This window comes from Ovis aries, chromosome 7, assembly GCF_016772045.2.
Source record: "Ovis aries strain OAR_USU_Benz2616 breed Rambouillet chromosome 7, ARS-UI_Ramb_v3.0, whole genome shotgun sequence".
Classification (NCBI taxonomy): Eukaryota; Metazoa; Chordata; class Mammalia; order Artiodactyla; family Bovidae; genus Ovis; species Ovis aries.
Window position 1 is genome coordinate 16,349,413 of NC_056060.1, and position 144,179 is coordinate 16,493,591.

General features: G+C 46.7%; 2 long non-coding RNA genes across 2 annotated transcripts; both read left to right on the top strand.

Moving 5' to 3' along the window:
- The first annotated feature begins 15,381 nt into the window (after positions 1 to 15,381).
- Positions 15,382 to 86,008, top strand: LOC132660118 (uncharacterized). Its single transcript, XR_009601339.1, has 3 exons — positions 15,382 to 15,544; positions 46,011 to 46,125; positions 84,099 to 86,008. It is a non-coding gene; the product is annotated as an uncharacterized LOC132660118 (long non-coding RNA).
- LOC114115565 (uncharacterized) lies at positions 16,168 to 19,696 on the top strand. The gene is made up of 2 exons (XR_003589854.2): positions 16,168 to 16,240; positions 19,451 to 19,696. It is a non-coding gene; the product is annotated as an uncharacterized LOC114115565 (long non-coding RNA).
- Positions 86,009 to 144,179: the final 58,171 nt, after the last annotated feature.

Below are 144,179 nucleotides of genomic sequence, written 5' to 3' on the forward strand. Positions count from 1 at the left end.
GTTCTTTTACCAGATCTGGTGTCCCTTCCACACATGTGCTTTTGTAAGGTACAGCAATCAACTTGATTTTTTTCTCTGTCACTTTACAAGCCACTTCTCTCTCATTTCCTTATCTTTGCAATCAAGCCTGGACACATAAGCTTGAGCTGGGAGCTGTTTTTAAGAGAAGATTGATGTTTTTATTTCTGAAATAACCAGAAGATGCCCCCCAAAGTCAGAACACAGACACCACAAAGAATGCTTCATGGAACTTGGGCTGTTACCAGATTCAACAATCTTCTGGAATATTAATGTGTTCCAGTAGTCATGTATGGATGTGAAAATTGGACCATAAAGAAAGCTGGGGACTGAAGAATTGATGCTTTTGAACTGTGGTGTTGGAGAAGACTCTTGAGAGTCCCTTGGACTGCAAGGAGATCCAACCAGTCCATCCTAAAGGAGCTCAGTCCTGAATATTCATTAGAAATTATGTGGAAGCTGAAACTTCAATACTTTGGCCACCTGATGTGAAGAACTGACTCATTGGAAGAGACCCTGATGCCGGGAATGATTGAAGGCAGGAGGAGAAGGGGATGACAGACGATGAGATGGTTGGATGGCATCACCGACTCAATGGACATGAGTTTGAGTAAACTCTGGGAGTTGGTGATGGACAGGGAGGCCTGGCGTGCTGCAGTCCGTGGGGTCGCAAAGAGCTGGACACGACTAAGTGAACTGAACTGAAGCTTCCTTCTGGACATATTGACCTGTCACATGTCCACAGGCTCAGGGGCGTCTCATGGTTGTACAGGATTGCTCAAATAGTTATGGGCTTCCAAAAAATCAAATTCTACTCAGTTTAGCTCACTGAAACTTCTACTCCGTTTACTTGTATACTTTGAGGGTTATTATGATGTCCAATTAAGGTAAAAAATATGTTTTTCACCTTCCAGATCTTTGTATTTGCTGTGTCCCCCATCTCCCTGGGCCACCCACTGCCTACCCCAGTTAATTCTACTCCTTCCAGACTCAGGAAGCCCACCCTAGGCTGTATTAAATCCCTCCTCTAAGTTCCCTGTATACCAGTTCTTAAAAGTAAATGTGTAATTGGGCATTTATGACTTCAATATCTTACCTCCACATAGTGAGTTCCAGGATCAGGCTGTCTGTGTTGCTCACCTGCACCCCCACTTATCACACCGCCTGGCTCATTGTTGGCATTTACTATTCATCAGCCCAGCTCTCTCCTTTCACACGGAAGGTAATCAGGGCCCAGGCAGGAGGACCTTGCTCAGCAGCAGTGACTGGAGCTGGAACCCGTCTCTGGGTCCGTGAATGCCCTTTCCACTGCAGCAGGCCTGCTCCCCACCACCAACCTCTTCAGTCAATTCTCACTTAGTGCTCACCTGCCAGGTTGCCACGTACAGGTGTGGATGTTCACGCCCTGAGGTGGGAACCCAGGGACCCAGATGATGCTCACACCAGGTCTGGCTTTATACATTCCTTACCTGCAGGACCCGGTTTCTCCGACTCAAGCGGGAGCATCTCGTCATTCCCCCACGTGATGCCCGAGCAGCCCATATTGACGAACGTGGAATTTTCAGTAGGTAGGACAGCGGAAGCAAGGCGTGGCGCCGGGCAGCCTTCAAACTTCCTTCTGAATACGGTGACCTGTCACCTCCCCCGTCGCGTTCACATCGCCTAGGATGAAGGAGAATATGCAGGAAAGCTTGCGGACTGAGACCAGGTGGCCGGGTGAAGTGTTCTCAGCCTACTTCAGCCTTTTATTCCGTAGAAACCCGTCTCCCTCAACTGGCACTGAGGCTGCGCCTGGAACACCCGCGCTCAAGGTCTTGGAGTTCGCCTCTTGCCAATCAACCTCGGCGCTGGGAGAAAGGGGCGGGACGCGAGGCGGGGATAGAAGCCGCGGGTGGCCCAGGCTAGCCGAACTCCTCAATTGCACTGGGACCTATTGACCGCTAGGGGCGCGCATGCCTCCTCTGGGCTTTTCTGATCTGTCTGAAGGTCGCTCAGTTGTGTCCGACTCTGCGACCTCATGGACTATACAGTTCGTGGAATTCTCCAGGCCAGAATACTGGAGTGGATAGCCTTTCCCCTCTTCAGGGGATCTTCCCAATCCAGGGATCGAACCCAGGTCTTCCGCATCGCAGGTGGATTCTTAACCAGCTGAGCCACAAGGGACCCATGCCCATTAGCATCAATTCCACGAACAATTTTTAAAGTCTGGATTGAGAGCAGTATCGCTGTAGCGAGCGCTGGTTACTGGATCGAGGCAAGTAATCTGTTGTGAAACAAGAGATTCCTACATTTTCATCAACCAACAGGAATGGGATGGGGCATATTTGTAAACTGGGAATAATGAGCCTGTTCCTGCCACAGGCTGTATTTTTGAGGGATTGGGCGCAATAATAGATATTGACGTTTGGGTATTTCTAGTTAATATAACGGTGTCAGTTCCCTATTCTGTTATTTTGGGGGAAGTGGATCCTGGCTGTTCCCAGCACCTTGGTTTCCAGAGGAACAGAAACCAAGGAAAACCAAGGAAAATGGTTTCCATTTTTTGCCCAGAGAAAGAAGCGAGATTTGCTCCACTTTTGGCTGCTTGTCATTCGCTGAGTCATCTGGGAAGCAGTTAAAACGACACAAAACAAAAAACCTGAATGAAACAAACAACTAAACAGCTTCCTGAGTAGGGCTGGGAATTCCTGGATTAGGGCAAAGCCAGCTTCTACACAGTGCCTGCCGTGAAAACAGTTGGTAATGAGCCGTGTTTAAAGGAATGACTGTACACCTGAAACTAACACATTGTAAGTCAATATAAAGCAAAAATTAAATAAAAAGAATGACAATAACTATCTTCAGACACTGAAGGAAGATTTCACAGAATATAAACCATGTTGTCAGCACTTGGAAAACGGACTGTTGCTGTAAGTGAAAATGACTACAACTTTTAAGGAGTGTAATTGGCTTCTCTCTCACAGAGTTACTAAGTGTCCTTACCTTCCACTCAGGAATTTCACTTACAGGAATCCATCCAAAAACATATGTACAGTCTCACTGGAGCATTATTTGCAAGAGGAGGCTTTTTTTAAGGGCATGAGAGGAGGCTCATTAACAGGAGAGCTGCTATTGAAAGATATCTATGATACCTGAAGTGAAAAAAGGCAAGTTGCAGAGTCTTATACATAATATGACTCTAAAATTTCATATGCATATGTTTATGTGTATAAAGAAAATTTCTGGAAAGATTCAAAAGTAACTGGAGTGATTACCTGTGAGAGGATAGATCGGATGGGGCAGGAGAGAGATTTTTTTCCATTTCAATGTATCCTTTTCCATATTGCTTGCATTTTAAAAAACCATGAGCATTTTTAAATGCCTTTTAAAAAAGAGCTTTACTTTTAATAGCTCTTACTTGCTTTTACTTTTAATGGCTCTTTTCACTTTCATGCACTGGAGAAGGAAATGGCAACCCGCTTCAGTGTTCTTGCCTGGAGAATCCCAGTGACAGCGGAGCCTGGTGGGCTGCCGTCTATGGGGTCGCACAGAGTCGGACACGACTGAGGTGACTTAGCAGCAGCGGCAGCAGCAAGTCTGGTTTAGTAATGGTAATGTGGTCAATGATGCTAGTGAGTGGCTTAAGGCAACTAATCTGTTGTGAAACCTCTATGTCAGGATCGTCCAGCACTTTTCATTAGCCAGCAGGTTAGGATGTAAATGGGAAATAATGACCCTGTTCTTGCTGTAGGGCTGGTTGAGGGCTAGGGAGCAACAGTGAATGTTATTATTAATTCTTCAAAAATTAAAGGGGCATTAGTATGGAAGACTTCCCTGGTGGCTCAGACAGTTTAGCGTCTGTCTACAATGTGGGAGACCTAGGTTCGATCCTTGGGTCGGGAAGAGCCCCTGGAGAAGGAAATGGCAATCCACTCCAGTACTATTGCCTGGAAAATCCCATGGACAGAGGAGCCTGGTAGGCTACAGTCCATGGGGTTGCAAAGAGTCAGACACGACTGAGCGACTTCACTTTCACTTTTAGTATGGAAGAGAAACTCACGTTATTCCAAAGAGCTCTGGAGGGAAGAACTGTGACCACTTTTGAGAGAGTTTTAGATCAAAATGAAAAACTTTGCTGGACATTTAGTCTGAGGCTGATATAAAGAAGACACCCTCTGTTTAGGGAATGAGTGTGGATTGATACCTCTTCCAGCCATGAGATCCCATTGGTCTTTTAGGATACAAGCTTAAGGGCTCTGATGTCAGACTACCTGTGTTAACTCAAATCCCACTCTGCCTCTCAACAGCGCTGTGTGACCTTAGGTGAGTTGTCTAACCTATCCGTGCCTCCGTTTCTTCCTATGCTTGATGGGGTTAACGGTGATACCAACCTCACAGAGTTCTTGAGGGATTCAATGAGATGGCGCATGAACAACACTCAGCACAGTTCCTGTTTTAAAAATATTAGCATTTCTTTGCTATCTCATATGATGGGCTGACACTTAAAAAATTAAAAAGCGCATCTGAGAAATAATTCCTACTATTGGAGCGGCTGTTTTAGTTTTACACCCTTCCAATGTTTATGGAAATAGTCATATATTGGATTATCAGGATTAATGGAATTAGAAGATTGGTAGAATTGCATTCATGCTGGATGGCTTTGCTTACAAAGGCAATTTTGGAAGTTTTTTCTTCCGGATGCTTGCTCATTGCTGCGACCATGTGGTCAATCATAGGAATCACTACATGGATAAGTTTGCCTCTTTGATAGGAGAGCTTGGGTGGGCTGGGGAGTGTGAGGCAGGCAGGTAGGGGTGCGGGCTGTAGGCCCAGGGGGAGTGAGTCAGTCCACACAGCTGAAAGGAAAGGCATCTTTGTGACCCAGGTAAGAGGGAACCATGCACATTTTCATATGGGTTGCCCCCTGCGTAATTGCCTTAGCACATTTCACTTTTCCTCTTACTATGCTTAAGTTCATTTCTTGTCTAAAAACAAGGAAGAACGTTACTGAGCTGCTGTGCAAGCTGGTGTGGGCTTGGCTTGCCTCCAAGGTTCTTGGAAGAAACAGCCTCATGCAAACAGCTTCTGCTTTTGCCATAAAACTTATGGAGGCTGTTGTGCTGTTACTGTCTCCCAAATAGGGTCTTGTGAGAAGAATTCTTTTAAATTTAGGGCCAGGAGGAAGTTTGTATCCTCCAGGGAAATGGTAGCCATGCCTCCTTTATAAAAAAAGAGCCCTGTGACTTATCACGCTCACTTCTGTGCCTGAGAAACAACAGTAGGCTTGATGCCCAACCATGGCAATTAAGTTGACCTAAATGGATAATGGACTTGCTTCCTCATTCTCTTCTTGGTATTGATTAAAAAAATTTTTTTCGTGTGTGTGTGGCTCTTGTAATGACTTCACAGCATACTTTGATCTCTGTTCTCATACCCTTTCAAGAACAAGGAAAGGAGACCAAAAATTAAACAAAAAGTGGAATGATTCAAGTTGGTTGAGGTTTGTGTATGTGTGTGTGTGAAAAGTTATTTGAGATGATTTTAAGTCAGTGGTTGCACTTAGGTTTTGGAGGCTAACAAGTTTATGGGTCAAAGATTTCATACCCCAATTTCTTTTTTTTTCCACTTGGGAAAATGAAAAGCTCATGTAAACAAGGCTGTCAAGGAAGTTACGAGGTATGGGCAAAGGACCAGGAGCTATTAAGGTTTGTTTCCTTAGCCACTACCATTAAGGATAATATTGAATCAGTGTTAATATTTGGAGACAGAAAGTTGGTCACCTATTTGGACCAAAAATATTTTCTCACTTCTGTCTTCATTAAGGCTTCACTTCCTTGAAGTTGTCTCTAAGTATAAAAATTGTCCTGGGAAGGTTCAGACATCAGCTGTTTGACACATCAGAGCAAATGAGGTGGACTTCCAGATTCTCCTTTCTAAGGGTCTTTTCAGAGTCTGGGTTTTTGCCTCCTCACCAAGAGAACCGGCTCCTTGGGGGAGCAGAGGCTGTTGGGTAAGAGTGGTCTATTTCTGCTCCAGCTGACTGTGTGATAATCAGTAAGTCCCATGACCTCTCTGATCCTCCCACCCCATGCCCCTCCGGCATGAACAGCTTGCATGAACTGCTTGCAAAGATGCTTCTGCCTCACACGTGGCCAATCCCAGCTCCTTCCCAGGGCCCCACAAAGCAGCCTATGCCAGCAGAGTTGCCTTCCAGCCCTCGGGCACACCTCAGCTCCTGGCTCTGTTTACTCTCAAGTAAAGCCTTCCTTTTGTTTACTCAGCAAAGATTCTTTTAAGACAGGCTAAGCACACGGTTTACTCTGCTAACAAGCCTTGCCATTTACTGTGAGGACCTGTGTTGACTTATTCTTGAGTCTCCGTTGACATTCACTGGGAAACGTTAATGCAAACACAGGAGACATCTTGGGAGCTCCGGGCCTGACAGAGTGCTCTGGAAAAGGCCATCCTTTCTGTTTTGGTTAGAACCACCTCGAGAGTTAAAAACAACAATCATGTACTGCACCACGACATTCTAATGATCTCCCTTTAAAAAAAATTATTTTTTTTTAAATTAGGTTGCCTCAGGTCTTCGTCGAGGCATGTGGGATCTTAGCCGAGGCATATGGTGCACGGGCTCAGTATTTGCAGCACGTGGGCTTAGTTCTGAGGCGTGTGGAATCTTAGTTCCCTGATCAGGGTTTGAACCTGCATCCCTGTCTTGGAAGGCAAGTTCTTTACCACTGGACCACCAGGGAAGAACCCTGCCCCTTTTCATTATTAGATTCAGTATCTGGACACTTCCTAAAGGAAATCAATCCTGAATATTCATTGGAAAGACTAATGCTAAAGCTGAAGCTCCAATACTTTGGCCACCTGAAGCGAAGAGCCGGCTCATTGGAAAAGACCCTGATGATGGGAAAGATTGAAGGCAAAAGAAAAAGGGGGCTACAGAAGATGAGATGGTTGGATGGCATCACCAACTCAATGGACATGAGTTTGAGCAAACTCTGGGAGACAATGAAGGACATGGAAGCTGTCCATGGGATCTCAAAGAGTCAGACCTGACTTAATGACTGAATTCAGGCTAAGGGGCTCTAGGAAGTGAACACGGCTCTGTACCATGTCTGTACCAGCCTCCTTCTGGGCACAGCTGCAAAGAACCTGAGCTGGGGGTTCAAGTACAGCTTGGTGTCTACGTGGCCCTGTGAATCTGAGACAGTTGCTTTTTTCTGGCTCTTGGTTTTCCCATCCATCGTTGAGGGGAAGTGGTTTCCTCTCTCATCTCCCCAGCTAGACTGGGCCCTGGGCCCAAGCACAGGTCCTCAGAGCGCTCAACAATGTTTGTTGAATAAACGAATGAATAAGACATGCCACCTGATCCCTCTTGCCTTGCTCTAGTGCCTGAATCCTCCCTGAAGCCTGGGTTGGCCTTGAGTCATCGTCTGACAACGGGGTCATTGCAGACAGCCACAAACCCCCAACGTCTGAGCAGCTTGGGGCTGCTGCCAAGGGGTTTTGCCTGCCTCCACCTCCCGCCTTCTCCGGCTCCCCATCCAAGCTGATGCTTGTAAAGGAAACATCTTTTCAGGTGAGGGGACTGTGTATTTGGTTTGTCTTTGTTGCCTGGAAACTGTTGACATCCCGAGACATTCTGTTGCCTGCACTGGCTCATGAAAAATTGATGACTTTTTTTCTCTGTCAACAAACTCGCAGCCTGTTCACCTTGACTGGGAAGGGGTGGGAAGCTTGCTCCTCGCTCTGCAGCTGTTTGCTTTCTTTCTAGCTGTTGAGTTTACTTTCCTTAGAGGCGGGGGTGGGGCCAGAGACAGTGGGGCCAGCTGCGTGTGGCCGTGGGTAGGCGGCTGCTGCTAAGGTGGAGAGGGCTGGCCTTGCTTCCCTCGAGGTGCTCCTTCAGTTCCACCAAGTACCTTCCCAAGCTGATCCGAAGCACCTTTCCCTTCTGAGGCATCCCCTGGGCGCACCCTGCCCAGAGGCCTTCCCTGGCCTCTCCAGCCCTGGATCCTCCTTGCCCTCTGGGGTCAGCCTACCAGGCACGACTACTGTCCATGTTCATTCCTCTTGATCTGGTTTCTCCCATTGGCAGTGGAATAGCCTTGCTGCCCATCTCCCCAGACCAGTGCACGCTAGGTTTAGGAGGGATCTCAGAGAGCATTTGTGGAAGAGGAAGCTCAGAGTGGCAGGGTGATGTGACCATCTAGTTGGTTTTTGGCCTCGTGTACAGCATTCACTGGTGGTCTCCCCCACCAGTGAACAAACTTGTGCCCCCTGCACGGCACGGGAGTGTTTTTCTTGTGCATACGTGTTCAGCCATGTCTGACTCTGGACCATCATGGAAGTCCCAAAGAGTAAGGCCATTTTTTTTTTTTTTTTTGGTTGTGCTGTGTGGCATAGACCATATAATTTTGGACTCAAACTCCCCTTTGCCCTACATCAGATTAAGACCCCCACCCCATGCCTCCCAGCTTGCCAGAGGAAGGATCTGTGTCCCCACTGGCCTCCTTGGCTTCGACAGCCTCAGCTTTCTTGCAGATGGAGAGATCTGCTTTCTAAGCACTGTCTTTGGGGTCTGCCCCAGGGATCCCTAAGGCCTCAGCTATCCCTTTGCTCCAGCTGCCCATCAAAGGATGCACCGTGAGTCAGCATCAGGACCCAAGTCGCAGCATGGCAGAGTCCTTGCCTCTGCTGAGTCAGTGCCCCAGGGAATGGACTCCTTTATACCTGGCCATAGGACCTCAAGCAGACCTTTTTGCCCCGTGGCCATTTGGACGAGTGCCACTCAAAGTGTGGTCCCTGAACTCTGCTGGCTCACAGACTTGTTACTTGAAGACAGGAACAGAGGTACTCAGTGAGAACTTGAGGGGAAGCATTTAGAAACTTTTATAGCAATTTGACATTGCCTCATCATTCAAGTAGCATTTTATTTTTAAAAAGTAATTTGTTTTTATTGAATTTTAATAAGAAGTACTGATGCATGACAGATTTAAAGTGGAAAGAAAATGACAGTTTGGTCCTTCTTCATGGATGTCTTAGGAAGCCCTGTAGCTGACCCCTTTTCCCCCCTGCCCTGGGGTGTTCCCCAAGGGCTGTGGTCTGGTGAAGTTCTCCTTTAGGGCAGGAGGGGGCGACAGAGATATAGATAATCCATCTTTCCCCAAGCAAGGCCGATTCATTCCCCAAGTAACCTCCATTTGACCACTTCTGGATGCTGGGACATGGGGAGAAAGGAAATCTTTCTTCTTTCTTTTTGCCCCAGCTGAGAGAAGAGTTACCAGAAAGAACATCCAGTAGGGCTGGCCAAAGGGAAATGGCAGGAAAGTATAGATCCAGGCCGGGAACTTTCTTCCTGGGAAAGATAGATGCAAACCACTGGAGTCTTCCCTTTGTGGCTTTATTTTTCTAAGTACCATTTTTTTCCTAACTTTTTCCTGCTTCACATCTCTGCAGCTTTGCACAGACTCTGCACATTTTGTAGTATATAAGGCATCGCACTACTGGAAGGCCCTGAGACATGGTGGTTATGAACCTTGAACCTGGAGCCAGGCTGTTTGAGTTGGGATGCTGGCTTCACGTCTTGCCAGATGTTGACTTTGGACAACTTGCTTGACTCCTCTGAGCTCTCTTTATTCTGCCTTATGTATTGCTGTGATAATCGAGTGAGGCATTGTGGGTGAAGGCCAGGTGGCCAGTAAACATCAGCAGATGAGGAAATCGAGGCTTAGAAAGGAGATGCCCTGCCATGTATTAGACTCTAGACATCCCCCAGCAGAGAGGTGGGCACTTTTGTCCCCGGCTGGCAGATCTGGGTACTGACATGCAGTTTATGCACATCTATAGGACTATGGAGAGTTGGGTTGCTGACCTCCAGGGTCTCACACAAAGTCCAGAGTTCTCTGCCTACTATGTAACAGGAAGATAGGACTGTGTGGGGTTTTTTGGACCTCTTAGGTACAGACCTAAAAGCCCAGAAATAACATCAGACTTTTCTCTCTGATTTGCCCCAAAGCTAAAGAACTTTCAAGAAGACAGTTCATGAGAGACTGGGGTTCCTCTTTGGGGGAATCCCCAGCCTTCCTTGGTGGCTCAGATGGTAAAGAATCTGCCTGCAATGCAGGGGAACTGGGTTTGATCCCTGGGTCAGGAAGATCCCCTGGAGGAGGGAATCGCTACCCACTCCAGTATTCTTGCCCGGAAAATTCCATGGACAGAGGAGCCCGGCAGGCTACAGTCTATGGGGTCGCAAAGAGTTGGACACGAACTACTGAACACACGCGAATACACCAGAGTCTATTAACGGGCAGCCCCTTGGCATTAAATGGTCTTCAGAACAGAGTGGGAGTGAGCAGCAGGGGGCGCTGTGACACAGAAAGAGAGCTGCAGCTGCCCCGGGAACAGACCCAGGGCAAAGCTCAGCGGCAGTAGTCTCCGGGAGGACGCGCGCCTGCAGGCTCCCGGGGGATCTTCCACCTGAGAACTGAGAACGCGAGGGGTCCCCAGAAATCAGTCAGAACGGGCATTGAAAGCAGTCACTCTGATGCTGGCAGTACTCTTGCCTGGAAAATCCCATGGATGGACGAGCCTGGTAGGCTGCAGTCCATGGGGTAGCTAAGAGTCGGACACGACTGAGCGACTTCACTTTCACTTTCCACGTTCATGCATTGGAGAAGAAAATGGCAACCCACTCGAGTGTTCTTGCCTGGAGAATCCCAGGGACGGGGGAGCCTGGTGGGCTGCCATCTATGGGGTCGCACAGAGTCAGACACGACTGAAGCGACTTAGCAGCAGCAGCAGCAGCCTTGGATTTGAAAGTCTGCCCAGCTCTTTCTAGTTATGTGATCCTGGGCAAGTCTCTTCACCTCTTTGGAGCCTCAGTGGCCTCATCAAAAACAAAAAACCCATTTCATGGGGCTGTCAGTGTAATGAGGTGGGTACATTTCTTAGCATGGCGCCTGGTACCTCATGAGCATCCAAGGCTTGGCAGCTATTACTAAGAGATACACAGTTGGTGGGGTAGTCCCAAAGAGGTGAGACCCCTGGCCCCCAAGGTCCTCTGCTGCTCTGGATCCCTACTGTGGCCCTTCATGGGCTCACACCCCTGGGACGCTGACCTATCTGGGCCTCCTCCTGCCCAAGTAAACTGCCTGTGCCCCAAGGATACTGCTTGTGTCTGGGAACTGCTTTTTCCCAGAGGCTTGTGAATCTCATTTGGGCCAACATGCTAGCCGGAGGGCAGTTGGGAGTTTGAGGGGCTATGGGTCCCTGCCCTGCCCTGGAGTTGCTGCAAGCCTCTTGCCCTCTCTGGGCCTCCATTTCTCCATGCACAGTTGAAGGGGCTGCAGGAGATAAGCATGGAGGATCCTTGCAGTCTAGCACCAGCCATCTAGGACTGCGTCCCCATCCTGCGAACATTTATGTTGGAGCAGGGTCCTTTGCTGCAAAACCCAAAGTATGGGCCCAGTTTAGGGAATGGGGAGGCTCCTAGCTGATGCTTATGGAGGAGACGGTGGGTGGTGAATTCCCTCACCCAAGAGGCGACCTTGGTTTCATGTCCAGCTTGCCTCTCCTGTGTTTCTCTACCCACGTGGTGGAGTTCAAGATCTCCATACTCTCTCTCCACCACTAGCCTGGTCTGCTCTTAGAAAAGCATCTGATAGACTCTAGGACTCATATCTCTAGGATATGGATAACTAGGAGGTCTGGTGCTACCCATTTGGAGGGCGCTGAACTTGGCAGGGATAGAGTTTTTAATCTAGAGAAATTGTTTATGGAATCCCATCAGGAGCATTTGAAGCTGGAAGGATGTTGCCTCCGCTCAGTCACAGCAGTCTCCGTTTCCTGGGCTTGGCCTTGAGTCGGGGCTAAGACAACAGGTTCAAAGCATACAGCAATCAAAGGAAAATAGATGAACTGCATTTTATCACAATTAAAACATTTTGTGTTTCAAAACACATCATCAAGAAAGTGGAAAGGCATTCCACACAGTGGGAGAGAATTTTGTAAATTATGTGTCTGATAAAGGACTTGTATCCAGAATATATAAAGAACTTTTACAACTCAACAACAAAAAGTCAAATGACCCAATTTAATATGAGCAAAAATGAGCAAAAGACTTGAATAGACATTTCTCCAAAGAAGATGTGTAAATTACCGGTAAGCACATGAAAAGATGCTCCACGTTGTTGGTCATTCAGTCAGTTCAGTTCAGTCACTCAGTCGTGTCCGACTCTTTGCGACCCCATGAATCGCAGCACGCCAGGCCTCCCTGTCCATCACCAACTCCCTGAGTTCACTCAAACTCACGTCCATTGAGTCAGTGATGCCATCCAGCCATCTCATCCTCTGTCATCCCCTTCTCCTCCTGCCCCCAATCCCTCCCAGCATCAGGGTCTTTTCCAATGAGTCAACTCTTCGCATGAGGTGGCCAAAGTACTGGAGTTTCAGCTTTAGCATCATTCCTTCCAAAGAAATCCCAGGGCTGATCTCCTTCAGAATGGACTGGTTGGACCTCCTTGCAGTCCAAGGGACTCTCAAGAGTCTTCTCCAACACCACAGTTTAAAATAGGAAAATGCAAATCAAAACCTTAGGAGATACCTCCTTACACCTACTAGGACAGCTATTACCAAGAAGGCAGACAATAACAAGTGCTGGTGAGGATGTGGAGAAATTGGTGGAATTATTGGTGGAATCTTAAAATAGTATAATCACTATTTGGAAAAAGTGTGGCAGTTCCTCAAAAAGTTAGGCATAGAGTTACCATATGACCCAGAAACTTCTAAGTATACACCCAAGAGAATTGAAAGCACATATCCTACCATAAGACCGAGCAATTTCTAGGTATACACCCAAAAGAATTGAATACACACATCTACTCAGAAACTTACATGATGAGGAGTGGGAGCAGATGGATGGATAAAGGCAGTCAAAAATACAAAATTCCAGTTAATACTAGGGATGTAATGTACAACAGGATAAATATAATTAATACTGCTTTATGTTACTCATGAAAGTTGTTAAGAGAGTAAATCCTAAGAGTTCTCATCACAAGGAAAAATATTGTTTTCTCTTTCTTTAGTTTGGTGTCTCTATGAGATGATGGATGTTCACTAAACTTATTGTGGTAATCGCTTGAAGTACGTAAGTCAAACCATTATGCTGTATACTTTAAACCTAGACAGTGGTGTGTATCATTTATGTCTCAGTAAAAATAGAGGGAAAAACACATACAGTTAAACATCCATAAGAGCCCCAAAGAGGAAACCACTCAACTGATGAACCAATAAACTGTGGTCTATCCATACCATGGGATATTATTCCACCCCTGAAAGGAATGGTGTACTGATACACGCCATGACATACATGGACGTGAAACATTCAGTGAGACAGCCAACCACAAAAAGCCACGTATTATGTGACTCCATTTGTACGGCATGTCCAGACTAGGCATGTGCAGAGATGGAAAGTGGACTGGTTGTTGCTAGGACTTGGGAGAGGAGAGGATGAAGAGCGACAGCTAATGGGTGCAGGGTTTCCTTTTTGGGGTGATGAATATGCTCTGGAATTAGGTAGTGGTGATAGCTGCACAACTTTGTGAATATACTAAAATTACCATTTATCCTTTTTTTGAAGGTTAATTTCTCCCTGCAAGCAGGAATGCCCAGGGGAGCGCTGAAAACAATGGGAGTATGCGCTGCTGGGTAGGGGAGGGGCTATGAGGAGCCAGGGGTGCTAGACACTTTGCAATGCCTGGGCCAGCTCAGGGTGAAGAATTGCTTTCCCCTCCATAAGACTTTTTTTTAAAAAAATCTGTATTTATTTTTATTTATTTGGCTGCACTGGGTCTTACTTATGGCGTGTGGCATGATCTAGTTCTCCCTGGGATCGAACTTAGGCCCCCTGCATTGGGACTGTGCAGTCTTAGCCACTGGACCACCAGGGAGGTCGCCTTTTTTTTTTTTTTTTTAATATACCCTCTATAAGGCTTCTGAGTATCTCTCAGGACATTGATGTAGGTGATTATCTGAGCTCAAAACTAAACTCTGCTTTACATAATAAACACCAAGCATATTTTCAAGATTTTAATATCCCCTGAATTTCCCAGGAATACAACTACTGTGTGAACTGGGAAGATGGTATGCCATCTCCTGCTTAATGTCAGTCATCTAGTCCTGAAAATGAGAGCCTCTGTGCGAAAGGCTTCTGGGAACATCTTTCCTTTCATTTTCTTTCCTTTCTCTTTTAAAGGGGAAGATTATATTGTTATCTGTCAACCCCAATCCCTTAACTGATTTCCTGGGCCTAACTATAATACTGCACAATGCTTATATATGTAACAAAGGATTGGGTTAGGTTGTTAGATGCTTAAAGCTCTGCTTTCCGGTCACCTATAATTAATAGGGACACTAACGAGCAGTTATTCTGTAAAATAGATAGACGACAAGGATATACTGTATAGCACAGGGAACTAAATTCAATATCTTGTAATCTGTAATGGAAAATAGTCTGAAAAAGAACATATATAAGCATAATATATATTATATATATAAATAATTGAACTACTTGCTGGACATCTGAAACTAACACATTGTAAATCAACTATACTTCAACAACAAAAAAAAAGAATGTGCCCCCTACAAGCTTTGTCAGATAAATCCAATCTTCATTCAACCAGACCACATGGCTTGATATGCTGATATTTGTGTTTATGTATTTTCTTTCCGACAGGACTATAAAATCCTCTTTAAAAATAAAAACAAACAACAACAAGAAGAGCTAAGCAGTTGCTCTGTACATAGGAATCTGGCCTCAGTGCCAGTGCCAGCCAGGGGACACATCCCCTTCATCACTTCCCTGTTTTTCAAAACACAACTTGATTCGAGTCTTCTACTAACTGTACTTGGAATGTACCTTGATTCTTCTCCTGAACCCTATTTCATTTAAAAAAAAATGTGTTAGGGCGTTCCCTGGCGGTCTAGGGGTTAGACTTGACACTTTTACTGGCATGGCCTGGGTTCAATCCCTAGTTAGGGAACTGAGATCCTGCAAGCCATGTGACATGGCCAAAAAAAAAAAAAGTTATATTAAATTTTGGCGCTGTACAGTAGTTTTTCTTCCTCCCATGCAAAGTTTTCAGCCAGAAAGGGTCGTATTGAAGACACATATGTTCTATAAAGGAATGATCTACAGGGAGGATGGTAGCCAGGGGCGCGGTGTGTAGGGCAGGCCTGAACTTGGTCTTCTCTGGGCACTGGGGGGAGCATGATTCTCTGGTTGGAGCTCTAAGGACCATGGGGAAAGTCTCTCCTTCAGTTCACAAGGAAGAGACAAAGGAACCCAGGGCTTGTCTAAGATCACAGAGAGCCTGTGGCAGAATCCGGCTGGCAGCCCAGGCTGCTGGCATCCAAGCAGAGACTTGGGGCTCTACTGCAAGACTTCAGGCTGGCTTTGGAGCAGCCTGTGGAAACACAGGCCACCAGATAAGTTTGGGGAGTTGGTCACTGTGCCTTTGAGCAAGCAACCTTCAGACAGCAAGTAAGTAATCTACCACGTTATCCCTGCCATTGGAAAGTAAGTGTCAAAGTATTCTTGGTAAACATGCTGCCTGGCTATTTAGAGAAATCAGTACGGGGATGAGACTGGGCATTTGAACAAGGTCAAGTCAGGGATGTGGCAGTTGAGCAGAGAGGCTTGGGGCTTGGGACCCAGGGCTGAAAAGCCCACTGAAGCACATGTTGCTGGAAATGGGGACAGTCATGCTCCCACTCCACTTTAGAGATGCAGGTTCATCCTGATGGGGAGGGGTCTAAGCTTGGGCACCCTAAAGTAGAGCCCAAGTTAGAGGTTTGTATCAGAGGAGTTTTTTTTTTAGGAATGTGATGTCCAGGAAGCAGAGTGCAGGGTGGGAGAGTGGAGGAGGGCAGGGGTAACCAGTGCTGGATGCAGGTCGGCGTTGCCTCTGCCCTGTATCACAGAACCGTCTGCAAAATCCACAGAACAAGTCTCAGAACATCCTGTGGGGGAAGGAGGGATGCCATCTATTCATCCCCCTTTGATCCAGGGTTACCATGGCGTGTTCATAACACTCGGCTCCCCAGGCATCCTGGGAAGGGCTGGGGCAGGATGAATGAGGAGGGAGCGTGAGGGGGACCCAAGCCAGACTCAGGCTGGTAGCACCTTCACAGAATGGAGCAAATCTTGTGGGGAGCTGGTGACCTTGGGGCCAGAGGGGTAAGAAATGAAGTCAAGGGGATGGGAAGCTGGTGTCAGGTGGCAACCAGTACAGGTGGCTGGAAGGGATAAACTTGGGGAGGGTTGGGATGGGGTGGGGGATGGGTTGTGTGAATTCCAGAACATTCTTTGTGTGCCTAGGGGGAGGTAGGAGGAGAAAACTCCTTTGGAGTCTCCGGACAGCAGATGAGGGATAGGGCATTCTCCCACCTGCCTGCCTCAAGGTCTTTGAATGGGCTGTTCCCTTGGCCTGGAGTGTTCTTCCCCACCCGCCTCCTCACCCCCTTAACTCTCTGCTCATCCATCAGCTTTGAACACAGACATCAGGGCCTGGATAAATCAGCACTCTCTGTTAATAGCTCTGAAATGCCTCCTTAGACTCTGTCTTTGTAATACTACCATTGTTTATAACCTTGTATTTATTTGTGGGATTATTTGATATGTGTTGACTTCCCTAGACTGCAAGCCTCAAGCAAGCTCCTGGCATGACCAGCAAGGACACGTGGTCCCCGGCTGTGCTGCCATGGCTTCGGCTGTTCTGCGCTCTGGAAACGCCCAGCCTTCGCCCCTCTGGGCCTTTGCTTAGGCAGTGCTCTTTGCAGGGAGTGCCCCCGCCACATATCCCCGAGGCCATATCCTAGGCTTTCAACAGTTTGGCCTAAATGTGATGTCCTCCAGAAGGCTTCCTTATGTTACCCTCTCTAGGCCAGGAAAGCGTCCGTCTGTCTCCCCCCATCGTTCTCTGCTCGCTGTGTGTGCCCTCTTCTACTCCCATACCCTGGCTGTGTGCTTTGTCTTATCTGCTGAATTCCGCTGGGCCTCTTGAGGGCAGGAGGCAAGCCACGTCCATTTTCCTGTCTCCTCCCGCCCCGACCCCCCTGTGTGGCTGGCAGGAGCGCGTGTAACTCAGATGGCACCCAGAGTCCCCAGCTCCTGGAAATCTGAATGAGACAGCCTGAAACCTCATTCCACCCCCTGGGGAACCCAAAGCCCTCTAAGATGCAAATGCCTACAAATTGTCACCACCCACTCTGCCTCCAGCACCTGCCTCCACGGGATCTAATTTTCCTGCAGCTGTCCCCTCTCTCTGTCCCCTGGAGTTACCCCAAACATAGAGCCTGGGTCATTCTCCTATACCTTTCACTCCAAAGTCACTCAAGCAGTAGAAACCTTACTGAAGGCTCTTGGGTCACCAGGAAGTGTCTCATTGTGCCCTATATGATGGTAGCCTCAGTAATATTTCATATTACACATTTCAGTTTTTAAAAAGTTCTGCCAGCTTCCAAGCTAATTGTCTATTCTTCCCCCTCTCTCTCTTGGGACCAGCTCTTCCCCACCCTCTGGGTCTTGACCCTCCTACTCTGGAGGAAACAAGCTAGGTTCCTCCTGGTTGAAGCTAGCTCTGCAGGGTGAAGGCCATCTGTGTTCTCAGCAAACCCAGGGGTCTGCTGTGATGGAGCCCTTCCTCCGCAGGAAATGCCGGAGCGAGGCTTACAGGGGACCCCAGAGCCCCCTTCATGGACCTCTCGAGATTCCGGAAGGCCCTGGCCCATTGTGCTTGGCCTCCTTGCCTAAGGGGCCTTCTCGTCCCTTATGTCAGCTCCAGTGGGGCCTGGCACAGTTTCATCTGTGACTTGGAGTCGGTTCCCAAACGAACTGCCTTTCTTGGAGACACAGACACCCCGGAACCCACTAATCTCTTTCTTCAGAGCATCGTGTTGCTCTCTGCGATCAAAATCTCTCCTGGCAGACCATGCTGGAAAAAGTATCCAGGGGAAACTGGATTTTTCTGAGCACAGCCAGGGCTGTCTCCCCACCTTCTCCATGGCCCCACTAGGTGTGCCCCACTGGGAACAGAAGTGTCTCCTGTTGCCCAGCCCGCGGCCTCACCACGGAAAGCTCATAAGTGCTCCATGCTCTCTTTTCCCTCTTCTGCCAGCCCCCGGGAGTGAAGGGTCTCCAGCTCATGCCCCCAGTGCGAGCAGGCGGATGTGTGGGGAAGAGGGGAGATCTGCGCTGAGGACCTGAGTTTGCACTGGCAGCTGCCCTGATAATCTAGGTCATGGTAAAGCTGGCTGTGTGACGTCAGGCGAGTCTTCCAACCCTTCTGGGCCTCAGTGTGCTCCTCTGTGACCTGGGCATAATGGCGCAGCTGCTGCCCCACAAAGCTGTAGTGAGCGCTAAGTCGGAGGCGGCTGAGAAAGCACCCTGCGAGCTTCAGTTACCCATCCCCTTGTGCGCTGCCAATAGTCCTGACTCACAATGTGACACTTAGAGGGTGACTTAGAAAAGCCACCCTCCTCTTCGGGCCTCTGTTTCCTGACGTGCAAAATGAAGGGAGTGGATGGTTGACCTCAAGGAAGGTTTTTCCAGTGGACAATGTGTAGAAATGTGGTGTTTTTTTTTTAAGTCACTCAGTTGTGTCCAACTCTTTGCAACCCCATTGACTATACAGTCCATGGAATTCTCCAGGCCAGAATACTGGAGTGGGTAGCCTTTCCATTCTCCAGGAGAACTTCCCAACCCAGGGATCAAACCCAGGTTTCCCATATTGCAGGTGGATTCTTTACCAGCCTGGGATATGATTTTTTTTTAAAAATCAGTTTAACAAAGGTCTGTTTAGTCAAGACTATGGTTTTTCCAGTGGTCATGTATGGATGTGAGAGTTGGACTGTGAAGAAAGCTGAGCACTGAAGACTTGATGCTTTTGAACTGTGGTGTTGGAGAAGACTCTTGAGAGTCCCTTGGACTGCAAGGAGATCCAACCAGTCCATTCTGAAGATCAGCCCTGGGATTTCTTTGGAAGGAATGATGCTAAAGCTGAAACTCCAGTACTTTGGCCACCTCATGCGAAGAGCTGACTCATTGGAAAAGACTCTGATGCTGGGAGGGATTGGGGGCAGGAGGAGAAGGGGATGACAGAGGATGAGATGGCTGGATGGCATCACTGACTCAATGGACGTGAGTCTGAGTGAACTCCGGGAGTTGGTGATGGACAGGGAGGCCTGGCGTGCTGCGGTTCATGGGGTCACAAAGAGTTGGACACGACTCAGCAACTGAACTGAACTGAACTAAGCTATATTTGAGTTATGCTGTAACTTATGTATGATAAAATGTGCCCATTCTAAGCACACAATTCAGTGACTTTTGACAAATGCATATATCACAAGATTCGTTTTAATCTCCCCTGCTCTATGTTCCTGTGTCTAGAATGGCATATAATGGAGCCCTACAGACGCCTTCACGTCTAGCTTCTTCCAGAAGTCAGCACGCCTGTTAGGTTCATGCGCGTCGCTGGATGCGCCAGTGGCCTGTGCCTTCGTGATGCTGAGGACTATTCCATCGCATGAATTCACTACAACTGGCACATCCCTTCACCTGTCCGACATTTGGGCTGTTTTGGGCTTTTTTTGACTTTTGGGCTATTCTGAATAAAGCTCCTATGACGTCAGTGTACAGGTTTTTGTGTGAGCTGAAGTTTTCATTTCTTTAGGGTGTATGCCAAGGAGGGTATTGCTGAGTCATTATGTTAAGTATACAGTTGACTCTTGAATGATGTTGAGGTTGGGGCGCCAACACCTCAAGTTTCCTCTGCGTTTAGAGATTCAACAAACAGTAGATCATGAATCGTGTAGTACTTATTATTTACTATTGAAAAATCCACATATAAGTGGACCCCTGCACGTAGTTTAAACCCGAGTTGTTCAGAGGTCAACTGTAGGTGTTTAACTCTGTAAGAAACTGCTGCACTGCTTTCCGAAGTAGCTGGACCACTCTTCATTCCCACCAGGAACGTCCGAGGGTTCAGTTGCTCCATAGTTTTATCAGCACTTGATATTGTCTGCCTGGGTTCCTTTCTCCTCCTACTGGCCTCAATTCCCTGTCATTCCTGGAGACCAAAAGCCTGCCAGTCAATGCCTCCCATTCTCCCAGACTCTCCCACCCACTCTGCCCTGCTTCTCTGGCCTGGTGTAGGCCAGTAGCCTGGGTGGCGTCTGGGGAGACATGGAAACTTTTAGGCTCAACTTGTTTTGGAGACCTGGCCTGAGATGGAATTTCAAATGCAGCCTTTCAACTCAGCGAAGCAGATAAACTAGGGGCCTTTTTAGAATCACTGGCTCCCACAGGGCCAATAATTTTGTTATGCTCATGTTAATGGCAACTTTCAATTTATTGCGGTCTCTCCTCAGATATCACCTCAGAGAGGCCTGTCCTGATCACCAAGTGCAGACCAGACATTGTGGGGCCTGAAGCTTACCTAATTTTTGAGAATGCTCTTTAGAAAAAAGAATCTAGTACTGTGGATACAAAGTTTGGTAGGGAAGTTCTGGAATTGGGAACAAGAGGGGACCTGAGCATACCAAGAGCCTGAAGCTTGAGCTTTACTAGCTTTGAAGTGAATCTATTTCTGCCAGCCCCACTAAATGAAATAGGGTTCCCCCTTCTCTCTCCCCTCATCTCTCTCTAGTCTAGCCCGGTGCCTTGGTTTCTTTTTCTTGATGGGGCAATGCTACCAGTTGTCACCCTCTATTTATTTTCTGTCTTCCCCACTGGAATGCACGCTCTATGAGGGTGAGGAGTGGCTGGTTCACTGTGATATCCCGAGCATCCAGAACAGTACCTCGTACATGACTGGCCCTCAACAAATATTGGCTAAACAAAGGAAGACATGCTTTCCAAGTGCTGCTGGTTTTCTGTTTGCAGAAGTGAGACTGAGTTTTAAAAGTGAATCAATGCATTGGACTTCCCTGGTGGTCCAGTGGCTGAGACTCTGCGCTTCCAATGCTGGGGACCCAGGTTAGATCCCTGGTCGGGGAACTAGATCCCATATGCTGCAACTGAGTTTGTGTGCACCAGCTTATATCCTGCATGTTGCAACAGAGACCAAAGATCTTACATGCTGCTACTAAGACCCAGGGCGGCCAAATAAATAAATAAATATTTAAAAAGTGAATCGATACAGAAAAACGTGAGACTCATATTGGTGTTGCACAGAAATGGCAAAGGCCACCATGATGAAAGCGTGGGATATTCCAGGATGATAAACCAGGAAATGGTTGTTTATCGAGTCCCTACTATGCACCAGGCATGTTCTACACATTGTCATCTTAAAGACTGACAGCAACCTGTGAGGCAGGCAACATTGTACCCCTTTTGCAGGTAACTGAGGCACAGTGGGGTGAAGTCACTCAACCAGGTGTCACAACGCCAGGGAGTAGAGGACCAGATGTCCACCCAGGTTTGTCCTATCCCCTGACTCAAGGTGTGTCTGCAAGGCCCCTGTCTGTCGTCGGAGCCCCTGGAAGCTCTATACTCCATGTTTCAAGGGGTAAGAGGTTTCCCAGGGTCAAGTACTCAGAGCTGAACCCAGGGTGAGCAGGGTTCCAAAGATGGGAGAAGACAGCAGGTCATGTCCTCTGACTGGGCACTGGGCTGTTGCCTGGGAGGCTCTGCCTACCTCTCAGGCAAAGCCCCGCCCAGGTCAACTTAAACTAGGCCAGCCTGGAATGAATCCGTGTTTGTTGTTAAACAAAGGTACAGGGACTGGGCCCCAAAAGGGGTGAACCTTGAGCTGCTTCCAGGACTTGATTTGATTTAAAAAGAATAGGAAGAGTACCAGGAGCCCAGAAACACTTCCTGCTCCAAATGCCAGGAATTCCAGCCTTGCCTGCCCTGGGAGGCTTCACCTGCCTATGTTCATGCTTCCTCTTCGCCTCCCATGGACTTGGGCACAAACCACACACAGGTTGATATGAGGATTAGCCAAAGTCATGGCATATAAAACAATAAATACCTGCGAACTCTCTCTCTCCTCCCTGACTTTTATTCAAAGATCTTGAGTTTTTGGCTAACTACAGCCTGGTAACTCTTCAGCAGGGCTTCCCAGGTAGCTCAGTGGGTAAAGAATCTGGCTGCAGTGCAAGAGACACAGGAGACAAGGGTTCAATCCCTGGGTCGGGAAGATCCCCTGGAGAAGGGCATGGCACCCTACTCTAGTATTCTTGCCTGGAGAATCCCATGGACAGAGGAGTCTGGCGGGCCACAGTCCATGGGGTTGTAAAGAATCAGACGTGACTGAAGGGACTGAGCATGCACATAACCCTTCATTGCCTGTGCTTAAAACACTCCACTGTCCCAAGCTCTGCATCAGATGGTACAGCAGCCTTTTCTGTAGCACCTACTGTGGGTCAGGTACCGCATAGCCATCATCTTTCTTCCTCACCACGACTCTGCAAAGTAAAGATCATTTTTTTTTCCCCATTTTGCTGATGGAGAGACTGAGGCCCAACAGACAAATCAGGCGAGATGAGGAGCCCTGATCTTGCTCCACGTCCCAGGTCACTTCTCTCCTGGTTTCCTCCCAACTCTCTAGTCCAAGGCCAGAACCCTACACAGCTTGACTTGTATATCATCTAACATTTATTTATTGAGTCCCCACTCTGTGTGGGGCAGGCTCCCAGCCCAGGAGCCACAGAGGGGCCAGCCTCATCCATGCCTTCATGCAGCTCAGCAGGTAGCTGGGGAGCAGACGAGCGATAAAGAATTCTAAGAGAGTGTGGCAGGTACAGGGCAGCAGGATAGGCGCAGTGCTCTGGGGGTACCTGCTTCTGTTGGGAGACACAGAGCCCAGCAGTGTGAGTGATCGACATGGGCCCCATCCACACACTGCTGATGTTTTAAGTGTGTGTGCCCACAAGTGTGAAATGATTGTGACAGGAGTAATGAGACTTGGTTGCTGCCTCAACTTACGGTATACGTTATACAGTGCCCCAAATTGCCACTTTAAAGGAAACACTTTTAGTTGCACCTTTATTTATTTGGCTGTACTGCATGGTTTGCGGGATCTTAGTTCCCCGACCAGGGATAGAAACTGGACCCTCAGCAGTGAGAGCGCAGAGTCCTAACTGCTGGATTGCCGGGGAATTCCTTTAGTTGTAACTTTAAAATGAGGACTTCGATATAAGCACGGGTTGACAGACTGGAGTTTGTTGATAGCAAATTGGTGTGTGTGTTTTTCAAACCAACATGCAAAATATCTACAATGGAAGTTCTTACTTCTGACATTTAAGAAGCAGATTTCAAAAATATACACGCGCAGTTTTAACTTTTTATTACAAAATTTTGAAAACATGCATAAAAACAAAGAGAATAGTACAATAACCCTCCCTCCAGTGTACCCAGGTCCCAAGAAATTTGCCAAGATAAGTAAATCAGAATTTTGCAAAATATTCAATGTGACTTATTCAATATATATAGTTTTTCTATGATGAAGTAAAAATTAAAAGAATACAGTGTTTGTTGAAGAAGCTACTAAAGACACACCTCTCTGCCTATGGAACTCTAAAGGTGCATGGAGAGAATTCAGATTCTTAGGCCAAAGGGAGCCTGGGCAGGGAGACATCTCGCTAGCCTGTCTCTCACAGACCTGATATCCTGTGGTTCTCTTATCTACAGAGAGAAAAAGCCCATTTATAACTTTTCTCCTCTGGTTTTAAATGTGGTGGCAAAGATTCAGGAATGTGTTTGCTTGGAGCTTGGAGCCCTGGGAAGAATCCCTTAGGAAACAAGGCCTCCTTGTCTCCCCCTCTGACTCTCAGGACACGTTCTAATGAATTGCTCTCAGACCCAAATTGGCTCCATCCTAACTCACAGCAGCTGCAGTCCTCAGGGAGGGGAGTGGGGAGCTCAAACCTGGGGGCAGAAAAAATTAAGCCCTAGCTCTCCCCCATTAGCTGTGTGGTCTTGAGAAAGTTGCTCTTTCTCTCTGGGTCTCCACTGCCCAGTCTTTAAACAGGCTTTCACCGGGCTTCTCTCTCCTGCCTCCACAACTCTGAATGACTGTGATCTGTGGCTAAGTGCAAGGAAGGGGGGTTAAACACCATGCGTGGTAGATGTGCACACATCCATTTATTCTTTTATTTTTCAAAAAATATATATATTTGTTTATGGCCGCACTGGGCTTTGGTGGCTGCACTGGGCTTTGTCTGGTTGTGGCAGGAGGGCCTGTTCTTTGTTGTGGGGTGTGGCCTTCTTGTTTTGGTGGCTTCTCTTGTGGGAGAGCACAGGCTCTAGGCACATGGCCTCAGCTGCTCCACAGCATGTGGAAGCTTCCTAGACCAGGGGTTGATCCTGTGTCCCCCACACTGGCAGGTGGATTCTTATCCACTGTACCATCAAGGAAGTCTTTCTTCTTTATATCCATTTGTTCTTGAGGAAATGATGGGTTAGAGGGCTCTGATGGACTTGGGAAAGGTGAATAGTGTTTTCTGAATTTATTAGATGCTGTGCAATTAATGAGTGATCCAGATGTCAGCTGAAGGCACTTAGAATTGAGATGAGACTGTCTTGAAATCCGATTCTGAAGCCCCTCCCACCTCTCTGAAGAATTCTATAGATCCCCAACGGACCCCAGGCTCTCAAAGTACAGATCCAAGACCCCTCTCTTTCACCCGACATGATCCATCACTCCGTCCCCACACCAAGACCTTTGAATGTGACACCTCCAGGTCTCTCCCACCTCCGGAGAGGGGTCCACAGCAGGGAGTCTAGAATCTTTTCACCCTGATCTTTCTTATTTTAAAACGCTGATTCACCTTCTCACCGCAACTGCCCAATCTCCCCCACTCACTGTTTTCTTCCTCTGCTTTTCTGACACTCCTCCCCTCCATTCCCTGTTGCTGCTGCTGCTGCTAAGTCGCTTCAGTTATGACCGACTCTATGTGACCCCATAGATGGCAGCCCACCAGGCTCCCCCGTCCCTGGGATTCTCCAGGCAAGAACACTGGAGTGGGTTGCCATTTCCTTCTCCAATGCATGAAAGTGAAAAGTGAAAGTGAAGACGCTCGGTCGTGTCTGACTCTTCGCGACCCCATGGACTGCAGCCCACCAGGCTCCCCTGTCCACGGGATTTTCCAGGCAAGAGTACTGGAGTGGGGTGCCATTGCCTTCTCCCCTCCATTCCCTAGATGTCCAAATTCATTTCTATTTTGCAGAGCAGTTCTAGCACTTAGCTGCTCCGCCCTATGAGTGTATGCATCAAACCTGTCAGGGTACTTGCCAGGCAAAAAGACTTCGACTTAATAGGACCAACTTTCTATAGACAGAAGCTGTCATCAACAGGATTTAAAAAAAGGCTTTTACTGTACTTCCCTGGTGGTCCAGTGGTTAAAAATCTGCCCACCAATGGAGGGGACACAGGTTTGATCCCTGGTCCATGAAGATTCCACCTGGTGCCAGGCAACTGAGCCCCATGCACCACAACTACTGAGCTCGTGCTCTAGAGCCTATGCTCGGCAGCAGGAGAAGCCCTGCACCACCATGAGAAGTAGCCGCCCGCTTGCTCACTAACTAGAAAAAGCCCGTGCACAGCAACGAAGACCCAGCACAACCAAAAATAAGCAAATAAAAATTTAAAGGCCTCACTGTACAAGGCTACTGTCTAATACCACTTGGGCAGGATTGGGGTGACAGTGTTACATACTTCTGATTCGTTGTCCATCAGCTGAACCCTGTGCTTTCAGGCAGATGTCTAGGAGAACATGCGCTAGGATGGGACATTGTTCCTTCCAGCTTGGCTGTGTCCAGCTTTACTCTGCTGGCTGTCCTCCTTTCTTATGAGCCAGGCTCCTTCTCCGCCTCCTCCTCAGCTGATTCTCTGGGCCATGTTTGTGGGAAATGGAGGAGGACATGGAGTTTAGCTTTGAGCATCTGCTCACAGGGATCCTCCTGGGGTGGGGCTCAGGGGCTCGCCCCTACTGAAGCTCTCCTGTGATGAGCACCTGGATCTTTGGGCCCAGCTGTTGGGTCTTCAGGGAACTTGATGCAGGGATGAGAAAGAAGGAAACAGGGAAACAGCCAGGGAAAGTGAAAAGTGATGTCGTTTGACAAGACTGGGGAGGAACACCTGCGTCCAGGTGAGAACTGGCCTCTCGCCCTGCTCTCTAGCGGGCACTGGCCTACAGAGAGGCTAGGAGGAGTGATGGATGGCTCAGAGTGGGAAATGACTTGCCTTGGTTCCCACAGTGGAGAGAGTTCAGTTGTATGCCCTCAAGTGTGGCTGGGGGATCACTGGGGAAACAAAAAGTGGAGAGAGGGGTCTGTGGGCATATGTGGACAAATTCTTCACATAGATACTTGAGCTGAGTTTTGAAGATGGACGCTTGCAGGCTGATCCACTTTGCCAAGTGGATCAGTGCAGGTAGGAAGGTGCTGAGTTAAAGGAAAGCTCCCTTCTGGTGGACGGAGCATGTCATGTGATCCAGGCAGGGTGGCCTGTCTGGGGAACTACAAACAGTCCTGTGAGGCTGAATTAGCAGGGCAGATGAGATGGAAGTTGAGGTTTTCGTAAGCTCTGCTAAGGCATCTGCGCTTGTCATCTAGGCCACAGTCATTGGAAGGTTTTAAAGCAGGTAAGTGACAATGTCAGATGGGCACCTAAGAAAGATGCTCTTGGCTGCTGGATGGCTGTCCCGAGCCAGTGGGGAGTGGGGGTCAGTTAGGTGTCTGTTGCATCATCTAAGCAAAAATAGTGGCAGGGGATTGTCAGAGTGGTGGAAGTGAGGAAATAGATTTTACAGACATCAAAGAGGTGGAATCTATAAAGCGAAAGGAGCAAATGTGAGAGGTAATATACATACATGTAGTTTCATTTTAAAGAGCAAAATGAAAGACAACCTATGGACTGGGAGAAATTATTTGCAAACAATGTGATCAACAAGGGCTTAATTTCCACAATATACAAACAGCTTATACAACTTAATAACAAACTACCTAATCAAAAAATGGACAGGAGGCCTAAATAGACATTCCTCAAAGATGACATACAGATGATTAACAGGCACATGAAAAGATGCTCAACATTGCTAATTATTAAAGAAATGCAAATCAAAACTACAATGAAGTACCACTGCACACTGGTCAGAATGGCTATCATCAAAAAGTCTGCAAATAATAAATGTTGGAGAGGGTATGGACAAAAGTGAACCCTTCTACACTGCTGGTGGGAATGTTAATTGATACAGCCACTATGGAGAACAGCATGGAGGTTCCTCAAAAAACTAAAAATAGAGCTACCGTATGATCCAGCAGTCACAGTCCTGGGCATATACCCAGACAAAACTATAATTTGATAAGATATAGGCACCTCTGTGTTCATAGCAGCACTATTCACAATAGCCGAAACATGGAAACAGCCTAAAGAGCCACTGAGAGATGAATGAATGAAGAAGATGTGATCTGCGAACACAATGGAATATTACTCAGCCATAAAAAGAATGAGACAATGCCATCTGCAGCAACATGGATGGACCCAGAGAGTATCATACTAAGCAAAGTCAGGCGGAAAGAGAAAGACAATGCCATATGGTATCACTTATATGTGGAATCTAAGATATGACACAAACTTCTCTATGAAACAGAAACAGACTCATGGACAAAGAACAGGCTTGTGGTTGCTAAGACGGGGGGAGTACGGATAGGGAGTTTTGGATTAGCAGCTGCAAGCTAGTGTATATTGGATGGATAAATAACAATATCCTACTGAGATGGCTGGATGGCATCACCAACTCAATGGACATGGGCTTGGGTGGACTCCAGGAGTTGGTGATGGACAGGGAGGCCTGGCGTGCTGCGGTTCATGAGGTCGCAAAGAGTCGGACACAACTGAGCGACTGAACTGTATATAGCACAAGGAACTATAGTCAATATTCTGTGATAAATCCTAATGGAAAAGAATAAGAAAAAATATACATGTGTATAACTGAGCCCATTTGTTCCACAGTAGAAATGAATACATTATAAATCAACTGTACGTCAATAAAATAAAAAATATCTTTTCTCAATCTGCAACTTCTCTTTCAAATATCGTTTATAAAAGTCTTTGTCAGACAGAAGTTTTAAATTTCAATGTATTTCAACATTACAAAACTTTCCTTTATAGTTGTAGTTAGTATATCTTGATAAAAATTTGGATGGTATAAAATAGTCTTCTATATTTTTCCTTTTTTTCTGAAAATTAAAAAAAGATTTTTTTTTTCACATTTTGATCTTTAATCTCCTTGGAATGTGTGTTCCTGTCACGTGCAGGTGTGTGTGTATACAATGTGAGGAAAAGGCCTAATTTCACTTTTTTCCAAATGGCCAATTTTTCCAGTACCACTAATAGAATAATTCATCTAATCATCTATTATTTATGGAATAATTCATTACTCTGATTTGTAATTCTGTTACATACCAGCTACATTTATAGGTTTATTTCTGGGCTTTATCTTCTATTCCATGGTTTATTTATTTATTCCTGGAGCAATACCACCACTTTAAATTATAATAGCTTTATAATAGTTCCTTATATCTGGCAAGGTAAGTCTCTCAATTTTGTTCTTTCAAAATTTTCTTGGCCCTCTTTCCTTCCATATTAACTTTAAGATAATCTTATCAAGCTCTGTGATAAAGCCCTTTGAGAGTTTAGTGGGAATGGCATTGAATTTATAGATAGAAGTGGGGAAGTGCACTATTTTAAGATGTAGAGTCCTTCCATCCACAGATGTGCTCTATCATTTCTGTTCAGAAGGACATGGCAGCCCACTCCAGTGTTCTTGCCTGGAGAATCCCATGGACAGAGGAGCGTATCTTTTTAACTTCAAAATATTAAAAAAATATATAAACATACAGCTCAATAAATTGTTACAAGGAATGCACCCTTCCAGTGTTGTGCTGGAGCTGATTCACACAGCCTCCTAAGAGCTTTTCTTCTTTTTTTTCATTTAATTTTTATTTGTGTATAGTTGCTTAACAGGTTTGAATTTTATCAAACTTATTTTTCATATAGTTTTTCTTCTCTCTTTCCAGTAATATGGTGAATTATGTTAAACATTTTCCTGAAGTTGAACCTTCCTTGCATTTCTGGGATAAGCGTCACTCAGCCAGGAAAGATAGATGATAGGCATATAAACAGATGGATGGATAGGTTACCGCATTCAACCTGTAGGACTGCCTGGGGCGGGGGCCACGGCGGAAATGGCACTGTTGTAGGAACCTCTTACAGGTACTTTTATGAGGGGTCGGCGCTGTCTAGGCTTGCTGCTGTCTAAAGCAGGTTCTTTATTGCACTGTCTCGGAGCCCCAGCTACTCCATTGGGCCCCCAGGTGCAATGCCCATGGCATGGTGACATCTTGACTCCAGCTGGCTCTCTGGTTTTCTCTGCCAGACCCTATTTGTTTGAGCCTGTCCCCCAGAGGACAGACACCATTCCCTTCATGTCCTCCCCTCTGACCCTTTGCTTCCTTGCCCATTGTTGGCAGAGTGCAGCTCCCCAAGTCAATCCTTGCTCCTCACACTCCCTCTGATGCTAGCTCACCATGGCTGGCTTTAGGATTTTCAGGTACACAGAAGCCTTTATGACTCCTTGTCCTGGGAGCCCCTCAAGCCCTCTGAGTGGTCCTTGTCAAGCTCACTTGGTTTGAGGTTAAGAGAAAGTTCCTACTTGCCCATCACCAAAGACACCCTCCTTTCTTCCAGGCCTTTCCAATTTGTACCCTTTAAGCAGCTCGCATTACTGACTCAATGGACATGAGTTTGAGCAAGCTCCAGGAGATGGTGAATGACAAGGAAGCCTGGCGTGCTACAGTCCCTGGGGTTGCAAAGAAGGGGCCCGACTGAGTAACTGAACAATAACAAACAGCTGTACCTGGTGAAGACCAGCACTGGCAGACCTGGCTTCACAAAACCTTCGCTCACCCTACAGAGGTGAGGTGGTTCGGCATCTCATTTAGAAATGGGAAAGCATTTTGCAGCTGCATCTAGTTCTTGGTCTCAGGACCCTCAGCTGAAGATGAGATGGAGAAAGTCCCATTTTGATATCTTGTTACACACTTTTCTAGAGCATGGCTTATCTAGTCTGTTTTAAAACTTATTGCCCACAGATAAATTGTTGTTTGGTTGCTAAGTTATGCCTGACTCTTTTGTGACCCCATGGACTGTAGCCTGCGAGGCTCCTCTGTCCATGGGATTTCCTGGGCAAGAATGCTGGAGTGGGTTGCCATTTCCTTTTCTGGAATGTCTGCCCTCTTCAGGGATTGAGCCTGCATCTCCTGCATTGGCAGGTGGACTCTTTACCACTGAGCTACCAAGGAAGCCCAGAATTGGTCCTGGTATACTTTAAAGAGTTAAGAAAACACTCTACTCTATCTGGAGTTTTATCCTTTCTTTCATTCTGAGTATCTGTGCCTTCTCTATTTCGTTTTTGATCCATTTTGCTACAGCTTGGATTATTTATTAGTGTTTTCAGAGAGCACTAAAAATTCTCTTGTTTCTTTGCATTCTGTTTAATTAATTGATGCTTCCTTTCTCCTTTTTCACTTTTAAAATTGTGAAATAAATCATACATACAAAAAGTGCAGATAAACTATTATGTATGTTTTAGGAATGATAATAAAAGGAGCAACTGTGTATCCATGACTGAGTTTAAGATATTGAATGCCAGGATCAGGGAAGCCCCAAACGTATCCTCCTCTTCATCCCAGAGCAATCACTATGCTAAATGTTGTATTAAACACCCATTTACTTTTTCCCTCTACAACAAACAGCAAATATTTATTGAGCACCTGTTATATACAGGCACTGTTCTAGAACACCTTCCCCCAAAGTTACCCATTTAATTTTTACAAATGCTTCTCACTTATATATTATTAAGCAATACATGATATGCTCTGATTAGCATTTTTGTTGGAGTATAATTGCTTTACAATGCTGTGTTAGTTTCTGCTGTACAGCAACGTAAATCAGCTCCAAGTATATATATATATATCCCTCGCTCTTGGACCTCCTTCTCACTTCCTCCTTATCCCACCCCAAACTGAGCTCCCTATGCTACAGAGCGGCTTTCCACTAGCTCTCTGTTTCACACATGGAGTGTTCTTGCTTAGAGAATCACACGGAGAGAGGAACCTGGTGGGCTACAGTCCACAGGGTCTCAAAGAGTCAGACACGACTGAAGCAACTTAGCAGGCACACGTACGTGTACATATGCCAATGCTACTGAAAATAGGTGCATCTGTACCATTATATGCATTAATAGACAATGTTTATTTTCCCTCTTCCTGACTTACTTCACTCTGTGTGACAGACTCTAGGTCCATCCATATCCCTGCAAATAAGCCCACTTCTTTCCTCTTTATGGCTGAGTAATACTGTACTGCATATCTGCACCACGTCTTCTTGATGCATTCGTTTGTTGATGGATATTTAGGTTGCTTCCAAGTCCTGACTGTTGTAAATAGTGCTCCAGTGAACATTAGGGTACATGTAACTTTGTGACTTAGGATTTTCTCCGGGTATATGTCCAGTAGTGGGATTACTGGGTCATATGATAGTTCTGTTTTTCATCTAGCTTTTTAAAAGGAATTGGATGAATCAAAATCTTTGCTTAGTGGCATACCCTCACCTCTGGCCCATGTACAACACTTTTCTTTCCTCCTCTCCTCCCTCCCTTCCACCCTCTCTTTCTCTACACCACTTCATTTTCTTTCTTCTAATGTAAAAAGCACCTGTGGCTCCACCACCCAACAAACGTCAGGCTCTTAATAATAACCTGTATCAAGCTACCCTCCCTCATCCAAATAACTATCACCCTGACTTCTATGTTTTTCATTCTTTTATTTTTAATTTTTTAAATTATGAAAGTATGATAACACATTCACAGGAGACTTGAAAACTATAGATCAAAGTTTCATAGTTCCACTATATATTACAATTGTTTTTTAAGTAGATAAAGATTTTTAGTTGGAGTTTCAATGTGAAGCTCTCAAAAATTAACAGAATTAATAGAAAGTAGAAGGGGATAGTAGACCTGAAAAGCACTATGAACCAATTCAACGTAATTAAGATTTACACAATTTTCACACCACAGCAATGTACAAAATTCGATTTAAGTTCCCGTAGACTGTAAACCAGGAGACACTGGAACATATCCAGGGACATAAAATAAGGTGCAAAAATTTCATGGTCTATAGGTATTGAAATCATAGAATCTGTTCTCTTGGCACTGTAAAATTATGTTAGAAATCAATATCAAAAGATTTGAAAACAGCCCACATATTTTCAAGTGCAATGTGTTATTTACCAAGAGGGATATTTGACTCAGCCATTGAAAGCCTCAAGAATGTAAAAAGGCTGAAAAAACACGGAGGGTGATTGCAGAGAAGAAAATATTTAAATAAGAAATTAATATCAAACTGAGAAATTAATATCAAGGATACTTTAAAAACCCCATGGGAATGAAATGCCCACTTTTAAATGTGTTCATCACTCTCTTGCTTTGCTTATTTTGTTGTGCTGTACTTTATCTGCTTTCTCAAAAAGCCCATTTTAAATTTTAGTTGTTTTAATGTTATAACGGACTTCCCTGGTGGCTCAGCTGGTAAAGAATCCGCTGGCAATTCGGGAGACCTGGGTTTGATCTCTGGTTTGGGAAGATCCCCTGGAGGAGGGCGTGGCAACCCACCCCAGTGTTCTTGCCTGGAGAATCCCCATAGACAGAGGAGCCTGGCGGGCTGCAGTCCATGGGGTCGCAAAGAGTCGGACATGACTGACCGACTGAGCACAAAGAGGCCATCATATTGTATGTCATATTTGGCAATTTCAACTTTTTACTTGGTATTATCATGATTAATTATATATGGTAATTTTTTTGTGGTGGGGATTCCTCTGTGGGTCAGTGGTAAAGAATCCGCCTGCAATGTGGGAGATGTGGGTTCGATCCCTGGGTCAGGAAGATCCCCTGGAAGAGGAAATGGCAACCCACTCCAGTATTCTTGCCTGGACAGAGGAGCCTGGTGGGCTATCATGATTAAGTTAGCTATGTATAATAATTTGTTTTCTATTATGGTAATACATATAATGTAAAACTTACTATTTTAACCATTTTAAATGTAAAATTCAGTGGCATTTAAGTATATTCATAGTGCAGTACAACCATCACCACCATCCAAATCTAGAACTTTTTCGTTTTCTCAAACTGAAACACCAGTTAACTTGATTTTACACCACTGCACACTGTGGGAACACACTGCAGATTATTCACTCATGTGTTGATGAACAAGGGTCTTTCCAGGGTTCTGCTACTGTAAATGGTGCTGCTGTGATCACTATTGTAACGTCTACTGACAAACACGCGTTCCCTGTCGAGTGTTAAGTATGCGAGTGTTCAGCTTTAGGAGATAAAAGTCAAGGGTTTTGCAAAGTGGTTGCACCAATTTACACTCCACTGCAATGTGTAAAGGATATCACAGATCCACATCCTCACTAACACTTGGTGTTTCAGCTTGTGATGTTGACAAATGGCGGTATGAAAGCTTTGAAAACCAGTTGTTATGTTACCAGTTGGGGAGCAGGCTTTCCAGTGCCTGCTTGGGGTCTCCTTGAACTCTCAGCTCTCAAGACCCTTTTAAGGACTTCATTTTTGCAGAGATTTTCAAAAGGACATTTACTGCCTTTCTTTCCAAATTATAAAAATCTTACATATATTTTGTAAAAAACTTGAAAAGTACAATAAAAGTCACTTTTGATCTCATAACTGTTTTTAACATTGGTTTGTGTAATATTTCATTTCAATTAATGCACAAATTTGAAATAAGACTATATGTACTGTTTTGTAAGCTTTTCTCCTGTGCTCAACAATATTCAAATTATAATTATCAAGGTTATTAAATATTCTTCTATAAGGTGATTTTTAGTGACTGCATATAGTCCCATCATTTGAAGGCACCATAAATTTTAACCAACTGTTGAATTAAAAAAAATATTTGTACACCATATATCAAAAGATAGCCTTGTTCATAAATCATTGCATGTATTCGTAGTTATTTCTTAGTAGAAATACCTGAAAGTGGAATTGCTGGGGATTGTAAATTTTTTGAAAAAAGGTCTTCCTACCAAACAAACCCCGTGTATCATATAACAGTTAGTTAACGTGCACATTTACATTAATCAGAAACATCTGTATTACCAAGCTGAGCTTCTGGCTAACATGAGATAATGATGTTATTACTACACTCTGAAAGAACATTCTAAGGGTGAAGTGAAGTCGCTCAGTTGTGTCCGATTCTTTGCGACCCCACGGACTGTAGCCTACCAGGCTCTTCCATCCACGGAATTTTCCAGGCAAGAGTACTGGAGAGGGTTGCCTGTTTCTTTCTCCAGAGGATCTTCCCGACCCAGGGATCAAACCCAGGTCTCCTGCATTGTAGACAGACGCTTTACCATCTGAGCCACCAGGGAAGTCTAGCTCAAAGCAAAGTAAATTGCCCTTGAGTTTACCTAGGGAAGTATCTTCTGTAAGACTTTGAAAACTTGATAATAGGCTGGAGGTACCAGGGCCATGTTTTGTGGGTCCCTGGCAGCATGGGATCCCATATTTAGAAGCCTCAGCTAAGATGGTTCCTGGTTCCCATATCCCATAAGAACAAGATAGGGGTGTTTTGAATATTGATGTAAAGGGCCCATGCCAGGCACTGCTGGAAGGCATTTGCTTTAGGTGAATTCTGTAAGAGATGGGTATGGTACCAGGAATGCCTCATCAGGCAGGTGAGCTGTGGGCTCTGCTGGGGGAGAGAGAGTAACCACCCATCCTTGACACTGGTGTGGCTGGCCTGGTCCCAGACTCCATCCTACTTAATCCTCATGGCCTGAGAAGCCAGCGGAACAGACAACCCACTGTACAAACAAGGTGACTGGAAACCAGAGGTTACGTGATGCCTTTGGGGTTACACAGAAGAGTCACGTAAGAGACAGTTTGGGACACCAATCCTAGCGTTCCTCCTACTGTCCCTCCTACTGTCCCATGATGTCCTGTAGAGACAGACCGGCTGCCAAAGCCTGGACCAGGCTCTGGCCTCACATCACAGATTCCCAAAGCTAGAGGGGAGGGGGCTGACAGCGCTCGTCAACCCTTTGTGTTTTTTTTTTTTTTTAAATTCAATTTAATTTTAATTGGAGGATAATTACAATCTTGTGATGGCTTCTACCGTACATCAACATGAATCAGCCATAGGTATAAATATGTCCCCTCCATCTTAAACCTCCCTGCCACCTCCATCCACATCTCACCAGCAACTCTTTGGAAGAAGGAAATTGAGTCTTTGGACACTTGGCTCAGTGACCTAGAGAAAGACCCAGCTGGCTCTTTAGGAGACAAGTATCCCGAGGGAGGGGCAGGTGACAAGTTACTCACTGTGTGGTCTTAGGCAAGTACTTCCCTCCATGGGCCTCCGACCTCTAGTCCTATGAGACAGGCGCTGGTTTAGCAGGTCTTTGAAAGTTCCTCCTCAACAGAAGCCCCGAGACTCTGCCCTGTCCACAGTGTCCGTGGGGCACCCAGCATAGATCTCCACAGCAGGGCTCTCCTCTGTGAGGAGCGTTTGTTCTGGGTTGCTCTCTGAGTCTGAGGCTGATAATGTGGTTCTGCTGCTCCTGGGGGTCCCACTTGTGAAGGATCCCAGCAGCCTCCTCTGCCTGTGGGCAAGGGCCTAGCAGGGCCACCTTCCGCAGAGACGTGGCACTGACATCATCACTGGCCATGCATGACGTGGCTGCTGCTGCTGCTGCTAAGTCACTTCAGTCGTGTCCGACTCTGTGCGACCCCATAGACGGCAGTCCACGAGGCTCCTCTGTCCTTGGGATTCTCCAGGCAAGAACACTGGAGTTGGTTGCCATTTCCTTCTCCAATGCATGAAAGTGAAAAGTGAAAGTGAAGTCGCTCAGTTGTGTCTGACTCTTCACGATCCCATGGACTGCAGCCTACCAGGCTCCTCCATCCATGGGATTTCCAGGCAAGAGTACTGGAGTGGGGTGCCTTCTCCGATGACGTGGTTACCCTCCTTCAAACCTCAGCTCAAGCCTTTCCCTGACCGATCAGCTTAAAACATAGGCAGCTGGAGGTTCCCTCTGCTTAAGTATAATGAGTGGGAGAGGACATGGAACAGCTAGAAACCATCCAGACTTCCTGCCAGTGTCTTGACAGTGTTTTGAAGCCCCGTGGGTTTTAAAAGAAGTCCAGCCATGGGAACTTGTATTCAAACGAAACTTTAGCTGATAGAATGAGTGGGTCCCTGGGGTTGTCTCCAGAACCCCGACCACTCCAAGGAGCTCAGTTGCACAGCCCAGGGGCCTCCACCTGTTCTCCTAACTTCTCCTGGCCCTAGGAGAGCCACTGAGCCCTCTTATCCACCCCTCTGCAGCTGGTGAGCGGAGGAATGGGCCTTGGCTGAGGCACCTTTGTTTGCAAGTCACAGGATTCTACTAAACTGGCTTAAGCAAGGAGGGTCGCAACACAGGGCAGGACAGCTTCACAAAAGCCTGAAGCCGAAAGGGACCCGGGCTCCCTCCCTATCTCCCTCCTTCCCTCCGTCTCCCTCTGATCTTCCTTCGCTCACTTTTTGATCAGTTGATTCCACCAGCAGCTGGCCCCAGGTCCTTACTTAAAACTGATTGCTGATGGGCCTGTTCTCCTCTCTCAGATGTGTTTTCAACTCTGCCTGCCTCCTGGGGTCCACATTCTGGACTAGAGACTATACATCTTTTGCCCGCTACAAACCCATGGCTGAGACCATCAAGGAGGACTGCTCACCCCTGTCAGTAAATCCCATTCTTGGCATCCTAACTGTCGACTCCACCCCTGCCTGTCCTGTGAGAAAGCAGAGGGGAGTATGTGCGATTAAGAAACAGACTTGCAGATATAGAAAACAAAGTTATGGTTACCAAAGGGGGAAGGCGTGGGGGAGGGATAAACTAAGAGTATGGAGTTAACAGATATAAACTACTATACATAAATAGCAACAGGATTTACTGTGTAACACAGGGAACTATATCCAATATCGCGTAATAACCTATGGTGGAAAAATAATCTGAAAAAATTATATGCGACTGATTCACTTTGCTATATACCTGAAACCGACACAATGTTGTAAATCAACTAAAATTTTAAAAAGTGATGTTGCTATAGTTTTAACTCCGAATCTTCTCCAATTTATACAATTAAATAAGTCATTCCTGAACTTTGACATCTAATTGTCAGTAACATCATTTGTGCTATACCTCACAGCCCATAACTGCCTGTCAGAGGGTCCTCATACCTCAACCTGTAAATTCTCCTTCCAGGTGATTGAAGGGTTAGTAAAAAATAAAGGATGGGAGGATGGGTCCTAGTGTTGGCCTCTAAGTACTGAAGCTTAGTGCATTTTTCAAAAATTTTTTAATTAAAAAGTTTCGGTGTTTTGGTCGTGCTGGGTCTTTGTTGCTAGTCACCAGCTTTCTCTGCTTTTGGCCAGTGGGAGCGACTCTTTGTGGCAGCGCCCGGGCTTCTCACCGTGGTGGCTTCTCTTGCTGTGGAGCCAGGCTCTAGAGCACGTGGCTTCAGGAGTCGGGGCACAGGGACTAGCAGTTGAGGCACACGGGGCTTGGTTGCTCCATAGTATGTGGAATCTTCCCAGACCAGAGACTGATCCCGTGGCCCCCAGCATTGGCAGGTGGACTCTCTGCCACAGGACCACCAGGGAAGTCCAGCTCTGTGCACTTTAAATTATACGTGGACAGCATGTGTGTGTGTTTGCATTTTGAGACTGCCTGAAAGAGTTTTGGCAGATCTAACCCCTGACCTCTGGCCACTTCTCCTCTGGGCGCAGATGGAGGGCAGGTGCTGTGACTTCGGAACAGAGGGAACCAATTATAGTTTTTTTTTTTTTCCCCTCCTCCTCCTCCTCCTTCAAGGAGACTCGCTTTTAATTTCCTATGTGATTATCCTGCTTATTGCTAAACATAAGCTGATGGCTGGTTCCTCTTTGATTTTTCCTTTCAACAAGTCTCCTTTCCCACCTCTTTTCATTTCCATTGTTTTGTATTTAGCCCCAGATGGTTGAGAAAATAAGCAATGCGTGCAGCCACGCAAGCCTCACCACTTTTTTGGGTTGACGTCAGGCGTTGGAGCAGCAACTTTTCAGCCCCTTGGGAGATGAGAGAGAGAGGTTGGCACATTAACGGGCTCAATACTAATCTCCAACTTTGGGGGGGACAGCAGACCCTGTGTTTAACAGTTTGAGTTGAAGGGTCCTAGGAAGGCCTCTGCTCCTCCCCATACCAGTTTGGCATATTCTGTTTCAGTGACTGAGATTCCCCTTCGTTTATTCAACAAATATTTATTGAACATCTGCAGCTTGTCATTTCTGTGGTCGGCGCTGGGGATTCAGTGGTGAATACAAGCAGCCATGGCCCCTGATCTCAAGCAGCCTGACTTCTTTTTTTTTTTTTTTTTTGGCATGCTATTCAGCATGCAGTATCATAGTTTCTGGAACAGGGATCGAACCCGTGCCCCGCACTGGGAGCATGGAGTCTTAACCACTGGACCACCATGAAAGTTCCCCAGTCTGCCTCCTTTTTAATTGCAAAACCTTATCGAGAGGTTGCCTGTACCCCACTTTCATGACTTGATTGGTTTAAGGGCTTGTGAGCTGTTGCAGAATTTCTGCCACAGAGCAGAACCTGGGCTGGGATGGGGCCTGGCAGGTTGTAATGATGCGCTTAAGGACATGAAACCTGCAACACATGGCCGAAGGCTGGGACGCTAGGAGGGAGCATGAAATTGCAAGGCCCCTGGCAGGGCGTGGTGTACCATAGGTGAGAAAACTGGAGCAGAAAGGACCTTTGAGATAATTAAATTGATCTCTTTCATTTTCATCTTGAGGACAACTGGGCTGAGGGCAGGTCCCACTGGTCATGAGTGTGACCCCCTTCTCTACCCTGAACACTCTGGTATCACACATTAAAGTCCCTTTCCAGCTCATGTAGCTGGCATCTTGCTTTGTTCACAGACCTCAATTATGTACAGTGGGGCTGCTGGGAGAGCTGTGAGCAGAAAGGTCGGCCATGTGGTGCCCCCGGTTAGTTCTGACTCAATGGCCCAGCCGCTCCACCCACTGGTCCCCTGACTGTGGGCCCTGAATGAGCAGCATGCGGATTTCCCCCTGGGCTCCAGCTGCCTGGGTTGCTGTGCTTCCTGGCACTTAGTGACATGTGTGTGCATGCTCAGTCATGTCTGACTCTTTGCGACCCCATGAACTGTAGCCCATGAGGCTCCCCTGTCCATGGAATTCTCCAGGCAAGAATACTTGAGTGGGTTGCCATTTCCCTTCTCCAGGGTATCTTCCAAACCTGGGGATTGAACCTGGGTCTCTTGTATCTCCTGCAGTGGCAGATGGGTTCTTTACCACTGTGCCACCTAGGAAGCAGAGATCACTCAAACCTTGGGTACAAAGGTGGCTCCAGCTGCCAATGGGAGCAACTTGACCTTGGACTTGGCCCAGCACCCCTTGGAGCCTGGTCCGGAGGAAGGACTGGGTGCTTCCTACAGCACAGTAGGCCATTTTCAGGGTTCACTCTCCTGTTGCAGCCAAACCCTTCTGCTGATTCTTCCCACACAGTGCTCTGAGCTGAGGGCCTAAAGGGCTTGTCCAGCCCCTTGCTACTTCCTCAAACCCACTGCCCTAGTTCTGTCTGTCATCTGTGCTGGTAATAGTTGGAGAGAGAAGTTCTCTGAATATCACCTAGGAAGGGGCTTCCTGTTGGAGCGTATTGGCTTTCTAGGGCTGCTGTAACAAAGCGTCACAAACAAGAGGGCTTACAACAACAAACGGATTCTCTCATGGTCAACGTGTTGGCAGGACCCCACTTCTTTGAAGACCTAGGCAGAATCTGTCCCAGATTCTGTCCCTAATCTGTTTTAGGGTCTGGCAATGCAGGCGATCCTTGACCTGCAGCTACAACCCTTCAACTTCTGCCTCCCTCGTCGCTTGGCTATCTTTCCCTCTTGGGCCTGTGTTTCCCTTCCTCTTCTTATAAGGACACCAATCGTATTGGATTATGGAATAGGGTCACCCGACTCCAGCATGACTTCATCTCTACCAGCGGCCCGTGTAACAACCCTTTTTCCAAATAAGGTCCCATTCTGAGGTGTGAAAGTGTTACTCACTCAGTCGTGTCCGACTCTTTGTGATCCCATGGACTATAGCCCGTCAGGCTCCTCTGTCCATGAGATTCTCCAGGCAGGAACACTGGAGTGGTAGCCATTCCCTTCTCCAGGGAATTTTCCTGACCCAGGGATTGAACCCAGGTCTCCTGTGTTGCAGACAGATTATTTACCCTCTGAGTCACCAGGGAAGCCCATTCTGAGGTATAGGGGATTATAGCTTCAACATATCTTTTGGGGGGACATAGATTAATCTATGACCCATAACAGGTGGAGCTCACGAAACGGATGGAGGGGATGTGGGAGGATGTTTTGCCCCTAGGTGTGTGTATCTCTCCATTATCTACACCCTGCGGCCAATGATGACCAAGGTGTGGGCGGGTAGCCAGGATTCTGTAGGGACTGAGGCCCATGCTGCTTGAGGGCTGTCTTTTTTTTCTCAAAGTTTTATTGTCGTCCATTGGTTTATAATGTGTTAATTCCCACTGCACAGCAAAGTGACTCAGTTCTGCACATACACTCTTGCATATTCCTTTCCATTGTGGTTTATCACAGGACATTGAATATAGTTCACTGTGCTGTACAGCAGCTCCTTGTTGTTTATCCATCCAATATATAATAGTTTGCATCTGCTAATCCCACACTCCGGATCCTCCTCTCCCCATAGGGGCTCTCTCTAAGAAAAAGAGTACACAGTTACGAATACAAAAACAGGCATAAAGTTCTACCTATACCTATATCCATCCATAGTTTATTTATTATATTTTATGATGCTTTGACATCTTCCGAAACCTTTCTGGCTGAGGGCAGACTGCCATTCCTGGGGGCTCGCCAATTCTTAGAGAGCAGGCCTTTAATATGTGAGCTCACCGGTGCAGGGCCAGACCTTCTCTGCCTGGCCCTTGTATCCCAGAAGCGATATTTCTCTGCCTTAATCATTCAGGTAGGTAGGGACAGACCTATGGCCCAAACCTGCTAGAATTACTTAAACTTGCCAATCCTGAGCCGTTCACCCTTCCCTGCCTCGCCTTTCCCATGGAAACCTCAATAAAGTCCGTGGTGTGATTACTTCCTCATTCCTGTCTTCTGACCCTGGTGCTTCCCCATGTGGCCCTGCATGGTGAACCCTGCCTCCTATCCCTAGGACACGGGAGAACAATAAACTGTTTTCCTGAGCCTCTTCTCTGTCTCATCTTGCGGCCACACCTGGCTGACCATTTCATAAAAAGAATACAAGAGTGAATATTTATTTAGAATAAGAGAATAAATTATAATAAAACAAAAAACTAAAAAAGTTGACAAATACCACAAGCATCAGAAAATCCAGAACAATAGTATGGACAGTGTTGTTGCCCTGTGCTGATGTCCTTTACCAGATAAGGATGGGCGATGGTGGGGTGGCTAGCCTAGCGGTATTCAGAGCAGGCCTGCTGTTGTTCAGTTGCTCAGCCATGTCCAACTCTTTGTGACCCCATGGACTGCAGCATGCTACCAGGCTTCCCTGTCCTCCACCATGTCCTGGGGCTTGCTCAAACTCCTGCGCATTGAGTTGGTGATGCCTTGGACTCATTGCGGCCTGGGGGCAGTGGTTACTCATGGAAAGTGAAAGTGTTAGTCATTCAGCTGTGTCTGACTCTTTGCAACCCCATGGACTACAGCCCACCAGGCTCCTCTGTCCATGGGATTTCCCAGGCAAGGATACTGGAGTGGGTTGCCATTTCCTTCTCCAAGGGATCTTCCTGACCCAGGGATTGAACTTGAGTTTCCTGCATTGCTGGCAAATTCTTTACAGGGCAGCCCAAAAGCTATGGCAAACCTAGCATGTGTGCTAAGTCACTTTAGTTGTGTCTGGCTCTTTGTGACTCTATGGACGGTAGCCCACCAGGCTCCTCTGTCCATGGAATTTTCCAGGCAAGGATACTGGAGTGGGTTGCCGTGCCCTCCTCCAAGGGATCTTCCTGACCCGGGGATCGAACCTGTATCTCTTACGTCTCCTGCATTGCAGGTGGGTTCTTCACCACTAGCACCATCTGGGAAGCATCTCAATATTTTAACTGGTATGGCTGCATTGCTATATATGGGCCGCATCTTCATGCTGGACATAAGAATAGCTCCTCCTTGTTCCCACAGTGGCCTCCCCTTAGCCCAAAGGTAGGTCAGTGGGGCTTGGTGGTACTGGCCATGGCTACAGGTGATGGAGAAGGAGCTCACCTGGGATGGCTTTCTGGGGTTTTCTATTCTAGGGAGAGGCGGTCTGCAGCAGACTATATGAGAAAACTACATTTATCCGGGAAATCAAAAGAACTGAACTATAATTCAGACATTATGAGGGGAGGCATGCAGGTCTTTAAAAGTCAGAGAGAGTTGGGACTTGATGATTTAGAAGGGAATGCAGGGACAGCTGTTTCCCAAACACGATATTAGCCCACCTGCCTGGCAGCGAGTAGGGGCAGTTGAAAAGGGGAAAGGTGAGGAGGGAACTTACAGATTCAGTTTAGACTCATCCAGTGTGAGGGCTGGAAGGGAGTCTGACGGAGAAACAGAGGCCCAGAGAGGCAAAGTGACTTGCTGAATGTCATATGACTTCCTACTTTGACTCAGGCTTTTAATAGGAATTCTCACTATGATAGCTTTGGGCAATCCTTAAGGCAGGCTGCGAGAGCACTAGGCTCCAAGAGCTTTTTCTCATGTTCCATTGTCAAGAACTTGGACACATAGTCACACCTAAGTGTAGAGGAGCCTGGGAAATGTGGTCAAAACCAGGTCATGATATGCTGGGCTATACTGCTAATACTCTGGAGGAGGGCAAAGGGATTTTGACTGACAGCTGGCATTCTCTGTCATGAGCTAGAAGAAGGTATGTGCAAAAAAAAAAAATCTGCAAGGTTGTGATTGCTGTTAAGCTCTTCTAGGTTTGATTTGATTCAGTATCAACTCAATGGTGACACACTTCAGAAAACTCAAAAAAACACAATAGGGGCAAGAAAGGGGAAGAGTGAACCATGTGTTTATTAAGCACCTACTATGTGCCACCCAGCCCTGTGCTATCAGTTGAGGGGATATCTAAGGAAAAGATGTTATCCCCATCCTCATGGGCCCTTACTGTGTATAGTTTCCAAAACACACTTGAAAATAAAGGACATCCAAACCATTTGCTGCAGACCAGGAATGCAACAGAAATCCTGGGCCAGACCTTGTTTCGGCCCATCCAGGAATCTGAGCACATACCAGGCTGGCTCTGTGCTGAGCTCTGGGGCTAAGAGAAGTCATGAGTCCTGCCTTCTGGGGACACATAGTCTCATAGGGGAGGGTCACCCAGGAGTGTGACAAGCTATAAAACACAGTGGAGAGACTTTGGTGTCACCAGAGAGACCCAGATGGCATCACAGCTGGATTGGGGATGGTGGAGGCATTCAGGGAAGGCTTCCTAGAGGAGGTGATGTTTGATCATGTCATTGGGAGAATGATCCAACTGGTTGTGAGGAGGTGATGCTGAGGCATCCCATGGCGAGAGAAGACAAGAGCAGAGTTGGGATGATGGGAGAGCACTAACAGGATGGGGCGTAGGAAGGAAATGTTGGTTTAGCTGTGGGACAGGCAGTATGTCTGGAAAGTGAGGGCTTTGCCTCTCTCTGTGGGAGCAAAGAGGACCAGCTCCCTTCTCCCTGGATGGTGGTGGTGAGGCTGCAGAAAGAGACCAGGCTCTGTTGGTTGGACACTCCCACCTAGGACTGGGAGTGTGAAGGTTGACATGAGGAGATGGAGATGCTGAGGGGTGGTTTATGGGGGCTGCAGGGATGTTGGATGACGGCAGCAGGGGTGGTGTCGGGGTGGTTTCAGCAGTGGCATCCTGGTTGGACCACCCCCTGGTCCAGGTGAGTTTATTTCTGCCCTTTACTGGCTGACCTCCCAGTTTCCCATTGATTCTATGAGTGCCCCAGTGTCCTCAGAACAAGTTCTTTCTGCCTTAAATCAGACACAGTCCTTTCTGCTGTTGGTAACCCAGAACCCTGATGCAGAATGGTCAGCTGGAGCCATGGTCAGACATGGGGCGAGGAGGAGTATGGACAATGGGGAGCCATGGGAGGCGCTGGAGTGAAGTAGCGCCTTGATGGACATCCAGGAAGAGTCAGCAGTAGATTGGAACAGGGAGGAACAAGACTTCAAGGGCAAAGAGGAGACACTGTTAGAAAGTCTCAGTGGAGTAGGATTAGTCAGATTGACAGGTTTTTGCAACTGGCTGGATATGGCAGGACAGTGGGGAGAACTTTCCATAGAGACTCCACATCTATTTCCTCTCGATGGTCTTCTCAATAACCATGTCATCTGTTTCAATTTATGGTTGTGGAGGGAACGTTGTAGATGGAGGGGGACCAGCCTCGCTCTCCAGCCTCATCTGGGAGGTGGCCCCCGCTTGGAGCTGTTCTCTGCATGTAAGCAGACAGGAGGCTTAGGAAAGATTAGCTTTTAAGGGGAGGGGAAGAAAGTGACCCTTAATTCCTCTTTAATAACATATGTCAGTAGGTAACATTTTCAACATGTCGCTGTGTCTGTAGCTCCGGTCAGCGGGTCACTATCATTTCTGAGCAATAAACAAAAGACTGCTTTTAATTACTTCTGTGGAATTGCCTGACCCATGCATGATTAAATATTCATTATGTAGAAAGAGGCATTTTCTTTGTGTATAGATCTATATTAAATTTAGCTGGCAACCCGCTGACAGAATGGTACTAATAAATTTCTTGTAACAGGTCGCAGCTTGTCCTGGTTTCCCCAGCTCTTCTCTCTCCATCCCTGTCTCCAGATCCCTGCTTCTGTCTTAGCCCAGCTATCTCTACATCACTTAGAAAAACTGTGGTGAAATTCATACAACTTACATTTAAACGTTTTAACGTGTGCAATTTAGTGGCATTTATTGCCTTCCCGCCTTCACAATGCTGTGTAACCCCAGCTCTCTCTAGTTTCAAAAATTTTCACGCCCCTCCCCCCCGCCTCAGTAGAGCACCCCAGGCCCATTAAGTAATCACGCGCTGCGCCTTCCTTGTCCTGTCTCCTGTTTCTCACTAACCCACTTTCTGTCTCTACGGATTTGCCTACTCTGGATATTTTCTATAAAAGGAATCACATAGCTTGTGAACTTTTGTGTCTGGCTTCTTTCACTCATGTTTTTGAGGTTCATCCAAATTTTAGCATGTGTCAGTTACTGTATTCCTCTTTATAGCTGAATAATATTCCACTGTATGGATGTACCACAATTTGAATTCATCTATTGATGCATACTCTGGTCATTTCCACTTTTCTGTTATTATGAATAATGCTGCTGTGAACATTCAGGTACAAGTTATATGTGGACATATGTTTTCATTTTTCTTGGGTACACAAGAGTGGGATTGCTAGGCCACATATTAATTCTATGTTTAACTTTATAAGGAAATACCATTCTGTTTTCCACAGTAGCTGGACCAGTCTGTAACCCTAGCCCCCTGTGTAAGCAATGTTGTGAGGGTTTCTATTTCTCCACATCCTAACTAAAAAATACTCATTTAAAAACGTTCTAGTAGTGGGTTTGACTTGGTATTTCATTGAGGTTTTGATTTGCATTTTCTGAATGACCAATGAATGATGGTAAAAATCTTTTCATGTGCTTGTTGGCCATTTCTGTATCTTTTTTGGAGAAATGCCTATTCCAATATCTTGCCCTTTTATTTTGTAATGGTTTTCACATTTTAAAATTCTTTCTATTTATTTGGCTGTGCCAGGTCTTAGTTGCACACGTGGATCTTAGTTTTGGCCTGTGAATCTAGTTCCCTGAGGAGGGACAGAACCCAGGCCTCCAGAACTGGGAGCATGGAGTCCTGGCCACTGGACTACTGGGTAAGTCCCTTTTGCTCTTTTATTAACTGGGTGGCTTATCTTGCAGTCCTTGTGTCAAAGTGTTCTTTATACGTTCTGGATATTTATCAAGCATATGATTTACAAATACTTTCTCCCATTCTATGGGTTGTCTCTTCACATTTTGATAATGCCTTTATGCACAAAACTTTTAAATTTTGTGAGTCCAATTTACCAATCTTTCACTTTGCTATTCATGCTTTTAGTGTGAAGTCTAAAAATTCGTTGCCAAATCCAGTTCCATAAAGATTTGCCCCTATGTTTTCTTCTAATTGTTTTTTTTATAAAGTTTTGACTCTAGTATTGAAGTTGTCCATGCATTTGAGTTAATCTCTGAATATAGAGTGAGATGGAAAGCCCCTGGTGGTTCAGCAGTAAAGAATCCTCCTGCTGATGCAGGAGATGTGGGTTTGATCCCTGGGTGGGGAAGAACCCGTGGAAAAGGAAATGGTAACCCACTCCAGTATTCTTGCCTGGGAAATCCCAGGGACAGAGGAGCCTGGTGGGCTACATGGGATTGCACAGAGTGTGACACAACTTAGCAACTAAACAACAGCAATAAATATGGTGAAGTAAGGGTCTAACTCCATCCGTTTGCATATGAATATCCAGCTGTCCTGGCACCTTTTGCTGAAGAGACTACTCTTTCCCCCACTGAATGAGCTTGGCACACTTGTCAGACATTCTGTCAATAATAATCTCTTTCTGTTTCTTTGTCTCCCTGACTCTCTCACAGGATCTCCCTGTTTCCACTGTTCTCTTATCTTGTAGACGTATGTCTACTTATCTACATTCCTTGCCTGTTCTCTCCCTACTCTAGCATTATAAGTGGAGGGGAAGTGATGGAATTTGGGTGTGCCCTGGGGAAACTGATCAGCCAAATGAAGACATGCCATGTAAGGAGGGGGCCTGCCATTCCTTACCAGCTGAGTGCTCTGGCACAGAGAGGAGGAGTAGCCTCAGGGCTGGACAGGGAGGGGAGGGGAGGCCTGGTCTTTCCTTTTAAAACTGGATCAGGACTACCATGCATATATGTGTATTATTTCATTACATTCTGAATCTACCTCTTGATTTACCATTTCTTTTAGATGCTATGGAAAATTAACTGTATTAAACCAATAGATGGTTTGAGTTTCTTAATTTTTTCCTTTCCTCCTTCATTTTTTCTAGTTCCCCTTGCCCATAACAACCTATTATTCAGGCATGGCCACACAAACAGAATGAAAACCACAACTACAGAAAACTAATCAAACTGATCACATGGATGATAGCCTTGTCTAACTCAATGAAACTATGAGCCATGCCGTGTAGGGCCACAAAAGACGGGTGGATGACGGATGGATAACGCTGGAGAGTTCCGACAAAACATGGTCCACTGGAGAAGGGGATGGCAAACCACTTCAGTATTCTTGCCTTGAGAACCCCATGAACAGTATGAAAAGGCAGAAAGATATGACACTGAAAGATGAACTCCCCAGGTCGGTAGGTGGCCAATATGCTACTGGAGATCAGTGGAGAAATAGCTCCAGAAAGAATGAAGAGACGGAGCCAAAGCAAAAACAACACCCAGTTGTGAATGTGACTGGTGATGGAAGTAAAGTTCGATGCTATAAAGAACAATACTGCATAGGAACCTGGAATGTTAGGTCCATGAATTAAGGTAAATTGAAAGTGGTCAAACAGGAGATGGAAACAGTGAATATCAGCATTTTAGAAATCAGTGAATGAAAATGGACTGGAATGGGTGAGTTTAACTCAGATGACCGTTTTATCTACTACTGTGGGTAACAATCCCTTAGAAGAAATGGAGTAGCCCTCATAGTCAACCACAGTCCAAAATGCAGTACTTGGTACAATCTCAAAAATGACAGAATGGTCTCTGTGTGTTTCCAAGGCAAGCCACTCAGTATCACAGTAATCCAAGTCAATGCCCCAACCAGTAATGCCAAAGGGGCTGAAGTTGAACCATTCTATGAAGACCTACAAGACATTCCAAAACTAACACCCCCAAAAGATGTCCTTTTTATCATAGAGGACTGGAATGTAAAAGTAGGAAGTCAAGAGATACCTGGAGTAACAGGCAAATTTGGCCTTGGAGTCCAAAATGAAGTAGGGCAAAGGATAATAGAGTTTTGCCAAGAGAACACACTGGTCACAGCAAACATCCTCTTCCTATACATGGACATATACATGGACATCACCAGATGGTCGATACCGAAATCAGATTGATTATATTCTTGGCAGCCAAAGATGGAGAAGCTCTAAACGGTCAGCAAAAACAAGACCAGGAGCTGACTGTGGCTCAGATCATGAACTCCTTATTGCAAAATTCAGACTTAAATTGAAGAAAGGGGGAAAACCATTAGGCCATTCAGGTATGACCTAAATCAAATCCCTTATGATTATACAGTGGAAGTGACAAACAGATTCAAGGGATTAGATCTGATACACAGAGTGCCTGAAGAACTATGGATGGAGATTTGTGACATTGTACAGAAGGCAGGGATCAAGACCATCCCCAAGAAAAAGAAACGCAAAAAGGCAAAATGATTGTCTGAAGAGGCCTTACAAATAGCTGAGAAAAGAAGAGAGGCTAATGGCAAAGAAGAAAAGGAAAGATATACCAATCTGAATGCAGAAAGTCCAAAAAATGACAAGGAGAACTAAGAAAGCCTACCACAGTGATCAGTGCAAAGAAATAGAGGAAAACTATAGAATGGGAAAGACTAGAGATCTCTTCAAGAAAATTAGAGATACCAAGGGAACATTTCATGCAAAGATGGGCTCAATAAAGGACAGAAATCATATGGACCCAATAGAAGCAGAAGATATTAAGAGGAGGTGACAAGGATACACAAAAGAACTATTCAAAAAAGATCTTAATGACCCAGATAACCACGATGGTGTGATCACTCACCTAGATTCAGACATCCTGGAGGGCGAAGTCAAGTGGGCCTTAGGAAGCATCACTATGAACAAAGCTAGTGGAGGTAATGGAATTTCAGTTGAGCTATTTCAAATCCTGAAAGATGATGCTGTGAAAGTGCTACACACTCAGTATGGCAACAAATTTGGAAAACTCAGTGGACACAGGACTGGAAAAGGTCAGTTTTCATTCCAATCCAAAAGAAAGGCAATGCCAAAGAATGTTCAAACTTCCGCACAATTGCACTCATCTCACCTGCTAGCAAAGTAATGCTCTAAAATCTCCAAGCCAGGCTTCAGTAGCCCGTGAACCATGAACTTCCAGATATTCAAGCTGGATTTAGAAAAGGCAGAGAAACCAGAGATCAAATTGCCAATATCTGTTGGATCCACAAAAAAGCAAGAAAGTTCCAGAAAAGCATCTACTTCTCTTTATTGACTATGCCAAAGCCTTTGACTGTGTGGATCACAACAAACTGGAAAATTCTGAAAGAGATGGGAATACCAGACCACCTAACCTGCCTCCTGAGAAATCTGTATGCAGGTCAAGAAGCAACAGTTAGAACTGGACATGGAACAACAGACTGGTTCCAAATTGGGAAAGGAGTACCTCAAGGCTGTATATTGTCATGCTGCTTATTTAACTTATATGCAGAGTACCTCATGCGAAATGCCGGGCTGGATCAAGCACAAGCTGGAATCAAGACTGCTGGGAGAAATGTCCATAACCTCAGATACACAGATGACACCTCCCTTATGGCAGAAAGCAAAGAAGAACTAAAGAGCTTCTTGATGAAAGTGGAAGAGGAGAGTGAAAAAGTTGGCTTAAAACTCAACAGTCACAAAGGACGATCATGGCATCCAGTCCCATCACTTCATGGCAAATAGATGGGGAAACAATGGAAACAGTAAGGGACTTTATTTTCTTGGGCTCCAAAGTCACTGCAGATGGTGACTGTAGCCATGAAATTAAAAGACACTTGCTCCTTGGAAGAAAAGCTATGACCAACCCAGACAGTGTATTAAAAGGCAGAGATGTTACTTTGCTAACAAACGTCCATCTAATCAAAGCTCTGGTTTTTCCAGTAGTCATGAATGGATGTGAGGGTTGGACTATAAAGAAAGCTGAGCACCAAAGAACTGACACTTATGAACTGTGGTGTTGGAGAAGACTCTTGAGAGTCCCTTGGACTTCATGGAGATCAAACCAGTTAATCCTAAAAGAAGTCAGTCCTGAATATTAGTTGGAAGGCTTGATGCTGAAGCTGAAGTTCCAACACTTTGACCACCTGATGTGAAGAATTGATACCTTAGAAAAGACCCTGATGCTGGGAAAGACTGAAGGTGGGAGAAGGGGACGACAGAGGATGATGTGGTTGGACGGCATCACCAACTCGATGGACATGAGTTTGAGCAAGCTCCGGGTGATGGTGATGGACAGGAAATCCTGATGTGCTGTAGTCCACGGGGTTGCAAAGAGTCAGACATGACTGAGTGACTGAACTGACACAGCCTTTTGGGCAGCTGAGCTAGGATTCATTTTAATCCAGGCCAGATATGCTGTTTACCAGTCCAGCTAGGGCAGGGAACATCACCTTTCTGGGATTCGGTTTCCTCATTTGTAAAATGAGTAATAGATATGAAAGTGCTTTACAAACTGCAGAGCAAGGGGCTCTTATAATAATAATTATAGTACAAATAATTTATTGTTGTTTTAAAACCACAAAGATTGAATGGAGTGACAAGTTGCTGAAAATTGTGGGGCATTTTCCTTCAATGAGTGAGGACCCTGCAGAGCAGTGTTGTCGACGGGAACCTCACTGCCACCAGAGCCTGGTGACTCCACCCATACTCTCTCCATTTGCCCAACCTCTAACTTCTCTTACAGTTAAAAGGCCCTAAAGACCATTGAGTCTTAACTGCTTATTTGGCAGAGGAGGAAACTAAGGCCCAGGAAGGGATTTGTCAGGGCTCCACAGCCATCAGTGATGGAGCCCATCTTCCCAATCAGAGATCTCACTCTGGTCAGGAGGCCCCTCTGCCTCTTTAGACAGTTCCCTGGTGGTGGTGCTCAGCCTCAAGAAGCATTCTTTATGTTTTGGAAAGTTGGTATCTTCCAGGGTTCAGAAAAGTGATAGGCTCTCTACGGGGCCAATAAGAACTCAAAGATTGACCCCTCCTCCAATTGTAGTTGGAAGAAAGTTACATTGGCAGGAGCATATTTGGGGCTCAGAGTATTTGTTTTTTAATAAAATATTCCAGACATGCAAAACCATATACCCACCACTCTGCATGAGAAACAAAGAGGGAAAAACCAATTCAGCAAAGTTACAGGATAAAAAATTAACATGCAAAAATCAGTTGCATTTCTATCCATTAACAATGAAAAATCTGAAAAGAAAATCAAGAAAACCATTTCTTTAAAATAGCATAAAAACTGACAGTGAAAGTATAAAAATTACTTAGGAATAACTTAGTTCAGTTCAATTCAGTCTCTCAGTTGTGTCCTACTCTTTGCGACACCATGAATTGCAGCACGCCAGGCCTCCCTGTCCATCACCAACTCCTGGAGTCTACCCAAACTCATGTCCATTGAGTTGGTGATGCCATCCAGCCATCTCATCCTCTGTTGCCCCCTTCTCCTTCTGTCTCCAATCCTTCCCAGCATTAGGGTCTTTTCAAATGAGTCAACTCTTCGCATGATGTGGCCAAAGTACTGGAGTTTCAGTTTCAGCATCAGTCCTTCCAATGAACACACAGGACTAATCTTTAGGATGGACTGGTTGGATCTCCTTGCAGTCCAAAGGACTCTCAAGAGTCTTCTCCAACATCACAGTTCAAAAGCATCAATCCTTTGGTGTTCAGCTTTCTTCACAGTCCAACTCTCACATCCATACATGACTACTGGGAAAACCATCACCTTGATTAGATGGACCTTTGTTGGCAAAGTAATGTCTCTGCTTTTCAATATGCTATCTAGGTTGGTCATAACTTTCCTTCCAAGGAATAAGCGTCTTTTAATTTCATGGCTGCAATCACCATCTGCAGCTAACTTAACCAAGAGGCAAAAGATTTGCATTCTGAACTACAAAACCTAAAAGAACTTAAAATAGGCATAACTAATTAGAAAAACATCCCATGTTCATGGATTGGCAGACTTAATATTTTTAATTTGTCGGTACTACCCAAAATGATGTATAGATTCAATGCAAATCCCATAAAAATCTCAGTGATTTTTTTTTTCAGAAATAGAGAAATCCATCCTAAAATTTACATGGAATCTCAAGGGATTGCATACAGCCAAAACAATCTTAAACACAGTTGGAGGTCTCATACCTCATGATTTCAAAACTTACTACCAAGTGTGGTGTGCCAGTGTACCACAAATAGACAAATGGAATAGAATAGAAAGCCCAGAAATAGACTCTCGCATATATGGTAAATGATTTTTGATAAGGGTGCCAAGAACCTTTGATGGGGAAAGCAGTCTTTCAACAGATGATACTGGAAAAACTGGATATCCATGTGTGAAAGAATTAAGTTGACCTTTGTCTTCCACCATCTACAGAAATGAAATTAAGACAGATTAAAGACCTAAATGTAAAATCTAAAACTATAAAACTCTTAGAAAAAAATTTTAAAAGCTTCAAGACATTGTCAAAAGCACAGGCAATAAGAGATAGAGATAAGGTGACTTCATCAAAATTCAAACTTTTTGCTCATCAAAGGATGCTATTGACAGTGTGCAAAGAGAACCACAGAATTAGAGAAAGTGTTTGCAAATCATATATTTAAAAGGATTGATATCCAGAATACATAAAGAATTCCTTCAACTCAGCAATAGCAAAACAAAACAACTTGATCAAAATGGGTAAAGGACTTTTAACAGGTATTTCTTCAAAGAAGACACACAAATGGCTAATAAAATTATGAAAACACACTCAATATCCCTAATCATTAGGAAAATGTAAATCAAAAATGAAACAACAATGATACATACCTATCAGAACGACGATTCAGTTCAGTTCAGTTGCTCAGTCGTGTCCAACACTTTGAGATGTCATGGACTGCAGCACATCAGACTTCCCTGTCTATCACCAACACCCGGAGCTTACTCAAACTCATGTCCATCGAGTTGGTGATGCCATCCAACCACATCATCCTCTGTCGTCCCCTTCTCCCGCCTTCAGTCTTTCCCAGCATCAGGGTCTTTTCTAAGGTGTCAGTTCTTCACATCAGGTGGTCAAAGTATTGGAGCTTCAGCTTCAGCATCAGGCCTTCCAACGAATATTCAGGGCTGACTTCTTTTAGGATTGACTGGTTTGATCCCCATGCAGTCCAAGGGACTCTCAAGAGTCTTCTCCAACACCACAGTTCATAAGTGTCAGTTCTTCGGTGCTCAGCTTTCTTTATAGTCCAACCCTCACTCCATTCACGACTACTTGAAAAACCATAGCTTTGACTAGATGGACGTTTGTTAGCAAAGTAACATCTCTGCTTCTTATACTCTGTCTGGGTTGGTCATAGCTTTTCTTCCAAGGAGCAAGTGTCTTAATTTCATGGCTAGAGTCACCATCTGCAGTGATTTTGGAGCCCAAGAAAATACAGTTTGTCACTGTTCCCATTGTTTACTCATTTTTTGCCATGAAGTGATGGGACTGCATGCCATGAAAGTACTTTTTGACTGCTGAGCTTTAAGCCAGCTTTTTCACTCTCCTCTTCCACTTTCATCAAGAAGCTCTTTAGTTCTTTGCTTTCTGCCATAAGGGAGGTGTCATCTGTGTATCTGAGGTTATGGACATTTCTCCCAGCAGTCTTGATTCCAGCTTGTGCTTCATCCAGCCCAGCATTTCGCATGAGATACTCTGCATATAAGTTAAATAAGCAGGATGACAATATACAGCCTTGAGGTACTCCTTTCCCAACTTGGAACCAGTCTGTTGTTCCATGTCCAGTTCTAACTGTTGCTTCTTGACCTGCATACAGATTTCTCAGGAGGCAGGTTAGGTGGTCTGGTATTCCCATCTCTTTCAGAATTTTCCAGTTTGTTGTGATCCACACAGTCAAAGGCTTTGGCATAGTCAATAAAGAGAAGTAGATGCTTTTCTGGAGTTTTCTTGCTTTTTTGTGGATCCAACGGATATTGGCAATTTGATCTCTGGTTTCTCTGCCTTTTCTAAATCCAGCTTGAATATCTGGAGGTTCACAGTTCACGTGCTATTGTAGCCTGGCTTGGAGATTTTAGAGCATTACTTTGCTAGCAGGTGAGATGAGTGCAATTGTGCGGAAGTTTGAACATCCTTTGGCATTGCCTTTCTTTGGGATTGGAATGAAAACTGACCTTTTCCAGTCCTGTGTCCACTGAGTTTTCCAAATTTGTTGCCATACTGAGTGTGTAGCACTTTCACAGCATCATCTTTCAGGATTTGAAATAGCTCAACTGAAATTCCATCACCTCCACTAGCTTTGTTCATAGTGATGCTTCCTAAGGCCCACTTGACTTCTCCCTCCAGGATGTCTGAATCTAGGTGAGTGATCATACCATCGTGGTTATCTGGGTCATTAAGATCTTTTTTGAATAGTTCTTTTGTGTATCCTTGTCACCTCCTCTTAATATCTTCTGCTTCTATTGGGTCCATATGATTTCTGTCCTTTATTGAGCCCATCTTTGCATGAAATGTTCCCTTGGTATCTCTAATTTTCTTGAAGAGATCTCTAGTCTTTCCCATTCTATAGTTTTCCTCTATTTCTTTGCACTGATCACTGTGGTAGGCTTTCTTAGTTCTCCTTGTCATTTTTTGGACTTTCTGCATTCAGATTGGTATATCTTTCCTTTTCTCCTTTGCCATCAGCCTCTCTTCTTTTCTCAACTATTTGTAAGGCCTCTTCAGACAACCATTTTGCCTTTTTGCATTTCTTTTTCTTGGGGATGGTCTTGATCCCTGCCTTCTGTACAATGTCACGAACCTCCGTCCATAGCTCTTCAGGCACTCTGTCTACCAAATCTAATCCCTTGAATCTGTTTGTCACTTCCACTGTATAATCATAAGGGATTTGATTTAGGTCATACCTGAATGGCCTAATGGTTTTCCCCCTTTCTTCAATTTAAGTCTGAATTTTGCAATAAGGAGTTCATGATCTGAGCCACAGTCAGCTCCTGGTCTTGTTTTTGCTGACCGTTTAGAGCTTCTCCATCTTTGGCTGCCAAGAATATAATCAATCTGATTTCGGTATCGACCATCTGGTGATGTCCATGTATATGTCCATGTATAGGAAGAGGATGTTTGCTGTGAACGTGTGTTCTCTTGGCAACTCTATTATCCTTTGCCCTGCTTCATTTTGGACTCCAAGGCCAAATATGCCTGTTACTCCAGGTATCTCTTGACTTCCTACTTTTGCATTCCAGTCCCCTATGATGAAAAGGACATCTTTTTGGGGTGTTAGTTTTGGAATGTCTTGTAGGTCTTCATAGAACCGTTCAACTTCAGCCCCTTTGGCATTACTGGTTGGGGCATAGACTTGGATTACTGTGATACTGAATGGTTTGCCTCGGAAACAAACAGAGATCATTCTGTCATTTTTGAGACTGCACCCAAGTGCTGCAGTTTGGACTGTGGTTGACTATGAGGGCTACTCCATTTCTTCTAAGGGATTGTTACCCACAGTAGTAGATATAACGGTCATCTCAGTTAAATTCACCCATTCCAGTCCATTTTCATTCACTGATTTCTAAAATGCTGATATTCACTGTTTCCATCTCCTGTTTGACCACTTTCAATTTACCTTAATTCATGGACCTAACATTCCAGGTTCCTATGCAGTATTGTTCTTTATAGCATCGAACTTTATTTCCATCACCAGTCACATTCACAAGTGGGTGTTGTTTTTGCTTTGGCTCCGTCTCTTCATTCTTTCTGGAGCTATTTCTCCACTGATCTCCAGTAGCATATTGGCCACCTACCGACCTGGGGAGTTCATCTTTCAGTGTCATATCTTTCTGCCTTTTCATACTGTTCATGGGGTTCTCAAGGCAAGAATACTGAAGTGGTTTGCCATCCCCTTCTCCAGTGGACCATGGCAGTTTTATTAAAAAAGAGAGAGAGAGAGAGAGAGAGAGAGAGAGAGAGAGAGAAAATAAGTGTGGACAAGAATATTGGGAAATAGGAACCCTTAGGCATTGCTTTTGGGAATGTAAAATGGTGTGTCCATTGTGAAAAGCAGTATGGCAAGACCTCGATAAATTAAACATGGAATTATCACATGATCTAACAATTTCACTCTGGGGATATACCCCAAAGAAGTGAAAACATGGTTTCAAACAGGTATTTATACACACATATTTATAGGAGAACTATCACACTAGTCAAAATATAGAAGAAATCCAAGTATCCCCGGATGGATGAATGGAAATACAAATCATAACATATGCATACCATGGAATACCACTGAACCTTTAAAAGGAAGGAAATCATGACACATACCACACCATGCAGCATGGATGAATCTTCAAGACATTAAGCTAAGTGAAATATTGCATGATTCCATTGTATGAGGTGCTTAGAATAATCAAATCCATAGAAACAGGAAATAGATGGATGGTTGCTAAGGGCTAGGAGGAGGAGGAAGGGGAATTTGAATTTAATGAATCTGGCGTTTCAATCAGGAAAGATGAAAGAGTTTTGGAGAGGGTGATGGTTGCACAAGAATGTGAATGTACTTAATGAAACAGAACTGTACCCCAGAAAATGGTTCCCATGGTCAATTTTATGCATGCCCATGCGTGCCCAGTCACTTCAGTCATGTCCAACTTTTTCCAACCCATGGACCATGGCCCCCCAGGTTCCTCTGTCCATGGGATTTTCCAGGCAGGAATACTAGAGTGGGTTGAGATGCCCTCCTCCAGGGCGTCTTCCTGACTCAGGGATTGAACCCGCATCTCCTGTGTCTCCTGCATTGCGGATTCTTTACTGATGAGCCACTGGGGAAGGCCAATTTTATGTATACTTTACCACAATATTTAAAAACTGGAAAAAGAAAAAAAACCAAGCAGAAGAGGAGCCCATTCTTCAAAAGTGGAGCCTTTTCTGCAATATTCTTCAGGTATTGTGAATGTACTGGTTGACTAGGACACTAGTACTTACTGGGGAAACTGGGCAATCTGGAGGCAGTGTCTAGAGACCTCTCGGGATGGGTCAAAGGCATGTGAGGAGCTTGCAGGCCCCCTGGAGTCAGAAGCGTTGACTCAGCATGGCCTCACCTGTCCCTACCTTCTCCAGAGGTATCTGAGGCTCAGCTGGACTTCACTCCTATCCTGGTTCCCCATGGCAGCTTCCTGGAGCCTTCCCACCCTTATACCATTGTAGGAAGACATTTTTAGAGGGTCTCTGTTTCTTGCCTCAAACTAATTTTTTAAAATTTTAATTCCTATTTAAAAACAAATAGTTCCTCCAGTTATTGGAAAACTTTAAAAAATGTTTGGAACAACTTGGTTTGTTGAATTTACTCCTTTCACTACAAATTTTACAAAGTCTAAGTCCAGATCTAAGGTTTCCAATGCCGATTTAGAGTCTGAGTTCTTGGGTAAAATGTACTTTACCAAGTACATTTATCCATGTACTGGGTAAAGCATGGATCAAATTTTGGAGACTTAGTATGAGAAAGTGTGAAATGGCTCACTCATAATTTTAGGTACTGATTACATGTTGACATAATGTTTTAAATATATTGGGTTAAATAAAAATATTATTAATCTTGATTTCACCTTTTTGCCATTTTTTTTTGGCCTTGGAGTACAGCTTGTGGATCTTATTTTCTTGACCAGGGATCAAACCTGTGCCTCAGTGGAAAGTGGGAGCACAGAGCCCTAACCACTGGACTGTCAGGGAAATCCCTGTTTGCCTGTTAAAAAATGAAGCTACTAGAAAATTTAATATTATATGTACATGGCTCATCTTATCTTTCTATTGATAGTACAGTATTCTGAGGAAGCTCATGTTAGCTGAGAAACTTGCATAGCTAGTAAGCGGCAGAACCAGAATTTCAACCTAGATCCCCAAAGCTGAAGTTCTTTCTTTTTGTTTAATTGGAAAACCTTGCTGGTTTGATCTAGGACCTCCAACAAAACCTGCCTGGAAGGGAAGCAGAACCCAGCATATGAGCCCAAAGGGTACAGGAGAGGGGAGGGCTGAGAGACAGGTGGGGTGGATAAGCTCTCCTCTTCACTTCTGTAGACAACCACCAAACCAATCAACTAGAGAGTTCTGCTTTTATTATTTCTTTATGCACTGGGCCTGAGATTTAATTTGAGAACACAGCCTCTACATTTAAAAAGTCGAAAACCTTTGGTGAAGAGGGAAGTCTTTGAATTCAAACACATCGTGTGTTTGTGAACTGCTTGACCTTGGGCAAGGTCAGTGCTCTGAGCCTCAGTTTCAACATCTGTAAAATGGGGATTGGTGTTACCTGTCTTGAAAGATCATGCCAACAATGAGATGATGGCGGATATCATGCATGGCTCAGAGCAGGTGTGCAATGAATGTGACCCCTCTCTCCCCGTCAAGGCTGCACTGGACCCAGTTCTGACTCAGTGTGTATATGTGTGTGTAGGTGGGATAGTGGGGTGACTTACATATGAAGTAAGTGGTGATCTTTGTCCCCTTGGGATTTCTTGTCTCATATTTTCCCTTATGAGAAAGCCAAAGCCCTCGACTGTGTGGATCACAACAAACTATGGAAAATTCTTAAAGAGATGAGAATACCAGACCACCTCACTTGCCTCCTGAGAAATCTGTGTGCAGGTCAAGAAGCAATAGTTAGAACTGGACATGGAACAACACACTGGTTCCAAATTGGGAAAGGAGTATATCAAGGCCGTATATTGTCACCCGGCCTATATAACTTATATGCAGAGTACATCATGTGAAGTGCTGGGCTGGATAAAGCACAAGCTGGAATCAAGATTGCTGGGTGAAATGTCCATAACCTCAGATAAGCAGATGACACCTCTCTTATGGCAGAAAGCAAAGAAGAACTAAAGAGCTTCTTGATGAAAGTGGAAGAGGAGAGTGAAAAAGTTGGCTTAAATCTTAACATTCAAAAAGCTAAGATCATGGCATCAGTCCCATCACTTCATGGCAAACAGGGAAACAATGGAAACAGTAAAGGACTTTATTTTTTTGGGCTCCAAAATCAGTGCACATTGTGACTGTAGCCATGAAATTAAAAGACACTTGCTCCTTGGAAGAAAAGCTATGACCAACCTAGATAGTATATTAAAAAGTAGACCTTTGCTAACAAAAGTCCATTTAGTCAAAGGTATGGCTTTTCCAGTAGTCATGTATGGATGTGAGAGTTGGGCTATAAAGAAAGTTGAGCACCGAAGAATTAAGGATATTGAACTGTGGTGTTGGAGAAGACTTGAGAGTCCTTTGGACTGCAAGGAGATCCAACCAGGTCAATCCTAAAGGAAATCAGTCCTGAATATTCATTGGAAGGACTGATGCTGAAGCTGAAACTCCAGTACTTTGGCTACCTGATGCAAAGAAATGATTCATTGGTTGGAAAAGACCCTGATTCTGGGGAAAGATTGAAGGCAGGAGGAGAAGGGGACAACAGAAGATGAGATGGTTGGATGGTATCAATGGATGGACCGACTTGATGGACAGGAGTTTGGGCAATCTCCAGGAGTTGGTCAGGGACAGGGAAGACTGGCATGCTGCAGTCCATGGGGTCGCAAAGAGTCAGACACGACTGAGCGACTGAACTGATTTTCTCTTATCGTCAGAATTATTTGTTTTCAATGGTAGTTTGATATTCACCTGTGGACAGTGAAGGACTTGGGAGAATGAGATAAAATGGGGGATGACAATGCACGCCAAACACTACACACGTGATTGTATTTAATCCAATAGGCCTTTTCTTTGCTTATTTGATGAGAAATGGAGGCCTGCAGGGGGCAGCACCTGGCCAGTACTTCACCATGAGGGACTGGCTCAGGGGCCTATGGGCTTTGCAAGAAATCAAGAGACTCCTTAGGCACAGGGGAATGTTGAGGATTTCTGTAAGGAAATTTCTAGAAGGAAGCTCAGTTCTAATGTTGAGACACTCATGATTCTGCCCTGTAAGGTAGTGACGCTGATTAAACTGGGCTCCTGGGCTTCTTGGTCCCAGGCCACCTCTTTTCCGGTCCCTCAAGGAATCACTTATAAAATCTCCCAGTTTCAGACCTGAGAGGAACCTAGATGGAGATCTAACCCTAATACATTTCAACCAAAGCAGGGGGCGAGCAACCTGGTAAGGCAGGTGTGTGTGGATCCCCATTTTACAGAAGAGAAAATGGAGACTCAGAGAGGTCCATGACTTTCCCTAGGTCCCACAGATGAGAAGTTACATTTCTTTTGTTTGCAGACTATAGACATAACTAGTTAACTTAAGCAAAGGGGAGGAAAGTGAATCCTGGGGCATATTACAGAATGGCAAAAGAGTTGACTGGCTTGGCCCGGAAGGCTGGGGCCCGAGGCTGCACAAGAACACGTGGCGGGATGTGGCCCTTTGTCTCCTGGAAGCTCCTACCTGACCAAGCCCCGCCTCCAGGTCCTTCTAGGTCTCGTATCTCTCGGGTTTAAGATACAGGTCCCTGGGAGAGAGGTCCTGAATGGACCCTCTGGGGTCACTCAGCAGTGGTCAGCGGTCAGCATCACAAGGAGGAGTTACCCCGGTGAAGCCCAGACACATCTGCCCCGCCAGGTGTGCACCTCTGGTCTAGGCCGGCCCCCTGGCTCTCAGTCAGGGCCTCTGCACTGTCGCACAGGGCACTTTTGGGTCACTGCCGCAGTCTAATCCCAGTGACAGCCCAGCCAAGGAAACTAAAGGTGCTGTTTGCATGTTAATGAAGGATGTCCAAAGACCAAAGGCCTTTGTTTGAGTCCTGAAAGGCTGATTCTCCCATCTGATGGCAACTCTAGGCACTGTAACAGATAGGGTACCAGGGACAAGGCACCCACTCCTGGTACCTCCTGTCACACCACACAAGGGTGCCTCCAACTCATGAAGTTCTCCTGTTCATTTCTCCTGTTCCCTCAACTCCTTTCCATCTCCCTCTCCAAGGATTTAGTAATATGTTGTCTAGACACTACTGCTGCCGTTTCTCCTCCATTAATCCATTTTAATTGGAAAGTTATCATAATGCAAACTCTCTTCGGTATTATTTGCAGCTCTGCATTATTAGAACTTCACCAACTCGCTTTCCCAGCAAATTAAACTTGCTATGGAAGCAATGAGATCAGCTGCTCGTATTAAATCAGGCTGTGTGTTGTTAAGCGGGGTTGGGAACGAGGCTCCCTCAGCTGGGTGGGGTGCCGTTGCTGGAGGCATTTACAATGGCACCACTGTTTCTATGCTGGGGATTTCTCCTCTGTGCCCAATTCTCCTCTTTTTGGCTGAGTGCTCTGTGTTGGAAATTAGAGATGAGAAGAAAGAGGGGACAAAACAAACTGGTGGTATCTGGCCCCTCACCCAAAACCCAGGGCAAATGGCAGTGATCAGAATATACATGGGACTAACTCTCAGCAGATTATAAAGCACATTCAACTAGTCCTCAGAATGCTGTGAAGTAGGAATTCCCACAAAGAGGATAACTGAACTTGCTCTGGGTTGCACAGGCAACCCTGTGGTCTAGGCTCATGTAGCCGATGTAATCGAGCAGGGACTCCATGCCAAGTCCTCTGCCATGCCATCCCAAGGGACAAAATCAGATCAAAGTAAGCAAACACCTTTCTGAGGGCAGATCTTGGAAGATGCATGATTGGTCCAAGCCAGTCACAGAATTCCTGTCTTCTTTTGCCAGTGACAGGTCTGGAGGCGTCTGCTTGCCTCATTTCCAGCCAATTGCACATGATGAAAAGACTGCCAGGGCCTTGTGGGAAAACCTCTCTGATGACAGAGTGGTCCCAGCTGAGGTGAAATGTCCCCAAGTTCTCATGGTCTGCTTCTTGTCCCCAGTGCAGAGGGGTCAACGGGAGTCTCTATTGCTCTCTCAACCTAGCCTATGCCCTTGAGCAGAATTCACTTTCCATCTGGGTAAAGGGTGCTGTGTGAAGCTGGCTCTACATCTCTGTGCGGCTCTGGGCAATGAACTTCAGGAAGAAGTTTCTGGACAAAACTCAGATCTTGCTATGGGGCTAAATGGTATATATGTGCATTTATATCTTGGGATGGAATAGAGCTATAATATTCCTTCCCTAACTGCAGAAGGTCAGGCACTGTGACGGCCTGGGGGCTCTTGGGACCCAGGCTAGGAGACTGTGGCAGTCCATGGATGGTATGGAAATAGCCACTCACTAAAGGCTGACTTTCAAGGGGTTCATGCTCTGCAGCCAACAGACGGTGGGTCTGTAAGGCAGGTGGGCTCAGAGGCGTCATGTTAGCATAGCCCCAATGTAATTGAAATCTGCACAAACTCCCTGCCCATTTCCCATTCCAGTGCTTTCCGGAGGATGGGGAACCCATGGATATGGAGATGGGTATTGCCCCCCACCCACCCTTATCTATGCAAGTTAGTTAACTCCGAGAAGCTACTCTTTCCTCAACTGTACGTGGGCAGTAAGACCCCAAGGCAATGGGTATGGAGTGTGCTGTAGACCTACAGGAGGGTGTCAGAAGTGGTTCTCAAGAAGGTATACCAGGTGCATAGGTCTGGGGTACATCCATGGCATCAAGACTCTTGGGACAAGGCCTAGGAATCCACATTTTCCTATAAGTGCTCCAGTTATCCTGACCCACTCTGGAGATTCAAGTGCCACCTGAAGAGCCTGTCGTGCCCTGGGATGGTTCAGCAATTGGGCAGGCAGGGTGGTCAACCGACATGGGAGAGCTAAAGAGGCCAAGGCAATGTCCAGGGTCACCTGAGGGTGGAGTCTGGAACCTCACTCCCTTACCTGTCTCCACTGGCCGTAGTGAGGCTCCTCACCCTCCTAGCTGCAGGTGGGAGGCCTTGGAGCTGAGGAAGCTCAGAATCAAGGGATGATAGCTATCAGGGGAAGCAGGAGCACTCACTCATGCCATCCATGGCAGTGGGCTCTGGGCCTTTCCCAGGCCACATTCCTGCTTCTGGGAATATTAATAAAAATAAGAAGTGTTTATATAATGAATCTGGGCCTTCCAATTGTTCAGGGGTAAAGAATCTGCCTGCCAATGCAGGAGACACAAGAGATGCAGTTTCGATCCCTGGGTCAGAAAGATCCCCTGGAGAAGGAAATGGCAACCCACTCCAGTATTCTTGCCTGGAGAATTTAAGGGACAGAAGAGCCTGGCGGACTACAGTCTATGGGGTCGCAAAGAGTCGGACATGACTTAGCGACTAAACAACAACAAAACATGCCTGGGCACTGGCTGAAACGCTTTACATGGACTAAATCAATCCTCACAGTTACCCTCTGAGATGGGTACTATTATTCTCCCCATTTTACAGATGAGGAGACTGAGGCGCTCAGAAAGTACTGGCCATCCAAACAGACTCTCAGGCCCTGAAGCAGCTAAGTGGGAATTTCTTCTGGGAACTTTTCCAAGCCCTGATTTTACAGAGAGACAGTCCAGAGAGAAGAGGGCCAGGGAGAGCTACACCCAGTCCACAGCCGAGCTGGGCTGGGTTGTGGTTCTGGCCTCCGGGTCATGCTGCTTTGTTTAGAAATGGGTGCTTATGGGCTGTTCTGGCCACAGGGCTCATTACTGATGCTACAAATTGAATGAAATAGCTGCTTGGTTACAAATTAATAACAGATTTGTTTGTCATTAAGGCAGCATTGTTTAATAAAATTAGTTCAGCTGAGCGTAATTACCTTCATATAAAATTCTCCCTTAAAAATTACTTTGATAAATCTAAGCCAATTAGGCGGCATAGCAACTAGGGTGTGGGATTTGGCTCTGAGCTTAGGTTGGGTCCCTACAGTGACATCCTGGGTCCAGAATTCAGTTTCTAAGCCCTTTGGGCCATGCCCCTGGGAACCTCTTGAAGGCCCGATGGAGAGCACGTAACTCAGCTTCTCCAAGGCCCTTGGAGAAGGGCCTTGGACAGATCTCTCACTAAATCCCAAACAACTTTCCTTCTAAGCACGCTTGCCTCCATTTTTCTTGCTACCCTTCCAGCCATTCATGCTCATTCCTAAACTCTGGGTTACCAGGGCATTTCTCTCCTCAAAGACTTTCAGGGTCTCCCTATTGCCCATAAGCCTCTATTGTATCCCAAACCTTGATCTTATTATTCAAGACCCTTCGAATCTGGTCTCCTGGTAATGTAGGGCAAATGATAACAAAATTGGGGGTTAGCCCATGCTGAGTCCCCTCAGGCCCCTTCACCCTTTGTCCTTCCATTCGTGTGTGTGTTAGTAGATCAGCCGTGCCTGACTCTTTGCGACCCCGTGGGCTTCCATGTACTCCCTTATAAAATGAGAAATGCAGTAGTTCCCTTCTCAGACAGTTGTGAGGATCACAGGAGGTTATGACTATGGGGCTTTAGAAACCACAGCCCCCCGCTGAGGCTTCCCTGCTGCTCTCTCCCCCTTTCTTAGCAGCTCGTCAGCTTTCCTGGCCTGGCCACTCAGCTTACCACCATTTCTGGATCCCCCTTGTTGCTGGGGCCGTGCCGTCCTCTCTGGAACATCCTGCCAGCTCCTCTCGGGTTAACTGGCTTAGGTTTTCAGGCTCAGTCAGTGCCCACCTTTCTAGATGCTTCTCCTATTTGTTCTGCTGGCCCCTGGGCACCTCCCTAAGCACCTTGAGCCTGACCTTGGAATTGTGTTCCCAGCCAGGAGTGGGGATGGGTATATGGAATCACACTCCATGTGGTTAATTTATAAGGCATAAAACATTCTAGTTTTATGTCATTGTTTCTTTCAGGGATTGTCTGGAAAATCTGCTATAGAATCAAAAGATGTCTCTTCTAGGGAATTCCCTGGTGGTCCAGTAGTTAAGAATTTGTCTTCCAATGCAGGGGATGCATGTTTGATCTCTGGTTTGGGGAACTAAGATCTCACATTGCATGGAGCAAGTAAGCCCTTGGGCTGCAATGAAAGATCCTGTGTGGCTCAATTAAAACCAGACACAGCCAAATAAATAGATAAATATTATTTAAGAAAAAAGATGTTTCCTTCGGATGGGCTCTCAGAGATCAGGAGGTCCAACGTTCTCATTCATGGAGGGGGAAGTGGAGTCATGAAACCACTTAGTGGTGGCGTCAGGCCTGGATCCCTTATCTCTTCAACTTCTGGGCCAGAATTTACCCTAGACTGTACTTTCCATTGTTTTTGTTCTGTTCCAATTCTTCTTTGCCCTTTGTTGAGCCTGCTGGTCATTGCCTGAACAATACTCTGAAATCCAGCTGTCTGGATTTCCTGTTCAACTCACAAGCCCAAGATCCCCAAATGGCCCAGGAGGAAGCCAGTGGAAGGTAAGGACTCTGAGTAGGGAGAACATTCAGTCCAGTTTAATTCAGTTACTATTGTGTCTGACTCTTTGCGGCCCCATGGACTGCAGCATGCCAGGCTTCCTTGTCCATCACCAGCTCCTGGAGCTTGCTCAAACTCATGTCCATCAAGTTGGTGTTGCCATCCAACCATCTCATCCTCTGCCATCCCCTTGTCCTGCCTTCAGTCTTTCCCAGCATCAGGGTCTTTTCTCATGAGTCAGTTCTTTGCATCAGGTGGCCAAAGTATTGCAGCTTCAACTTCAGCATCAGTCCTTCCAATGAATATTCAAGACTGATTTCCTTTAGGATTGACTGGTTGGATCTCCTTGCAGTCCAAGGGACTCTCAAGAGTCTTCTCCAACACAGTTCAAAAGTATCAGTTCTTTGGTGCTCAGCTTTCTTTATGGTCCAACTCTCACATCCATACATAACTATTGGAAAAACTGTAGCTTTGACTAGGCGGACCTTTGTCAGCAAAGTAATGACTCTGCTTTTAAATATACTGTTTAGGTGGGTCATAGCTTTTCTTCCAAGGAGCAAGCATCTTTTAATTTCATGGCTACGTTTCAGGGAGGACGTAGTGCCACATGGAGAAGGAAATGGCAACCCACTCCAGTGTTCTTGCCTGGAGAATCCCAGGGACGGAGGAGCCTGGTGGGCTGCTGTTTATGGGGTTGCGCAGAGTTGGACACGACTGAAGCGACTTAGCAGCAGCAGCAGTGCTACACAACTCCAGGGGGTGCCACTCATAGACTATTCTGTCCCCTGGCATTGCACACTGCACAGCCCACACAGCTATACACCAGTGCCCTGCAAACCAGTGGGAATACATAAGCATGTAAAGAAAAGACCCAACCCAAGTGCAGGGAGGTAGCTAAGAAAAGGAAAGAAGCTGGACAAGAATTCAGGCAGGAAATAAGAAAAGACAACCTTTCTTTCAGAGAGCCCTGCAACTGGCTTGTCACAGGGAGCACCTGGAGTCTGCAGGGGAGCACAAACTTACCCTGCAGCTTCTGGGCTCAAGCTCCTCATTTGTAAGATGGTGAAAACAGCATGTAACTTAGAAGGGCAGGTAATGAGAAAATAGGTGTGGAAGTGCTTGAGAAGTATTGGGTTGGCCAAAAAATCCTTCTGGTTTCTTGTACAATCTTACAGAAAAACCCGAATGAGCTTTTTGGCCAATACAAGGCTAAAGCCAGGGATGTCAAAGCTAATGATCTGGTGTCACAGCACAGGGGTATCTGGGACAGAGGCTTAAGGTCTGAGGAGCGCTTCTTCTGCCTCTCTCTGAGCCTGAGGACTGAGCCGATGGCCGGGTGGAAGACCCCATCTCTGGGTGGAATGCCAGCATCCACCAGGGAGCAAGAGGTTTTGTGACAGTGGTGAGTGTTGTGGGGGTGGCGGGGTAGAATGGGGACACTGGCTCCCTCTGCAGAGAGAAGGGAGGACATTTCCCTTTGCCCCCAGGCTCTCCACATTCCCAGGGTCCAGACCCCTGGGGTGGCCCCTCCTGTAAGGCCTCACCAGCCATCCACCCAGCGGGAGGGTTTGGGAAGGGGAGGAGGCGGGGGTCTGCAGCATGCATGGGCTGAAAAGTTCTGAAAACACGCTGCCTGGGTGCCAGCCCCCTCCTTTGCCCCCCAGCTCCCTCTAAAGCCCCCTTTGAAGGGGACCTCGGAGCTCTAATGAGTTGAGAGCTTTTATGGGAGCCCAGGCAAACCAATTAGGTTTGCTTAAAAATATTGTATTCATTAGCATGAAAATAAAGCTGAACTTTTTAGAGATAATTGCATCTTTTAAAATGTGGTAGTCTTTGTCTGGGCTTGTCTCATAAATATGCATGCTGCATAATCCTTTTGGAACCGTGGTCGCAATCATGAGTAACACACAAATGCATCCAGGGTGTTAATATTCTGACAAGAGTGGGGCCTCTTGGGCTGGCGGTGCCACCGGTGGTGGCCTCCGGAGGCGGCTCTGTAATCCCCCAGCTGCAGCCTATGCCTCTCACAGGGGTGGAATGCTGTCCCAGATCCATGATACCATAGACCAGGGCTCCAGTTCTAAATTGCTCCCTTTTGTGCTGAGGTTTCCAAGGAGGTGGGTTGCAGGATTCTTGGGCTTGGCTCAAGATGCAGAGAAGGAGGGCCACAGAAGCTGAGCTCAATTTACAGCTGGGGAAATTGAGGTCCCAGGGGTTAAGTGGGTTTGCCAAGGTCACCTGGCATGGATGAGGCCAAGATGAAGCCTGGTTTACCATCAGAGGCTGGCACTTGTTATCTAAAATCACTGGAGGGTTCCTGCCAGGGAAAGGATTGCATTAACATTTAGCCGTTAAAGAATGCATTTCAGGTTGTGAGCCTGGATGGCTGGGGGGAAGGGTTGGTGGCTCCAGCTGCAGTTTCTATCAGCTGCCCTCCAAGCCACCCCAAATAAACATGCCATCTAAGTTAAAGCAGTCAGCTTGCTATGTCCATGTGGCTTTGAAACAAGTTCTAAGCAAACCCCTTCCCAACTGGGAGTGCCCCTCAGTTCTCTGGATAGAAATTTCTGAGCTGCCTCTGGTGCTTGCCTACAGGAGTTCTTTTATCTCCTTTCCCTGCTCCCTCCCTTCCAAGTGGAACAGCTTTATAAGATTAATATCCCACTAGGACGATAGGACTGGCCCCCAGGGAAAACTGTGAGCTCAGTGAAATTTCATTTCAGCAAACCTTTTCTAAGTCCTTGCTCTGTTCCAGTCACCAAGCTAAGCCTTAGGGGGCTACACAGGTGCTACAGGGGTCTGCGTGTCCTAGTACACCACCCGTGGGGAGGCAGGCATATTTGTCAGGGGGTAGAGATTCTGGCCCCTTGCAAAGCCATGCTATGGGGGTGTGGGGAGTGAGGCATACAGCCAGTGGGTGGCAAGGCTGAGCGTGGCCTGGTAAGTTGCCTTTTGAAGACCAGTTAGGATTTGGGCAGGCTTTGGGAACAACTGGAGCAGAAGAGGCTCAGGGTTTAGGATGTGTTGGGGCAACATCCGAGCTGAGAAAGTTTTCCTTTGCTGCTTCCCAGGGTCCCTCCAGAGACTCCTGCCTCCTGTCCTCCAGTTCTCAGCTGCCCCCTGGCTGCCCCTCCTTCCTATCCCCAGGTCACTGCAAGGTGTGCCAGGCCTCCAAAGTTACCAAAGAGAAAACCATCTATGTCCAACAATGAGTGATGGGATAGGAAGTGAATCACCTTCCCAAACTCATTCTGTGAGGCCACTGTCACCCTGATATCAAAACCAGGCAAAGATACCACACACACAAAAAGAAAATTACAGCCCATTATTACTGATGAACATAGATGCAAAAATTCTCAACAAAATACCAACAAACTGAATCCAACAATACATTAAAAGAGTCATTCACATACCATGGTCAAGTGGGATTTATGCCAGAGATACAAGGATTTTTCAGTATCTTCAAATCAATCAGTGTGGTACTCCACATTAGCAAACTGAAGGATAAAAATCCTTTGATCATCTCAATAGATGCAGAAAAAGCATTTGATAAAGTTCAACACTGGTTTATGATAAAAAACTCTCCAGAAACTATACAAAGAGGGACCATACCTTAAAATAATAAAGGCCATATAAGACAAGCCCAGAGATAACATCATACTCAATGGTGAAAAGCTGAAAGCATTTCCTCTAAGATCAGGAATAAGGCAAGGATGTCTACAATTACCACTTTTATTCAACATAGTTTTAGACGTCTTAGCCATGGTAATCAGAGAAGAAAAACAAAAGGGATCCAAATGGGAAAAGAAGTAAAACTGTCCCTGTTTGCAGATGACATGATACTAGACATAAAAAATCCTAAAGATGCCAGTGGAAAACTACGAGAGCTCATTAATGACTTTAGCAAGGTTGCAGGATACAAAATCACTACAGAGAAAGCTGTTGCAATTCCATACACTAACAACAAAAGATCCCAAAGAGAAATTAAGGAAACAATCCCATTTACCATTGCCTCAAAAGAATAAAATACCTCACAACTGAAGCCACTTAGCAGCAGCAGCAGCTCTGAAAACTGTAAGATGCTGATGAAAGAAATCAAAGATGACACAAAGAGATGAAACATATACCATGTTCTTAGACTGGAAGAATCAATATTGTCAGAATGACTATACTGCCCAAGGAGATCTACAGATTCATTGCAATCCCTAACAAATTACCAATGGCAAGTTTTGCAGATGTAGAATAAAAAATCTTAAAATTTTTTATGAAAACATAAAAGATGCCAAATAACCAAAGCAATCTTGAGAAAGAAAAATGGAGCTGGAGTTATCAGGCTCCGTGACCTCACACTATGCTATAAAACTACAGCAAACAAAACAGTATGGTCCTGGCACAAAGACAGACTTAGAGATCAACGAACAGGACAGAAAACCCAGAAATAAACCCACACAGTTATGGTCACATAATCTATGACAAAGGGGGTAAGAATATACAGTGGAGAAAAGAGTCTCTTCAATATACGATGCTAGGAAAACCGGACAGCTATATGTAAAAGAATGAAATTAGAACATTTTCTAACACCATATACAAAAATAAATGCAAAATGGATTAAAGACCTAAATGTAAGACTGGATACTATAACAGGCTTAGAGGACAACTTAGGCAGAACACTCTTAGACACAAATCACAGAAATATCTTTTTGGATCCACTTTCTAGAGTAATGAAAACAAAAATAAAAATAAGCAAGTGGAAACGAATTAAATTAAAAAGCTTTTGCAAGCAAAGGAAACCATAAGGAAAATGAAAAGACAACCCACAGAATGGGAGAAAAAACATCTAAATAGACGTTTCTCCAAAGAAGACTTACAGATGGCCAAAAAGCACATGAAAAGATGCTTAACATCGCTAATTATTAGAGAAATGTAAATCAAAACTATATCAAAGCATCATCTCACACCAGTTAGAAGAGCCATCATTAAAAAAAATCTATAAAGAATAAATATTGGAAAGGATATGGAGAAAAGGGAACCCTCCTACACTATTGATGGGAATACAAATTAGTACAGCCAGTATGGGAACAGTGTGAAGCCCTTTAAAAAACTAAAATACCAGCACTGCATGACCCTTAAAAAACTGAAACCAAAGGCCTACTACATGACCCAGCAATCCCATGCCTGGGCACATACCCAGGGGAAATGAAATTCAAAAACATCCATACACCCCGATATTTATTGCAGTACTCTTCACAATAGTCAGGACATGGAAACAAGCTAAATGCCCATCAACAGAGGAATGGATTAAGAAGACGTGGTACATAGGACAATGGACTCTCACTCAGACATAAAAAATAATGAAATAATGCCATTTGGAGCAACGTGGATGGACCTAGAGATGATCGTACCAAGTGAAGTAAGCCAGAGACAAATAGCATGGTATCAAACATATGAACTCTAAAAAATGATACAGATAAATTTACAAGACAGAAACAGACTCATAGACTTAGAGAACAGATTTGCAGTTACCAAAGGGGAAAAGCCGAGGGGGCATAAATTAGGAGGTTGGGATTAACGTATCCACACTACTGTATATAAAATAGATAATCAATAAGGACCTACCGTATAGCACAGGGAACTCTGCTCAATACTCTAATAACCATCTAGGAAAAGAATCTGAAAAAGAACAGATATAACTGAATCAATTTTCTGTATACCCGAAACTAATACAACACTGTAAATCAACTATACTCCATGCAACCCTGTGGACTACAGCCCACCAGGCTCCTCTGTCCTTGTGATTTCCCTGGTGTGGGAATACTGGAGTGGATTGCCATTTCCTTCTCCAGGGGATCTTCCTGACCCAGGGACCAAACCCATGTTTCCTGCACTGGCAGGTGGATTCCTTACTGCTGAGCCACCAGGGAAGCCTCATAAGCCTGCTGACTTTGGTCAAAAAAGCAGTTAGTTTTTTTTTGTGACATGAAACTGCCACATTCAACCATTCAGAATAAAATAGTGATTTTAATCTCTATGGGAGGTACTGTGACGACCACTCCTATTGTACAGACAGGGAAACTGAGGCCAAAAGAACGGAACCTTCCTAGGTCTCATGGAGCTGGGCTTCAGCCCAGGGCACCATGGGCTTGGAGCTCACCAGACAGAAGAGCAAAATATAGAGAAAAAAGAGGTAGGTGGATGTAGAAAACTGCATCCCATGACTCTGACGAGACTTCTGCTGTTAAAGGCAAAATATGACCCCGTGCTTCCTAAGGGATGAGGCTGGTCGGGGAGGGGAGGGGCGCCAGCAGGGAGAGGGAGTTCTCACTGCTAGAGGAAGGGACAACCCAGGAATCCAGCACCATCTCCCCAAGGGGCATGCCGACCAGGAGGGACCTCTTTGGATTCAGTTTTTAGAGCAAAAGCAGAGGTAGTAGTCATGAAGGTCAAATCACACTGTTAAGGTCAGAACTTGGTTTGGAGGAAGAATATCAAAGACTTGACCCCAGGAGTGCAGCTTCCTGGTGATTTGTCTTAACACAAGGAACCTAGAAATGAGACAGTGCTTTGAGGCATCCAATGACTGGATCTGAATTTGAATCCCTGTCTGCCGCTCACCTGCTGGGTGACCCTACGTCAGCTAATTAATTATATCATTTTACACCAAGACTAAGTGGCCCCTGGAGCCCTTTTCTTTCTATGTTTAAAAATTCCAGAAGAACTAATATTGTAATTATAGGGACTTCTTGAAAAAAGCCAAAATTGATTTCTAATTTGTAAAGAGTCAGGTCTGGGCCCATGGGCCCAGATGTGGTTGGACGCTTGAGTCCTCTCACCTCACATTATTGTCGACACAGCTGATCTTACTTGGACCTTAGGATTTTTTACGACTATGCTAGAAATTGGAGGGTAGGAGGGGTGATCAGCGAGTTCCAGAAACCTCACACAATAAGTGTATCATGAACATTTTCTCATGCCCATACTTATAACACTACCTCACACTTTTAATGCCAGCATAGTATTCCAAAGCATGCAGGTACCATATTTGTTTAAAAGCAGTATATTTGTCTTTTTGTCCTTTTAAAGGTAATACTTTGGGGGTTTCCCTGATGACTCAGTGGTAAAGAATCCAGCTGTCAATGCAGGAGACATGGGTTTGCTCCCAGGCCTGGGGAGATCCCGTATGTCTTGGGGCAACAAAGTCCATGTTCCACAGCTACTGAGGCCACGTGCTACAACTATTGAAGCCTGGGAGCTCCAGAGCCTGTGCTCTGGAACAACAGAAGCCACTGCAATGAGAAGCCTTCACATTGCAGCTCAGGAGTAGACCCAGGTCACTGCAACTAGAGGAAAGCCCACGCAGCGACAAAGACCCAGCACAGTCAAAAACAATAAATGAATTGATTAAAATTTTTTGTTTTAAAAGTAATACATTTTTCCCATTACTGGTAATTCTGTAATGATCAGCAGGGTCTAAATACGTCTGCAAATAACATTTTGTATGATAACATTGTGCACTACATGTTTACGAATAGTATTTTGTGTAAGGACTTGGAGGAATTACTGCATTAAATGTATATACGTTTGACACGTCCATAGGAACTTTCAAATTACTCTTAGACAAGAAAAAAAAAAATCACTTTACTTCTAACAAGTGTATGAACATGTCTATTTTTCCCAGTCCTCTAAATAAGGCCATTTACCCTGTGCCTATTATGCTACATACTGATTCTTCTTATTGATTTTCAAGAACTTTTTATATATTATGGGCATATACCCTTTGTCAGTTATGCATGATGGTACAAATATTTTCTCTGCTCTATTGCTTATCCTTTATCTTCATTTATATTTTGACATGCAAAAGTGTTTTTTTATGGCTTCTGAATTTAATGCCTTGAATAGGAAGTCATCTTCCTTTCCAAGAGTAAAAGAAAAAAAATGTACCCTGTATTTGCTAATGCTTTAAAAAAATTAAAAGTACTTTTTTGAGGGATCAAAGCATTAACTGGGGAAGGCAGTACATAGTCATTATGGTCTTCACCACAGCACCCTTTTGGTTCTCTTCTCTTCACAGCATATGGTAGAATTTCACTTCCTGCACTCCTTGTGGTTAGGTGGGGCTGTGTGACTAGCTCTAGCCCTAGTTGTAAGCGGAATTGATGGGGTCACTTCAGGACCACGCACTTAATTGCTAATGCAAGACCTTCCAGTCCATGCCCAGCCCTTCCATGGCGATGTTGGAGACGGCGGCTGCTTCATCAGCTGGTTCCTGTGCTCCTTTAATGAGCAGAGCCACCCTACCGACATGTAAGCAGACATGCCCCAGCCATGACTCAGCCTTCAGCGGGTTAGGTCGCTGAGGTTTTGAGGCAGTTCATCACCATGACACAGTACAGCCTATTGTGACTGATGTCTTTGCTTTTTTCCATATGAACAGCTGATTATTGATTTTCTATTTTTTAAAAAATAGGCCATCTTTTCCTGCTGATATTAAATGCCAAGCTTATCACATCCTCAATTCTCATATATTCATAGGTATATACTAAAATATATACCTATGGACCTGTGAACCCTATGGTGGCTTGGTAAAGAATTTGTCTGCAATGCAGGAGACCTGGGTTCAATCCCTGGGTCAGGAAGATCCCCTGGAGAAGGGAATGGCAACCCACTCCAGTATTCTTGCCTGGGTAATCCCATGGACAGAAGAGCTTGTTGTCACTAGTCCATAGGGTTGCAAAGAGTCGGATACAAATGAGCAACTAACATATTAGTAACTGGACTCTTGAGTTACATTCATCAATCCACTTGCCCACTCTTCTACCAAAATCAACTGTTTTAATTGGTAAAGCCTTATAACATATTTTGATGTTTTGCAGAATAGGTTTTCAAGTTTATTTTGCTTTTTCTTATGAATTTACTCTTTCGACAAACTTCAGAATTAAAACCCCATTAGAATATAGGTTAGAGTTACATTGAATTTCTATCTTAATGGCAGGAGAATGTCTGACTTTACTTATGGAAGCTTCCTCACCTATTTTCACCTATTTTAAAGTACTAATCTGCTTATGCTTTAATATTTTTTGAGCTTCTATGTATGCCAAGCATTTTGCTGGCACCAAAGATAAAAGATGAACAGGGCACAATTCTTTCCAGCTAGGTTCAAAGTCTAGTGGGAGGCACAGACAGGCAAGACCATCAATACTAGTCCTAAAAGGGAGGTGCAAGGCATGGTAGGAGCCCAAAGACAAGGTGTAATGAAACTGTGCTGCAGTCTGAAGGGGAGTCAGCCAGGGAAAGGGCCTACTGGGCAGGTGGAAATGTATGAACAAAGATTCAGGTGGGGCTGTGGCAGGAGAGGGCGAGGAAGGTGGGAGCTGCCTCTGCTGTGCGTAGCGTTACAGATTTTAGGCTTGATCTCCAGAACAGAAGGGTGAGGCTGAAGGGTTTTAACTGAGCCTAACCCCACAGCCTTAGTGTCGCCTGTATTTGGGGGCATGGTTTGCCAATTTAACTGAGAAGGAGAGGAATCCCATAATTCCCATATTGAGGTATTTCCCTGATGGTCCAGTGGCTAAGACTCCATGCTCCCAATGCAGGGTGCCCAAGCTCTATACCTGGTCAGGGAATTAGATCCCATGCTGCAAGTAAGAGTTCCCATGCCGCAAGTAAAGATCTCTTAAGCTGCAACTGAAGATCCCACAGGCCTCAACTAAGACACAATGCAGCCAAATAAGTAAATATATTTAAAAAACGTCCGTATTTAATCACTTGGCCAGTTTGGTGCACGATAAGTCATTTCAGTCATGTCAGACTCTTTGTGACCCTATGGACTGTAGCCTGCCAGGCTCCTCTGTCCATGGGATTCTCCAGGCAAGAATATGGAGTGGGTTGCCATGCCTTCCTCTAGGGGATCTTCCCCACCCAGGGGTCGAACCCACGTCTCTTTCGTCTCCTGCATTGGCAGGTGGGTTCTTTACCCCTAGCACAACCTGGGTAGCCAGTTTGGAGCATAAGCCAATTCAAATGCTATCAAATGGCTAAGGAAAAAAGAACTAAGACCTACAAAAAACTAACATCCATTGAGCACCTACTGTGTGCCAAGAATCTTCATGGTATCAGATTCATGTTGTCAGTGTCTGGACTGATATTTTCACATAACGGAAAGCGTCGCGATAACCCAGTTTTTGCAGGTATGATTCCCACTTGACAGAGAAGATAAACAAGTTTCTGAGAGTGTAGGTGATTCCTCTGAATCACCTGGTTCTCGATCCAGGTCCAAGAACTAGTGAGCAGCAGAGCTGAGACAGCACAGCAGGATCTTGCCTTTTGAAAACTCAGTCTTTTGGCCCCTCCACAGCTGCGTCTCGTTAAAAAAGGAGCTAGTTCCCAGCCTGGGAGGAGAGAGAAGGCTCTGTCTTGGCCAAGTTTCATTTAATTTTCCATCAGTAGGTGTCAACTGTGAACTAGTCAGAAATGCTAAAATAACAGCTTAAAAACATAGGAACAGAAATGGAAATGTAATTTTAGCGTGCCTCACCAACCTCCTCCTGAAAATAAGTGCTGCTTTTGGAGTATCTGTTACAGAAATGTAACACTTAAGGACTAAACTCACAGGAGTTGCTGGTGATGTGCAATTTAGCAAGTTGGGCTGTTAAAGAAGGAGGAAGGAAAAAAAAAAAAAAAGACTCCACAGGCAGAAAATTGAAAACAAAAGGAAACGGAGAAAAAAAAAGCTACTGAGCACTGCTACCTCTGATTGTAGTCGCTCCTAATGGCCTGGGAATAGCCTGTTGAACTGAGAAAGTCTTGCCTCTGAGAAACATTAACTCAAAGATGGAGCCTTGGATGGAAAAGGAGGCTGGATATGGTCAATCAAGCATCAAGGCCTTTGACTGGCAAATTACCAAGGGCTCATTCAGTGCCTACCCTGGGCTGGGAGATGTGCTTAGACCAGTAGGGTGTTTCAGAATGAGGGAAAGCAGGGATTCCTCCCTTAAGGGATTTGCTATTTGAATTTGGATACAGCACCCACTAGGACCAATGAAGTGATAATACAAATGCAGGACAAGATCCGGAGATACATGGGGACACATCTCAAGCTGAGAGGAAGGAGGTCGCACAGCTCTGGTTTGGGCCACTTGAGGAAGGGGCCATGGAGAGGAAAAATGGGGTCATGGCTTAAAAATAAGATCTATATTCCTGTCTCAATTCTGGCCTGGATTTACTATGTGAACTGGACCAAGCTACTTCACCTTTCTGAGTCCCAGATTTGTTACATGTTGAATAGAGGAAGTTGGACAGATGGTTTCTAAGACTCCTTCAGGCTCTGACACCCGAGTGTATGATTTAGAATGATTAGTAAGGCTCTTTTCAGTTGCCAGTAACAGAAATCCAACTCCAATCAGCTTAATCAAAAAGGTGGGCATTTATTGGAGGTAATTGTGAAGGCCAAGGGAGTGCTAGGATCAGGTATGGATGGATCCAGGAGCTGCCACAGGTTCCTTGAGCTTGGTCTCCCTCCTGATCCACGACGGTTTGAGCTTCCTTCTTCCTGCGCTGGCTTGTCTCTCCATCACAGGGAGACAGGCTTTTTTCGGTAGTCCCTAGTTGCTCAGCCCCATCTAAACAGAAGGGGATGGGTTTCTTCCAGAAGAGAAAGTTTCAGGTACCAGCTGAGTCGAAAGGATTGATGGCAGTCTAAAGGGACAGGTGATCTCCACATGGGCCTTGAGTGCATTTTGGGTTCAGATAGAAGTGGAGAAGGGGAGGAGCTTCCCTGCAGGAGAGCAGCAGGGTTGTACCTATGGCACAGGCCTGACTGGAACCTTTGTGGGGCCCAAGGCAAGAACCCAAATGGAGGCCACAGGCCATATGGCTAAATATTAAAGAGTCATAACTCCCACTATCTATCTGTTAAATAAAACACATTTCTCTGTTCATCTGGACGAATGGACCTTCATAATGACCTGAAGGCAGGTTCCTGTTCAGAATTTTCACCATCTTTGGAATTTTGCACTGGAGTGAGATGGAGAAGAGCAAGCCTGTAGCCTTTCACTTTCTCTTTTCACCCCTGACTCCCTCCCACATCGAGTAGACACCTCAGCACACATACATCGAAGTCCGAGTCCTTGCAAATGGCTGGCCTGGGGTGCACATGCTGACCCTTCCTGTTCACCTTCAGGGGATTGGTCTGGAAAGAGGCCTGTGCAGGCCGTGGAAGGAAGCTGGGGCTGTCTGAGCTCTAGATGTTGAAATGTGGCACTGAGATAGGCTAAGACCTGAGACCCTCTGCTTGTGTTCTTGCACTTGGACAAATGTCTCCTCAAGCAACAATACAAAAGAATCTATAAGGGACTACAAATAACTGCACGCATGCACAGTCCAGGCAGTTATGAACAATAAGATACAAAAAGGCCATAGACGAACTCCCATTTCTGAGATGCGGGGAGCAAAATCAGGGTGCTGTGTGTGATTCCTGCACTCAGCACCACCAAGGGGGTGGGCAGACCACCTAAGCTGCCCCTTCACCCAACCCAGACCCACCGATTCACCCCACCTTTATGCCACTTAAGGAAGGAGGCCGCCCTCCTCAGAGAGTGGAGAGCAAGCAAGGGCGCCGGTTGCCTGTTTTTGCCCCATCTGCAGCACGAGTCCCAGGAAAGCCGAGCCTGAATTTCTTGTCTGGCCTCTTATCAATTGCTATTGACTACAAAGACCAAGGACCTGGGTTGGTAACGGCATTGAGGGGGTGTGTGGGCTCAGGTGGACACTTCCTTGTGACCCCATAGACTGCCCACTCCAAGGAGAGGGGTGTGGGCAGAGAGGGGCCACAGGAAGAGCCAAGTCCAGGGCAGTGGCCTTCTTGCCCAGGTGGAGGGCTGGTCCTGGCAGGGAGCCAGGAGTGGATGTGTTCGTGTGGGGTCACAGAGGTGAGTTAGAGCTGCAAGGGAGAACTGGGAAATAAAATTGAAAATATATTTAGGCTTGAATGAGGATGGCACTGAATTTCAGGCTACAGAGATTGCATTTGTTTCTATGGACAGTGGGGAGGCTGCGGGGACTTGAGGACCCAGGGCCAGAGTGACCCCATTGATCCCGCACTGGGAATGTTCTGTCCTGCCCTTGGGGACTCGCAGGGGCTGCTTCCTGCATCTGCAGCATCCTTCACCTCAGGTTCCTTGAGATTTAGCTTTGCTGTGAGAACAAGTCCTTTGGGGGAACATTTCCCTGAACCCCACTCCCACCCAGCCTGAGTGGTTCTTCCCTTGGACTCCTGGAGCCCCTGGGGTTTTCTTCACCAGAGAGCATGTCGCATGGACCCCGCCTCATTCCCGTGGCACAGGGACTTCCAGCAACCAGTCTGCTCCCCGACCCCCACCAAATGTTGGCAAAGGAAGGAAATTACTGCAAGAAATACAAGGGAGGTGAACTTAAGAGAAAGCTTGTTGTGAAAAGTAGCTCATGTACTTATCTCCTCAGAGACTTGGTAAACCCACACTCACCTTTAAAAATACATTTAGAATCCGACTGCTTTCACAACCTCTGTCGTGACCAGCCTGAGACCAGCAGTCGCTATCTTTGTTCACCTGGATTGTAATCAGGCCTCTCTTAGTTGGCGCCCTCCCCTCTCAATTTATTTTCAATTCAGGAGTCTGTTAAATGATAAATCATGTCATGGGTGATGATTTCACAACTCCGAAGAAGTGTCAAAGTCCTTATAAAAAGTCTAGAAGAGCTTGATCTTCTATATTCCTAGGCTTTTTATAAGTGGGGGGAAGGGGTGAGTTGGGAGATTAGGATTTTAAGATCGACACATATACCTTATTGATAGTAGTGTTAGTCGCTCAGTCGTATCTGACTCTGAGACTTCACAGACTGTAGCCCGCCAGGCTCCTCTGTCCATGGGCTTCTCCAGTCCGGAATACTGGAGTGCATTGCCATTCCCTTCTCCAGAGGGTCTTCCTGACCCAGGGATCAAACCCAGGCCTCCTGCATTGCAGGCAGATTCTTTACCATCTGAGCTATAGGAAGTCCATACACTATTGATACCATGTATAAAATGGATAACTAATGAGCACCTACTGTATATCTCAGGAAACTCGTTGCTCTGTGGTGACATAAATGGGAAGGAAATCCCAAAAGGAGGGGATATGTGTATACCCATAGCTGATTCACTTTTCTGTACGGTCGAAACTAACACATCATTGTAAAGCAACTATACTCCAATAAAAATTAATTAGAGAAGAAAAGATGTCTAGAAGGAGCTTACATGCAACTGGATTCCCTGGGGGCTCTTAGGAAATGCAGATTCTGATTCAGGAGGTCTGGGGCAAGGCTTGAAATTCTGCGTTTCTAATAATGCTGCTGCTAAGTCGCCTCAGTCGTGTCCAACTCTGTGCGACCCCATAGATGGCAACCCACCAGGCTTCCCCGTCCCTGGGATTCTCCAGGCAAGAACACTGGAGTGGGTTGCCATTTCCTTCTCCAATGCATGAAAGTGAAAAGTGAAAGTGAAGTCGCTCAGTCATGTCTGACTCTTAGCAACCCCATAGACTGCAGCCCACCAGGCTCCTCCATCCGTGGGATTTTCCAGGCAAGAGTACTTGGAGTGGGGTGCCATTGCCTTCACGACACCCCCATTCCCCAGGGATGTGATGCTGCGCAGACGAGGACCACACTGTGAGGAGTGAGTCTCCAGGAGGGTGCCCCCTCTTCTGAGCGCATCTACTACCCTTGCCCTCATTCCAGGGTAACCATCTGTCCCTGTTTGCCCGGGACTGCCTTGGCTTCATTTATTTATTTACTTTAAAATTTTATTTATTTATTTATAGCTGCACTGGGTCTTCATTGCTTCAAGGGCTTTTCTCTAGTTGCAGAGAGTAGGGGCTACACTATAGTTGCGGTGCATGGGCTTCTCACTGAGCTGGCTTCTCTTGTTGCCGAGCACTGGCTTCAGCAGTTGCGGTTCCTGGGCTCCAGAGCACAGGCTCAGTAGTTCTGCCCGGGGTTAGTTGCTCTGTGGCACTGCATGTGGGATTGAACCTGTGACTCCTACATTGGCAGGCTGATTCTTTATTACTGAGCCACCAGGGAAGCCCCTGCTTTGATTTTAAAATAGAAAGTCCTACTCCTGGGAATTCCCTCCCTGCAACTATCTGGTCACTCCCCAGCCCCTCCTCTTGGACTCACTTCCTCCCAGGTCCTCCTTCCATCACCACCTCTCAACAAGGCATTCTCCTTACACCTGCTCCCTCCCCAGCTTGCATCCTCTGCTTGTTGCTCTTCCTGTTTGGTTTTCCTCTTAAAAGTTACCACCCACTAGCACGCTGTTTCTTTTATATATTTATCTAATTGATTGTGTTTCTCTCCACTAGAAAGTAAGCTGCACAGAGCTGAGGCATTTTCTCCTGTCACTAAGGTACCTGTGGAGCCTACAACAATGCCAGGCACAGAGCAGAAGCTCCATAAAAACTCTGAAGCATTCAGGTCTTCCCTGGTGGTCCAGTGGCTAAAACTCCACAATCCCAATGCAGGGGGCCAGGGTTCAATCCCTGGTCAGGGTACTAGATCCCACATGCCACAACTAAGGGTTCATGTGCGTGGTGGCAAGTCACTGCAGTCATGTCCGACTCTTTGAGATCCTATAGACTGTTGCCCACCAGGCTCCTCTGTCCATGGGATTTTCCAGGCCAGAATACTGGAGTGGGTTGCCATACCCTCCTCCAGGGATCTTCCTGACCCAGGGATTGAACTCGTGTCTCTTATGTCTCCTGCATTGGCAGGAGGGTTCTTTACCACTTGCACCACCTGGCATGCCACAGTGAAGGATCCTGAAGGCTGTAACTAAGATTCAGTGCAGCCAAACAAACAAATACTTAAGAAAAAAATTTTTAAGGATTAAATAGCTGCCTGAGTCTCCAAACCAGTGCTTCTCAGACTTGGATGTACACATATATTCTCTGGGGAAATTGTTAAACTGCAGATTCTGACTCAAGAGGTCTAGAGTGGAGACTGGGACTCTGCATGTCTCATGTGCAAGGCTTCAGGTGATGGCTGGAGGCTCTAAATGCTTGTCCCTTTGCTTCAGTCCCAGGTGTCCCCTCCCCTCACTATAAGGAGGGTGATCTGGATTTGGAGGTGGGACAAGGACTCCTTGGCAGTGAGAGGAGCAGGTGGGATGATCCTAGTTCCCGTGATGAGGGATGTTTGGCTCTGGTGTGGCTGGGTGGCCATCCAGCTGGCCCATCCAACTGATCGACTCAATGATGAAAAAGGCCCAGATCGAACTTTCCCTGCTCTGAGCTGGCTTTCAGGAAGAACTGTTCCCCCTCCCACTTCTCTTCACTGTCTCTACAGCTGGCTTGACGAGTAAAAGATTTCTCTCCAGAGCCGGGCTCTGTTTGGCTTTGCACCTGCTCCCGGCAGCTGTCGCTGAAGTTGCCGTTAATGGCACAAATGGAGCCTCCAAAGGCCGGAGCCTAAGCCCTGGTTGGCAGGGGGCTGGGGGTGTGTGGGCTGTGCAGACAGATGGGAATTCTGCCAGCTACTGGGATCCAGGCTGCACTGTCAGTCAGCCGGCCGGCCAGACAGTGGGCTGGCCAGCCAGACTACCAATCAGCCAGCCGGCCAAATCAGAACATTCACCCAAGAAGATTGTTTCAGGGGACTTGGGGTAAGCGTAGATAAGCTCTCAGCTTCTTGGAGCTCAGGTTTGAGTTGAAGTGGGAAGATTTCGACATAGAAAAACTTGAAGAATAAGACAAGATCCTGGATAAAATTTTGGACCTGACTTATGTCTGTGGAACCAACCAGAAGAGCTACAGGAGTTCTGATAAATGAGACTATTTCTTCTTCCCAAGACTTTGATTCACTTTAATACAGTGTTTTAAATGGAAAACAGAGATGCTTTCTGGGATACTGCATGTACCCATTAGACAGCTGTGACATGTAAAAGTTTTTAACTTATGGAAGCAAAATAGAATTATGGGTGGTACTGATTGGCCGTTATCTAAAGTTGCTGAGAAGTTTTAAAGGTATTGAGGGTTTGTGTATACTTGGGCTGCCAAATTTTGGAATTTCCAGCTTTTAAACATATCAGTATGCTCAAATGTTAACTGAAGTTAATAACGCTGATACTGAGGTAGGTGCTGGCGAGAGTCACATTTGCTGAGAATGTTCTGTGTGCAGGCACACGCTCTCCCTGTGTCCTCATGACACTCCAGGAGGTCGTGGTGATCGTTGCCTCTGGAGCCACCCAGCTTCCATCTGCCACTTAGCTGGTCACTGTGTCCTGCCATCCTCCCCAGCTGTCACTCCTTGCATTTCTGTGGGTGACTACCCCAGTGCAGAGGTGTGACATACGACTCAGACCTGGCCAATCAGAGCATTTCCCTGGCCATGGTGGTTGTTTCAGGGATGGTCACATGACCCAGGGAGAGCCAGTGATGCTTGGAAACAAGATCTGACTCTTCTCTCAAGGATGAGAAGTTGAAAGGATAGACCAGGAGTTTCTGCCTCCAGCTTGTGACCGTGAGAGGAGAGCCTCTCTGAGAGCTCTGGGTAGGTGATATCTTCCCAAGGGGGAGCCCAGAGCAGAGTCTGAAGGTAGAAACCAAGGCCTGGTGACCCGTTTGCTTGTTTTTGCTGGAACCAGTTTGAGTAATTTGTATGTTACTTGCAACTCAAAGTGTCTTAGCTGATAGACAAGTATCACTTATGTTTCCATGTTGCAGACAAAAAGATTCTATCTGCTAAGTATGGGATGATGACAGTTTGAGCTGCTATGTACAGGGTGCCCCACGAGACATGGGGCTGAGTGAGAGGGCAGGAGAATGGAGGATAGCATGGTTTCTGATGGCATGGCTGGGAGGATGGTGGGGCCCTGCCCTGAGAGAGAACTGGTTTGTGTAATGCCCAGGTGGGAATGGAGTTTGAAATTTTAAGGAAAACGTGGATTGGAGACAAAGGTTTGGATTCAAAGCAAAACCAACCAACCAACAGCAACAAATCAGCTACTCTGAAGGGAGCTGTGTAGTAGACAGGGTCACTCCAGGTCACCCAGCTGTAGGGAAAGGGGTATCTTTCCTTGTGCGAGGGGCATAAGGAAAACTTTTCAGTCTCAGGGGGGCAGAGGACTGAGTTATTTATTTCTTAGGTAACGGCACACCTCTTACCCGTCCCCATAAAGCCCTACGCATTTGTTTGCATTTGTTATTCAGCCCTGTTAATCTGCATCCCCAGGACTTCCCTGGCCGTCCAGTGGTTAAGACTTTGTGCTTCCACTACAGAGGGCACAGATTCTATGCCTGGTGGGGGAACTAAGAGCCCGCATGCTGTGCAGCATGACAAAAAACCTTCCATTTCTCTTTTCTACCTGTGCTCCAGGCAGCTACTTTTAATAGGTTCAACGTGTATCTTGTAGTCTGTATGTGTCCCTGCAAAATGTTTTGTTGTTTTAACTGATGTAAATGGAATGGTGCTATAGAGCTCACTCTATACTTTACTTTTTTTTTTTTTTTTTAACAAAGTACCATGTTTCTAAGATGCATCCATGGTGCCATGTGTCCATTTAATCCCTTTCTTTGACCTGCCGCACAGGACCCATCGTGCATGTCCTCTGCATCTCCTTGTCTGCCCAGAGCACTTCGACTCCTGGCCACCCTGTGTAATGTTGCGGTGGACATCCTTGCACACGTCAGCTTATGATCCTGGTGAGGATTTTTGTGGGATATGCGTCTGCGTCATTGTCATCCTCCAAGACGGCCCAGTGTTTCCTGCCTCCTGGAATTCACACCCTTCCGCTTTGAACAGGGCTGCCCTGTGTACCAGTAGGGTTTTGCAGAAACGCTGGAATGTGACTTCCAAGGTGAAGTCATAAATGATATTACAAACAGGCTTCACTCTTGGATCACTCACTTGGAGGACAGCAGCTGCTATGCTGTGAAGGCGCTAGCTTCATATGCATGTGGTGAGAAGCAGGCATCCTGTCAACAACCAGCACTGGCTTGCTGTTTGTGTGAGTGAAATGCCTTGGAGCTGGGTCCTTCAGCCTCAGTCTAGCCTTCAGATGACAGCCTCAACTAATGTCTTGACTGCAAACTCACATAAGCTAGAAGCATCCAACAAAAGTGCACAAAACTACCCTGACCTACAGAAACTGAGATCGAGGCTGTTTATCATTGTTTTAAACCATTAAACTTTGAGGCAGTTTGTTATGCAGCAGTAGCTAACTAATACAAACTAACAAAACCCAGGAAGGAGTTGCTGGCTCATAGGGTGTTCCTATACAGGTTTAGATCATGTGCATAGAATCAATATGTTTTAAAGACTATCATGGAGTTGGCTATTATTTGTCCAGCCCTTTTCCATCTGGGTGATAGGGGGTAGGTGAATAGAGTCCCTTAGGCATAAGGCCCTAGAATGGTGTCAGACTGTGGAAGATACTGGGGGAAGATTGTCTGTGCCAGGGGCCAGCATTTCTGGAGAAATTTCAAAGGATTGCCCCAGGGGACTATCTGTTGTGGGTCAAAGCACTCCAGACCCTGGTTGGGCCAGCAAGAACCTGGAGGCCCCTGGGGCGAGCTGACCCTTCTGGAGGGGAGCTCAGCTAACATGACCTGGCTGCATGATAAGCGGACACAGAGCAATTCCTCTTGGCCAGGTTGTTGAAAAACTTCAATTTGCAGATTGAAGGGATGGAATTTCATTTTCTCTTATGTTTCCAATCTTGGTCGGTAAAATAGATTCCTGCAGTGTCATTTCTCTGATCACTCCAATCTTTGTTAAGGAAATGAGCTGCTGGAGTTCAATGTCTATTTTATTTAGAGTGCTTCAGCAGTCCCCAGATACTGGGGCCACTTTGATGTCCCAAGCCATTGGAAATTGAGCTGCTCTAGCCAGAGATTTTTCCATTTTCAGTTGTGTTTCATTTTGCAAGTTTTATTCAAAAAACATAACAGAGTTCCCACTGAGGACAGAAGGGCCAGAACAACTAACTCACACATAACAGCAATAATATATTCTCATTGCAATATCCCCTAATGACCCTCAGGTTGAATAGTACTTTGTGATAACAGCGTTATTGAAGAGTAACTTGCCCAGTGTCACCCAGCTACTGTGGGCCATGTCTGCCCAGGTCATTTGACCCCTAATGCTCTCTGTACTCAGGCCTGATGCCATCTCTATGATGAAAAACTTCTGGATATATATAGTGGTGATAGATATACAACATTCTGAATATACTTAATGCCGGAACACTTAAAGATGGTTAAAATAAAATGAGGACGTCCCTGGAAGTTTAGTGAAGTCTGTGCTCTTCCAATGCAGAAGCATGGGTTCAATCCCTGGTCAGCGAACTAAGATTCTACATGATGAACAGTGTATTCCACTCCCCCTACAAAACACCCCCACAAAAATGGTTAGAATTGTAAATTTTATGTTTATGTATATTTTACCACAAAGTAAATAAAGTAAAATAAAAAGTAAATAAAAAGACGTGCCTCAGTCCACACTGCATTGTAGCTTTCTGTTTGGGAGAGGGTCTTCTAACCAAGGGTCATGGGCTCCTAGAGGGCAAGACTATCTTGTCTTGTTTTCATCTGTGTATGTCCTGTGGCTTTCAGTTACCTCCCCCTTCCTAAATGTTGTAAAAGGTCCAACTCACAGCCTGGAAGCTTGACCTCTCCCTTGTGGTCTGGTGGATCTGGTGAGGTAGCTAACTTCATAGCCAAAGTAATGCCCCTCCCAGTAATGGCCAAAAGAGCAAGGTTCTGGCCCCCACATGCTCAAGTGACCAGGAGCCCTGCCTCTCAGATTCCCTTCTCTCAAATGTCCAGGCACCCTCCAGCCTTACAAGGGGCCAGGCCAGTCTACTCTCAGAGCCGGAACAAAAGGGCCAAAAGATGCTCCATGCATCTAAAAACTGCAGTACCACCCAGACTCTCTTCCAGTCAAGGACAGCTGAAGTCTGGGGCGGGGTCTAAGAAGATGCTCTGTGTGCTGCAGCTGCCTTGCTGGAGTGTGGTGCCCATGACAGGGCTGACGAGCATCGCCTGGGACTGGACCAAGAGCCCTGGAACGGTGTCCTGACCCAGGCACCTTCCAGATCGGAGTTCTGGATGCAAAGAGGGCTAGTGCAGTCATCCTGTGCTTCTATTCTTTAATGCCCCATCTGGCCAAGGACATTGTCAATGCAAATCAATGAGGAAATTGTTGGTTGCAAGTTCAAATCAAATTCATTTGAGGACAAGGGGGAAAAGAATGTACCGGCTTATGTAAATGGCCATGTTTGGGGCTGACTTCTGCAGAGGGGGCCCAGGGGTCAGTTAAATCATCAGGACTCTCTCTCCTCCTCCTCCTGGCCTGTGTGCTCTCTGACCGGTTCTATTCCACACACAAGTCCCTTCACTATGGAGCAGGCAAGAAGGCGACGGGTGGTTTCAGACTCATATTCTCTCAATTTAGCAACAACAATTGAGAGAGTGTATTTTCCTTGTTAGCTCTGGCAGAAACGTCACAGGACAGCCTCTAACTGACCATACCAGGAGCATTTGTGCCTCCTTGAATTAATCACAGTAGTGCCTCATGGAGGGCTATTCTGATTGACTGGGCCTGGAGCCTCATCATTATCAAGGGACGGTGGATTCATATGATTGACAGGTCCATCAGGACCCCCAGGGATTGGGGAGCAGCACATCATGGGAAAAGTGGCTGCAATATCAGAGAAGAGAGATGGGAAAGTGGGAGGGGTCCTCAAAGGCTTTAAGAGCTGGAGTCCATAAAAGTCCCACATTTGCAGGCTCCCACTGGGGCCCTTTAAAGTCATTCCTAGATCTTCTTCCAGAAGAGTCAAGCATGATGAGAATTATGTGTGGCCCAGAGCTGGAAGCCTGGGCAAAAGAGTGACTGAATAAGTGAATGAATGAATGGGTAGGTGGACTGACTGACTGTACTAAGCTTCAGAAGGAAGTGAAAACATAAGACACTCTATTCCCAAGAGGTATCGGCAAAAGGCGTCTCTGGCCAGCTCGAGTCTGGAGCTATCATATCCCAAATCAATTTTCAGACTTGAACAAAAACGCGTATCTATCTCCCTCTGGTTCCCTCTGCCTCCTCTCCCCCAAAAATGTGTCTGCGGGGACAGATGGCCCTGTGTCAGCGTCCCTGTGTGATATTGATGTGAACAGCGAAGGAAGGCGACATGTCTCATGGCTGTAAAAATAGACGTGCATTAGGAATGCATGAAGTCAGACCCCTCCTCTGGCCACGCCAGGCATGCTATTCTAAGCCCAGCACTCATGGGTTTGGTATCCAACCACCCGGCAAGGCAGAGCAGTGGTCTGGAACTTGACATTTAAAGGGTTTGAAAGAAATAGAAAGAGGCATGGAGATTTCTTTTTTTAAATCAGTCTGGCTATTTCTGAATGGGACATGCCAAAGAAACCGGAGATCAAATTCACAGCATTTTTGAACGATAGCGTCTGAGAGATGGAGGGGGCTGAAAGAGCTGCTCTGTCTGGTCTCCCTCCCCATGCAGGGATTCCTTTCATGAAACCGCTGATGATTGTCTAGTTTCTACTTGGATACCACACGTGAAGGGGAGCTCTCTACCTTGATGGGCGGCATTTCGTCACTGGGCTTTGTTGGATGCTTCTGGTTGCTACTGCAAACTGCTTTTAAGAATATATTGAGTTTTTGTCTCTCTGTAATGCCCTCTTGCGACCTTGGGGTTCTGGTCTATTTTATGGTCTGGAAATGTATGTCTGCTGGTATTCCTTGGGTCCCTGCTACCTGCTCAGCCCCGCACAAGGAGCTGTGGAGGCTAAAAGAGAAGACACAGTTTCTAAAAGCCAGCTAGCACACAATCTGGGGAGATAATGAACATGTGTGGAATAATGAGATAGTGCCTGGCGACAGGATATTATTAAATTTGACATTGTGTGATACTGCCTGTTTCCTTCCCAGTCAAAATCAGTGGCAATTTTTGCCACCCCCACGTCGGCTAATGGCACCTACACTTTAGCAATCTCTCTGCCTTGGGAGCTTGGAATGACCTTGGCTTATTCTTACTTGCTTCTCTCCCCAACTAGTCCCTCTCGAGTCCTGCAGAGTGCTGGCTCACCAGTGCCTCCCACCTTCCATCTCCTCTCTGCTCATCTCATCCTCACAATCTTCTACTTGGGATTTGAGACACTCTTAGTTTTTATTCTTTATCTTTTGGCCATGCTGCACGGCATGTGGGATCTTAGTTCCCTGACCAGGGATCGAACCTGTGCCCCCAACATTGCAAAGCACAGTCTTAACCACTGAACCACCGGGGATGCTTATGGTTTGACTGTGCATTACTCCCCTCTGGCTTTGTCTTTTACTTACAGCTCCTCCACAAGCCCAGCTCCAGCCATGCTCTTGGGTGGTATCCACCATCTGCCTCGAATGCCCCTCCTTGCTCCCTCCATGCCTTTGCTCCTGCCGCTTTGCCTCTGACTTCTCTTTTGATCCAAATTCCATCACTTTTTTGAAGTCTGGTGGGAAACTTGGCTTCTCAGCGGTCCTTGTAAAGACAGTTGTTTCTCTGTAGCAGAACTGGTGGTCATCCCTTGAACCCTCTCTCGGTTTTGAAGGCTCACAGCCCCATGTGATGGGGAAAACAAAGAGTGGGCGTGTGAAGTCATAAGACTTCATATTTTGACATTGTCACTTACTGGCTGTGCTCTCAGGCAAATGACGCACTGGCTGTCAGTTTTCACATCTGCCTTGTGGGATTAATTTCACTTACCTCCCTGGTTGTGGATTAAGTGAGATAATGCATGTGGCATACCTTTTAAATATGCAGTGCCTTATAGGTATTGGTTACAGCTATGATCATGTCTTTTAAAAGAGGAGGAAACTAGGATCAGACCTTTTTAAAATCCCTGGGATTTATATTAGCAAATCTTTATATTGGGCACCTGCTGTTTGGCTCTGTGCAGTGCATTTAGGGGGTTAAAAGAGAAGGCATAGTTTCCAGCCAAAGAATTCACACTCTGGGAAGATAATGAACACATGCAGAGTAATGAGACTGCAGGCTTGGACAGGGTGTTATTAAGTTTGAAGTTGTGTGAGCCTGCCTGAAAGTGAGAGAAGGTTATTGAGAGGGCGGTGGTGTGGGAGAGCTAGGGCAATGGGAAGGCTTCCTGGAAGAGGCAGCCTGGAAGCAGAGCTTGAAGGGTGGGCAACCCCTGTGAAGGTGGAGAGGAAGCAGGAGGGCCATCTTGGTGGGGAGAGTCCTCTGTGGGCTGCTGACCATCCTGGACGGTGCTAGATAGGAGAGGGAGTTGGGTTCAGTCAGGGGCTGTGCTGACAGCTACATCTTGCCACAACCCAGGGTCTGGGGTTCGAAACTGGAGAGCTGCTTGTCAGAGACGTGCTGTGTGTGCTTAGCTGCTCAGTGGTGTCAGATACTTGCTTACCCTTGCAGATGAGAAAGCTGCAGTTCCGGGTGCTAATTGCTTAGGAGGGGAGGGAGGATGCTGACATGTGCTAACTACTTTTGATACAGCGAGAGGAGGTACATTTGAGATCCAGCATTTTTGGGTTTGACCTCCTCTTGCTTCCTGGAGAGTCCCCTGTGTGTTGGCAAGGAGTCACTCATGTGAGGCTTGTTTCCCCAGGGAGTGTATACCAGGTGTGAACAGACACTGGGGGCTCCAGACTGTCTCTGAAGAAGGAGCTCAGGGAAGGTACTCTGGATACCTCACACGCTGCATTCACAGGTAGGTTAGATGTTAATATGGAGAGGCTTTGCAGAGGGGCTGGTGATATGGGAACCAAACTCCTTAAGTGTCTCTTGGTGAGATCTCTGACCCACCCACCACTGGGTCTTGCTGTTATCAGTTCCACCCGTTGTAATGGGTGCAGAAGTCATTTACCTGCTGTTATTGCCAGGGTATCATCATTTTCCCAGTTCCTGGTGGATTTAAGATATGCTCTCAGGAGGCCTGTTCAGAGAATGCCTCATCTCCTGTCCAGTCCTGATGGTCCGTCTCAAGCACTACTTGAGGGGATGGGGTGCTGAAGACCGCTGAGCTCACAGTGAGAGAAGTGATGGCAAAGGCTGGGGTGACACTCAGAGCCGCCTTTGTTCTTGTGTTTGCACAGCCTTGAGCAAACAAGTCCCAATAAACTACATGACATGTGGGTATTGAGAATGCAAAGAGAAAGTGTCTCTAGAACAATACAGGAATTACAGTCAAGGCTGCAGTACAGGAGGAGGTTGCGCTGTTTAATTTCCCTCAAAGGCACAGGTGGTCTGGTTTCCCAAACAAGAAATGGTTATCTGAAGCCTGGGGGACAGAGCCTGGTGTCAGGGTTTCCCTCCTACAACGTTAACTTTATGTGATGGGATGCTGACTTTGTAGGCAGGACATATACACCCATTTTATGTAAGCCTCTTGAATGGTACGAGAAGACACCAGCTCTTAGAAGTGCCAGCCTTGCTGGGGAGGAAAATCAGGCAAGAACAAAGCAACCAGGGAATAAAGGCCCAAACTGAGACACAATGGCTCCATAAACTCAGACACCTCTTCCAGGAAGCCTCCGTCCTTCCTTCCCCTGACAATCAGTTGCTTCTTCCCTCCCATCTGCAATCCACAGTCCTGGGCTAGCACAGACTCAGGTTTACCTTCATATAGTAAATTCTTTGTGAGTCTATCTCCGTATTAGACCAGGGGTCAGAACGCTATAGCCCAGTAGCTTTTGTGAAATGAAAGTTAAACGGAGCATAGCTCCACCCATTCGTTTGTCCGCGATCTCAGGCTGCTTTTGCGCTAGAAGGGCCCAGCTGGGTTCTTGCCACAGAGATGGTCTGCAAAGCCATACACAGTTACTATCTGGCCCTTTGCAGAAAAAGGGTGCCAATTCTTGATTAGACAGTCGGCTGGCAGAGGGTAGGGCCTGGGTCTTATTCATATTTTACCCACTGGGTAGAGTGCTTCTCACAAGGTGGATTTCTGTTAATGTTTAGTTAAAGGAAGCAGTGTCCAAGCAGGAAAGAGTGAATTGTATCAAGGGGAAACAGTTCAATTACTTAAGAGCAAGAGCCGTTTTCAAGAATTTTAAAAGCCTTCGTTTCCATATACAGACTTGAGAAGCGAATTGCACAACAATCTTGTCCTAATGTTAAAGCAGCCCCTCAGGTCTCATTAGATAGCACCTTGTTAACCCAGTTCAAGGAAACCTGCTGATTCTTGAGAATAAAAGAGTTCCATTTCTATAATCCAGACTCCTCTCTCCTCACCACTCTAATCTCCCTCTAGTCTGAATTAGATGCTAGATAGATATTTCCTCTGAATTGGAAAGACTGTGAAAATAATCTAAGGCAGCATTTCTCAAACTGTTGAGACTGGAAAGTACAACACCATTAGATTTTTTTAAAATATAATATGGAACTTTTTTTAAAAAAGATTTTTTTAAAGTCTTCATTGGATTTATTAGATTATCGCTTCTACATATATATATACACATATATATATGTATATGTACATATACATATGTATATATGTATACATATGTACATATATATATGTACACATATATGTACATATATGTACATATGTATATATACATATATATATGTAATATATATATACATTTTTTGGCCATGAGACATGTGGACTCTTAGCTCTTCCACCAGGGGTCAGACCAATACCCCCTGCACTGGAAGGTAAAGTCTTAACCACTGAGCAGCCAGGGAAGTCTAATACAGCACCATCTTATGCGTTGTGTATTATAGGCCTGGTACTCAGGGCCCCTAGCTTTCCCAGGGCCTGAGAAATGATGGCCACATGGAAATGCAAAAAATGTTGTCTCCAAAATTAACATTCCATGCAACTGAGCAAAACCAATATGAAAGAATGTTTAATTAAAAGTCTACTAAGCAAATGACATAATGCTATCTCTGACTCAACTCCTAGTTACTTATAAATTACATCAAAGAGGGGAGGGATGTGAGTGCATTTTAAGATGTTTGGCATAGTATAGGGATAGGGCCTCTGGATGTGGGAATGAGCTCAGAGGAGGATGCACATTTTGTGGGGTCCAAAACGCGTACAATTTTAAAGCGTCTGCCTGCAATGTGGGAGACCTGGGTTTGATCCCTGGGTTGGGAAGATCCCCTGTAGAAGGAAATGGCAACCCACTCCAGTATTCTTGCCTGGAGAATCCCATGGACGGAGGAGCCTGGTGGGGTACAGTCCATGGGGTCGCAAAGAGTCGGACATGACTGAACGACTTCACTTCCACTTTCACTAAGAAGATAGAGATAGCAAGATCTTACTTCTTCGAAGTTTACATAAAGAGATGACCCAGTGAACACTTTGATAGGATCCTTCTAGAGCCTAGGAATGACCTAGGAAGATGAGAGGCTCTGAAGTTTAAGTTCCGTGAATCTGAGGGTAAACAGTCCTCTAAGTGGGTGGGTGGGTGGATTGATGTTGTAAATAAGCCTGGGAAGTGGTGTCTGTGTAACCGTGGAGAATCCTGGTAACTCTTTAAAGGTTCTGAGAAGTGTTGCAATTCAGAACATTAACTTTCTTTGACCTGGAGTTTCCAAAAGTTGCTTTTGCTCTAGAGACTCTGGGTGAATATTTTTAAAAAATTGTATTTATTTTTGGCTGTGCTGTTGTTCATCACTGTGCGGGCATTTCTCTAGTTGCAGTGCTTGGGTTTCTCATCGCAGTGCCTTCTCTTGTTGTGGAGTGTAGGTTCCAGGGCATGTGGGTTTTTATAGTTGAGGCACATGGGCTCAGTAGCTGTGGCCCCCAGGCTCTGGAGCAAAGGCTCAATAGTTGTGGCTCGGGGCTTAACTGCTCCTCGGCCCGTAGGATCTTCCCAGATCAGGGATCGAGTGTGTGTCCCTGGCATTAGAGGCAGATTTTTTATCACTGCGCCTCCAGGGAAATCCTGGGTGAATATTTTTGAACAACTGAGAAGCAGGCTGGTAAAGGCTGACTCCCCCTGACTTTGACTTGCAGATACAACAGGTCAGAAAGGTGCTTTCCTGACAGCAGCTGTTCAGGAGGAAAGGGCTTAGTTTGGAGGACAGGTTCAGACTTGCTCATTAGGAATTTATAATGCAATAATTTCTTTTCTTCAAAAAGGGATTCTGCGGCTCAGATGTTCTTTTGCTCAGAAATGTCAAAGAATGGAGCATTTTGATTCAAATGATCGCAAAGTGGCTTGATGTATGGATTCCCATGTTTTGCTTTCTCTTAGCATCATTTTTTTTTTTTTCCCCTCCGATAAGAGTTTGGTGCAAGACTGGTGACATCATTTTGCAGGTTCCAGTGCAAAGTGAAAATGCTGGGGGAAAATAATTTCCCTTCTCAGAAATTGTTAAGAATGTCACAAGAGTGACAGAAGAGTGTTAAACCACATGAGGGGCCCTTCTGAGCTCCAGTCCTGAGCGGCTGTGCGGGTCACAGACCCATGACTCACGAGGTCGGTCCTGGTTCAGTGAATATTTGTATTTACTTGTGTTAAAGTTCAAAGTTCCGAAGATACTTAGAATCTGTACAGAAGGTTCAGTGGTTTAAGGCAAGATTGTGATTTTAGTATAAAGCTGCAGAGATGGCCACTGAGCCGCGGAGTCCGTGTTTTCAGAAGTGAATCATTAATTGAACATTCTCAGCATCACTCCAGCCTTTTCAATGATTCATCAGCAGTGCTGCTGCTTGTGTAGTTCACATTATAGTTGTAATTAGCTGGGGCTTCTCAAGTGAAAACCCTCTTCTAACCTGGGTGCTTTCAAAAGCAGTGCTAGTTACTATGTATTCAGGTAGATGGGGGTCCGCTTACAATAACTCCCTCTTTTCCTGGCTCGTAATAATTAACCCCTTCTATCAGGGGATTCAGTCTAATTGCCTTTGCTGTAAACAGTTGGTAATTATGAGTAGAGCGATGGCAGGAGACGGTGGGGACATAGAAGGGAACCGCGGCTCCTGTTTTCAAGCCTGCATCTTCAGCAGCCGCAGGAATGTGGCTTGTGCCTAGAGACGTGGAAGCAACAGAATCAGGGGCAAGGTTTTCCCTTCCTCTTGATTTAGGCTTTCAGAGGAGGTGGTCCCTGCAGGTGAGACAAAGCAGGCACTGGATAAAGACTTTCTGGGCTCCTGTGACCAAACGTGGATGGAGGAGGGTTTAGGGCAGGGGTGCCTAACTGGCCAGCCATGGACTAGTACCTCCTGTCATTATCAGTGGTGGCATTAGATTAGAAATAAAGAGGGCATGGTAACCCACTCCAGTACTCTTGCCCGGAGAATCCAATGGACAGAGGAGCCTGGTGGGCTACAGTCCACAGGGTGGCAAGGAGCTGGACATGACAGAGTAACTTAGCACTGGCACAAAGCGCAGGATAAGTGTGATGCACTTGCATCATCCTGAACCATCTCCCCTTCCCCCGGTCCGTGGAAAAATTGCCTTCTATGAATCAGGTCCCTGGTGCCAAAAAGGCTGGGGACCGCTGGGTTAAAGGCTCGCTCTGAATTGTCTCTCTTGTTGCTGTTTAGTAGCTATGTCGCGTCTGACTCTTTGTGACCCCATGGACTGTAGCCTGTCAGGCTCCTCTGTCCCTGGGATTTCCCAGGCAAGAATACTGGAGTGGGTTGCCATTTTCTTCTCCAGGAGATCTTTCTGACCCAGGGGTGGAACCTGTGTCTCCTGCATTGCAAGTGGGTTCTTTACTGCTGAGCCCCTGGGGAAGCCCCTGACCTGTCCCTAGCTTTTCCTTAATCCAACCTGGGCTGAAGTGCCCAGAAACCCTGACCAAGTTTATGCTCAGCTAGCCTTCCACCTCCAGAAAGAAGCCCTGCCAGGTCTGCATAGCAGCTGACATCTCCCCATTCAGGAAAAGAGGACTTTGCCCAACAGAAGTGAGAGTAAGGCCTGGAAGCTGAGGATGGTTAGGGCAAGGGGTCGGGGGTGATGGGTGTGTGCCCTGGTTCCCTACCTCTAGGCCCGTGAGGGTATGCTTCCTGAGCCTTGAAAACAGCAGTGGTTTCACTGAACAAGTTTCCCCCTTTTTACCTTTAATCATGTCATGGTTCTGAAGAGCTGAGGGGAGGGAGGGGAGGGAGGGGCAGTGGGGGTCCAACAGGGGCCTGGAGCCTTGCATCCTCTGCCTGAGCTCCAGGGCCAGTAGGGCAGCCCAGGCACCTGAGGTCTGGGAGGCGGGATGGCCGTGGTGGATTTTGGCCAAATTTATGACCTTGGCTAAGAGGCTTCTCCTTAACTAGGTGCGGGGTGGGTCGGGGTGGGGGGGGGGTGCGGAATCTTCTGTATTTGGGCTTTCTGGTGGCTCAGATGGTAGAGAATCTGCCTGGAATGCAGGAGATCTGGGTTCAATCCCTGGGTCGGGAAGATCCCCTGGAGAAGGGAATGGTAACCCATTCCAGTATTCTTAGCAGGAGAAAGAATCTCATGGACAGAGGAACCTGATGGGCTACAGTCCATGGGGTCGCAAAGAACCGGACATGACTGAGCAACTTTCACTCACTCACTCTTCTGTATTTATGTCAGATGTCAGGCCATGCAGATTTGGGAAATCTTGTCACTACGTAGGAATTTGCCCCTGCCTTAGTGTGTCCCCATGTTATACTCTCTGTTCCCAAAGTAAATGGTCTGGAGACAAGCTTGTGGGCACGGAGGTGTCACTGAGGGGCTAGTCACCAGGTTGGGGCGGGAGTGTCAACACAGGGCCAGTGTACTTACTTGTTTCTAAGTGCAGTTAGGGAACTCTGGTTAGTTAAGAACTTTCTGGTGAGGGGAATGAATTAGGTCACCATCTACTCCTCTCTGAAGGCCAGCTCTCGCTTCTCCCAGATAACCTGTCAGAGCTCCTGCCTTAGAAGACCCAGTCTAACCACCCATTTCCTTATTGTTACGGATAACTTGCTGGGCAGCTGCTTAGCTGCATAGACGTTGGGCAAGCGCCTTCCTTGCTGGGGGCTTCCTCTGCCGCATCTCTAATCAGAGGATAACAGAGCGGTTCGTTTCTCTCAAGCACACTTTGCTTCTGCAAGCAGCCTTCTGGCTGCCTAGAGTCCAGGTGGGGCTGAGCGTGCAGGAGCAGGAGGCCTTGGAGTTATCTCTCTGGGGAGCAAGTCCATCTGAAAAGCTCTCACAGGCTGTGCTCTTAGAAACTTAGTGACTTTCCCGACTTTCCTGGTACAATCTCCGTGCTCTCCCCAGGCTGACAGTCGGTTTTCCAGGCACGACTGGTGGGCTTCCTCACTGAGAAGAAGATGTCCTCCGACAGTCACGTGTGGAGAGAGACAGTGTGTTCTCCCTAGGGTCTGTCGTGCTCATGTCACGGAAATAATGAGTCCCTACTACTTCCTGAGGGCTTACATAGGTGATGGGCTGCACCGAGGAGCCGATGCATAGTAGCCCATTGAATCCTCACAGCAATCCTTTCAGGGGTGTATTAGTGAGACAGGCTGGGGCCTGGGGCCCTTTGCTGCAGAGCTGCAATGCTCTCACCTGGACACACCTCTCCTCCAGCAACAAAATACAAAGAAACCACATGGGACTAAAAATAACTGCCTGCAGGCACAGTTGGGACAAATTCTGGACAAAAGATACAAAGAGATTGAAAAACCCAACTTCCACTTTGGAAAAGCCAGGAGCGAAAGCAGGGTACTGCCTATTCCGCCCCCCTCCCCAACACCACCACCTAAAGTATGAGCAAACCACCTAAGCCACCCCTCCAGCCTGACCCCTGGACACGCCATTATCCTCACCCCAATAAGGAACCAGCTCATCCCCAGCATGCCTTGGGGAGGGAGCAAACAAGGGAACCTATTTGTTTTCACTCCCCCCATGCTGCAGCAGGAGCCTCAATTAAGCCTTGCCTGAATTTCTTGTCTGGCCTCCCATCAGTCTCTGTTGATTGAGGAAGATCAAGAACTCTGGTCAGTATGATTAGTATTTCCATTTTACACGGAGGAATGTTACCTTCAGAGAAGTCAGGTGATGTGCCCAAGATCACACAGCTAGTGAGTGGCAGAGCTGGGGGTCCTATCCCAGGCACTCTACTTTGAAGCCTACGCTCGCTCTTAACCACTTGGCATCCTACAGCCTTTCAGTAAGTGCCTGTTTAGAGATTCATTAGCAGCGCTCCCTTCTCTGAGCCATGGCCTTCTTTGATTCTTCTCATCACCATGAGGCTAAATGCCAGAAGTCAGAGATGGCAAAATGGTTTATAAGCTCCTTTTACTCTTTCGTATTCAATGCAGTGAAAAGTTATACCCTGGGATTACCCACACCGCTCAAGGCCTCCACTGAAGACAGGAATGGGTCCTCTGAGTAGGCTAAGACCCAGCATAGGTGTGCCCTCTCTTTGTCTGAATATGCGTGGCTGAGGTAGGCCCAGTTTCAAGAGGACCAGACCAGTCTGGGAAAGGAGAAGGAGGGTAAGGTTTTATTCTTTCTGTGACTCTTCTTAGAAGTTGTGGACCAATAGTGACATGTGATTCCAGCCCTCTTATGTCCTTTGGACACTGAGAAGCAGGTATTTCCCACTTTGTTCTTGTACAGAGATATTAAAAGACAAGCCAGCTTGGTTTTTAGATTTTCAAGGAATGTGCAAACATTGTGTATTTCCTTCTTCCTGCCCAGCTTTTAGGATGGGTCCCCCAGGTAGCCACTTGTCTAAAACAACAGATGATAGCCAAGGCTGTGGTCCATTCCATTCCATGATGATCTCAGAGGGTCTTGGGCCCAGGAAGTGCATCCTTCAGGGTCTCACAGCAAACAGCCCAGTACCTTACACAGAGGCAGTGTTTTCAGGCAAGAGTGTCCTCAGAGTGGTCTTGTCTAACCTGAACCCTCCTGTATCCCTAGCAAGGTCTGCTTCCTCCACTTGGAAGATGCAGGAGCTGAGGCCTCAGGAGATGACGATAGAAGGCCCAGCCAGAGGGAGCTGGCAGCTACAGCCAGCCCTCATTTCTTTGGTACCGATTCCATGATTCTTTCCATTTGACCAGCTCCCATGCATGGCCAGTCCATGGGTTAGAGAAAGAACCTTTATTTCTGGATTTGCTCCTCTCTGGTAACCTACAGACTAATGTTCAGAAGATCTGCCTCTTCCTGGCTTGGAACCTGCACCTAGAAAGTTTCTGTGTGAGGCTGTTACCTCCAAGAAGAGCAAAAAGTCCCAGATGGGCTTATGAAAAATGAAATCAGTCCCAAGCCCCGATCTCTCTGAAAAGTTGTTATTAAATTCTGCGCGTGGCCCTGACCTGGATTTAAAGATTTGCAGGAAGACAAATTCCAAACAGATGCCCATTAGGGCCCTGACAACCGCAGCTTAAAGATAACATTTACATTCTGCCGGGGTTTGTGTGTCTCTGCTCCCTGCTCAGCCCCTCTTCGGCCTCCAGTGGGATCAATACCTCGACTGAGGTTACGTGGAGGTGGTCACATTCTTTTAAGCTGTTTGCTCAGCGTTGGGTTTGCTCTGCTAACATGCCGGGCACTTCTTCCAACAGGCCTGTTTGCCCAGTATTAGGGCTGTTTGCCGAAACACCTACCCCAATCCGAGGGGGCTCAGCTTTCCAAACAGTTGGTCCCCGCATCTGTCAATCAATACGGCCAATCGGGTTCCTGATACGGACGGCAAGTGTGGCCAAGTCCAATATTTGCCCAAATGCCTCCCCCTCCCGCTGCACCTGACTCTCCTTGGTTTGACAAGACGGACATTCGCCAAGAGCACAGGATACTGGGAAAAGGTGATGGCAGCAGACAGGGAACTGATTCCAGGAAAGCAGGGCACGTGAGCAAACATGATAGCTTCTTTATGAGAGGTAATTTACTGCAATACACAGCGATTACCGGCTCATCCAGCCCTGGTGTAATTAAAAGTGGCCAGCTTGGGGCTCTGGTTTCCCCAGCCCTGGCAAAGGAAACTGGGTTTTATCTTATGAAGCTTCAGGTTGGATCCAGGAGTTGACTTGGAGTCATAGGTGATCAGAGGGACATGAGGATATTATCAAGCACAGGAAATCAGCTCCCAAGAAGAACAAAATGATAGCAAGAGAAAATAAATCCTGAGGGAAGGATGAGGGAAGGGATGATCAGGGAGTTTGGGATCACAGGTACATGCTGCTGTATTTAAAGTGGATGACCAACGAGGTCCTACTGTATACCACAGGGAACTCTGCTCAGTGTTATGTGCAGCCTGGATGGGAGGGGAGTTTAGAAGAGAAAGGATACATGTGTATGCATGGCTGAGTCACTATGCTGTGCCCTTGAAACTATCACAACATTGTTAATTGACTATTGTTTCTGCGGCTAAGTTGCTAAGTTGTGTCCAACTCTTTGCCACCCCATAGAGTGTAGCCTTCCAGGTTTGTCTGTCCATGGGATTTCCCAGGCAAAGAATACTGGAGTGGGTTGCCATTTCTTTTTCCAGGGGATCTTCCCAACCCAGGGATCGAACATGCATCTCCTGCTTGGCAGGAGAATTCTATACTCCAATATAAAATAAGAAGTAATAAAAAAGAGAAAACATACCCTTAAAAGAGGGGGCTGTGTAATGGGTACAGGCTTCTCCCGTTTTAGAACTTGCTAAATGTGTGAACACACTAAATACCACTGGAGTGTTCACTTTTTAATGGTTACTTTCATGTTGCGTGACTTTTCACCTCAGTGGAAAAAAGAAAGAGTGAATCCCAACGAGCCCAGCACGTTTACATTTGAGAAGCTCTAATGCCTAACTCAGGCTTTGGCTCAGAGAAAATGCTTAATAACTGTTTATTGAAAGAACAACCTAACATTTGCACAGTCAACAAAGCTCTTTGTATACATGAGCTCACTTTGTCCTTAAAGAGAGAGCCCTGTGAGGTGGGCAGGGGTGAGTGTCCTTGTGTTGTAAAGGGGAAACTGAGGCTTAGAGAGTATGCACAGCTGCTATTGATGGGGCTGGGGCATGAACCCCAAAGTCTCTGGCTTCAAGGTCTGGGCCTGTAAAACTATCCATTGTGTGTACCTCATGGCTTCCAGGGTGGGAGAGAAAGAGTCTTACAAACGTTACCTGCCCCCTTGCTTCTAGGGCATTTATTATAAAAAATACTTAAAAAAACTGGACTGTCCAGTGAAGCTGCTCGTCTTCCCCCATAGTTGCTAGCACAGTGCTTGATAAATATTTGCTGATTCATTCAGCGGCCGAGGCTAACCTCTGGTTGCTGTGGTGACCATCTAGAGCAAAGCACACACAGCTTAGGGTATCAATGACACCAAGGCATTCTGGCTGTAAACAGTCTAGGAGGAGGAGGAGCTGGGGTCTGTGAGGGGTGCCTCCCAGAAGCCTTTACTTGTGCAAGGAGTCCTCCGTACACCGTGAGCAGGGGAGCCTGGTGGCAGTTGGGCCGTCTTGCTGCTGTCATTTGACAATCTAGGTGGGGGCGGTGTGGCTCCTTATTCAAAAATTAAGAATTTCCAGATGGCAACAGCAGAACGTTAAGCCCAGCAGGCGTCCCTCTGAGGACAGGGCCTGAGAGACTGCAGAGATTGCTGGCTGTGCAGTGACCCTGGGGCAGGCACTGTTGGGCCTCCTGGTGGGTATCTCTGCAGGAGCTGTGTGGAGCCAGGAAGTGGTGGGGGCACCTCTTCCCTAGGCATGAATTCCAGTCCTCTTCCGCCCTCATCAGAGCAGCTCCAGATCCCCTGGCTTTCTGTCCTATTTCTGTGACTTGGGACGAGGTGCTTCACTCCTTGGAGCCTTGGTGCCTCACTTAGAGAATGGTACCAGTGCGTTTCTCAGCAAGTTATTGAGGGGTTAAATGAGAGGATGCAACGGAGCCTGGCATAGTGCCAGATACACAGTGCCCCTCTTTCCAGGTCTCGGCATGGCTCACACCAGACTGAGCTAGGCTAAGTTCCCTCTCCACTCCACCAAGGAGAGGAATTGACTTGCAAAAATCTATAAACAAGAACACACACGTGAGTTGTAAAATCCAAGGCTGTCAGAGGCTAAGCGGAGAAGGTGTGAAAGAGACAGGCTACAGGGTAGTGCGTAGGGGAGTGGTGGGGACTGCGGCAAACTGGAGGTTGCAAACCCCATCTAAAGCCACTGAGATGCGAAAGGAAAAGTTCAAACAGAAGGAGGTGGCATGTTAATGAGGCTGTGTGGGAAGTCATTTTGAAAACTTGGAAATACAATAGTAAGTGACTATTAGAACTGGAAAGGTATACATTAGGTTGACATCTAAGCACTTGGGGGGTGGAATTAAAGGGGAGAAGTTAAAATTCCATGAGGTCCCACAAGGTGTCTCATGAATTTGGTTCTGAGCTTCTTGGTGCCAAAGCAGTAAGGGCAACACAATCAGTTTCACGCTTTTCGCTGTTTACGAAGGAAAAATACATAGCAGTTCCTGCTAGCCAGCTCTGAAAGACACCTTGGGGGGCTTTATTTAGGGTACCTTGGTCTGTGCACTCAGGGTGGGCTGAGGGGCACCATCCTCTTCTAGTGCAGGCGATAAGCAGGTACAGAGGAGTTAAAAAAAAAAAACAACAATACATTTGACTGAAATTTGGTCTGCTTTTATTGCCATTGTACACTGGCAATTGTAACCAATCTCCGTGATGAAATTCTCCTCCGTGAAAAATCTTTCCTTGGCCTAAGCTGTAAACAATCGTAGTATGGTGGAGTTTAATAATAATAATCATCCTTCACGTTAGGACAGTTTTATTGCTTGTCCCTTAACAAACATTTTATTGTGCACAGAAGTTAATCTGGAGAACTGGTTATAGAGCTGGCTCCCCAAATGTGGACCCACCCACAGGCTACAGAATGGATTGCTTTCTCTGCGGGTACAGTTTGTACCTCCAGCCTCCTGCGGTATTGCACACGCTTGTGCTTAAGAAGTAGATCGGAAATGAACCAAGATGAGCCAGTGATTGTAAAGATAGAAAAAGGTAACCTGAGTTCTTTAATTCAGCCATTCTAAATGATCGCTGGTTTATTTTTGTTGAAAATTTGAAACAGCACAAGAGTGTGAACTGTGAGGTGTCATATTTTTGTTTCGTAAGTGCATATTTTAGCTCATGCTGGAAATATTTTACTGAGTTTTGATAAGATCTTTTAAACTGAAGCTTATTTTTTAATGATTTTAAAAAGACAGAACAAAATCCAGAAAGTGGATTTATCAATAAACTGTACTTTTTGTTGACATTTTAGCTTTATTAAAATGCTCTTGTCGATTACCGGATAATTGTTTACATAAATTGTTATTATTATGTCAGCGACCAAAGGATTAAAGTTCAAGCTGGTAGGCATGTATAAAACCCACTGTGTAAATAATCATGCCTTTTTGTCTCAGGAATTTGGGGTAACTTGCAATGTCTTGCATTCCTGTGAAAATGGCAACTGGTTCATCATTTTTCTGAAGGTCTAAAGAAATTTCAAGTGGGGCACCTGTGCCAGCCATAAATGACATGAATTCAGTGGAGCTCAACTAAGAAAAATGAAAAGAGCCAAAGAGGAGGCAATTGAAACCATGTCTGGAGATATTAAAAGTAGGTACTGCTTTCAAAATCATGTGTAGTTAACAAAATTCTGAAGACATGCTAATGGGCCTATCTAGTGCACCAACACTATTGTTATTCATTGCGTTTCGTGTTTCTTATGGGACATATTATGTTGTATGGAAGAGGTTCAGGCTAAAAACATGATCGGATGTCAAGCAGTCTAGTTACAGCACTGATCTGCCATCTCTGGATTACACGGGCTGCGTGGGGGCCGGAGGTGTCCTTAGTTAGGGGCCAAGGGGGGCAAACTCAGTTACCATGAGACCTTCTTCCTTAACTGGCTCCAGCTCCCTTGAGAAGAACCTCTTTGGGGGCTCCTTTGTTATAAGGAGCAGCACCCGTGTAGCCTGGCTCAAATCAGTAGTATTGGGCTGCTCTTTTCTCCTGCGGCCTAGCCCTGAGGGGACAGGCAGGGAGACCTGGGGGGGGGGGTGTCACCTGTCCCTGGGTTGCCCAGCTCGAAGTAGCCCCTCCGTCCACCTTTAGTCAGCTGTGTTTAGATTGGGGTCATTTAACAGAGGCAAACAGGTCCACTGCTTCTCCACAGGCCCTTGGCACATTTTAAAAAACATCTATTTATGTGGCTGCATCAGGTTTTAGCTGTGGCACATGGGCTCTCTAGCTGTGTAACTCGGGCTCAGTGATTGCAGTGCGTGGGCTCAGTTACCCCATGGCATGTAGGATCTTAGTTCCCTGACCAGGGATCGAATCCATGTCCCCCGCATTGGAAGGTGGATTTGTAGCCACTGGACCACCAGTGAAGTCTCTGGGAAATTCTGATTAACTTTGTCAACACAGGCAACAGGCGGCTATTAAGTATGTTCTTTAGGCCCAGCCTTGTACTGGCCAAGGGTCAGCGAAATCAGATACGATCCAGGACTGCCTTCATGGGGTGCTATGACATTCAGGAGCGTGACTGGAATTAGAGAAAGGGCAGAGGCAGTTCCAAGAGAGAGGCTGGGGGGTGATGGTCTGGGCTCTTAAAGGACGCTGAGAGAACTTGGCCCGAAGGGTCTCACAGAAAGCTGGGAGCCTTTGCAGAATCTGAGACAGGAAGAGAACCTTTGGAGGCTGACACGCTGTGCTCATCAGCTGTGTGACCTTGAGCAGGTCCGCCTGCATTCTAGGACTCAGAGCTCCCTCCTCTGAGAAACTGAGGCAGGGGGTTCTAGCCCAACCTCCCGGTCAGATGAAGTGGGGACAGACTAAGGCGATTGTAGAGCTCCCGCCCCTCCCCAGAGGAAGTACTGACGTCCTGTTCCCAGGTCTCCATGACTCCCCTTTGCTGGTGGTTCTTGACCCTGATGCATGGTACAGTCAAGGACTCAACCCCTACCTGCACTCAGGGACCGCCTTTCTGCAGGGACTGAGTTGACTTGGAGCACGTGGGTCTCTGGGAGTGAAACTAACCCAAACTTGGAATGCCTAGAGGAACAGACAAATGCTGTGGCCCTTGTACAGCTTCCTCAAATATAAGTCATCTCAGTGGAACTTTGGGGAGAAGCTGGATAGCTCTTATAAGCTATAAATTGTCATTTTTATTGCTAATAATAATAATAACAATAATTCCTGGGCTTCTGCCCTAAGATCATAGTCTGTCTATGGGTAACTTTAGTCATTCACCCAAGGACTGGCCCAGCATGCAGATTAATAATTCAACATTCCTTATCCCTAGAGCCTCATTCAGACTATGCCCATAACCCCTGACTCATCTCTAGATTGGCACCTGTACCAGGGCCAACATTTCAGCAACTTCGTTGTAGCACTCTATTGAATCCCAAAGCAACCCTGTGAAGGAGGTCACCTTTTCTCCACTTTACTGTGGCTCAGAGAAGGTAAGTGGCTTGCCTGAGGTCACACGGCTTACAAAAGCCAGAGCTGGGATTTGAGCCCAGATCTGTCCGAGTCCAGTGTCCAGGTTTGCAAGTCTAGCATCTTTGCTAGTTGATAAAAACAGTTCTACCTCTGGGAATTGTAGATGAAGATGGTCATCTATAGAATTCTAAGAAACAGAATTCTAAGAAAAGGCAAGAACATAAAATAAAGGTCTTGACCTAACTTAGTGAAATAAGATACTCAGTTACTGCCAAGTCAGAATTTGTAGAAACCCAGTCAGTCCTGCACCCAAATTGCCTGGAGGGCTCTCGAGGTAGGGAGACGCTGTTGAATTAATAAAATGCATTAAGATGATTACAGGAGAAACACTTAATCTACAGAGGATAGTACACAGTTTTCAAGCACTTTCCAAGACACCCTTCTCCACACCAATAATTGATAGACTGACTTCATATTGTTCTTATTTGTTCATTAACATGAGTCCCCCAAGGGCTCACCATGCAACACTTTATTAGCCTGGATTGAGTAATATATTTTAAAGTAATAAAATGACATTATTTTAAAATTATTTTTTAATGTGGACTTTCCAGCCATTGACTGCCCTCTCTGAAACGTCTGAATTAGTGAGTTTTAATTGTGTGTGAAGAAGCAATAAAATAATCATTACTAAGATGATAGGGGGCTTCATTCATGGCAGACACTGAACTGGGATGTCATGTGTATCATACCGCTGAGCTTCACGAAAATCCCACCACATCCTGGGCATCACATGCCCCACTTCACAGATACGGAACTCTCTCTCTAAGGGATTAAACTCCCTGCTCAGGGTCCCTGGGCTAGTGGGTGGTGGAGCCAAGGATGAAGCCCAGGCTTAACACCTCTTTCTGCAACATCCGCTGATTGTGGTCAAGGGATGAACAGTGGGTGGTGCTGAATGGGGCTGAGTCTTTGACTCAGGAGACCTGAGTCATTAAAAATGGGAAGGTAAGAAATATTAGAGCAGAGAGAAGTCAGGACATATCCTGGCACCCTGAGGACTCCTCACTGTTTGTCTGCTCAAGCTTGGCCACCCCTAAGAGCCAGGTGGGCACATAGAGGTGAAAAAGAGGTGGTGTGGATGGTTAATTTTATATGTCAGCTTAGCCGGGCTACGATGATCAGCCATTTGGTCAAACATCAGTCTAGACATTGCCTTAATTATTTATTAATGTCATTAATATTGAAGTTAATGAGTGAAGCAGATTACCCTTCATCCAGTGGGTGGGTCTTATCCAATCAGTTGAAGGCCTTAAGAGCAAAAGTTGAGTTTCCCAGGAGAGGGAATTCTCAAGACTGCACTGTAGAAATGCTGCCCAAGTTGCCAGCCTGATATCCTGTGGAATTTAAATGGGAGATTGCAACATTAACTCTTACCTAAATGTCTGGCCTGTCAGCCTACTCTATGAATTTTGGACCTGACAGCCTGTTACTATATGAACCAATTCCTTAAAAGAAATTTATTTCTCTCTCTCTCCCTCCCTCACTTCCCCAGCCTTCAGTATATATACAGATACACATATGCACACATATATGCATCTGTGTCTATCTATCTATCTATCCTATTGCCTTTAATTCATTTTCTTTAGAAAGCCCTAATAGAGATGGAGATGTGATTCTTGCCCTCAGGAAGCTCACATGTTAGCAAGTTCCTGGGGGATCATCAGCAGAGAAGCAGACAATGATAGGAAACAGCCTAGGGTTTCAATATGATGGCCAGCTTTTGTGTAAGCAGTGGCAACGTTGGGTTATGTGTTAGGACTCTCAAAGGAAAGACAATAGGGAGGGAAACAGGCAGAGATGGTTTATCCACGCAACATCATCTATTCCCACTGAATCTGGATGAGTGGTGGTGAATTCTTCCCCCCGTTCCCCCGCACCGAGTCTTATAGGCTCTGATGTTTTGTTTTATCATTCCAAGCAAGTATTCACTCTGGAAGGGGCCTCAAAGACAACGAAATGCAACTCTTTCATTGTTCAGATAGAGAAAACCATGTCTCTGAGAGCTTTTTATCAAAGTGACAACAGTACCAGATCATGGTGACCGGCAAGATGTATCCACAGAAATAATGGCAATTATTCACACACATTTCAGTACATTTTTCTATGGTTGTGAGACAATGAAATACTGCCCCTGTGCAACTGAGATTTTACCATACTTGACCATTTTGAGAAAGAAACCAAAGGAACGAAGGAATTATGGACTCAGAACTAGCTACGATGGAATCTATCTGAGCTCCAGGTCCGCTTGGCACTGTCTCCCACAGTCACCCCTTGGTGTCACCCTGGGAAGAGGGGCCCTGGGCAGAATCCACACCAGCAAGGTCATCTCCAGTCACAACCCTAGAAAGGCTCTCTTTCTGGAGTAGAAGGGTTTGTAGCCCCAAGAGTTGTAATCAAAAGAGCTTCTAATCATTTAGAAGCCTTGGTTCCCCATGGGACTTCCTTGGAAGTCCAGTGGTTAAGACTTTGCTTTCCAATGCATGAGTTTGATTCTTGGTCAAGGACTAGGATCCTGCATGCTGTGAGATATGGCCAGAAATTAAAAAAGAAGATTTGGTTCCCTAGAATATTCCATGGAATTAATTTCTCCTCTGGAGAAAATTTCTCCGTGGAGTCCTCTTACCACGTAGCATTGAGGTCACTCTTGCTCTTACCTTTTATTCAGTTATCACCTCTATAAAAAGACCAAATCCTTTAAGAAACTGTGGCTCGAGGAAGAACGTTTGCCTTCCTCTCCATTCCTAGTGGAGAATGGTGACACGAAAGTGGCGCTCATTCCCACTTTACAGATAGAGAGAGGTGTAGAGAGGTGTAGAGAAGGTGCAACCAGGTTCTAACAGTGCCAGACTGGAGAGCAGAGAGGAGAGACCTGTAGGCATTGGTCCTAGGGGAGCTCTGTCACGTGGGTGGACAGAGTACCACTTGGCCTGGCCTTGCAAAGTAGGACCAGCCCAGCGGCTCCAAAGAGAGCCAGGCCAGTGATAGGAGAGCATGTGGACAGGGTTTAAAGTCTTTTTCCCCCCTTTTTGTTACAATTCAATAAGATCCAGGTGACTCACTTTGTGGTGATGCTGTGACCCTCTGTTCCCTTTCCCAGGGAAGGGAGGGGAGGTTATGCTCTAAGTCTATTCTTATTGATTCTGGCATAAAAGATGTTCTTATTGGTGAATAAGGATTGTGGCCATCAAGCTGAGGGTATGGGAGAGACACCATCTGATTAGGTGGAAGGGATACTTGGTCTTACTACCTAAATTTTAATCTCAATTATTATTTTTATTACTAGCTGTGTGATCTTAGACAAGTCACTTACCTCTCTGAATCTTGGTTTATGCTTTTGTGAAATAATTACCCTTTTGGAGTTATCAGTAGTCTTAAATAGAATAATAAGTGTGGCCATGTTTCATAGACTGAAAAGCATTGTACCAATATTCAGTTCAGTCGCTCAGTCATGTCTGACTCTTTGCGACCCCATGAATCGCAGCACACCAGGCCTCGCTGTCCATCACCAACTCCCAGAGTTCACTCAGATTCACGTCCATCGAGTCAGTGATGCTATTCAGCCATCTCATCCTCGGTCGTCCCCTTCTTCTCCTGCCCCCAATCCCTCCCAGCATCAGAGTCTTTTCCAATGAGTCAACTCTTCGCATGAGGTGGCCAAAGTACTGGAGTTTCAGCTTCAGCATCATTCCTTCCAAAGAAATCCCAGGGCTGATCTCCTTCAGAATGGACTGGTTGGATCTCCTTGCAGTCCAAGGGACTCTCAAGAGTCTTCTCCAACACCACAGTTCAAAAGCATCAATTCTTCAGCGCTCAGCCTTCTCCACAGTCCAACTCTCATATCCATACATGACCACAGGAAAAACCATAGCCTTGACTAGACGGACCTTAGTTGGCAAAGTAATGTCTCTGCTTTTGAATATGCTATCTAGGTTGGTCATAACTTTTCTTCCAAGGAGTAAGCGTCTTTTAATTTCATGGCTGCAGCCACCATCTGCAGTGATATTAGGTACTGTTATTTTAAAAATGACTGTATTTATTTGAATTTATTTCTTTTAATTGGAGGCTAATTACTTTACAGCATCGTGTTGGTTTCGCCGTGCATCCCCACGAACCCGCCGTGCGTGTACACGTGCTGCCTCTTCCGGCTGTGCTGGGGCTTTGCTACATGGGCTCTTCTCTGGTTGTGTCAGGTGGGGGCTACCCTTTGTTGTCATGTGCAGGCTTCTCGTTGTAGTGGCTTCTGCTGCTGCAGAACACAGGCTCTAGGGCTTCAGTAGTTACCGTTCCCAGGCTCTAGAGCACAGGCTCGATAGTTGTGTATGGTCTTAGTTGAGCCACAGCATGTGGGATTTTCCCGGACCAGTGATTGAACCCATGTCTCCTACACTGGCAAGTGGATTCTTTACCAGTGAGCCACCAGGGAAGCCCTATTATTTTTTGATACACCCCACAAAAGATATTTGCTAAAACCCGTGTTGGGGCTCTGAGCGCAAGGACACACAGACGGTGCACGTCATCCCTTGTATGTGACTTCTGCTTCGGAAACAGGGTGAAATAAACATACACAGCAGATCTTCAGACTATCTCAGACCAGGGAAGGAGTGAGTTTCCCGAAGAAAACCCCCAGCAATCACGTTCCCTGAGGTCGAGAAATGTGGGCTGTAATAGCTTTGCTATCATCAACACTATGCCGGAATCGCTTCTGGGTAGAATTTAAAAGACAGGGGACAGAAAGAGTGTGGTGGGCACCACGCCCACACACATGGTTCAAACGCAAGTTTACCACCGAAAATGACCCGAGGATTCTGGTAAAAAGAGTTGTCATTCAAGATCAGCCTTGACTCATTTCTCCCACAAAGGAGGAAATGGAAAGTCAGCGAGAGCTGACTTCATATCTAGGTGATCTTGAGTGCCCCATCTCTCCTCCCTCCCTTCTACAGAAATATTTCCCCCTTTCACCTCTGTCACAGCTAATTTCACTATTAGAGACGAGTTCTGGACTTCCCCAGGGGTCCAGACTTTGCCTTTCAATGCACCGGGTGCAGGTTCAATCCCTGGATGGGGAACTAAGACGCACATGCCCTGGGGTGTGACCAAAAAGTAAAGAGAGAGAGAAGTGCCTTTCTCTGGTTATTCAGTCTCTGAGAGTTCTCCATTACAAAGGCAAAACTTCCTGAGAGAGGTGACAGGTAAATCCAGACTGTGTTCTAGTTCAGGCAATCCCAGAGACTGCAATCGTTTCCATTGGGTACCTGAGGGAACAAAAGGGGTGAGTGGGGAACAGAGATTGCTGTCCCATTTTGCAGATGAGGAAACTGAGACTTGGAGAAATAAAGAAAACAATTAGCAGTCTGAGGTGGGAGAAGGCCAAACCCCACTTTCTCACCCCTTATTGTGTGTTTTTTTCAGAGTCATTCAAAGGCAACTCCAAGCAATTCGTCTCAGAGAAAATAAGCATCCATTGTCTTCCCTGTTCTTACCTCTGGGGCAACCCAGGCTATGTGGGCAGCATGTGGTCCCTTCTCAAGCGCATCCATGCATAAGCTGGAGGGGAATCATGACTCCTGTGCCTGGTTCTAAATAATAAAACTAGGCCACTCAGGCTCTCTCTCTCTGGAATTCAAACTGAGACCTAAGGGGCATTGCAACTGTGTCGCACTGGAACTCAGAGGTCATAGACGCAACGGTGACGTGGCCATCCAGGGCTGTGAACAGCCCAAGTTTCCGAGTAAGAAGAAGCCCAGGGAACCAGTCAGCCAGGGGAGAAGGGGCATACAGAACCCGGGCAGAGATACCCAAGGAACAGTTTCAGTCCCTGAGCAAGGAAGATGCCCCAATCCTAGGGCAGGGACCCTTAAATGTCTGCCTGTGGGATGTCGGGATAACTGCGGAGCAGCATCTGCCAAGATGTGTCTCCCAATTACGCTTTTTCTAACTGGATGTATCACTGACATTACCTTGTCCTTGTGGTTTCACTGAATGTTGAATTTAAGGGAGGCAGATCACTTTAATTTTCAGGTAACAACCTGAAATCAAGAGATGCCCCATCTGTGAGTGATACAGGAGTTATAGCATCTCATTGCTGATGAGGATACCCCAACATGCCACCCTGATACGGTACTGATAGTGCCTGCGGGGCTAGTATGCCAGAGGGGAATTTGGGGCTGTACGGAGGGAGAAGGAGCCGAATGTTTGGTGACCCTAAGAGTAAACTGACCTCTAGTCATCATGTTGTTCTCTGAATATTTCCCACCCCTCGACTTCTGCAGGTTACTGCAACCTGCTAGGGTTGCACGTCCAGGACCCCTGCGTAGGGCAGGGCCAACAGACCTTATCTGGACAATGAGTTATGAGCGGAAGTTTTAAAGATCTACAGAGGCCCCTCAGTCTCCTGCCTTCTCTCACTGGCAACATTAAATAAAAATTGTTACAAGCTGTTCCACATTGGGGAGTGTTTGTTACCATGATGCACCCTGGTGCATTCTGCCTGATGTGTTGCCCTTTCCGGGGCTTACGCATGGCGTTTGTCCGGGCTCCTTTTGGGGAGGTAGGTGGAGGGGCTGCTGTGAGCTAGGGCAACCTCAGGGACTGGTGATATTCCTTGAGTGTCTCCCCACAGCCTCAGGGCTGCCCCTCAGGCTGTGGGACAGGAGTGCTGAGCAGCAGAGGGCACCAGAGACCTGTGTCTGCTCTCATCTCAGTACCATCCAGGGTGTTGGTGTCGGGGGAGCTGGCCCTGGAGGCAGGTGGCACTCGGGCCCAAGCAGGGGGCGATCTCAGGGCCTGCTCCTCTTCTGTGCCACTGCAGTTGTGGGCAAGTGTCTGCATGACTCAGCCTCACCCCCCAGTAGGCTTCAGAGAACATCGGGGAACAGCAGGCAAGGGGCCTCACTCACTGAGGCTTCTAGCGACCAGGTCTTCCACTCACCTCTCTCTTGGCCCGGACTCTGCTTTAGTTGTCGGACATCAGGCCCGGCATCAGGCTGGAAGGGGCAGCTGGGAGAAGGACGGAGCATGCTGGGCACGGCTTACACCCAGCTGCCCACATGGCACAGGGCAGGACGCACCAGGCCTTCCCTGAGGCTGCTGCTCTCCAAGCCTTGAATCCTCCAGCCAGACTTCCGTCTCTTCATCACACGGCTTTTGTTTGTGCTCAGATGCAGCCCTGTTTCTCTTTTTGGTGGAAGGAAGCAGTGGTGGTTGGAGACAGCAGGGCGAGGAGCAGCTGTTCCTAGACTTACAGCACAGCGAGGGGAGGACCGGAGAGCCTGGTCGGTACAAAGCGCTTTGTTCTGCGGGGCTGGGCAGGCAGTTGTGTGGTGCCTCCAAGTCCCTCCCTGGGCCTCAGTCTCCTTGGCTGTAAGAAAGAGATTGGGGCCAGGAAACTATGCTTCTGGGAGCAAGTTTTGCCACTCAGGAATGGGGACAAAGCCCAGCACTGGGGAAGGGGTGGGAGGGAGAGAAGAGAGAGCTACCAGGAAGGAAAAGGGTGCAGACAGGGAGTGGGAGAGGGGCCCTGGGCCCCTGAGAGTCACTAGCGGGATGTGACATTTTCCAGGAGCAGTTGGATTGCCCGTGTCCACTTGCTTTCCTTTTGTGTTGGCGTGTTTCAGTGTTTACGTTCCTCCAGATATAAAGACTGAAGTCAGGTCAGACCATTACATCTCACCTTGGCTGGCCCAAAGTCAGATGGAAGAGGTTGCCAGGGGCACCTAAGTCTCCAGCCTTCCTCCCAGCCTCCTTTCTTAACTTTAATTTATTTATTAAATTCCCCCCCGCCCCCCGACGCTTCCCTGTTTTTGGTTGTGCTATGTGATATGTGGGATCTTAGTTCCCCAACTAGGGATTGAATGCATGTCCTCTGCATTGGAAGTGAGGGGTCCTAACTCGTGGACAACCAGGGAAGTTCCCAGCCTCCTTTAGGCGCTGCTCCTACCTCCTGAGTCTCCTGGGGCTGCTTCCCTCCCACTTGGACAGGGGATCTGGCTGGTCTCTGGAACCCTAGTCAGGCCTGTCTTCTAAAAGGTCAAGCAGATGAACTCCAAGCCATGACCTTGAGGGGAATGAGGGGCTAGGGAGTGTGCCCATTATGCTTTTTGCCCCTTTCCTGATCCTTACTAGCTAGTCAGGCTTCCAGGTGAAAAGGAGGTGCCAAGCTTTTCCCAGCAAGAGTCCTGGAGCTCTGGAGGGTGCCTTCTGGGTGGGATTTCCCTGGAGAAGCACTTTCTCCTTCAACCCTTCAACCTTTGTTAGGTTCAGATTCTGGAAAGCTGGGGTGAGGCCCAGAGACAGGCCACTTCTGAAGACTTCATCCGCTCTCCCCAGAATCTGGTTCCTCTGAGCTCTAGAGGGAATCAGCGCACTACCTGTAAGCTAAGTGCTACCTGTAAACTATTCTGGTGCGTCAGTTGTGTTGAGAATCTGGTCTCCCACGAACTGGTTGTAAACCGCTTAGGGTGAGGCAGACATTTGGGCATTTCTCCCTTCTCCTGACTTGCGGGTGCTGTCCTGCTCTGTCCCTGGTGGATAGCTCTGTGTCCCATCCAGTCCACCCACCTGGATTACTCATTCATTCATTCTTTCAGACATTCATGGAGGCCCCATGGGCATGACATTACCAGGGACTAGACGCACAGAGATAAAGGAGCAGAACACAGTCCTTGAAGGGGTTGAGTTGAGTGGGTCTTGCGAGTCAAGGTGCCCTGCATGTAAGGGGTCTGTGGGCGGGGCTCTCACAAGAAGGTGAGGTTTGGATTGGTTGTTGAAGGAAAAGCAGTAGGAGTTGGCGGTTGAGGGCTGGGAGAGAATTTTCCAGGAGAGCGGTGAAATACACAGCAAAGTTGGGTGTGCTCTGGGACTGAAGCGTTCAGTGCTGCTGGAGCCAATGCATGTGAGTAAGGATGAGGCTGAGAAGAAGGTGGACCTTGGATTAGGGAGGGCCTTGGGCTGCAGATTAGAGCAGGCAGTCTAGCGTGGCTGGTAAGCCATATGGAGATGAGTATTCTAGTTCAGAAAGGAGGAGGAGGAGGAGGTAATTTAAGGCGGGCAGTGGGTGGAGTTGAGGAACAGCTCTGAGAGACGCTGGGTGGGTAGAAGCCATCCAACCAGATGACCTTTTGGACATGGTGATGAGGAATAAGGAGCGGCTGAGGCTGACCTCCAGGTTCCTGACTCTAGTGGCTGACGTTTGGGGGCTACACCTCCCTCACCAGACTAGGGCAGAAGAGCAGCAGGTTGGGTGTGGGGCCTGAGGGTGGATTCAGGTATGGATGCACTGAATTTGGGATTCCAGTGGCCATCTCAGGAGAGGCCACCTCTACACCAACAAGCATTTGGTTTAGAGTTTGGAGAACTGACATGGGTGTCCTCAGCATCTGGGAAGTGTCTGAATCCCTATGGGGTCAATGAGATGATTAAAAGGGGATGAATAAAGGGAGATAAAAGAAAAGGGCCAGGTCAAGCTCTGAGGAGCTCTGGCATTTAACGAGGGGATAGAGAATGCAAATGGGCTTCCCTGTAGCTCAGATGGTAAAGAATCTACTTGCAATGCAGGAGATCTGGGTTCCATCCCTGGGTTGGGAAGATCCCTTGAAGGAGGGCATGGCAACCCATGCCAGTATTCTTGCCTGGAGAATCCTCATGGACAGAGGAGTCTGGTGGGCTGCAGTCCATGGGGTCACAAAGAGCCGGACATGACTGAGTGACTAAGCACAGAGTATGCAAGGAAGAGAGGGGACAACGGAGTCTGAGGATGGTGTGATGGAGGTCAAGGTGAAGGAGAATTAACGTGTCCAAGACTAAGGCAGAGAAGCTGGGATGGAGCTCTGGCAGGAAGGTCACTGGCAAGCCTGGCCTGAGCGAGACAGACCCCCACCCTGTGTCTGCTGTGTCCACCCTGCCTGCACGGCTCTGAACACAGCACCGGGCAATCAGTCCCTGGGGGAACATGTGGTCAGGAAAACTTTGATGAATGAATGACTGGGGTCGAAGAAGAGGCTTTTTGTTTTAAAGATTGATGAGAATTGAACGGGCAAATCTATAGAACAAAAAGTAGATGAGTGGTCATCTAAGGCTGGGTCATCTGCTGGGACTCTTGGGGTGACACTAAGGAGTGTGGGGTTTCTTTTTGGGGTCATTAAACTATGAAAATTGACTGTAGTGATGGTTGCCCAACTGTGAAGATATTGAAAGACACTGAATTGTACACTTTATTTTTTCCTTTTTTATAATTAAATTTATGTATTTTAATTGAAGGATAATTGCTCTACAATATTGGATTGGTTTCTCCCAAATGTACTCTTTATTTTTATTTGTTTTTAAAATTTTTATTATTTTTTTGGATGCACTGAGCGGCATGCAGGATCTTCTTTCCCCAACCAGGGATCGAACCTGCGCTCTCTGCAGGGTCTTAATCCAGTGAACTGCCAAGGAAGTTCCAAATTGTGTACTTTACATGGATGAGTTGTGTGGTCTATGAATTATATCTCAATAAAACTGTTTCAAAAAATACAAAGCTATCAGGAAAAAAAATAAAAAGCCAAATACTGGTGAGACTTGAAATTTGGGCATCTCACCCCTCCCACTTCCTTGCCCCCAGAGTGAGTCAGGATCAGAGAGGTAATGGATTGGGGTGGGGGGTTTCCTGTTCGCATCTGGATCTGGAAATTATGAGCTAACTTGGGGAAAACATGGAGGACTGTTTGGAAAGTCACAAGTGCTCCCTGGCCAAGAGGTGAGAACTCCTTTTCTCTGCGGGCTTTCCTGTAGTTCCAGCCTTCTGGGTGACCTCTGGTGGTGAACTGGGTGACCAGGGGTGCTGCAGGTTGCCGGGCTTTGGAGGCAAAGCTCCTCTCTTTGGAGAGCGTAGCCCAGGTCAGCAGCCAGCATAGGGAACCCTGGCTGGGATTCTAGGGCAGGCTCTGTAATTAGCTTGTGTGAGATGGTCCTTGCTCTGAGACTCCGTTGTCCCATCTGCACAGCAGGGATTCCAATACTGTTCACCTGGGTATCCCGAGGATAAGACGGGATAATGGATGCGAAGGTGCTGTGAAAAGGAGGACATGCTGTATGTAGGCCAGAGTTTCCTTCATTCATTCATGGATATGTGCGTGCATTCATTCAACCAAGAGAGTGGCGAGGTGTTCACTGGATGCTACGATTATGAAATACTACAGGTTTGTGGGCAGAACAAGCCAGCAGAGTTTGTGATGAGAGCCTGTCTCTGGCCGTATTTATGCCAGTTCCTCACTGTCTGCAGCAGAAGGGGAAGAATGGAGCTGATGGGTCGGCGGGCATCAGTGCTCCAGCCTGGGGGAGGCCACCAGCCCTGACGTTGCCCTAGGGTCAGTAGACTCTGTTGCATGGGATTCTGTGAGGCTGGGGATTCCTCCTCTCTCCGCTCTGGTGGGGAAGGGTTTATAGTAAATAGGGTCTAGGATTGTTTTCCTGCTTTGTCATCTTGACACCAGAGGATGCCTCCTTTGTTATCTGGTAGCAAAGGCACATCGGTCTTTGACATGGGCCGAGTCACTGTCCTTTGCGCATGTGAAAGGATTCCAGGGTACAAGGTGGTCATCTGGGCAGCTGGGTGGACATCGATGGCTCCCGGATATGAATGTGAAAGACTTGGGTTCAAATTGGGTAGGTGAACCTGAACGAGGTATTTACCTTGATGGGACTCGCCCTCCCCTTCTGTAATACGGGATTCAATACCTTCCCTATATGCCTTGTGAAGGTAAGGTGAGGTTGTGAGAGAATTGTGAGTATTGTAAAGAGGCCTCTTCCTCTACGTCCTCATCTTCCACTAACATCAGTTCATCAACATTGTCTTCACTGGCCCACCGTTTTGGGCTCCATGTGATTCTTCCCTTCTTCTGATGGACCCTCTGTAGTGTGTCTACTCAGTAGGACCTTCATTAATGTGTGTCCCCCACTTATCACTCTGTAGATCTAAACGACTCTGAGTGGCTGGTTGGGCAGGATTTGCTGACTTAATGCCATGACTCTACTTTATTGTAATTTATGGAGGATTCCCTGGTGGCTCAGATGGTAAAGAATACACTTGCAATGCAGGAGACCTGGTTCAGTTCCTGGGTCAGGAAGATTCCCTGGAGAAGGGAATGGCAACACACCCCAATAGTCTTGCCTCATTCCTCCGTGGAGTGAGGAGCCTGGTGGGCCCCAGTCCATGAGGTTGCAAAGAGTCAGACATGACTGAGGGACTAAACAAACAAAAACAAACAAAATGTAACCCAAAGGAAAGGATTCGGTGCCTCAGAATCTCAAAACATCAGAGCAGGAGGAAGCCTTGGAGAGCATGCACTCTGGGTGTAAAGAACAGGTGGATAAACGATTGCTTAGATGATTTCCCTTGAGTGTGGGTAGCTTTGGCGATGATTCTGCCAGCCTTCTGCACCGAATGACTCTGGAGAACCAAGGTGGGTGTGGTCCAAGTGCAGGACCCTGCAGAGGTGCACCCCATCCATCAGTGGCAGCCAAGCAGATGTTCGGATTCGGATGGACCAGGAGTTTAAGAGGTGCAGAGGATTGGTGGGTTTTACAGATTAAGCTCTGAGGTTTAACTATCCATAAATGACTTCAAGGTCCATTTTGTGGGTGGAAGAGGTGCTTCTCATGGGATCAGACCTAAGGCCGCCATGAAAGGCACCCAGGCTTGCCCACATCCCCTGACATCATGTCTCCTTGGAGCCTCTGGGGGACCTGGCGATCTCTCCTGTGGGGGAGTAGAGGGAAGAGGTCTGCTCCCTGGCAGCTGTGTTCTCCACCAGACTCTGCACACTCTACTGGCCAGTGGACAGCCTTCCAAAATCAATTTGCTAAAAGCCAATTTGCCAAATGACTCCAATTTGCTGAATGACTCATTTGCCATAGGACTGAGGACTCCGTTTTTAAATTTCAGTTTCCCTGTGCCTTGCACAGCAGTTTTGGCAGCAGGATTTTGCATGAGTGTAAGACTTTTAATGCTGAGCCTGACTCCAGTGCCCAGGGTTTTATGTGGAAAGGATAGGCTTGCCCAGCCCCTACCCCTGCCTCCAAATCTGCCTCCGCCTGCTTTGCTTTCTGGGGGGAAGGGGTTTCTTTTCCAACACAGTGTTTGTCTCTCTCTTTCTGCAAGCCTCCTCCGTGTCTGCCCTTGAACACGGGCATTAAGAGTGGCCCTGATGGAGTGGAGGCTCAAACCCTTCCTCTGAGGAGGCTCAGGACCCTGGACTGGGGTCATTAGAAGAACGGAAGAGAGTGGCGCTTCTTGAACACTTTAGTTTCTGATTTAGGACTCATGCCTTGTTTATTATGTATCATTTTAATTCACGTTGCAACAGACATTGAAGTAGTGTTTCTAAGTGAAGAGCTTTAACCTTGTTTGTATGTATATATTATTTACTTATTTCTGGCTGTGTTGAGTCTTAGCTGTGGTGCACAGGCTTGGTAGTTGTGGAACGTGGGCTAAGTTGTCCCTCAGCGTGTGGGATTTTAGGTCCCCAACCAGGGATCAAATGCGTGTCCCTGCATTGGAAAGTGGATCTTAACCACTGGACCACCAGGGAAGTCCCTAACCTATTTATTTATTAAATCTAAGAATTGAAATTTAGTTTCGAACCAGCTCATTGCTAGAACATAAAATTTGCTCATCACCCAAAATGAGCAGCTTAAGATCTAGAGTTTGGTTTTCCAGGTGATTCAGTGGTAAAGCTGGAGAAGGCAATGGCACCCCACTCCAGCACTCTTGCCTGGAAAATCCCATGGACAGAGGAGCCTGGTAGGCTGCAGTCCATGAGGTCGCTAAGAGTCGGACACGATTGAATGAGTCACTTTCACTTTTCACTTTCATGCATTGGAGAAGGAAATGGCAATCCACTCCAGTGTTCTTGCCTGGAGAATCCCAGGGACAGGGGAGCCTGGTGGGCTGCCGTCTATGGGGTCGCACAGAGACGGACACGACTGAAGCGACTTAGCAGCAGCAGCAGCAGCAGTGGTAAAGAATCCACCTGCCAATGCAGGAGACTTGGGTTTGATCCCTGAGTCAGGAAGATCCCCTGGAGAAGGAAATGACAACCCTTTCAAGGAAAATCCCATCGACAGAGAACCTTGTTTGTGTACAGTCCATGGCATCACAAAAGAGTCAGATATGACTTAGCAACTAAATAACAACAAGATCTAGAGTTATAGAAAATAAATAAGTTCTTTCAACTCTTGATATTCTGCAGTTATTTTCTATTTCTACATCTATATCTGTATCTGTCCCTAAACCTATATTTATTAGAGGGCAATTCAGAAAAGCAGATTAATCCTGAATATTTTCATTTGTTTTGGAATGCCTGATACTATTGCTTGGTAACATTTGGTAGTTATCTTAAGCAGAACACTGTTCAGGTAACCTCTGGGCATCATGAATTTCAAGTCTTAACGTCTTCATCTGCAAAGTGGGGCTAAAAATGCCTCCTTGATGAGGTTTCTGTGAGTATGGAAAGAAAGAACGGGTAGCAAAGTGCTGTAATCACTGATGGAGCGGTGCAGATGTAGGCTGTTAATATGGTTTGATTTCAGGTTGCGAAGAGCAAGTCGCAATGTCTGTTGCCTTTTAGAAGAGAGATGGTTTAGGCCAGGAGGAAAATTTGCCATGGCCAAGTTCAAAAGCAGAGAGCTCTTTCTTTGTTAAGATTCTTCATGGGCTCCTCACCCACCCACAGGATTCTTTGTTGCTATTCCGACCTCATCACAGCCCCCCTCTTCTCCAGCATGGCTCTGAGCTCCAGCCACACGGACTCTCCACAGATTTCTAGACTGTCCCCTCCTCCTTCCTGCCTCAGGGCCTTTGCACAGTTTGTTTCTATTTTGCCATCTCCTGGGTCTTTGCTAAGACACCTCTTCTTCTGTGAACTTTCTGTGACCCTCTCACAGGTAAACTCCTCCTGGCAAGTGTTCTCTCTTAGCACCTGCCCTTACTTATTCTTCTCAGAATCAGTTACAACAGCACTTAATTAATTCATTGTGTAATTGTTTGTTTAACATCTGCCCTTTTGACTGATCTATAAACACTATGAAGTCAGAGGCTGTGTCCTGTGGTGGCCCAGCATTTAGCACTGAGCTTGGTGCATAGAGGGAGTTAGGTGAGCACCTGTGAGTGAATGGATGAATGAAACTGGGGCAGCAGGGCAGGGGAGGATGAAGGTCTGCTGGATGCTTCTCTTTTTGTCTCGTCCTGGCACTCCCCAGTAGAGCTTGGTCTACCTTCCCTCTTCAGTCTGTCCCCAGTTCAGGTCTTGGCCTCTACTCTGGGGTCTAAGCATGTCTGTCAGCAAACATTCCATGAGGCGGAACAGCGGGCAGCCTTGGGGGGACACATAATATACGGTGCTCTGAGGAGGGGAGCAGCTCTGGGCAGGGGGTCATTGGGAGGGCCACACGAACCAGTTTGGGACTTGCAGTCTGAGTGAATAAAGCTCAGAGGGAGGCCTGACTGGCTCGGTCGGCAGCCCCATGAGGACCTCGCCCTGTCCCACTCACAGTTAGCATGATGGCTGGTTCAGGCCAGGGCAGCCTGGGGGAGCAAGCCCCCTAGCTTGGCAGAGCCTGCAGTTAACCTGGCCCTTCAGGGAGAGGGGCCGCCTGAGCCTCAGAGGCCTCCTGCCAGTACTGGTGAGCGAGCTGGGTGGGGAGTGGGCTGGAGCCTCATGAGTCTCCAGCTTCAGACCCCCCGAGGACTGGGAAGGAGACAGGCCTCATCCTTGGGTTTCTTACAGGCCTCTCACCTCTTTAATCCAATTCCTGGCCTTCAGCTGGTTCAGAGGGCAGTGAGCTGACTCTACATCAGCTCCCTCCCCACCCCTGTCTCCCTGGATATAAAAATTTAAAAGAATATGAAACATGTAAAAAGTAAGTGGGTAATGTATAGAACTGGTTACGCTCCCCTCCCCAACCCCCTTAAAAAATATTTGAGAGAACCAGAAAAGACTGGAGCCAAAATGAGACTAGTTCAACCTGATAGATACAGGAGAAGGAGGCTCAGACCCCAGGCGGTCAACCGAGATCCCTGACCCACATCTTACGTCAGTGGTGCATGCCTTTCATTCGGAAGTATTGGACCTGATGCCTTAAGCCATTGTCGGGTGTCATATTTGGGGGGCAGGTATGGTCAGTGGGCAAGCAGCTGAGAGTCAGACCCCACAGGAATGAGAAGTGGGGCACAGCCAAAAATCGAAACAGCATGGGACTCCTCACAGCCTTCTAAGAGTTCTCCTCCCTTTCAGAGCCTCAGTTTCCTCATCTGTTGAATGGGGTAATAGTCTTGTCCCTGGACCACTACTCATCAGAGAGACTATGAAGGGTTTCATGATGAGATAAAGGCTGAGCTGCCTGATTTCTGAAGTCACCCTGTAATTTTAGGTGTGTCTGCTTTGGAGTCTGGGAGGGAAGTAATGGGAGGCTTTTAAAGGCATCCAAAAGTGAGCAGTGTGGGAGGGGTCTCCCCCTGGGCAAGGGGGAGAGACATCAGCTTCTCTTGGGCCCCTCTCTGACTGGCTGCCTATCCCAGCCTCCCTGAGCCAGGCTGACTATTTGTGGACCCGCCTCTCACTCAGAGTAACAAGAATTCCAAGCCCTGATGTCCAGCTCCATCATAGATTCCTGTTAGAAAAGCCCTATTGGGAGGAAACACACTGAGCTGTTCTCTCTTAAGAAATATTCCACATTTCCTCTAACATTTGGTGAGGGAGTGACTGTATGTTTCTCAGCACCATGGGAATCTTTTGTCCTCCCCCCTGATGTCTTGCAAGTCCTAGCCTTTGAGAGAAAAACACTGTCTTCACTCAGCATCACTAAGGGAGAACCTAGCTGCGCCCCATCTCCAGGCTCTCCTCCGTGATCATATATCTGCCCTGATCATCTCTTCCTTTAGAAATAGCTTGAGTCCTGCTGACACCCCTAGACATCTGAGCAGGAAGGACCCATCAGCCGGCCCCATCAGCCTCTCCCTCCTACCCAGCCTGGCTCCCTATTCTCTGTAGCACAGGAGACAGGAGTGTGGTACTAAGGCCTGCATCGTGGCACACCTTTCTCCCGTCTGTTCCACAGTCTACTCCCCCTTCCTTCTCTCCTCCCAGCACCCCCTCCCCGACCCTCAGGAGATCAGTGAGCCAACTAATGTGTGAAGAAACAACGGGAGTGGGCTTGGGGGAGAGGCCAACGGGGCTCCAGTAGTCAAAGCAGCCTTCCTGGAGGAGGAGGCCCCAGGTTGGGCTTTAAAGGAGGAGAACATAGGCAAAACACTCTCAGACATAAATCACAGCAGGATCCTCTATGATCCACCTCCCAGAATTCTGGAAATAAAAGCAAAAATAAACAAATGGGATCTAATTAAAATTAAAAGCTTCTGCACAACAAAGGAAAATATAAGCAAGGTGAAAAGACAGCCTTCTGAATGGGAGAAAATAATAGCAAATGAAGCAACTGACAAACAACTAGTCTCAAAAATATACAAGCAACTTATGCAGCTCAATTCCAGAAAAATAAACGACCCAATCAAAAAATGGGCCAAAGAACTAAATAGACATTTCTCCAAAGAAGACATACAGATGGCTAACAAACACATGAAAAGATGCTTAACATCACTCATTATTAGAGAAATGCAAATCAAAACCACAATGAGGTACCACTTCACACCAGTCAGAATGTCTGCAATCCAAAAATCTGCAAGCAATAAATGCTGGAGAGGGTGTGGAGAAAGGGAACCCTCCTACACTGTTGGTGGGAATGCAAACTAGTACAGCCACTATGGAGAACAGTGTGGAGATTCCTTAAAAAATTGCAAATAGAACTACCTTATGACCCAGCAATCCCACTGCTGGGCATACACACCGAGGAAACCAGAATTGAAAGAGACACATGTACCCCAATGTTCATCGCAGCACTGTTTATAATAGCCAGGACATGGAAACAACCTAGATGTCCATCAGCAGATGAATGGATAAGAAAGCTGTGGTACATATACACAATGGAGTATTACTCAGCCGTTAAAAAGAATTCATTTGAATCAGTTCTGATGAGATGGAGGAAACCGGAGCCAATTATACAGAGTGAAGTAAGCCAGAAAGAAAAACACCAATACAGTATACTAACACATATATATGGAATTTAGGAAGATGGCAATGACCACCCTGTATGCAAGACAGGAAAAAAGACACAGATGTGTATAACGGACTTTTGGACTCAGAGGGAGAGGGAGAGGGTGGGATGATTTGGGAGAATGGGAATTCTAACATGTATACTATCATGTAAGAATTGAATCGACAGTCCATGTCTGACGTAGGGTGCAGCATGCTTGGGGCTGGTGCATGGGGATGACCCAGAGAGTTGTTGTGGGGAGGGAGGTGGGAGGGGGGGGTCATGTTTGGGAACGCATGTAAGAATTAAAGATTTTAAAATTTAAAAAAAAAAAAAAAGGATGGACAGGGAATGAAGAAACACTGAGGAAGAGGGATAAGCTATAGAAGAGCTCAAGGATGGGTGTGAGGAGCCCAGTTTGAGACAGTGGTGTAGCAGGGGCAGTGGGAGGGCTGGGTGTGTGCCTGCGGGACCAGGAGAGACGGGCTAAGAGAAGGTTGGTAAGCCAAAGCCGAGACATTTTCTTTAACAAAGAATCCAGTGGTCCCCAGCTGCGGTGGCTTTAGCTAAATAAAGCAGTCACTGTGATTTTGAAACCACAGTTGGCTTGTTCCACTGTGATGGCAACTAATTATGGATTGTAATTGTTTAAACACAGGGAGGTGTTTTGACCTGAATAGCAACACTGTGACGGGCCTCCTTGAGTGTCTTCCCAAGGCTGGCCCATGAGCCACGGGCCTGTCTGTGCATCCCCACCCTGCTCCAGATGTTCGTGAGGACAAAGGTCAAGCAGGGGGCAGCGTCCACCTAGCACAGGGAGCTGTCTTTTCTGGATTGCCACGGGGCAGCCCGTCATGGTGGAGAGAGCTGAAAGGAGCCCAGTCAGTTCTTTGTCCGTGACCCGGGGTGAACAGCACATACCTGGAAGGGCCGTCATGGACATGCAACGAAATGCCAAGGGGAGGGTAGCTGCACGTGGCAGACACTGGAAGCACCAGAGCTGCGACAGCTGTAAGTAGAGAAGGAAACTGACCCCATTATACAGATAAGGAAACTGAAGCCCAAGGGGAAGCTTAACTGAAGTCACATGGTCCTGGGAAGAGAGCTGGGTTTTCAAAGGACTCTCCCCACTGTGACTTCACCAGTGTTTCCCATCACTCTGAATCGTCATGTGAACAAGTGGCTTCTCTGAGCCTCCACTTTCTCATTTGTGAAATGGAAATAACTCATATGTATCCAGTAGCTCGATTGGAAGGATGACATGGGATGATAAATGCAAAGCTGCCCAGCGCCCAGCCTGCAGAACATGCATAGGGAATGGTGGTCCTCCCCACGCCGCCACCACTGTCCACCCCACTGTATGGCATTATCTAGAATTCGGTCAAGTGGAGGCCCTCAGTGAGGCCTGCAGCCTTCCCGGCCCCTCTACAGACAGAACTGTGGTCTCTGCAGCGGGAGGTCCCAGAGCGGATGTGAGGCTGACGTGGATGTGAGGCTGACGTTGCTCAGATGTGAGGCTGACGTTGATGTGAGGCTGACGTTGCTCAGATGTGAACTCCTCTGAACCCTCCAGTGAGGCCCAGTTTCTTTGCCTGATCCAATTCTTCCCTGACAGCTTTCAGATTGCATGAGTTTCCTCTGTCTGCCTTGTCCAAAGGCCCCGAGAGAACGGGGCTACGGTATAAAGTGGTGTGCCCTCTGCCTGCCCTAGTATAACCCAGCAGAGGCCTGATCCATATTTCATAGGATCCTAGTGCAGAGCGCTCACTTTACAGCTGGAGAGGCTCAGAGGGGGATGCGCTGTTCCCCAGAGTCAGGACGTAAAGCCATGTCTTCTGATCTCACCTCAGGCTCTCCCTGTGGCCTTGCTGAATTTACAGCAGAGTTGTTCAGTGGGTTGAGCTTTGGGCCCTCTGCTTGGAATTCTTCTCCTACCCTTGCTTATTTTGCTCTCTTGTATTCTTTGGGTCTCAGCTTAAACATTATGGCTTTGAGTTCCCTCCTTGACCAGGTGGAATCTCTCTGTGTTTTGCTCTCACAACATCATCTGGGGCAGAGATTGCTGGTCTTTTCCTGATGTACATGATTACCTTCTTGTTTTATCAGATCCCAATTTAACAGGGAAGCAACATGTACAGTTAAAAGACTACTTCTCATAGCCTTCCTCACAGGAAATTGCTGGGTAGGGCTTCTGAGAAATTGAGAAACAGCTGACTACTTTTTCCTTTGCATTTTGCCATTTGTGTCTTTCCTTTATTATTTCTGGAACAGAGATGTAATGATTAGAGCTCTAGCAGCTATCTTGGACCTTTAGGTTAAGGATATTGAGGAGGCGCATATGTTAGATCAGAAGCATAGCAAGAGTTTGGGTCCCTGTTTATGGAAGTCATCACTTTAGCCCTGGGCTGCCTACTTCTGGACTTGTTTTATGTAAGAGGTAAAATTTTCATTTGCTTTCATCACTATTGTTGAATTTCTATTCCTGGCAGCCAAACTCAATCCCGATTGATAGAATGTTCTTTGTTGTGCTTACCATAGTTAATGCTAGTTATGCACAGACCTTTTTAATATCTCGATCATTAGACAGTGTGCTTGATGAGGGCAGAGACTCCATCTGGCTTGTTTACTCCCATATTCCCAGCAACCAACACAGTGCCTGACACTGTTTGTGCCAGTAGGGACTTAGTCAGTTTTCTTGCATGAATACATTCCAATGAGGATGTGGTATCTAGCGAGGGTCCTACAGGATGGTTAGAGGAAAGAGTGGCTCTGACAGTGGCCTTTGCAATAATTATGAGAAGCAACTTTTAACTGCTCAGGTTGCCAGGGACTACTTTTCTTTTCCTAGTAAACTGGCTGTCCAATATCATCATTTAAAAATATAATTTACATTTTCTTCCACTCTATCTCTTTGAGGGGACTCTCTTATAATTCACTATCTATACTAGATAGCTACTTAAAAATACACCAGGTACAAAATACACAAGAAAACCATTTTTTTCCCCTTCTCGATCTTGCTTCTCTGCAGCTAGCTGCTTTTCTCACATAGTTTGGCTCATATAAAAATTGGTATCTTTTCCTCCCCTCCGGTATCATAACAGAATCTTCCCATTTATTAAAAGCTGGACTGAACTATCATTTTTAGTGGATCATCCACAACCTGTCTTCCATCGCTTGGCCTGCCCTCTTGTCTGGCACTTTTAGGTGGAATGATGCTACGATGACCATCTTTGAGCCCAAACCTTTCCTGTGCTTAGGATGACTATTTCCTCAAATGAGAGTCTCAGAAATGGAGTTATTTGATCGGGGGAGATAAATGTGTCCCAGTGGCACTTTGCAAAACAGGAGTCAGTGTAAACTTAAAGAGAAAGAGAGGCTCAATCCTTTGGCTTTTCTTCAGGCTCAGTTTCTCCAGCTGTAAACTGAGCGGGTCAGACGACAGGGCTCCAGATCTCCTTACAGGATGAGAGCTCTGCTGATGGTCGGGGATGAGGCCTCTGACATCGTTCAGGGCACAAGGTCATGAGGTGGGGTGGGAGGCAGAGATCTGCACACATCAGCCAGCACCTGCTGCTCATCCCACCTGGAGCTGTTCCTGCCTGTGAAAGTGTGCCACTGGAACTTTCAGGTCCCCTTTCTGTGTCTGCCTTACCTTTACACTTTTCCCGAACTCCCAGCAAGCATGTACTTTATTGCAACCTTGACCCTTCCTGGGAGGGAGGAGAGCTTCCAATCCCCATTGGGTTTGAGGGCCTGTGTGGGGTTTCCTTTGAGGGTGAGGATTCACCCTTGAAGGCAGACTTTCCTCATGGCTCAGATGGTAAAGAATCTGCCTGCAGTGGGGATGAGGGAAGGGAAATTCCCAGATGTGATAGGAGGAGTTCTTAGCAAGATGGGAAAGAAAGCTAGAACTGGGGCTGGAAGGAGCGAGGGGGAACAAGTGCCTGTGGGAAGAGCCCTGGGCTGCTCCTTTCTCTGTCAAGGCCGTGTAAGCTGAGCCAGTTCCCTGCAGGCTCACCCTTCTTGTGTGTGCAAGTTACAGGGTCTGGGCATGGGTGTCTGAGGAATGAGCTCTCAAAGTACATACTTTGGCCAGAGTGGCAGAGAGCTACAGGTAGAGGGGAAGGAGGGGCAGAAGGAGGAAGCTGGGGGCCCCAGTTGCTCATTTGTTCATCACAAACCATTCATTCATTTATTCACTCATTTTTTTCCACCCAATATTTTTGAAATCTACTCTGCGTTACGTTCTGTGTCAGGTGCTGGATATTCAAAGATAAAAAAGAGAGAGATGGCCCCTGCAAAGGCTAGAGCACTCTGGGGAAATGTTGGGACCTAGGAAGGCAGTGGTAGCTGACGGGCATGGGTAGGGCATGCAGGCAGGAGGGGTGGTGGGCAGCAGGCAGCAGAGAGAATCCCTCCCTGCTGGAAGGAGTCTTCTTGGCTGGTCACTGGGCCCTGGGAGAAGCAGTGCAGTGCCATCCTGCAGCTCTGCAAGAGCAGAGGCACCAAACAGGAGCTGGGGAAGCAGAGGAGAAGACAGGCACCCCACGGAGGCATGACTGGGTGGAGCTGTTAGTGGGTTGGGAGGTCACCTACGGGGGACACAAGCCCGGGAAGCATTGCTTACACATAGCAAAGTGGCAGGTAAGACCAAACAGCAAATCACAACCTGATATGTTGGCTAGGGCCATGTCTATGTAAAAATACTACCTGTAGAAGGTAATATGGAAAAAAAATTTTATCCCATTAAGGGCAAGACTGATGGTTTGTTAGGTGGTTTTATCTTCCTATGTTAATGGTTATCATCTTATCATCATAATAATAAAATTGAGACGTAGAGCAAACTAAAACTTGTGGAGAAGGGAGATGTTTCCTTGAGATTCCTTATCACGTAATAAAAGGGTACCCAATAAACAGAGGATGGATGAATGCCCTGTAGGTCTTCTCCTGCTGGCAGAGGTCAAGGCAGTGGGCAGCCCCCGAGGGAAGCCCTGATACTTCAGGTGGTCCAGCTATATTTCCACAGATCTTGAGGATTAACTGGCCATGATTTGTTTCTCTTCATGGGCAACAGCAGCGAATACCCCTCCAGAGTTAGCAAAGAAAAATCTGTGCCTGTGTTGTGACTTCTTATTCCGATCGGATGGTTGGTGTAACGTAGCTTTTAGCTGCATTAGGGCTGATAGCACATCAGAATTTTCCTCTTCTGTGACAGGAAAATGGAAAAATGTGCTTACATTTGCTCTGTGGTCTTTAAAAGTTTGTTTGTGTTTTCAGCATGTCTTTGGTGGGGTTGGGATATAGCTTGATGGATATTTGTTGAGTGACTGATTATTGACTGGTAGTCTAACAGCCTCTATTGAAGTAGGCTGAACAAACAAACCACCGAGTGGAACGTGGTGTCTAGGTTACACAGCTTATTCATCTGCTGATCACCGGGGCACACTGTGGGTTATTATTACCCAAGACACTCAAAGGAAGCATGAGAACTCTCCATGGAAATCCTAGGAGAGGAAGGAATCAAATTAGAACAAGGGTGGGGAAGAAGATGGGTGAAATGCTCAGTGAAGAACAAGTTTAGTTCAGAAAACAGGCCATTTCTTAATAGGTGTCTTGGTCAATAACTGTTTGCTGCAAGAAACAGAGTTATTTTAGAATTAGCTCTCAATAATAGTGATGATAAAAATAATTTTTTGAGAAGGCTGTGAGGAATCTCAGTGAACCCAAGGGTAGGGATGACACCAGTCCCCATGAGAAGCTCAAAGTGGAACTGCTGGAAAGTTACCAGAGCCCCAGACAGCTGCTTGCCTGTACTCCGTGTCCCTCGTTCTCTGGCACCTTCTGGTCTTTTACCTCAGTCTCTCTCATTTGGTCTGTTTTATTTTTTTTTCTCTGCAGACTGGCCTTCTCTAGGTCCAAAAATGTTCACCTCAGTTGGGATGTGATCTCTCAGCTCACGGACCTGCTATCAAGAGTCTAAATCCTAAGTCCCAGAGGAAGGAATCTGATTGGTCAGTGGCCAGCCAATGAGGTGTCTCTGTTTAGTCAGGTATCTGCCTCTGTTCCAACAGAGTGCATTCAGGTGATAAATATGGCAACAGAGACGGCTTCTGTGGGTGGGAAGGTGTTCCTCAGAGAAGGGGGCACAGACCTGGCAGGCACACTGGCTAACATGCCTGCTTTAGGGGAAGAGTGGAATGACTTGGCTGTGAAATAAAATATTCCACCATGTGCAGGATAGGCCCAGCATGCACTTTAAAAAAAATGAATAGTTTCTGAAGCTTAGTGTTTGGGTCATCTTAAGGGCCTACATGATAACTGATTTTTGAGAAGTTTCCCTTTTCATTTTCCAAGTCTTTGGAGAGAGCAGTTAGTAGAAAATGTTAATGACTAATTTTAGTAAATGACCATTTTGGTGCTCCCAGGTCACTAGGGCCAGCCAGAACTAATTTTCAGAATGGCCCCTTGATGATTCCGGCAACTTGTTTAATGTTGACCTAGAGACATGCCATGGGCACGGATCCAGACGACGGCTAAGCCTAGATTTGCTTTACTGCGGACAAGGAAAAGCTGCCGCACTTACTCCATGTGGATTTCTCATCTGGGAACATTCTCTGGCTTGACTGTTCTTACGTGGGCTGTTGGTTGCAGGTGGCACAAAACCATATGAGGTGGCCGTGGTCATGATTCTCATTAAAATCCTTCAGGGGCCCTGATCCCACATCAGCTTCATGGTTTTGTTTCACTCCCCTCTGGAATGCCAGAGATATGCCTTCCTTTTCTATCATCCACGTGGTTTGTGAAGACCTGGCTACTGGTTTCTCTCCCGTGTTCCCTCTACCCCTCCGAGACAGCTCTCAGGAAGAACCTAACAACCATCTCCTTGCACCCAGATAGATATATTCAAATAGAAACGACTGTAGCTCCTCTCCTGGACTTAGTTTAAGGCCCCTCACTATGGCATCTTGACCGTTAGTGCTAGTGATATTGCTAAGTTGCTTCAGTCATGTCAGACTCTTTGCAACCCTGTGGATCTGAGCCTGCTAGGCTCCTCGGTCCATGGAATTCTCCAGGCAATACTGGAGTGGGTTGCCATTTCCTTCTCCAGGGGATCTTCCCAACTCAGGGATCGAACCTGCATCTCTTCTATCTCCTGCATTGGCAGGCAGGTTCTTTACTACTAGTGCCACCTGGGAAGTCTAATATATTCACTGTTGGCTCTTGTTAAGGGGACGTGAATCCAGCTGGCAAGGAAACTCTTTGCTGAGGACCAGGTTGCTCTCAGTTCTGAACTCATGCCCAGTGGCTGGTTACTCCCCTACAACAAAGATCAGCCCCATGAAGGAGGCTGTTTTCCTAGGCCTTCATCATTCCAACATGGCGGCTGCATTGGCTTGTTCACAAGGGCCCTCTCATTCCAAGCTTCTGGTCATAATCTGCACAACGTCTGACACCTAATAGGCCTTCACCTAATGGGAGCTTTGTTGATGGATGGATTCACCATCATACTGCTTCGTCACCAGAACCAAAGAACCCTAGTCCCTGTGGGCCTTTTCCAACCACATGGTTTGGCATATAGCCTGGGGCTGCCTCGCCATCATTTTTCACTGCCCTCCTCAAAGGTTGGCCTCCCCTGTAACCTTTTCAGTTGCTCCAGCTTCCCTGGAGTGTTGACTTAGGCGGAGAGCGGAGAGCGTGCTCCGTCTCTAACCTCTGTGTGTTTGCTCAGCAGAGGAGCAAGCATTAGGTCCGCTTGACTCCGCGAGCACACAGGTTCCTCTGTCTTTACAGGAGTGTCCTCCGGAGGGGGCGCGGCTGGGGAAGGGAGGGTGCGGGAGGTGGGGGTTGGAGGGGGGTTGCCTGCAGCTTCCTGTTCTGCTGCCGGTTATCACAGGCTGTTCTAATGCTGCTCAAACAATATTGAGAATAACCCCGGCTCAATAGCACCAGTGTTAGGCTGCAAAGTCAATATTGGCTGAGCAAACAGGGTGAGTAAGGAGTTGCTATTTGCGTAGCTATGCGTACTTGTGGCTCCGGCTGCCTCGACAGGGCCCTTGGAAATGAGCGAGAAGGGAGGTGGTGTCTGGAGGTGGAGGGGCTTGGGGGGAGGGCTAGGCCAGAGCTATTGACAGTTGGGGCTGGATCTTTCTTTGTTGTGGGTTGCCTGTCCTATGTGTTATAGGGCGTTGAGCAGTGTCCCCGGCCTCCACTCACTAGATGCTGGTAGCTCCCCCTCCTCAGGCGTGACAACAGAAATGTCTCTAGATGTTGCCAAATGTCCCTGAGGGGCCGTCTTCTTGTGCAGAGACCCAGTGGAGGAACGGGAGGGGGTGAAGGGTGAGGTCCTCCCTGTCTCCATTTCGGGTGGCCAGTCTCTCATGAGTGCCCAGAAAAGCCAGCTTCTTTAAGAAATGAACGCCACGTCCAAGTGCCTCTTCAGTGTAAGAGGCCTTTCAGCCACTGGCTGGGTGTCTGTGGCCGCCTCCTCACCCTTGCCCTGTCTTGGAACCCTCAGTTTCCACCCAGAAAGAGAGGCTGTTGGACACTCAGATACTTTTCATCTGTCTCTCTCTTATAGAGTTCCTGGCATGTTTCACTCTGGCCGGTGACCTTCTCAGTCACACCCGCCTATTTATAACACTTCATCCCTTGCTCCCCCATCCTGCTCTTTGCGACCCAGGAGTTGACTTGTGCGCTTTTGAGTCCTGCAGGAAGCCAAGGCTGGACCCCTGGGGAAGGGCACGCTGGCTACAGGGGCCTCCCTGGGCACAGGCTGCTCTGCAGAGTCACCTCCAGGCTCACCTTTGGTCCTCCCTTGGGAGGTCGAGAGAGGAAGTGTTTATAGCCTGGAGCTCGCATGGACTGTGTCAGGGGCTTTCTGTGTCATAACCACTGTTCTTGCTGCTGGCCCTTAGGGCAGGAAGATGTCCCGAGAGCCCAGGAAGAACAGCTCTGGCCACATCTGGTCATGCAACCCAGCCTGGAGCCTTCTTCTCCAGGCTGGGGTCTCCATACGGCATGGCTGGGTTGGGTGAGCAATGACGATGATGACACCCGCCATTAAGTGAGCCTGGGGGGACATTCCTTTCCTGCATATTGATCCCTTTACTGTGATAGGAGCAGGAAGCAGAAGGCCATCCCTGGGCAGCCAGAATGATGTGGGTCCTGTCTACCGTACTCATTGGCTTTGGCTCCAGGGAAGTGGCATCTTAGAAGGAGGGAAGGCTCCTATGTGCTCAGATATTTTGAAGGAAGGAAATATTTTTAGTTAGCAAGGAAGACATGGGCAGTTAGAGCAGAGCTGGAGTTGAGCAGTTTCAGTGTGTTTAAGCAGCTACAGAAGGGCAGAAAGGTTTTGTTCTGGCTTTTTTTCTTTTTCTAAAGTCAACACACACACTTCTCCTTGCAGCACCCCAAGAGAGGGGGCCTCACTCTCATCCCCTGCCTTCCTTCCTCACACCTCTGTCCCTTAGACGGGACAGGAGAAGTGGTGCGAGAATCTTGCTGAAGACACGGACGTCCCAAACGGTGATGTCTCATAGGGCCATGGAAGTCCTTCAGAATTTCTCAGATCCACTGCCTGAGTTCTTTAGAAACTTGGTTGGAGACAGTTTGGCCTATTTCTGACTCCCTGCTGGTGAGTTTCTCTTCCTGTTCAGAAGGTGGTGTGCAGAGAGGCTGTCTTGGGACTTCTTTAGTAATCCACTGGTTAAGATTTTGTGCTTCGACTGTAGGGGGCACCAGTTTGATCACTGATGAGATAACTAAGGTCTCTTGTACCACTCAGTGTGGCCAAGAAAAAAGGGCAGGTGGTACTGTGGTTGTGGATGGAAAAGCCTCGGGGCAGGTAGCAAGGGGGATGACGAAGGCGGCTCTGGGTTCGGCATGATGGCTCCAGCCAGAGTCCCTTGCTCCTCTCTCTCTTGTATCCCGAGATTCTGCGTCAGATTTCAGCCAAGTAGAGGCTTCTACTGTTTAGAAAAGAGCAGTTGCAGTTGTAGTAGAAAATGATTTGACTCTCAGGCCAGGGGTAACTGAGTTCTTATCCATGTCTCTCCACTTACTGGCCATATCCCCTAAGGTGATCTAAATGTTCTGAGCATTAGTTGTCCTGCCTGCAATGTGAGAGTAGTAACATTCAGCCCATGAGGCTGCTATGAGAATACAGTGAGGTTGCCTGTGTACCTGGTAAAGGTGCTGTCACAGTGTCACAAGTGCTCAGTAAATGTTCATCCTCCAGGACCTGCATGCGTCACCCGCCTGACCCTGCCCAGCTTCACGACCCAGCCTATGTTCAGCTCTACAGGGAATTTCACTTCTCCAGCCCTCAATCAACCCTTCCTTTTTTGAGTTCAGTTCAGTCGCTCAGTCGTGTCCGACTCTTTGTGACCCCATGAATCGCAGCACGCCAGGCCTCCCTGTCCATCACCAACTCCTGGAGTTCACTCAAACTCATGTCCATCGAGTTGGTATTACCTTCCAGGCATCTCATCCTCTGTCGTCCCCTTCTCCTCCTGCCCCCAGTCCCTCCCAGCAGCAGGGTCTTTTCCAATGAGTCAACTCTTCGCATGAGGTGGTCAAAGTATTGAAGTTTCAGCTTCAGCATCAGTCCTTCCAATGAATACCCAAGACTGATCTCCTTTAGAATGGACTGGTTGGATTTCCTTGCAGTCCAAGGGACTCTCAAGAGTCTTCTCCAACACCATAGTTCAAAAGCACCAATTCTTCGGCTCTCAGCTTTCTTCACAGTCCAACTCTCACATCCATACATGACCACTGGAAAAACCATAGCCTTGTCTAGACGGACCTTTGTTGGAAAAGTAATGTCTCTGCTTTTGAATATGTTATCTAGGTTGGTCATAACTTTCCTTCCAAGGAGTAAGCGTCTTTTAATTTCATGACTACAGTCACCATCTGCAATGATTTTGGAATCCAAAAAATTAAAGTCTGACACTGCTTCCAATGTTTTCCCATCTATCTGCCATGAAGTGATGGGACCAGATGCCATGATCTTAGTTTTCTGAACGTTGAACTTTAAGTCAAACTTTTCACTCTCCTCTTTCACTTTCATCAAGAGGCTCTTTAGTTTCTCTTCACTTTCTGCCATAAAGGTGGTGTCATCTCCATATCTGAGGTTATTGATATTTCTCCCAGCAATCTTGATTCCAGCTTGTGCTTCTTTCAGCCTAGCGTTTCTCGTGATGTACTCTGCATAGAAGTTAAATAAGCAAGGTGACAATATACAGCCTTGACATACTCCTTTTCCTATTTGGAACCAGTCTGTTGTTCCATGTCCAGTTCTAACTGTTGCTTCTTGACCTGCATATAGGTTTCTCAAGAGACAGGTCAGGTGGTCTGGTATTCCCATCTCTTTCAGAATTTTCCGCAGTTTATTGTGATCCACACAAAGGCTTTGGCATAGTCAATAAAGCAGAAATGGATGTTTTCCTGAAACTCTTCCTTTTTCGATGATCCAGCGGATGTTGGCAATTTGATCTCTGGTTCCTCTGCCTTTTGTAAAACCAGCTTGAACATCTGGAAGTTCATGGTTCATGTATTGCTGAAGCCTGGCTTGGAGGATTTTGAGCATCACTTTACTAGCGTGTGAGATGAGTGTGATTGTGCAGTAGTTTGAGCATTCTTTGGCATTGCCTTTCTTTGGGATTGGAATGAAAACTGACCTTTTCCAGTCCTGTGGCCACTGCTGAGTTCCCCAAATTTGCTGTCATAATGAGTGCAGCACTTTCACAGCATCATCTTTTAGGATTTGAAATAGCTCAACTGGAATTCCATCACCTCCACTAGCTTTGTTTGTAGTGATGCTTTCTAAGGCCCACTTGACTTCACATTCCAGGATGTCTGGCTCTAGGTGAGTGATCACACCATCATGATTATCTGGGTCGTGAAGATCTTTTTCATACAGCTCTTCTGTGTATTCTTGCCACCTCTTCTTAATATCTTCTGCTTCTGTTAGGTCCATACCACTGCTGTGCTTTATCGAGCCCATCTCTGCATGAAATGTTCCCTTGATATCTCTAATTTTCTTAAAGAGATCTCTGGTCTTTCCCATTCTATTGTTTTCCTCTATTTCTTTGCATTGATCACTAATGAAGGCTTTCTTATCTCTCCTTGCTATTCTTTGGAACTCTGCATTCAAATGGGTATATCTTTCCTTTTCTCCTTTGCTTTTTGCCTCTCTTCTTTTCACAGCTATTTTTAAGGCCTCCTCAGACAGCCATTTTGCTTCTTTGCATTTCTTTTTTCTTGGGGATAGTCTTGATCCCTGTCTCCTGTAGAATGTCATGAACCTCCATCCATAGTTCATCAGGCACTCTGTCTATCAGATCTAGTCCCTTAAATCTATTTCTCACTTCCACTGTGTAATCATAAGGGATTTGATTTAGGTCATACCTAAATGGTCCAGCGGTTTTCCCTACTTTCTTCAACTGGAGTCTGAATTTGGCAATAAGGAGTTCATGATCTGAGCCACAGTCAGCTCCTGGTCTTGTTTTTGTTGACTGTATGGAGCTTCTCCATCTTTGGCTGCAAAGAAAATAATCAATCTGATTTCGGTGTTGACCGTCTGGTGATGTCCATGTGTAGAGTCTTCTCTTGTGTTGTTGGAAGAGGGTGTTTGCTATGACCAGTGTGTTGTCTTGGCAAAACTCTATTAGCCTTTGCCCTGCTTCATTCTGTGTTCCAAGGCCAAATTTGCCTGTTACTCCGGTGTTTCTTGACTTCCTACTTTTGCATTCCAGTCCCCTATAATGAAAAGGACATCTTTTTGGGTGTTAGTTCTACAAGGTCTTGTAGGTCTTCATAGAACCATTCAACTTCAGCTTCTTCAGCGTTACTGGTTGGGGCATAGACTTGGATTACAGTGATATTGAATGGTTTGCCTTGGAAATGAACCGAGATCATTCTGTCATTTTTGAGATTGCATCCAAGTACTGCATTTCGGACTCTTGTTGACCATGATGGCTACTCCATTTCTTCTAAGGGATTCCTGCCCACAGTAGTAGATATAATGGTCATCTGAGTTAAATTCACCCCTTCCAGTCCATTTTAGTTTGCTGATTCCTAGAATGTCGACGTTCACTCTTTCCATCTCCTGTTTGACCACTTCCAATTTGCCTTGATTCATGGACCTGACATTCCAGGTTCCTATGCAATATTGCTCTTTACAGCATCGGACCTTGCTTCTATCACCAATCACATCCACAGCTGGGTATTGGTTTTACTTTGGCTCCATCCCTTCATTCTTTCTGAAGTCATTTCTCCACTGATCTCGTATAGCATATTGGGCACTTACCGACCTGGCAAGTTCCCCTTTCAGTATCCTATCATTTTGCCTTTTCATGCTGTTCATGGGTTCTCAAGGCAAGAATACTGAAGTGGTTTGCCATTCCCTTCTCCAGTGGACCACATTCTCTCAGACCTCTCCACCATGACCTGTCCATCTTGGGTGGCCCCACACGACGTGGCTTAGTTTCATTGAGTTAGACAAGGCTGTGAGGAGCGGCGGCTGCGTGGGCGCAGGAGGGCTGAGAGGAGCTACTCCACGTTCAAGGTCAGGAGGGGAGGCCGTGAGGAGCTATCCCTCGTCTGGAGTAAGGAGCAGCAGCTGCACTTTGCTGGAGCAGCTGTGAAGAGATACACCATGTCCAAGGTAAGAGAAACCCTAGTAAGATGGTAGGTGTTGCGAGAGGGCATTAGAGGGCAGACACACTGAAACCATAATCACAGAAAACTAGCCAATCTGATCATATGGACCACAGCCTTCTTTGAGAGATGGAGACTAATAGAAAGAACACGAGATCAAAAGACTCGGCTTTGAGTTCCAACTCAGGCACTCAATAGCTGTAAGACCTCAGGTTAGGTAACCTCTCTGAGCTTTTGTGTCTTCATCTGTAGAATGGGCCCAATGATACTTTCCTCAGAGGTAACAAGACCTCAGGGCAAAGCAGTGCTTTAGAGAGGCTGGCATAATGGTGCAGATTTCTTGGCCCTTCTGCCCAGAGCTTCTGAAGCTGCTGGCCTGAGTGGAGCCTGAGAATCTGCATTCTAGGTAAGCAGGTGAGGGGTTGTGACATGGACAGCTCACTGAGAAATGACGCAGTGTGTGTGTGGCCTCAGCATCCCAGGGCCCTCACCAAGTGGCACCTATGAGGATGCCACCTGGTACCCCACTCTTCTGCCCAGGCGTTCAGGCAGAGCAGCCAGCAGTCTTCTCAGGCATGACTGGGGTCCCCTGTGGTGACATCACGCTTCAGTCACTGCTCAGTTCCTCCGGCCACACCCACTCTTGTCCAAGGCTGCAGCCATCATTTGTGACGAGGGTATTGCCCATGGGTATGTGCCACTAAGCCATGTCAGGTGGGGGTGAGATCCCAGGGAGAATATGGGGCGGCTGCTCTGGGCAACTTGGTTTCAGAGATGCCACTGGGCCCTAAAACTGTGCAAAGTGCTAGGGAGGGCCTCAGGCTAAAAGCTCCTCAAGGCCTCTGACGAACACCTTATGCTACTGGAGCTGAAAATTGTCCAAGGACTGGATAGGACGCAGACGCTGTCCCTTCCCCACTAGATGCCATGCTCCCAAGGCAGTGTTCACATGCTCCCTTCCTGAAGCTCCATGGGATCTCACAAGGGCTGGTGCAGAGTCTACACCTTGTACGGCCTTGTGGGACTGGCTGTAACTCTGAGGGGATGGGCAGCTCTGCATGATGCTTTTTGCCTCCTCTCAGCCCCATCCTCTATGGAGGCTCAGGCTGCAATGACACTTCTCATCTCCACCATCCCTGTGATTATACGCCCCTGTATTCATCTAGGGCTTTGGCACCTGAGCAATCACAGTCTTTCTCCTCCCAAAGGCTTGCCATCATCCCAGGGGCCTTCAGCATCCTTGTGTGTGACATCACTCACACCTCCTGGGCCTCCTAAACCTTTTCAGATCTGATGGCCATCATCACCACTTCATGCCGCCACTCACACCTTCAGTTCTATCCTAAACGCCAGGGATTCCCAAAGCTGGCTACCATCAGCACCACTTCAGTTCAGTTCAGTTCAGTCGCTCAGTCGTGTCCGACTCTTTGCGACCCCATGAATCACAGCACGCCAGGCCTCCCTGTCCATCACCAAGTCCCAGAGTTCACTCAAACTCATGTCCATCGAGTCAGTGATGCCATCCAGCCATCTCATCCTCGGTCGTCCCCTTCTCCTTCTGCCCCTAATCCCTCCCAGCATTGGAGTCTTTTCCATTGAGTCAACTCTTCGCATGAGGTGGCCAAAGTACTGGAGTTTCAGCTTCAGCATCATTCCTTCCAAAGAAATCCCAGGGCTGATCTCCTTCAGAATGGACTGGTTGGATTTCCTTGCTGTCCAAGGGACTCTCAAGAGTCTTCTCCAACACCACAGTTCAAAAGCATCAATTCTTTGGTGTTCAGCTTTCTTCACAGTCCAACTCTCACATCCATACATGACCACTGGAAAAACCATAGCGTTGACTAGACAGACCTTTGTTGGCAAAGTAATATCTCTGCTTTTGAATATGCTATCTAGGTTGGTCATAACTTTTCTTCCAAGGAGTAAGTGTCTTTCAATTTCATGGCTGCAGTCACCATCTGCAGTGATTTTGGAGCTCCCCAAAATAAAGTCTGACAATGTTTCCCCGTCTATTTCCCATGAAGTGATGGGACCAGATGCCATGATCTTCATTTTCTGAATGTTGAGCTTTAAGCCAACTTTTTCACTCTCCTCTTTCACTTTCATCAAGAGGCTTTTTAGCTCCTCTTCACTTTCTGCCATAAGGGTGGTGTCATATGCATATCTGAGGTTATTGATATTTCTCCCTGAAATCTTGATTCCAGCTTGTGCTTCTTCCAGTCCAGCGTTTCTCATGATGTACTCTGCATAGAAGTTAAATAAGCAGGGTGACAATATACAGCCTTGACGTACTCCTTTTCCTATTTGGAACCAGTCTGTTGTTCCATGTCCAGTTCAAACTGTTGCTTCCTGACCTGCATATAGGTTTCTCAAGAGACAGGTCAGGTGGTCTGGTATTCCCATCTCTCTCAGAATTTTCCACAGTTTATTGTGATCAGCACCACTTAAAGGTTATAAAATATAGATTCCCAGGTACCAGAAACTCCAGAAATGGGACCCTGGGTTTAACTTGGCATGCTGGCGATCAGCCAGGCTAGGGGCCGCTGGGTCTTGTCATCCTCTTTTGCGGTGCTTTCTGGAACTTAGCCTGGCAGCAGCCTATCCTCTACCCCATGGGCTGCTGCCAGGTCCCTTCCTGACCGTACTCGGTTTCCTCATCAAGTCTTCCAGGCTTCTGATCCTTCTCTTCTCACCCCTCAGTTTCCTCCTGTCTTATTGTCTATTGCATCAGCCTGGACTGTGGGAACCACATGTCGATACTTGCAAACCCATACGCTTGTCCTTTATCCCTGCTTGCTTCTCACTGCCCCTGTCAATGGAGCCAAAGGGCAGCCCTCTCCACTCTAACAGTTCAGTTCAGTTCAGTCGCTCAGTCGTGTCCGACTCTTTGCGACCCCATGAATCACAGCACGCCAGGCCTCCCTGTCCATTATCAACTCCCGGAGTTCACTCAGACTCATGTCCATCGAGTCAGTGATGCCATCCAGCCATCTCATCCTCTGTCGCTCCCTTCTCCTCCTGCCCCTAATCCCTCCCAGCATCAGAGTCTTTTCCAATGAGTCAACTCTTCACATGAGGTGGCCAAAGTACTGGAGTTTCAGCTTTAGCATCATTCCCTCCAAAGAAATCCCAGGGCTGATCTCCTTCAGAATGGACTTGTTGGCTCTCCTTGCAGTCCAAGGGACTCTCAAGAGTCTTCTCCAACACCACAGTTCAAAAGCATCAGTTCTTCGGCGCTCAGCTTTCTTCACAGTCCGACTCTCACATCCATACGTGACCACAGGAAAAACCATAGCCTTGACTGGACGGACAATGCCCTGGAATTGCTGCATCACAAACATGCAAGGAATCCACATCCCCTTGGGTTCTTTGGGCTGCCTGGCAATCCTCTCCTGAGCCGTCAGCCCCATCTCCTAGTTGCCCTCCACAGCCATTTCTAGCTTCCAGTGTTACCTTCACCTCCTCCATCCCAGCACCCCACTCCTTGTGCACCCACCGTGTCCTGAGCAAGTCAGACAGGGCCCTTGCCCTACAGGAGCCTGAAGTGAGGGACAGGCAAGCAAGCATCATCAGTCTCTGGTTGTGAAGAAGGCCAAGTGCAACACTGGGCTGCCTGCCTCGCAGGAAAACGAAGCCATGAGGTGGAAACTGCTTTCAACAACCAGCCCCACTCTGTTTGTACACCTGGGGGGCCCACAACCCCGGTCTCCTTGCTTGTTTTCTTGCTGGAAGAGGAGCCCTTCCTCCTTTACCATCACACTCTCCCTCCTCTGCCTCCTGGAGCTCCCCTTCCCTGCCAGGCCTGTCAGGGATCAGGTCCTCTTCAAAAGTCCAACCTCCTCTTTTTCATTACCTCATCCCTTTCAGCTCCATCTCTTTTTTTTTTTTATTGGTCATAATATTAACTGTTTGCTGAACCTCATGCAGGTCAGTCTCATGGACAAAATTACTCACAGAGAAAAAAGGAAAGTGAAAGTATTAGTCACTCAGTTATGTCCAGCTCTTTGTGACCCAATGGAGTCCACCAGGCTCCTCTGTCCCTGGAATTCTCCAGGCAAGAATACTGGAGTCAGTACCCATTCCCTTCTCCAGGGGATCTTCCTGACCCACGGATCGAACTCCAGTCTCCCACATTGCAGGCATATTCTTTACCATCTGAGCCACCAGGGAAGCCCCTCACAAAGAACCAGCCATAAATAAAATGGCCCTTTACCTTTGTGGGTGGGGTGGGCTTGCGGGGGGAGGTAAAAGGGCAGAGAAACAGGAGCCTGGTAGGGGAGGAGAGGGTGGCCAGGCCAGAGCAGAATTGCTGTAATCATGCTGTGTATTCCAAGTATGAAGGGTGTTCATTCAGGGCATTAGAGGCTGAGGCAGTAATGCCATCCCTGAAGGTCATCCTGCAGGTTCCAAAATGGATGGTTCTCCAGAGCCGGTCTGGAAGCTGGGTGGAACTTCCTGGAGGCTCGGGCTGACCCCTCAGCTGTGAGCAGGTGCGGGTGGCGCCGGCCGGGAAGCGTCTGCAATGCTCACGTCGCCAGTGGGTCTGCCTCCAGCACCTCCAGAGAAGAATGTCCTCTCCCCTCTTTCACTTCCGGAAAAGCACATGAGGATATCATTGGCAGAGCATCTCATCAAGACCCAGTGTAGAAGGGGAACCTGGGAGCTCCCTGTTCCTGGGGGAGACTGTGCGTCAGGGTAGCAGGATATCTTAGTGATAATGGACAGTCCAGCATGGCTGCTGTCGGGCAAGGCTGGGTTCTGAACTCAGATCTGCAGACCTGCCCATCCTCTGCTTCATTTCTCAAACCACGCTGACCCCTGTCCAACATCCTGTTAAAGAACTTGTGTCTTTCCTGTCCCTGCCTCTTGAGAATCGTCTGAAATCCTTTCAACCATCAGAAGATGTGAAAGGCTGTGAGCCACTGACTGTGGATGAAACCTTCATGCCCTTTCCTTCTTCTGAAAGAACACTCACTACAGAATCAAACTCAAACATCAGAGGGGTCAGTTTCCAACCTGTGGTTTTTGAGGTTCTTTTAGAAGCAGAATCCTTCATTCAAACATTATACGTAATACCACTCTACACGGAGGGTCCTGAGGGACTGCTGGGTACCCTGCTGACTGCCCCTCTTCTGTCCTCCCTGGGCAGGGGTGGGTAACAACAGGTTCTGGAAAACAGCAAGCAGAAGGGTGGTGGGGGTGAGGGCAAGATGCTTCCTATCAACCCAGAGAATCCTGGCAAGTGGCAGAGGACTGTGGGAGAGAAGTGCCGACAAAAAACCCTTTTCTAGGGCAGTGACTGTACGTCTTTGGAAAGGAGTGGGGCCTTGAGGTGCAATATCTAGAAATGGAGCTAAAAAGACGGTTTTGTTCCTTTGGCTACATCTTTTCCTCGAATAGCTTTGGCCTGAGGACAGGGGACATTGCTGATGACCAGTGTCCTGGTGCGGGAGGGGCCTTCCTTAGGGATTCTCGGAGCCCACACTTTGGTGCTGTGTTCCTGCCCTAGCTCCTGCAGACCCCTACCAGGATCTATGTGTGTGTGTATTCACTCAAGTGAGAGAGACGCTGGATCATACATTTTTCTTCATAAATTACAAATATTATGTGATGTATTAACACTCTGGGCCAAGACAAATGTAATTTTGGATTGTTAAGTCCACATGACAAATGAGTGCCTATTAATTTTTATTTATCTTGAGTGAATTAACAGGAACTAGCAATGGAAAAAAAATAATTGTCTTTCTGCTCCTTTGTAGGGAACAGCTGATTTGGAGAAAAGCCTAAGAAACAGTAGCATAAAATCATAGAATGTTGAAATTGAGAGAAACGCTTATTTGCTCTCATTCAACAAACATGTATGGAGTATTTCCTAGGTCCCGGGGATTCAAAAGCAAACAAGAAACTGTTTCAGTCCTCAAGGAGCTCAGAGTCTTGTAGGGAGATGGATTACTGGGGAAATTACAACAGTGGGAATTTGGTCAAGGAACATATGTTGTATGAAGTTAAAGTGGGCTCTTATTAATCCTCTTGTGCTTGAGGAGAAAGTCAAGGAAGGCTTCCTGGAGCAAGTTATATCTGCATTGGGTTTTGCTATATTAATAGGAGTTTGGCAAAAAAGAAAAAAGTAGGGGAAAACACTCTTGTCAGAAAGAAGGAGAAGAAGGGTTTATTCAACCAGGAGATGAGTTCTGAAGCCAGCAGTCTAAAGATATTGAGGTAGATGAGGAGAGACAGGGGAGGGGTCCAACCCAGAAAGCTGAGCGTATGATGGGTCAGGACTTTACCTTCACGATGGGGGGCATCCAAGGGCATGGAGGAGGGGAAAGACCACTTTGTTGGTCTTATGGAGGATTCACGGCTGGAAGCAGAAGACTCTTGTGGAAAGATTGCAATGGACAGAGGAGGATAGAAGCTGGGCAGGGGCAATGTGAAAGGAGAAAGTTGATGGGCTGTATTAGTTTCTTATTGCTGCTGCAACAAATCACTCCACATCACGTCAGTCTCTGCTTCCATCATCACTTCATCTTCTGTCTGACTGAGCCTCCTACACCCCGCTTACAAGGACAGTGGATGTCCTACAATCCAGGATTATCTCTCATCTCAAGGCCTTAATTTAGTCACATAAGCAAATTCTCTTTTACCGTATCAATTAACATTCACAGGTTCCAAGGATTAGGAGGTGGATATATTTGGAAGGCAGCCTACCACAGGATGCAAGGGATTTTGTGAGATGTAGACAGTACATTTAGTGACTGACTAGGGCATGAGTGGAGCGAGAAAGGAGTGGTTGAGATAACCCCTCTGATTACTGGCTTGGGCAAGTAGATGGTGGGGCAACTGGCTGAGAAAGAGAAGGAAGAATTGCCGATTTGGGGAGCAGGGTGGGAGAGGTGGAAAGCAATGAGTGCTATGTTGAACACATCAAATTTGAGATGTTCTCTGGGCTTTCAGATCTACGGAATTCAAGACAGGGGTCTGGGCAAGAAAGAAATCCTAGTCACTAACATGTAGTTGGTAATTGAAACTGGGGACATGGATACAGTAACTCAGGAAGAACACAGAAAGAAAGGTCTTTGAACTTTACAGTACATCAGACTACTCTTGCCTGGAAAATCCCAAGGATGGAGGAGCCTGGTAGGCTGCAGTCCGTGGGGTCGCTAAGAGTCAGACACGAATGAGCGACTTCACTTTCACTTTTCACTTTCATGCATTGGAGAAGGAAATGGCAACCCACTCCAGTGTTCTTCCCTGAAGATTCCCAGGGACGGGGGAGCCTGGTGGGCTGCCATCTATGGGATTGCACAGAATCGGACATGACTGAAGCGACTTAGCAGCAGCAGCAGCAGAATCCTCTTGGGATAGGGTTGGTGGATTTAGCAAATGAAAACACAGGATACCCCATTAAATGTGAATTTCAGATGATCAACAAGGAACTTTTTTAGTATGTCTCCAAATGTG